Raw genomic sequence first — 118,224 nt, forward strand, 5'->3', positions numbered from 1 at the left:
GCTGGCCCAGACCTCAGAGCCGCAGAGAGAGCGAGCGAGAGAGCCAGTGTGCAGAGGAGAGAGCTCCAGGTGCCTGGGGGGGTTGGGGTGGGGGGTGGGGGCAAGAGGCAGAGGGACAAGGCCACACCATCCCCCCAGGGCCTGGCCCTGGTGAGCCCTGGTCAGCAAGGAAGGGTGGGGAGGGGGCCCGAGGAGTGCAGGGGGCCCAGAACCGCTGGGCCTGAGCAGACAAAGGAATCCCAGCCTGCGCCTCTCCCGTATCCCAGGTCTGCCGATAGGTTCCCTGTGACCTGGATTCTGAGCTGGGATTGGCCTCCAGCAGGCGCCCCGGCTGAGGGAGGGGCAGGGAGGAGCCCAGAGAAGCTGGACTGGGGTGGCTCCCGGGGTGACCTGGGCACAGGGCCCAGTCACTGCCTGTTTGGAGGGTGTGGCCTGAGCCAACGCTCAGAGGTGGGGTTGGCCAGAACCCAGCCCCCAGCCCCTCCCCCCACCATCATCCCCTGGTGTCTGTCGCCTCCGGTGGGGTGGGACCTAGTTGCTCTCTTGTCACCTGGTAGCCAGAGTGACACTGACACCGTCAGTCTGCTGAGCACCCCGCACAGCTCACTCAGTGCCAGTGCCGGCCGTGGCCACCTGTCTGTCACCCGGTGGGCCTTCCTCAGCACCCCTGCAGGTACCCGAGGGGCTGCCTCTCCCCCTCCTCCAGGGCCGTCTTCCTGGGGAGGCCACCCAGAAAGGGTTGAGCCCCCAATGCTCATGTAGCTAGGGGCCGCACGGTGTCTCCCCCAAATCCAGGGACCGAAGCCCTAACCCGCAGTGCTGCAGAGGGCGACTGTCCTTAGACATGGGGACTTGAAGGCCGTCACAAGACACGACAGTGTCCTCATGAGCCCGGGCGCTCTGGAGACACAGGCAGGCCCCGGGACAGACCCACCTGCCCACGCCGGGACCCGACTTCAGCTTCCAGAAGTGCAAGGCCACAGTTCGGTTGCCCCTGCCACCGTGTCCCCTGCTGATTTACCACCGTCCTTGGCACCTAGCTGCCTCTAACACAGTAAAGAGCAGGCGCCTTTGTCCTGCTTGTCACCCGTTTCTGGCTGTGAGAGCTGCTCCCGCGTGGGGCTTTAGCGTTCTGTGTTCTCTCGTTTGCTCCCCATGGATCCTGGTGCCGAGGACAGCACCCACTACAGTCAGCACACACAAGCCCACCTGCACCTGTGGGCGAAGGGAGACTTCACATTTATGGTTGTTACCACTCCAGGCATCTCACGCTGGTGATGAGCGGATAGACTCGGTGCTTACAGGGAGCACCTGCTATGATCCAGCTTTGCCCTGAATGACAGGGAAAGAGCAGGAAAGGAAGCAGCCCAAAGCCCCTGCCTCAGAGCAGAAGCCACACAGAGAAAATGCATGATGTGTAGGGGCGGGGCTGGGGCCGGGGACCAGCAGGCTGGGAAGGGGCAGACAGCGGCTGTGGGGGGGTGACAGGGTTTTGTCTTGTATATTTTCACTGACTTGAAAGGCAGAATGACAGAGAGAGAGAGAGAGAAAGAGAGAGAGAGAGAGAGAAAGAAAGAGATCTTTCATCTGCTGGTTCACTCCCCAAATGCCCTCCACAGCTGGGGCTAGGCCAGGCTGAAGCAGGAGCCAGGAGCTCCATGCGGGTCTCCCACGTGGGTGGCAGGGACCCAGGTATTTGAGCGATCATCCCCTGCTGCCTCCCAGGGTGCACATGAGCAGGAGGCTGGAATTGAATCTGTTTGGTGTTTTTTTTTTGTTTGTGTGTGTGTGTTTTTTTTTTTTTTTTTTTTTTTTTTTTGCAGAGTGGACAGTGAGAGAGACAGAGAGAAAGGTCTTCCTTCTGCCATTGGTTCACCCTCCAATGGCCGCCACGGCCAGCGCACCGCGCTGATCCGAAGGCAGGAGCCAGGTACTTATCCTGATCTCCCATGCAGTTACAGGGCCCAAGCACTTGGGTCATCCTCCACTGTACTCCCAGGCCACAGCAGAGAGCTGGCCTGGAAGAGGGGCAACCGGGACAGAATCCGGCGCCCCGACCGGGACTAGAACCCGGTGTGCCGGCGCCGCAGGTGGAGGATTAGCCTATTGAGCCATGGTGCCGGCCTTGGAATTGACTCCGATACAGAATCGCCCACAGCCCCACCCGCTGTGCCACATGGCTCCTAAAGATGTCACGCTGTGAGACAGTGTCCTGGTTAGGGGCCGGGGCCTGTGAGGGTCTTAGGGAAGGGCAGTCCTGGTGCCTGCAGGGAACAGCCAGGACCAGGATCCACTGGGAGAGGGGCCGGAGGAGACAGGGGCCATGCCGTGGGAGCCGGGATGACTTTGCCACTAGGCTGAGTAACAGGAGCAGAGGGCAGCGTGCCCAGAGTCTCCTTTAAGTGGCTGCATTGAAACCTGGGCACTTGGGCAGAGGGAGGGAGAACAGGTAAGAGCAGGTAGCAGGCTGGCCCCAGGGCAGTGGGCGGAGTGGGTGACCGGTGTGTTCTGGATGGGTGTTTGAAGGGTGAGTCAACAGGACTGGCTGGCAGCGCAGATGTGGGGTGTGGGAGGGAGACAGGTGTTTGGTGACCCTGAGATTCTGGCCTGAGCTTGTCCAAAGCTTGTCACCGCCAACCACTGAGCTGCGCAGGTGGCTGGCGAGGGTGGAGGGTTGGCGCGTATCACAGGTGCTGAGCGGACCTGCGGTTATGCAGCCCGGAATGCAAGGACGAGGTGTGGGCAGAGGGGTGCACACGGAGGTCCTCAGTGTCCAGCATAAATGTGGGGAGGTCATGACACGTGCGCAAGATCAACCTGCAAACAAGAGCGTCAGAAGCCCCGCTGGTGACAGTTCACACGGCCGTAACAGCAGAGCTCTGGGAGCTGACACGTCCGTTGCCGATGGGTTCAATTTTGCTGAGTCATGCTGACCAGGACACCAAGCTCACATTTTGTGTGTCATCGATGATGACCACCAGCGCTGCCGAGAAGTCAAGGTGAGTTAGGTTTTACTCACTCGACTATGAGTGGGTGCCTTGGGGATGTAGCTGCACTGTGTGTGTGTTTCTCTAATATCAGCACGGAGATGGGATTTAAAGGTCTGAGCCGGAGCGGGTCCCCAGGAGCTGACCTTAGGTCACCAGGGACGGGGCTGAGCCCAGCAGCCCGGGGGAAGCAGCGTGCACGCACAGGAGCTGTCAAGGACGGGCCGTGGTCACTGATGCTCCGCAGGGGACAAGGGCTGTGAACTGTCCTCAGGGTTTAGCCGCGTGGAGGTCACTGCTGCCCGTATGGGAGGAGGCTGGGTGTGGGTGCCGGCCACTGTGCCTTCCTGAGGGTCTGCTTCTGCCCTCGTGAGCCTCCGCATACAAAGATCTGTCCCGACAATGAAAAGCATGTGGCCAACCTGACACGGGGGTCCTGAGCCGCCTGGGCATTGCTGGGCCAACGAGTGCAGCTTCCTTCCCAGCCCTGCCCCCGCCCGCGACGCTGCCCCCAGCGCCCTGGGTTTTCCAGCTTCCCCACTTCTGAGATGTGAGGACAGGTGGCAGGCTGCGCTCCCGGGGTGCAGCCTTAGGGAGATGAGACACAAGGCGCTCTGGGCTTCCCTTAAAGGGGACTCCTTCAGTACGACCAATGAGGACTCCGTTTCTATACCGCAGAAATACGCCTCCCTCGGGCCACACCCTCCCTCTGGGGCTCAGGCAGTCGGACCGCTGTGAGCCAACCCCCATCAGCTTCAGTGGGGAAAGGTTTACTGGGTCTCTGTGCTTCATGACTGGCTTTTAATTTTTAAAAATTTTTAAAGATTCATTTAATTGATAGGCAGAGTTACAGAGAGAAAAGAAAAGGGCGGGGGGGGGAGAGTGAGAGAGAGGCCTACCCTTTACTGGTTCACCCCACCACAGCCGCAATGGCCAGGGCTAGGCCAGGCAGAAAAGAACCAGGAACCCCAACCAGGTCTCCTAAGTGGGTGGCAGACGCCCCAGCATATGGGAGCTGGACTGGAAGGTCAGCAGCCAGGACTCGAACTGGTGCCCACATGGGATGCCAGCATTATGGGCAAGAGCTTAACCCACTGCACCACAATGCCAGCCCCTTATTATTATTATTTGAAATGTATTTAATTATTTTTGTCTACTTGCAGGCGTATGTACAGAGATAGACAGAGGCAGGGAGAGAGAGAGAAAGAGAGAGAGAAAAACTCTTTTGTTCACTGGTTCATTCTAAAATGCCCACAACAGCCAGGGCTGATCCATGCTGAAGCCAGGAGCCCAGAACCCTGTCCGAGTCTCCCACAAAGGGGGCAAGAACCCAGTTACTGGGCCGTCATCTGTTGCCTCCAAGAGTCTCAGCAGGGAGACAGACCAGAAGTGGAGCAGCTGGGACCCGGATATGAGACAAGGCTCCCAAGCAGTGGCTTCACTGGTCTGCTGTAACAGCTGCCTCTCTGGCCCTCACTGAAAAATCATGGCTTTTCAAGGTTCTTTCCAGTAGAAATATTCCACTACTGGTAACATCACTGTGGGTATTAGTGTTTAAGGCAGACACCCCCAATGCTCTTATTAACTAACGCATTTGTTCACCCGAATCGCACCCTCCAACGGATTTTTTTTTTTTAGATTTATTTATTTATTTGAAAGAGTCACACACAGAGAGAAGGAGAGGCACAGAGAGAGAGAGAGAGAGAGAGAGAGAGAGAGGTCTCCCACCCACTGATTCACTCCTCAGATGGCCGCAGTGGCTGGAGCTGAGCCGATCTGAAGCCAGGAGCCAGGAGCTTCTTCCGGGTCTCCCATGCGGGTGCAGGGGCCCAAGGACTCGGGCCATCTTCCACTGCTCTCCCAGGCCATAGCAGAGAGCTGGATCGGGAGTGGGGCAGCCGGGACTTGAACCTGCGCCCATATGGGATGCCGGCACTGCAGGCGGTGGCTTTACCTGCTATGCCACAGTGCCGGCCCCCCAGTGGATGTTTAGTAGCCCCTCACCTCTGAATCCTTCGGGTTTCCAGGGCCTCTGAATAGCATAGCACACTGGCCTTGTTTTTATTGAATGGTCATTATTTAATAATAACAATATTATTAGTGTTTCTGGCTGCCTTCCTGCAACGTGGGAGGCAAGCACTGTGCATGGACAGCAGGGCCGGAACCCTGGACCCATCTGCCCTGCCATGCCCGGTGACCACGAGCGGCCACTCGGCTCTTTCGAACCTCAGATTCTCACCGTCTCCAGGAGCTGCCCTGGGGCCGGGTGGGAGACCGAATCCCAAGTGGACACTGGGTACGTGGCCGCTCAGCTGACCTCATGCTGTGGTCTCTCGGTGCTGAGTCCAAAATCCAATAGGGAGCCCACTGCACCGGAAGAACAGCGACGGCAGTCCTGGGCTGGGCTGGCGCCACCGTCGGACAAGCAGGAGGAGGCATCTGGGAGCAGCAGGGGCTGCCCGTCCGGGGGCTGGGGCTGGCTGTCCCCGCCGGCGCCCCCGCCGGGGGGAGTGAAGCTGGGGCCGCCTGGCTGGCTGCCGGGGGCCAGCTGCTCGCAGGCACCTGCGGCTGTGTTTGAAGTCCTGCTGCCTGCCAGCATCCGTGCCCACCTGCAGGGCTGGCCCAGCGGCCCTGTGTTTGCGCACAGGTTCACAGCTGCCCGGCCGGGGCACTCGGGGCTGAAATTGCTTGGAAGATGGCACCAGAGCCGGCCCTGGGCGCAAGTGACCGCCCTCGGAGCCTGGCGGCAGCCCAGGGATGTACTCAGCACCTGTGGGCCCTGGCCTCCCCCTGCCCTGGCGCCTGCTTGGCCTCTGGTCCAGTCCCCAAAGCTCACACACCTGGTGGTGGCGTGGGTGGACACAGAGCCTGTGGGATCTGGGGACGTTTTATTCCCTTTTAGGGCGAGACCAAGCTCCCACACAGGGGCGCCAGCCTGCCAGTCGGCCTCAGGCTGCAGCCCCACGCTGAGGCTGGAAAAACACACCTGTCCCAGGTGCATGGCTTTGGCTAGGAGTAACAGAAAGCAGAACAAAATCTTTTCAATGAACAAGACGTCTTGAGACAGGCTTCTGGAGCTGGGACAGCCGCTCAACCAAGCCATCCACGACCCAGGCACGTTCTCTTCCCCCTCATGGTCAGCAGGTTGGCTTGTTGTCTCGTGATCGCGAAATCGCTGCTTCAGCTCCAGGCATCATGCTGATATTTAAGGTGAAAAGAAGAGAGAAATTCAAGCCAGCTCCCAGCAAATTCCCACGTGTGGCTCCTGGTGCAAAACGGTGTCTCCCGGCCTCTGCTGGCTACAGGGCAGACTTTTCCGGTCTTTTCAGTGGAGATGGACAAGCAAGGAAGAGTCGGGTTAGGCATGAATGAGTTTTGGGGTCACATGACCGGCAGTGCTGCCCCGTCTGTCTCTTTTAGCATGAAGCTTAACACTGCCCTAGGGGCTTGGTTAGAAACCCTCCTCCGAGCTGCTAACAGGCACTTTGGTTCTTCCGCTTGGCATTTCTTTCTTCCCAGTGCTGGTGACGTGGCCAGGACAGGGGTGTCCCCCGCCCCACTCAGGACGCAGACGCCGGCGCCCCCGCCTCTCTGACCTCGTCCTCGGAGAGCGGCCAGGGTGGTTTCCCAGGTTTGCTGAGTGAGCACGTGCTGCAGGTGTGCTGTGGCCGTGGAGGGATTCCCGCAGGAAGTGGGCGAGCAGGCGGCCTGGGAACTACGCCAGCCCTGCCGCGCGCTGAGCTATGTGGCTGTGTGAGCACAGATCCCTGGAAGAGGTAGGGAAGTGGCAGCCAAAGTGGGCGGGCGGAGGGACAGAGGAAGCGAGGGGCTGGGCTCCTGTCCATCCCGAGTCCCGCCGTCCCGCCTCCTCCAGCTTCTTCCAGGAGCCCCTGTGCAAACAGGCGCTCAGTCTAGTTCTCAGCAAGCACACCGTTTTCATTAGCAGGGCTAGAGTGCCTGCTCCACTTCCGTCCAGCTTCCGGCTAGTGCACACCCTGGGGGTGCTTGGGTCCCTGATTTCCTGGCCCCTGGTTTCACCCCTGGTTTCACCCTGGCCCAGCCCTGGCCCAGCCCTGGCCCAGCCCTGGCTGTTGGGGACATTTCGGGGAGTGAACCAGTGGATGCAGGATCTCTCTCTCTGCCTTTCAAATAAATAAAAATTCTAAGTACCTCCGAAGGTGATTGGAAAACAAAGACATGGCCAGTGACAGGAGGACTGCATAGCCAAGGTCACGCAGCCAAGCAGGACCAGCAGAACCAGTGTCCAGGCCTCCTCCCCAGGCGCACTGACCCCACCACGAGGGCGCCACCCCCACCTCTTAGCAGCATCACCTTGGGGTTGTGGTTGCAGCCCGTGGACCTACTGTGCGCATGCGTGTGGGACTCTTGCTCAGGACACAACCACCAAAGAGCAACAGACAGGCGGGCATCTAGTGGTCAAGATGCTGCTACCCATTTCAGAGCGCTGGGTCAGCGTCTGCCTCCTGCTCCCGCAGTCCCTGGGAGGAGGCAGGGAGGGCTTGAGAAACTGGGTCCCTGAGCCCAGATGGGGGACTTGGATTGGCTCCTGGCTTTGACCGTGGCCCAGCCCCAGCCCCAGCCGTCGCAGGCAATTGTGGAGTGAACCTGTGCGTGGGAGCTCTCTGGGTCTCTGTCTCTCCAATAAATAATTGCACAAGTCACTAGGCAGGCCAGACAATTCCCAGGGAAGGAAGGCTGGAAATGGGCCACATAAATGGGTCAGCAGGCAGAGCGCAAAGACGTGTGGATGCAGGGTGTGTGGCAGGACCCACAGGAAGGGTGCGGGCAGTCCTGACGTTACACCGAGAGACCGCCCGGTCCACCCCAAATTGGAGGTACACTCCTAGCAAGCAGCTGTCTTCCTCGTCTCCCGTCTGTGACAGACCGATTGCACGAAGGCAGAGTCAGAAACCTCGGTCCTCCCGGTCCCAGGCCCATCACGCAGCTCTCCCAGGCTGTCTTCTGAGTTCCCGCAGTTTGAGCTCTTAGCTGACTACAGGGGTTCTGAACGCGCAATAGGAAGACAGTGGAGAGGTGCTAGGCTGGGGGGGAGGGGGAACCTGGGACTGACCCAGGTCCGGCTGGCGTGGACGCCACCCCTGGGCAGCCCGCTCAACTGTCACCTGCCTTCCTGGGAGCTGCGGCTGAGACCTGGATGCAGGCACCTCGTGTGCAGAGGTGGGGCTTTGGGAAAAGGCAGAATCGGGGCCAGCGCTGTGGCGCAGGTTAATCCTCCGCCTGAAGCGCCGGCATCCCATAGGGGTGCCGGTTCTAGTCCCGGCTGCTCCTCTTCCAATCCAGCTCTCTGCTGTGGCCTGGGAAAGCAGATGACCCCAAGTCCTTGAGCCCCTGCACCCACATGGGAGACCGGGAAGAAGCTCCTGGCTCCTGGCTTTGGATCGGCGCAGCTCTGGCCATTGCAGCCAATTGGAGAGTGAATCATTGGATGGAAGATCTCTCTGTCTCTCCCTCTGTCTCTCTGTCACTGTCTGTAACTCTCTCAAATAAATAATCTTTTTTTAAAAAAAGAAAAGGCAGAATTGTGGGGGTTCTGGCCTTATCGATGGGGCTGGTGGCCAGAGGTCCCCTCTGCCTCGCGAGGACGCATCCATAAGGCACCATCCTTTTCTTGTTTTCTTTTTAAAGATTTACTTATTTGAAAGATGGAGAGACAGACACGTTCCATCCACTGGTTCACTCCCCAGATGGCTGCACTGGCCAAGGCTGGGCCAGGCTGAAGCCAGCGGCAGTGAACTCCATGAGGGACCTTGGGTTTGCACATTCCTGTACTTTTCCATTCTCGTTTTTTAAAAACTTATTTATTTGAAAGAGTTACAGAGAGAGAGGGAGAGGGAGAGAGAGAGAGCAGTCTTCCATCTGCTCATTCACTACCCGAGTGGCTGCAATGGCCAGAGCAGAGCTGATCTGAAGCCAGGAGCCAGGAGCTTCCTCCAGGTCTCCCACGTGGGTGCAGGGGCCCGAGGACTTGGGCCATCCTCCACTGCTCTCCCAGGCACATTAGCAGGGAGCTGGATCGAAAGTGGAGCAGCTGGAACATGAACCAGACTCAAACTGTGGGCTGGCAAACGTATGAAAACACATGGTGTAGTTATGCAGCCACTAGAGAGCAGGCTTAGGAACGGTTAGCTGGCAGTTCGGAGGCGAGAGCCACGGAAACCTGCGTGCAGAGCCGGAGTGACTGTTACAGCCCGGACAGGACCTGCAGTCGGCTGAGTGCGGCCAGCGTAAGGACTTCCAAACCCTAGCAGCTTCGCGGCCCGTCCTTTGGTGAAGGATCAGAGTTGCCCAAAGTTGGTTGTGCTCTGGGAGACCTGGGGCAGAGGGGCCATCACTCCCCGACCATCTCCCCACTTGCAAGGACAATGACAAGGAAGACAGGGGAGCGGCGGGGACCTGGCCCTGGCCACGCCCACTGTGGAGCAGTCAGAGGGTGCAGCCAGCAGGGTAAGGGGGCCACCTCGCCCCAGCTGTGCCTGCACCTGGGGCCATGGCAAAGGCCGGCTCCCACCTTTGAACAGGCAGGGTTGAGACGAGCTGGAGTCTGGGGACACACCCTGCCCTGCCCTCCCCTGGACCGTGCCCTGTCACTGACGCCAGGCGTGTTGGGCCTGAGCCGCGGCCCGCTCGTCCCTGAGGGTGCAGGGAGGAGGCCAGAGCTCTCGCAGCACCCTTTCCATTCTCGCACTCTGCAGGGGAGAGGCAGGGACTCCCGGGACCTGGTCAAGGTGTGTCTCGCACCGGCTGTGGCTGCAGAACACCTGAGGCTAGGTGATTGACTTTATTATTTATTTAAATCTTTATTTATTTGAAAGGCCAAGTTACACAGAGAGAGGGAGATAAGAGACAGACAGATCTTCCACCTGCTGGTTCACTCCCCAAGTGGCCACAACAGCCAGAGCTGGGCCAGGCCGAAGCCAGGAGCCAGGAGTTTCATCCGGGTCCACCACATGAGCGCAGGGGCCCAAGCACTTGGGCCATCTTCCACTGCTCTCCCAGGCTCATTAGCAGTGGAGCAGCCGGGACTCGAACCAGTGCCTGTATGGAATACTGGCGTTGCCGGTGGTGGCTTAACCTGCTGCGCCACAGCGCCGGCCCTGGGACTGGGTAATTCATAAGGAACGGAGGTTTACTAGGCTCGGTTCTGGAGGCCGGGACGTCTAAGCACGGCGCTGGCATCTGGTGAGGGCCTTCGCGCCGTGACGTCCAGAGCAGATGGCAGGAAGGGGAGATGGAACTGGGCTTTGTAACAAACCCACACTCGCAGTGAACTAACCCGCGCCACGCCGTGAGCCTCACTCCCCAGCACGGCGGCACCGGGGACCAGGTCTCCACCAGCACAGGGGCCTCGGGGTCACACCCAGAGCACAGCAAGGTGACAGATGTGACATGTGGCACCACAGCCCTTGGCTCCAGACTCACCACCGCACGTCGTCTCATCTCCGTCTCCTCCCTGGCAGCGGGCGCCAGGCCTGTGGAGCCCCTGTGTCCCAGGGCCGGCAGAGGCAAACAGTGTGGCGGTGCACCTGACATGGGGAGAGGGAACCAGTCGGTCCCAGTCGTGCTCGGGTGACCTGGGACCGGCAATCCAGGTCATCGCTGTTTGAATCCTGAAGCAAGCGGACTGAAGAGAAACCCAGAAAACAGGAATTGACAGATGTCACTCCCACCACGTCCCCAGAGGACGACGGGAGAAATGCCATCTTCAGCAGCCCAGATTTTACCGGGGAAGGCGCTGTCCCCAGCCACACGCGCTCACTGAGCTCCTTCCTCCTGCACTGGGCAGCACCCACCGGCCCCAGGCAAATCCGTCTGCTGCCGCTGGGCAGGGCTGCCCAACCACGGTGCTCCCGGCGCTGGGGGCTGCCCAGCAAGGACGGCAGCACCTCAAAGCAACTGTCCCTGCACAGGATCACCTGTCCCCTGTGGCCAGGATCAGCCCTGGCTGAGGGCTGTTCCTTTAAGGAAAATGGACAAGGGGCTCTTCTGTGTGGGCCCAGGCATCTGACCAGGCACAGCCACTGTGCCACCATCACCTCACACCACAGGGCGGTGCTGGCAAACCGGCCCATTTCTAGTTCCAGAATCACCGCTCCTCTGGCCAGCCCAGCACCAGGCTCTGCGTGGCGCGCGGATCCCAGGGAGGGAAGTGCACACGGATCACTGAACCTGCCACTCGGGGGCTCACCTCCCAGCCAGCGGCTCCCCGGCGGGTGTGAGCTGCCCGTGCTTTCCAGGTTCACGGCCAGCCGCCATGTCCCGCGTGCCATCTCCTCTGCCGGCTGCCGTGTCCCGGGTGCCCCTCGCCATCTCCTCTGCCGGCCGCCGTGTCCCGGGTGCCCGCGTCATCTCCTCTGCATTTTTCTGGCCCCATTCTCATACTGATTAAATCGGTGTCTGGGGGTGACCGGGGGGGGGGGGGGGGCCGGTGTTTGTTACTCAGAACTCGCTGGCTGTGCCATGCTTCCATGCTGACTGCACCGACTCAAGGAACTAAAATTATTCATTCACAGCGAGAGCGAGCTGTTCGGGGGAAAATTCATTAGCTGAACCATTTCTGGCATCTGAAATAAAGAACTATACTCCCCCCCCGCCCAAGAAAATAAGCACACACACAAAAAGACCAAAACTGTTTTTGAAAAAGTGCTTTGAGAATTTACTGTACAATTTTTAACAATTCATTTATATGTTGGCCTCTACATGCTCTTCTATTCGTGTAAAACATTTATACATAGTCTTTACATTTGTACATGGATTTAATGGCTGTATCATAAACACTGTTCTATGGGATTTTATAAAAGAGGAATCAGGAGGGGAATTACTTATAAAACATTAACAAAACCCCGTGATACTGAAGAACAGCAGAGTTCACACTGGCTTCTCTTCCGGCTTCATTTATTCACGCCGGCCCAGGCTTCCCACTTTCCACCCCATAATTATTAGGTCAGGAAGCAGAGCAGGGGAGATAAGGCAGTAAGGCAGCTGTGGAAGGCGGCCTGGCTGCCCGCGGGCGGACGGCGTGGCTGGCGTCCAGACCTCGGGCGCCCTGTGTTGCTTCGTGCCCTCAACTCGGGTAGTGGGGCCCAGAAGGCGTCTGTAGGGACGGCAGGCAGAGCGACCCTGCACCGCACCTCAGGCTCCGCACGCCCCGCCCCGGGGCCAGACCACAGCTTCCTCGGTCCACACAGCACCCCCTGGCCCGTGCTCCTCCCCACCCCTCCCCCGTCCGACCTCCCACCTGGTCCTAACAGGGCGGGGCAACGCTCTGGAGGGGCTGGCCCGCCCCTTCCTACGGCACCCCCAGCAGGGGGCCAGCGAGGCTGCCCGTGTGTGGGGCAAAGCCGCAGAGGCTTGTGAAAATCTGACTTTTCTTTCCAGCAGGAAGCGCGCCTTGAGCACAACTAGGGAGGAAGAGCAGGGAGGGTGCACAGGAGCTGCAACCAAGGCCCCAGAGGCCGCAGGGCCACAGCCCGGGAGGGGACACGCCCGGCCGCCTGCCACAGACCACAGGGGGCGCCAGCAGCCCGGCCTCGCCCCCGGCTTCCCGGCTTCTGCAGTGTAAGCACTTAAGTCACAAACGCAGACTTCCCAAGGACTGAAAAAAGTTATAAAAAATACAAATATATATATTTTTTATTCTGGCATATTCATATTTTAAGAAAGCAATTAGTAATTAATTATCTGACATTGGGTGAGAACTGGAAGATTGTGGGTGACTTATAAATTACGATTCTAAGTAAAACAGGAGTGGGAGGAAACCCCTAATTTTCCATTCAAATTTCTGATAAACTTAAGTGTTTTCCAAAAATAGACAATTTCCATTGGCTTAAATAATGGAAATGGAGAGAAACGGAGGCCATCTCTGGAGACGGCGCGTCGGGCGGCGACACGGAAGACGCGGCGGCTCCGCAGGCCTCGCTGTTCCGCTGCTCTCTCCTCGGGACGGAGGAACCTGCTTCTGGCCGCGCCGCCTCCGCCTGCGCCGGCCGCGCTACATGACCGGGAAGCGGCTGAGGGCCTGCCTCAGCTTCTCGGCGATCTGGCGAGGAAACAACCCGAGAGCGTCACCTCCTACCACGCACGGCACAGCACACTGTCTAGGATTTCTCCCTCTGATGGGCTCAAGGGCAACTGGCCTGTGCGCCGAGCCTCTCCCACACAGGGGGCAGGCAGCCCTGCCTGGAGGCCCCTCCTGGTCTGGACAAGTGTGGGCTCCGAGACGCCCCCCGCAGGTCACGTCCTGGCATGTAGACAGGACGGTCTTGTCCTGAAGCTGATGGCGGCCAGTGCACCTCTGTTCACGCGCCCGTGCCTCCCTCAAGGAGGGCACAGGCGTCTCATTCACTCTGGGATCCGAGCATCGGGAGCAAGTGCTTAGTATACAACAGGCACTCAATAAATGTTTGCTCCACGAATAAATGTGCAAGTCTTACTAACTGAAGTTACTTTGCCACCAGACTATGTCAGATCTAAAGCCTCGCTGTTGTGTGAGCCGCCGTATGCTTGCCCAACAGTGACTGAATATGCGGTTTCTACTCTGAATATCAATGCCACAGGTAATCACACCAGCTGTAGTTGATCACCCAACAAATCAACAGGACGAGAATTTCAAGAGATGGCCTCCTGGCCCTCCTCACAGAGGCAAACGTAAGCTCTTCTAGCACACGCCGAGCAGGCGCCACGAACGGGGAGGGCAAACTCCGCTCAGCGAGTCCCTCCCGCGGGCCTGTCCCCCACGCGACTCGCACAGCCCCCTCCTGGAGCTGCTGCCGGGCTGGCTTGGGCGGGCTTGGCTGTCACTTCCCCGGAATGCAGGTCAGGGCCACCGTGGACGGAGGGGCCCGTGGGGAAGGCGGCAGCCAGCTGCCGGTCAGCTGTGCAGCCGGGGACGTTTCCAGGACGCCCTGCGTGGTCTGCTCTGGACACTCTGGACACACAGGGCAGCCCCGCCAGGTGTGACAGTCGACGCTTTCCTTCCTGGTTCCAAGTGACAACATCGACGGTCTCCTCCTCCCTTCTCGCTGAGGCTCCCCTGGGATGTGGCAGGCCTCACTCACGGACAAAGCCGCCTAGGTCTGCGTGGTGCCAGGCTCAGAGCTGGTGGCGGCAGGGTGACCTCAGCCCACTCAGCAAGGACTCTGAGGCCTCGCACTATCGTCCAACACTCCTTCCTCAGAAGAAAACCTTTCCAACCCAGTGCTACCCCAAAAGGAAAAGGCAGATGGAACTGAGGGCTTTAAAACACACCAGTTCAAAACATAACTTCCTTTGGCCTATGACTTGGGTTTAAAGAATCCAAACAGAGGAACCTGCCTGTGGTCGAAGTCAGCCCCCATGAGCACCTGTCCTTGGGTGGGAGTGGGGCAGGGACAGGAGCACCACTCACCGTCTCGTAGAACTGCACCTGCTGCTCCAGGTAGAGGCGGATGACGCTGTTGTAGTCGTAGATCCGGTTACTGTGGAAGTGGTTCATCTCAGCTGCAACCCAAACCGAGCCATCAGTCAGCTCCTCCCCACATCTGAGACAGAAACACCTGACTCCCCATCTCAGGCCGATTCACCACCAACCGGACCTAACCCGGCTGCTGCGGTGTGTGCAGTTCTTGGAAAATCATTTTATAAAGAGGTTAGAAGCCCAAGTTCAAGGGTGATCGTTCTCTGATTTGCACATTAAGTACATGAGGCCCACGTGCGGCCCCCCCTTCCGCCAGCACTGGGCAGACAGGACGCGGACGTGGTGGTGCTCTGCGCAGGGCTGCAGGGCAAGGTGCTGAGGGTGCTCGTGTGCGCTGGCCACACAGCCCCGGGCCCTGGCAGACTGGAGGGACGCAGCGGCTCTGCTGCCCGCGCACCACTGTGACGTCCCCAAGACAAGCCCGCTGTGCCGAGTTCCATGTCGAGCTGTCTGAGGCTGTGTAAAGCCTCTTGGGTAACCTCAGAGCTCAAGCCCACATCTCCCACTTCAATGCCCCGAAGCCCATCTCTGCCATCCCGACAGCCGCTTCTGGCTCCCCGCGGCATTCACAGCTCTGCTTCTGCCCGTGAGTCCTGGCCTGAAGGGCTCGGAAAGGCCGCAACACACTTCATTCTCCCCTCCCAGTTGCCTATCTTGAGGGCCTCAAAACCTCAGACCACACAAGCAACCGTCAGTTCTGGGTGGGCTCTTGGCCGAACGTCCGCCCCTTCCCATCAAGCCCTTCTCCCCTGAGAAGTGCTCCCCGCTGTCCACCCCCAAACCTTTCAGTGGTTTCCCAACGGCCACATCAAAGGCAGACGCTTGCACCCCGCTTTCGGGCTCCTCCACCATCATCAAAATGCATCTCCCAACAACTTGCCAGCACGTTCTCCTGTCCCGGGCCAGGACATGAGCTTGCGCCATTACTTTGTGGACCTTTTTTGTTCACACCAGAAACCCTGCCCTTTCTCCTCTGCCCATCCACTCAGCGACCAGAACACAGGAGCCACCTGCGTGCCAGTCCTACCTGCGCAAAGCCTCTGACAGCTACACACGTTAGTTAGGACCTTCTCTTTCCCATGCCTACAGGGAAACGCCGTGCCCCCTTCACGTCCATGGTCCTGAGGCGTGAGGACTACAGACTACTGGAAGGGGAGTACTGGAATTCAGAGCATTTCGGTATTACCACTTATCAATGTCCCCGAGAAATAGTAAGACGTGCAGGTTTAACCTGCCATTCACAGCTGTGTCATACGTCTTCATTAATGCCTGGATCTTGCAGACAAGGTGCTGGTGGGTTTTTAAAATCTGCTCTTATTTATTGAGCTCTTGTTCCCATTTGGGCTTCTCTCCAGCAGGCAAAGCATCAACTTTTCTGGGTTAAAACATCTCCAGGAGCCACGGGCAACCTCTGCATCTCACCTTGCAGTGCGTAAGACATGGTGCCCACTCGCTTCACCATCATCTGCTTGTCCTGTGGGGTGATTTTGCTCGTTGCGACTAGTTTGTCACTTTCTTTCACTTTCTCTATGGCTCCCTGTGGAATACAAAATACAACAGTGTTAATAAAACTAAGCTAAAGGAATAGTCATTAAATACAACAAGGCTAATGTATTCTATGACTGACTTGTCACTGAACAGGAAACCATCCCCACAAAATAAGAGCAGAGGAAAGCATCTAAATTTAACTTCCTTCAAGATCCTTGGACGCAAAAAGGTTGCTACTGCAGAGAAATTAGCTCAGCTAAAATCTGCAGTTTCACACCGTAACAAGAGGAACAGCACGCACTCGGGGACACTGGTAAACCATCGCCGTGTAACAACATCGCGGTGGGTGTCGGTGGGTGTCGTGGCGCAGCGGGTACGGTAAGCAGCTGCTCGGGACGCCCACCTCCCCTGCAGAGGGCCGGCTCAAGTCCAGGCTCGCCCACTTCTGATCCAGCTTCCTGAGCACACAGCCTGGGAGGCGGCAGAGGACGCTTCAAGTGTGTGGGCTCCTGCCACCCATACGGGGACCCGGATGTAGTTCTGGGCTACTGGCTCAACTGTGAGCACTCGAGGAGTAACCCAGTGGATGGGGGCTCTCTCTCACTCTCTCGCTCTCTCTCTCCCCTCTCTATCCTGCTCTGCCTTTCAAGTAGATGAAAACAGATATTGAAAAAGACTAGCACATGACAGGGAGAGGCATTAGTAGGTTTGGAGGTCGCATGACCAGGCACAGAGAGGCACGCACATGGGCAGGCTGTCTCTTCCTTGACAAGCTGATCTGTAAGGTTTGGGCTTTATTTTGACTTTTGGACGAGGCACTGATTTAATTTAGATTCACTCTTACGCAGCAGTGCTGGGGAAGCCGCCAGGCATCTCTCACTGCAGTCACCACACTGCTCGTTGTCTGGGGCTGTCTGGAGAAAGCTCCATGTGCATGCCCCGTCAGACTGCACGTGTGCGACCCTGGCTCTGCTGGCAGAACCTCCACAGCGAGCCACGTGCCCTGATCTGCTGTCACCTGGCCTTATCTTGCTGTGACACCCCTTCACGACACTTAGAAAGCCGAGTGCGGTCGTGGCCGCGAGCCAGCCCCGAGATCCCAGAGCAGAGCCTTCCTGACACAGCACGCACGCCCCACACCTGAGCGCAGGCGTGGAGCTGCCCAGAGGCAGGGAACACCCTAGCCAGTCCTCCGTTTACACAAACCTTGAAGATGGGAAGCATAGTTTCTTTTTATGTAAAAAAGAAACAAGGTAAATGGGTGAAAAGCCCGCAGGCCCGGGCCGCGTCGTGCACACTCTGCAGACGTCGGGATGCAGTTACCTTGTGAGCGCCAATGATGTCGGGGAAGCAGCCCAGGAAGCCCTTGTACTCGTGATTGCATTCCATCAGGAAGTGGAGATCCTTCTTCGGCTACAGAAGACACAGGTCGGTTGTTACTGGCAGAATTCAGAAAACCAAGGGAAAGAAATCGTGTATCTGAGGACTCCACTACCCGGTTCTCCAAGTGTTACCCTAATTAAGCACTCAGATTAGTTCTCCTCAAAGGAAGGAGTTCCCAGGAGTACTACACTCTGAGCACAGGCTGTGAGGAAAATGACAAGACAGCATGACTGTAAAATCAGCCACTTTGAAGTGGCCACAATATAACACTACGAGGGAAAAATGTAGTTTAACTGTATGTTTAAAGTCAAGTAAGTATACGTAATACAAATGCGTTGTCAGGACGTCTAAATGTTGGCAGAGAACATGTAAGAATATTATGACATGAGGCTCGTGCTGTGGCACAGCAGGCTAACGCTGCCTGGGACTCTGACATGCCACACGGGAGTGTCTGCCCCGACTCAGGGCTGCCGGCTTCAGGTCCAGCTGCCCTGCTCCGTGTGCTCCGTGTGCCTGGGAGGCGGCAGGCGGTGGCCCAGGTACTTCGGTCTGTGCATCCCCGGTGGGGCCCGATGGAACTTCTGGCTCCTGGCTGCAGCCTTGCTAGCTCTGGATGCTACAGGTATCTGGGGAGTGAACCAGTCAGTATATGGAAGATCTCTCTGTCTTTCCTCTCTCTCTGTCCCTCTCCATTTCAAATAAATAAACAAACAAACAAATAAAAAAATCTTTAAAGAAACCAAATCGTATCAGGTTGAATTAAAGAAACTAGTAAAAAATTTAAAAGCCTTGTAATGCTTTTCAATGGCAACATTAAATTCTCATTTTTTCTATATTCTAATTTTTAACAACTACTACCATTCTAAAAATTAATTTGTTTTTACAAGGATTAGGAAAGTCATGACCTCATCATTATGTGCATGTGGAAACATATTTCAAGAAGGCACATAACATCTTTTTTTAATTGAGTGATTTGAAGCAACTTAAACAATTACTCCCCACAAGGGAACTTAGCATGTTATTGTAGAAAGAATTAGGATTGGACTAGGAATGACCCGTACCAGCTAAGCAGTGGGGCGATGCTGTGGCACAGTGGGTGAAGCCACTGCTTGTGACCGGTCCCTGCTAATGTGCCTGAGAAAGCAGCAGAGGATGGCCCAAGTCCTTGGGGCCCTGCCCCATTATGGAGCCCAGAACTCTGGGCCCAGCCATTGTGGTGATTTGGGGAGGAGGAAGGATATTTCTGTCTCTCTCTCTCTCTGTCATTTGCACCTCTTAAATAAATAACTTGTATTTTAAAAAAGAGCTAAGCAGTTGAAACAAAGATCTGCCTGTGCTGGGTACTGCGACAGGTGCTTTTCATTTACTAGCTATTAAATCCTGAGAACCACATGAGGCAGGCACTACCACAGCCACTCAACAGATTGGGAAACTGAGGGCCAGAAAGGCCAAGTAATAGTCCAAGTAGATTAGAATCCCTAGAGGGCCAGGAATGGCTCAGTGGTGTCAACACTGGAAGGCATCAGTTTAGTCTCTGATGACAAATTTTCTCATCCACTTGGCAAACCTAAGAAACACTACTATCAAAATCAATGAAAAGGGGGTGGTGCTGAGGCATGGTGGGTTAAAGCCCCAGCCTGCAGTGCTGCCATCCCACATGGTCACAGGTTCAAGTCCCGGCTGCTCCACTTCCGATCCAGCTCCCTGCTAATGTGCCTGAGAAAGCAGCAGAGGACGGCCCAAGTCCCTGGGTCCCTGCACCCATGTGGGAGACCCGGAAGAAGCTCCTGGCTCCTGGCTTCAGATCAGCCCAGCTTTAGCCACTGTGGCCATTTGGGGAGTGAACCAGCAGATGGAAGACCTCTTGTAATTCTGTCTTTCAAATAAATAAAATAAATCTTTAAAAAACATCAATGAACAAAGAGGCAGAAACAGAGAAGAGGGTATCCATTCGGAAAGTCTGCAGTAGACTAGGTTTCCAGTTGCATATGTAGATTCGAGAGCACACCTCACCGCTGACGTGGTGGGGTTCCGTCAGTACCTGCTCTGCCACAAGGTTGGCGATTTCTTCATACGTCTTTCCTGCTTCTGTTATTGCATCATTGAGATCTGTTTCACCTGAAAACATTGCAGTTTTAGCAGTGTGCACAAGTTGTAATTTTTTCTATTAAAATTTGACATTGATGTTTTATTACAGACAATTTCAAACACTTCAAACAAGGGGAATGAATATAAAATGATCCCATTTCCCTCCCCACAGTGTCCCAATCCAGAGCTCACAGCAACCTTTCCCACCCAAGCTCTCCACGCCCACTTCCCCTTTCATGGGACACACAACATGCCACGCATCAGTGGTACCTAAAAGGTGAGGACTGTGTAAGGAATGACAGCTGCATTACCACTCCTAAGAGACCACCCTTTAAGGCGGACCACCCAGCTAGTGTGCAGAGCTCCTGCAGCTCAGGGCCAGTGGGCTGTCTAAATCAGCCAGCCAGTGTTTCTTAAATCTACGGGGTAGGGGCTGGCATTGGGGCATAGGGGGTAAAGCCACTGCCTGCAATGCCACATCCCATATGGGCATGAGTTTGAGTCTTGGCTGTTCCACTTCTGATTCAACTCTCTGCTGTGGCCTGGGAAAGCAGCAGAAGATGGCCCAGGTCCTTGGGCCCCTGTACCACATGGGAGACCGGGAAGAAACTCCTGCCTCCTGGCTTCAGTCTGGCCCAGCCCTGGCCATTGCAGCTATTTGAGGAGTAAACCACTGGATGGAAGCGCTCTGTCTCTGTAATTCTGCCTTTCAAATAAATAAACGGAACCTAAAAATAATAAATCTATGGGTTCTCTCCCCTGCCTTTTTTTTCCCACTTTGTGGGTGTTGGAAGAACCCAGGCCACACGCCTTGGGTATCTACACTACGAAGTCTGCTGATTGCAGCTGACATTTCTCTGCCCCCTCCCGTCTTCTCTTTTTCACTGGATCCAGGGGCCTGATCAAATTCAGGAGATGTCACTTTGCTATTTCTGTTTGTTATCATGTTGGAAGGCATGAATGATCACCACAGCGCCGGCCCCAGGACACTTCTAAGCAGAGAAATGTGATGGACTTTCTGGTTAGCTGGAGATACAATCTGAATGGAAAGCAAGTTAAATGCTTGACTCTCTCTCTCAGGTTTTCAGAATACTGAACTGATCCCCCACCAAATAGGGAAACAGAAACATTTTTCAAAAAATATCTTTAGGAATCTGGATTTGAATATATTTGCTAGGCTTCAGTTACTATTTTCACTGATGTTCAATTTTTCTCTTCATTGCCCAGGGGAAGGCTCTCAGGGCCTCTCAGCACTGCTGAAGGGGCCTGGCTCATTTGGTGGGATGTGGACTTAGACCCCACCCGTGAGCGGTCCTGTGCTAGGAGATGCTTCTCGCGATTCACTGGATACCTGCTCCTAGGCCTTTTCAGTGAACAAAGTAAGAAAAGCTGTACTTTTTTTAAATAAGAAAAATAAATAATGAGCTCATACTTTTATTTCCAACTTAAATTTAAGACTAATAAGTGGCTAATTTATTCTAAAACATTTAATTTTTATTTAAAGACATTAATTGCCGATTAATTAAGCTCAATTACAACAGTGATAAGATTACCTATCTGCTTTACTCTACAGTATGTAAAATAGTTGAAGGTTTTAGGATATCAACACCAGTATTTTGTTTTTTTAAGATTTATTTATTTGAAAGTCAGAGTTACACAGGAGAGAAGGAGAGGCAGAGAGAGAGAGGTCTTCCATCAGCTGGTTCACTCCCCAGTTGGCTGCAATGGCCAGATCCGAAACCAGATCTGATCCGAAACCAGGAGCCAGGAGCTTCCTCCAGGTCTGCCATGTGGGTGCAGGGGCCTGAGAACTTGGGCCATCTTCTGCTGCTTTCCCAGGCCATATCAGTGAGCTGGATCAGAAGTGGAGCAGCCAGGTCTTGAACCTGCACCCATATGGGATGCCGGCACTGCAGGCAGTGGCTTTACCCACTAAGCCACAGCACTGGCCCCATCAATACCAGTATTATATTGCTAATTGTTTGATCAGTGAAAACTACTAAATTTTTTTTTGCAGTCTTTCTGAGCTTAAGGTATCTGCTTACTAGGGATACGATCAAAACAATGTTTTTAAGGATATTTGAAATTATCCCTCTGTGGTTATACCTTCATCATTTGTTTTATTTGTTTTTTTTTTTTCCCATTTAGATTTAAATTGGTCTTCAAATAATTATGTCCACTAAGGAAGATAAAAACCAGAAGTCTACCTGTCCCTCTCCTGGGTAATGTTTAGAAGCCTCAGTGGGCGCTGATTCGGCACAGCAATGTGCAAGAACGCAGGGGGTGCCACGGCTCTGACGGGGCTGTGCTGCCAGTCTCTACTGTTCTGGTGCTGCCCGCGGCCTGTCAGAGCAGCCCTGGACGTTGTATTCAGTGTGATCAGGGGCTCCCAGGAGGCAGACTCCTGCAAGCTGGTGCGGTACGGCACTGCTCCAAGACACCACACAACTGAGAAGGGCGGGGGAAGACACAATCTCAGCCTTAAGGCCTCCCCGTTCTGAAATTCCAGAAGTCCCGCAGCAGGAACTGGGCGGCGGTTCCCTAAAGGCAGCATCTTTCCTCAGCTGGTTTGCAACAGGAACTATGTAGACCGAGTTCCTTTAGTACTGCGATACAATCACTTAACCAGGTAGGCCGGGAGACGGCCGGGACGCCCACATCCCGTATCGGAGTGCCTGGGTTCGATGCCCAGCTCTGCTTCTGATCCAGCTTCCTGCTAATGCAGATCCTGGGAGGTGGCAGACAACAGCTTAAGTAGTTGAGTCCCTGGACCCATGGGAAATCTGGATTGAGTTCCTGCCTCCAGGCTCCAGCCTGGCCCATCCCCAGCTGTTGAAGGCACTCAGGGAATGAATGGTGGATGGGAGCCTTCGCTCTCTCAAGTGCAATAAAATAAATAAAAACGTATGATTTAATTGTGAATAGTTCCTAAGCTTCTTGTGACTTCAGATAACTGGAGATCCTAAATCTGGGGACATGCATTTTAATCTGGCAACAGACTGGGATCACCAGAAGGAAGATGGTTACTCTTCCGTTCCTGTAGGATGTAGATGACGGCAAGACTGCTGCTGTCACCACCGTAAAACACCGACTAAACTTTTCAGAAAAAGTCACTCTCATCCTCAGAGGCACTGAACTTCTGTAGAAACGACAGCTGCACTCAGAAGGGGCGCGTTCCCCCAGCCTTGGTGAGCGGGGGCTCGGGCTGGGCTGTGAGGGCGGCTGGGCGGCAGCCGTGCCCAGGCAGGGAGCTCTGCCAGGGCCGCAGGCACCAGCTGGGCCCTGAGGGAAGTCCTGGGCTGAGGTGGGGGATGGGACCTGGGAGCCAGATGCAGAGCTCCTTCACAGGCCCTCGGGGGCCAACAAGGGGTGACAGGAAGTGGTGGGCAGGGCTCGAGAGCTGGGAGATGTCTCTTAGGTGAGGCTGAAGGAAGGCCCGGCTGCAATGAATTCTGATACTGAAGATGCCATTGTAGGGCTGGCACTGGGGTGCAGCGGGTAAAGCCACTGCCTGCAGTGCCAACATCATATAGGGTGCCAGTTTGAGTCCCGGCTGCTCCACTTCCGATCCAGCTCATTATTATGGCCTGGGAAAGCAGTGGAAAATGGCCAAAGTCCAGGGCCCCTGCACGTGCACGGGAGACCCAGAAGAAGCCCCTGGCTCCTGGCTGTGGATCCAGCAGCTCTGGCCGTTGTGGCCATTTGAGGAGTGAACCAGCGGACAGAAAACCTCTCTTTCTCTCTCTGCCTCTCTGTAACTCTGCCTTTCAAATAAATAAATAAATCTTAAAAAAAATGCCACTGTGATCAACCAGTTATTTTTCCCAATTTCCAGAAGAAATAAGCTCAGCTGGTCAGAATATCAGAGCACCATACAGGTGACTGGCTCTTGGACACCGTGAGCACCTAAGCAACGGGCCTCGTCCTGGCTCTTACATCAACCACTCGCTACCCTGGCCAGGACGTTTCTCTTTCTAGGCCTCAGGCTCCTTGCCTAACAGCAATTCAAAGCTCCCTTCCAGTCTGAAGAGTGTTGATTCCAAGACACAGTTAAGCCAGGCCAAGCAGAAGCACTTGCAGACTGAAGTTTCAAATCTAACTTCTTCTTGACTATTTCTTCTCCAAATACCCAGAACTGATAGCCAAAGTCCTGCCTTCCACTCAAAGTACCAGCTCCACCACTCAGTGATACTGAATGCTCAGTTTACTAGGTGCCTCCTAGCTAACGAAGGCTTTTTCTTTCTCACAAAGGGAAAAAGCTAACTTGTTCTCATAAGTGTTTCTGATGTAAAAGTACAATGAACTCTAAATACCATAGCTAAGGGGCCGGCTAGTGTTGTGGAGTGGCGGGTAAAGCCACTTTCTTTTTTTATTTATTTAAAGATTTTGTTTATTTATTTGAGAGGTAGAGTTACAGACAGTGAGAGGGAGTAACGGAGAGAAAGGTCTTCTATCCGCTGGTTCATTTCCCAAATGGCTGCAACGGCTGGTGCTTTGCCAATCTGAAGGCAGGAGCCAGGAGCTTCTCCTAGGTCTCCCATGTGGGTGCAGGGGCCCAAACTCTTGGGCCATCTTTTACTGCTTTCCGAGGCCATAGCAGAGTGGATCAGAAGAGGAGCAGCCAGGACTAGAACTGGTGCCCATATGGGATGCCAGCACTGCAGGTGGAGGATTAACTGACTGCGCCACAGCGCCAGCCCCAAGCCACTTTCAATGCTGGCATCCCATATGGGTACTGGTTTGAGTCTGGCTGCTCCACTTCCAATCTAGCTTCCTGCTAATGGCCTGGAAAAAGCACAGGAGGATGATCCAAATGTTTGGGTCCCTGCCACCCATGTGGGAGACCTGGGTGAAGCTCCTGGCTCTTGCCTGGCCCAGGGCTGGCCACTGCCACCATCTAGAGAGTGAAACACTGGCAGGAAGATATCTCTCTCTCTGTAACTCTAACTTTCAAATAAATAAATCTTTGGTAAACACATAAATAGTATAGCTAAGCCCCACATGTATGCAGGAAGCTGAAAACAATTCTGGATTATAGGAAGACTTCAGGCAGCAGGTGCTTGTTACTTAGTCAAACATTCTCTCATCAATGACTCTGGTAAGATGACTGGGCAGATTCCACCAAGAGACGACAGAAAGGCAGACTGTTACAGTGCACAGCTACCTGGTCCACTAGAACAAAGAGCTGTATCTGAGGGTGAGAAAGGCAAACGAGCACGGAAGCAAATGCAAATTCCCGCACCCTTCCCTCCACTGTCCTCAGAGGTCGGGGACGCGGCAGAAGCCCTGGGTGCAGCAGCCTGGCCAATTCTCCCAGCAGTGACCAGGTGCCTCCCTGCAGGGGCGTTGTCTGTGCAGGCCCCTGAGGCCAGCACGCAAGGGGAGACGTACCTTGATAACCGCTGGAGCTGAACACGGTCGCTAAGCTCTGCAAGGCCTTGCCTATCTTCTGGTACTCCTTGGGTAATGCTGAGAGGGGGAGAGGAACACACTGTTACGGAGTGCTCTGAGCGACCGAGACGGGATCCGGCTGAGATTCTTTCCGCAAAGTGACCACAACACAAGACACACACTTGTGAACAAAACACGAAGTCACTGCTCAGTCAACTGCTCTGATTCTTAACCGATCGTCCATTATGAATAACTGCCCCCCACAGTCTTGGGTGCTGGAGACACGTCAGTGAAACACGGCTCACTCTGACGACTTCTAGCTCCCAGACACCCCCACAGCGGGCATCACAGCACCCCTCTCCAGACACCATCTCCACGTGTGGGCACAGGTAACTGATCCGACCTGTCCAAGCTCACACCGCTGACAAATGGTAGACCGCCGCTTGTGGTTCCAGACCGCTGCTTCCCCACTCTGTTACATGGGGACCAGTCGTCCACCCCTTATCCAGAATGTCCGGGGCTAGCAGGGTTCCAGATTCTGCAGTTTTCTTGTTTTAAATTTTGGAATATGTGCATGGACTTCACTGGTTGAACACTGGTGCCCAAAAAGTTTTAGGTTTCAGAGCATCTCAGATTTTTGGGTTAGGGAGGTTCAACCTGAATAACTGATCACCTGCAAAATGATATCAACCAACCAATCAAAAACTGCCAGCATCAGGTGTGGTGAGAGGCAACCCTGGGGCCCGAGTGTGTGTGTGTCCGCAGAGGTGACGGACTGACTGGGCCTTCAGGTCCTGCGTCAGGCCCTGCGTCAGGTCCTGTGTCAGGCCCTGCAGTGCTGGGGCTGGGGTCATTTTCGGAGAACTCCAGAGCACAGCCTGTTTTTTAGGATACTGAATCTGTGCCTGGTTCCCTCACTTGCATCTACTGCCTCTCAAGAGAAACCATCGTTTGCCTTGAAGACTGAACTTTAATGCTAAAGAAAAGGGAGGATTTAAACGTCCCTTCAAATATGCATAGGCCAGAGAAATTTGAAGTGGGGTCTGAGAGTCGCAGTCATCAGGAAGCATAAATTCCAACTATCTCAGCTCAGCTAACTGGGGCACACGGGCACACGGGCGCCCTTCTGTAGGCAGCACTCGCCTGGCGACCTGGCAGTGACGACCTGCTCCTGTTTCACCACACGCAGGTGACCAGAGGGCTCACTTTTCAGAAAGGCTAGGAGTGTTCTGAAAACCATCTGGTGAACGATCAAAGAGATGTGTGGACCAAGTCCTACACACAGCGCCTCAATCCCCCCACCCCCGTGCCCTCGACAGAGCAGCCTTAAGCCAATGCTCCCCGTATTACATTTGGCCTTCCACAGGACACGGGCTGACCAGACCTAGACCTTCTCGAAGAGATTTAATTCTTTAGAAGAAACAGCAATCCCAAACGTTTTTTGATATCCTTAAAATTGTGCTTGTAAGATTTGCAGTCACTTAAAAAACACAATTTTCAAAGGCCGTGTAGGTTTAAAGGATTTGTTATGACGGCTGAAGTGCAGCCACCGCTATGGCAGTGGACTCTCGCGTGTCTGTTAGAGAACAGTGTCACCGGACACTAGACCGTGGTGTCCTGTGAGCTGCACAGTTCTGGGTGAAGAACAGGGAGGGGGCAAGGGGTCCTCAAGGCCATGGCTGGGTGGGGGCTGTGGCGGACAATGCAGTCTCATCATGCTTTCTAGCAACAGTACTGGCTTCTTCTAAAAATAAAGCCTCCACTTGAATATACAGCATCTTACCAAATGGGTGAAGATTAACAGGAAATTTAAAAATAACTACAAGCACTCCAAACATGCAAACAAGATGAACTTCCCACAGACCACCAGACTCCCGATGACTGCAACCGTTTAAGCTAATGGGATTGTTGTCTTAGGGGGCTTCCTCAGACGGCCTGGTCAGAGTCCAGGGGAGGATGCAGGGGCAGGGTGTGGTGTGGCCAGGCACTCACGTCCTGTGCACCTCTTCCAGTGCTCCTGCCCCACGGTCAGCAGCTCCTTCACGCCGTCGTCCATGGCCTTGGTGAATTTCCCCACGGCGTCACACTTCTGCTCTCTGCAACAGTGACACAGGCGGGAAGGCCGTGTTGTCAGGAACCTCACACCAGACACACCCGGCACGCACTGGCATGGACAGTGACAACTGCCCATTAGCTACATTAAACCCAGGCTTGATTACGGGTTTTAAAGAACTACCTAAAAATACGTCATTTATATTTTAACTTTTGCTTCCTTTCCTGGTGAATTTTTACTAAAATTATTCCAAAGTAAACAAAGTCATCATCTCTTGAATCTCTCATTTAGCGAAATTCCCTTTACTGGAAACACCATCAGACTTCTACAGCAACACCACGGGTCTGGAGGTGGGGGCGCACACAGTCCAGCAAACACTTTAGGAAAACACAGACGATGCCTGGACACACAACCACCGAGGGACACTGAAGACATGGCTCTTTAAAAACATAAAGGGTGTATTTCCTAGCCTAAAAGATCACCAGTGTACACTGTTAAGGAAAAAGCAGATTATAAAACAATGTATAGTGTAAGGTCATCATCTCCCATGGTCACCGACGGACAGAGGACGGTCTGGAAGACACACACCAACACTGTAGCACTGAGCTTTTCTCTGGGCAGGTGGAAGGCTCTGTGTTTCCTCTTGTCTAAATTTTGCTAACATGCAGCAGCAATTTTGTAAGGAAAAAAGCTTCTTAGTGCTGTGGCATAGTAGGTTAAGCCTCCGCCTGTGGTGCCTGCATCCCATGGGGGTGTCGGTTCGAGCCCCAGCTGTTTTACTTCCAATCCAGCTCCCTGCTAATGGCCCGGGAAGGCAGTGGAAGATGGCCCAAGTGCTTGGGACCCTGCACCCATGTTGGCGACCTGGAAGAAGTTCCTGGCTCTTGACTTCAGATCAGCCCAGCTCCGGCCATTGTGGCCATTTGAGGAGTGAACTAGCAGATGGAAGACCTCTCTCTGTCTCTCCTCTCCCTCTGTAATGCTGCCTCATAAATAAATAAAGAAATCTTTGAAAAAATTAAAAAACAAAACACCAAGAGTTATTATTACTCCCACCAGAGAAAAGGAACTAACTCAAAATTTCAACTGAGCTTGTATTTGGAAAAAAAAAAGATTAAATACAACAGAGTAAAAACAAATACACGGGAAAAGCAGGTTAGTGACTGCTTCTTTCAAGGAGATGTCCTGAGAGAGTCTCCCTTTGTTGAGTTTTGTGTGGGTGGCAGGGGCTCTGTGTGTCTGACTTCATCACTACTTGATTAAAGTAACTACCAGGCACTGTGTCAACCATGCAGCCACAGGCTGCAGGTAAAGGAGGCAGACCCTGCTCTGGAGCTATGGTTAGAAGGCAGCACTTCCACATGCGTCGCCCGACCAGATTCTCACACTCTGATCTGACAACGTGCATTTCAGGTATGGCCGTCCTGGCCAGGACTGTAGCCACGGGAGGCGGGCACAGACTGGGAAGAAGTGTGTGGGGGTGTCCCTTACATTTCCAGTAAGTCCAAGTCGGGTGCCTCTGGCTCCATGGTGGAAAATATCATAACTCCCACCAGCTCGTCCTTCTCAGCCTTCCTCTTCCCAGTCTTCCACTCCTGTCAACGAGAACATCGTACCATTAAAGTCATTAGCAGGGCCAACCCGGCTCACTCTTCACCCTTGTCTGCCGCATCCTCAGGGAGCAGCCCCTCCCCCTCCCTCTGCACTGGGCCCGGATGCCTGTGCCCCAAATGCAACTGCACTGCGTGGGTCACGCCAGTGCTCAGAACAGGCCTCGGAGCGCAAGTCTGAGTGAGCCAACACGAACCCCGCCCTGTGGAGGCTGATGAAGCGCCTGGAGTTCTCAGGCTGACCACTCTCAAACCAAAACAGGTAATGCTTTTCTAGAATATAAGCTAAGAACCAATATTAGGAGCTATCTTTTCAATAACCGCTTAAAGATCTCTCCCACACACACGTGTAGAAAAGTGCCGAAGGCAAACACAACTACACAACTACACAGCGCAGCACAGCCTCACCAAGCGCACCCTTGTGAAACCATCCCCCGGCCGACAAGGAGCCTCAGCTGGCATCCAGGTGCCCGCTCCTGCCCCTTCCTCCCCCTGCAGAGGTACCAGCTCCTCTAGCCATGGCTTCCCTCTCCTTGCTAACCACACATGCTAATTTTCTGAACTGGCAAAGCCCCTAGAGCATGTGCTTAGGCCTGCAACCTGTGCTAAGCCCGTGCCCTCCTGCTGTGGGCAGCTGCAGTCCGTTCATCTCACTGCCGCGTAATAATGTGTTGTGTGTCCATCCCCCGGTCTGTCTATCTAGTCTGCTGGTGATGAGCACATCTCCCGGCACTCCAGGGATGCGTTTTTGCTCAGGATGTGTAGGAGTGGAAGTGCTGAGTCACCGAAGGTGTTCAATTGCAGCAGACAACACCAACCTCGTTTCCTATTGGTCCTGGGAGATCAGGGCTCCGCAGCCCAGGCCCTCACCAGGAGGGCACCTGCTGGCCAACCTTACCCACCCCGAGTGAGCGGGGAGTCTCCCGTGACTTCACCTGCATTTCCTGACTGGTAAGGAGATGAGGACTCAGACACCTTCTGTGAGGTGAGGTCCCGCGTCTCCCAACTACTTTCCCCTGGGATGATGTCTTTCTCTTTATTTACACATGGGTTTTCATGTGTTCCAAAATCTAGTCCTTTTCTGGTTATATACGCTGCAAGTATCTTCTACTCAGTAGCCGGCTTGTTTTCGCTTCAAATGTCTCTTCTGCTAAGACAAATCGCTGATTCTAACGTCGTCTGACTAACCCACCTCCCTGACTGGTCAGCCCTTTCTGTGTGTTTCAGAAATCCTTGCCTGCTCTAGGGAATGAAGATACTGTCCAGTGTGAGCCACAGCTGAGTTTACTGGGCTGTCTTCCACAGCTGGACCTGTAAGCCACCTGGACTGGGTTTTAAACAGCTCATATAATGGAAAACTTCACACACACAATGAACCCCTACTAACACTCAGCTTCAACAATGACTTAATATTTTGCCAATCCTTTTTTAAAAAATTATTAGTTCATTAAAAGACAGACATGGAGATTTCTACACAAGGTCTTCAGAACACCACGGGACGGGTGGCTTCACAGGCGCCACTTCAAAGTGATTCGCCCTGTCCGCCAACTTCCTAGGGAAGCTTCCTGTGGTTGAGAACTGACTCCCTTGGTTCCACCACACTCTGGGAGCACCTCCTCTGGTTCCGTGTCTCCATCTGGACCTTGGCAGCCTGACCCAACAGCTACCACTGTTGCTTGCACTACTTCTCCGTGGGATTTATCTAGAAGCATAATATTTCTTTTGATTACAACATGGGCTGCACTCCCTTGACCACTACTCAGAGAGCAGAAGCCCCCCTCCCCCAGGTGTCTGTCCTGCCACGACTCTCCCTAACACAAGCAGACGCCCAGCTGCCCTCAGCACACCAGCAGGTGGGGAAGCTGCCCAGTGCCCACGAGGCTCATCTCTAGGCCCTCCCTGGGAGTTGGTAAACTTGTCGTTTTATTTTTATTTTTTTTAGATTTATTTTATTTGAGAGAGAGAGAGAAAGAAAGAATCTTCCATCACAGGTTCACTCTCCAAATAGCCACAATGACCAGGGCTGGGCTGGGCTGAAGCCAAAAGCTTCTTGCAAAAGCCCAAACACTTGTGCCATCTTCTGGGGCTTTGCCTAGCACACTAGCAGTGAGCTGGATTGTAAGTGGAGCAGCCAGGACATGGACCTGTGCCCATATGGGATCCTGGCGCTGCAGGGGGCAGCCTTACCTGCTTCACCACAATGCTGGCTGCCAAGCTTGTCTTTTATTTTATTTATTTTAATTAATTTATTTTTTTGACAGGCAGAGTTAGACAGTGAGAGAGAGAGACAGAGAGAAAGGTCTTCCTTCCGTTGGTTCACCCCCCAAATGGCCGCTATGGCTGGCGCTGAGCCGATCCGAAACCAGGAGCCAGGTACTTCCCCCTGGTCTCCCATGTCCCATGTGGGTGCAGGGCCCAAGCACTTGGGCCATCCTCCACTGCCTTCCCGGGCCACAGCAGAGAGCTGGACTGGAAGAGGGGCAACTGGGACAGAAGCAGCACCCCAACTGGGACTAGAACCCAGGGTGCCGGCGCCACAGGTGGAGGATTAGCCTAGTGAGCCGTGACGCCGGCCCAAGCTTGTCTTTCAGCTACTCTCCTCTGCTCTCACTTTCTCCCCACGTATTTTGATGGAAAGGTCAGACACAGTACAGTTTCATCTATACTTCAGTATCTTACTGCATAACTTAAAGGACTTTTTTTTTAAAGATTTCTTTAATTTATTTGAAAGACAGAGTTACAGAGAGAGTAGAGACAGAGAGAGAGGTCTTCCACCCGCTGGTTCACTCCCCAGATGGCCACAATGGCTGGAGCTGCGCCGATCCGAAGCCAGGAACCTGGAGCTTCTTCCAGGTCTCCCATGTGGGTGCAGGGGCCCAAGGACTTGCGCCATCCTCCACTACTATCCTAGGCCACAGCAGAGAGCTGGATCAGAACTGGAGCAGCTGGAACTAGAACCAGCGCTCATATGGAATGCCAGCACTTCAGGCCAGGGCTTTAACCCGCTGTGCCAGAACGCCGGCCCCTAAGGGCATGTTTTAAAAATAGAACTAGGGCGAGGACTGTGGCACAGTGGGTTGAGCTGCTGCTTGCCATGCCAGCAGCCCACAGCAGAGTGCTGGTTGTGTCTTGGAGCCCCACTTCCAATCCATCTTCCTGCCACGTGGGAGACCCAGAGGGAGCTCTAGGCTCCTGGCTTCAGCTTGGCAGTTACAGGCATTTAGAGAGTGAACCAGCAGATGGAAGATCTCAATCTCTCTCAGCTTCTCTGCCTTTCAAATAGATGAAACTAAATAAACATTTTGACAATACCAAAGCCACTCCTACGAAACCGACAACAGACTGTTGTGAGGTAGTGGCCCACGTCCCTGCTCCCCAGGGGGCTGTCCAACTGACAGAGCACTGCTTAGTAAGACTGTCTTTTCCTTGGACAGACATCTTCGTCACACCCAGAGGCCCACCTATCCTGTTCAACTGATGCCTTTGTGCTTATGCCAACACCACACTTTTGAAACCACTGCAGCTTTATAATGATTTTTTTTTAAATAATGAGTTTCCATGTCCAGTAAAATCCTCCTCTCACAATCTTCTTTTCCAATACATCCTGGATGTTACGTGACATCTTTACTGTATTTTAATCTATGAAAGACAGTAATGGAAAATTTTATTTATGTGAAAGACAGAGTTACAGAGAGATGGAAGCAGAGAGAGAGAGGTCTTCCATTATGCTGGTCCACTCCCCAAATGACTGCAATGGCCAGAGCTGAGCTGATCTGAAGCCAGGAGCCAGGAGCTTCTTCCAGGTCTCCCACAAAGAGTTTGGCCATTTTCTATTGCTTTCCCATGCCATAGCAGAGAAGTGGATTGGAAGAGGAGCAGCCAGGACTCGAACTGGTGCCCATATGGGATGCTGGGGCTTTAACTCACTGTGCCACAGTGCTGGCCCCTAGTCAGGTCTTCTTTTATTTCTCTCAAAAATGTTTCATAGTGGGGCCGGCGCCATGGCTCACTTGGTTAATCCTCCGCCTGTGGTGCCGGCATCCCATATGGGCGCTAGTTCTACTCCTGGTTGCTCCTCTTCCAGTCCAGCTCTCTGCTGTGGCCTGGGAAGGCAGGGGAGGATGGCCCAAGTACTTGGGCGCCTGCACCTATGTAGGAGACCCGGAAGAAGCACCTGGCTCCTGGCTTTGGATCAGCATAGCTCCGTCTGTAGCAGCCATTTGGGGGGTGAACCAATGGAAGGAAAACCTTTTTCTCTGTCTCTGTCTCTGTCTCTCTCTCTCTCTCACTGTCTAACTCTGTCAAATAAATTAAAAAAAAAATGTTTCATAGTCTTCCATGTAGATTGTATACCTTTTCTTGTATGTATTCCTAGGTGTTTGGTATTTTTGATGCTACTGTAAATGACAGTTCTTTTAGACTGCCAATTTCTGTTTACTGCTGGTAAGTATGCAATGTCTTATATCCACTTATTTTACTAACCTTCATTTCTAGTAATTTCTCTGTAGATTTTCTGAGATTTCCAATGTCCACTATTTATATGAATTACTACTGACACAAAATCAGTTTTTATTGATTATCTAGTCCAACACTGTCACTTAGCAAGCGAGGAAATTGCAGTCCAAAGGGAATCCGAGCTTCGACAAAGACCAATGGGAACCTGGAAGCAGAGCAGTACTAGAACCAAGCACTCTGGTCAAGTTCTATCTCTTTCTCTTGTATCACTTTTACAGAGAGTTGGTCAATTTTTGAAGGTGGCAGACATAAAAAACAAAACCACCAATTTCTATGATTCATCATTACTATTAAACTTAACTATGCATAAAACAGAACCTTCAGGAAGTGCTTTCTAAATCAAACCCTTGGCAAATAAATAAATAAGCCCTTATTAAAGTTTTGTAGGAAACCAGGAAGGCAATAAACTGGGGGGGGGGGGGGGGGGCGGTTCCCTGGAGCTTTTGTAACCACAGATTGATAAGACATCTGCAGAACTCAAACAGCTGAGTCTCAGGACTGCATGACTACAAGACACACACACTGTGACTGACATCACATCAAGGAGAGCCTAGATATATGCCAACTCACAAGACGTGCTGAAGCATTTCGGCGTGTGCCAGTTCCCCATCTGGGGACAACCTGATGAGCCTGCCCGTTCTAGAAACAGGCCACAGCTGGCACCAGGTCTGTCTGTGCCATGACAAGTGCACGCACATGTCAGTAAACATACCGAGAGGAACCCTAGTGTTTAAGACTTAACGCAAATGTGTTCACTTCAACAGAGGAACGTTGGTTTCAAAGATGGTTAGCAAGTCAACCTGTCTGAAAGTCTAACAGGGTATGTGATTTTTTTTATTTGATTAGAGACAAGAATTGTTTCAAAACATTTTTTCAAGGATTCTAATACATTTAATATGTGCTGTTGCTACAGGGCTAAAGCATGCCCTTATTCCCTAGAGTGTTTCCTAAAAATATGCAGATTTTGCTATGAGTCAAATGACAGAGAAAACATCTTCAGAGAATAAAATGGTACAATAAAACGTACAGTAAAGGCTACTCAGCCAGAAAACTATTTCCAAAGCAGACAGTGAGGTTTCAAGCAGCATTTTCCTCTTGATCTTGAAGAACAGACGACTGCTGGCAGAAAGACTGCCCACAGGCAGGCAGAGGCCAGCGCTCTCTCCAGAGGTCAAGGGGGTCAGAAGAAACCACTCACTCACCGCCCCCCAACACTGATGCTAATGCCCTGCAGGGCTCAGGTTCTCTCCCTCTCTACACTGCCCACCTGTCACATGCTCCACCCTTGCCCACCCTGCGCCAGCCATCCTCAGCCTGCACGAAGTCCCACAGGAGCGGTCCTTTCTCAGACCGTGAATGACTTCCTGTGGGTGGGGTTTAGGTTTCTGTCCCGTCATTCTCTTTGGAGGAAGTAAGGAGTCCTCACCCAGCATGGTGTTAGCACCGTGTCCACACCTACTACTCGCTGTGAACGTGACATCTCTCGGTCTCTAAGACCCTAACGAAGGTCTCACCTTCTCATCCCGGAAGTTAAGGAACTGCTGGAAGACCTCGCTTTCGGAGACCACCGGATGGCGGCACATCCTGGTCATCCATGCCTGCAGCCTCTCCATGCGCATTTTGATAAATTCCTCTTCAAAGCGACCTGCAAGAGATGCACGAGGAGTGACACACAGCTCTGAACACATCAGTTACTGTCACGGCTGCGGCACCGTCCGCACGGCACTGGCTGTGTGGCAGAAGGCTGTCCAGCAACAGGTGGGCCGTAGTGACTTCCACTAACCTGAAAACAACAAGGCAAGTGCTCAAAGACCCACAGGAACGACGTGAGAGCCCTTAGCGTTTTTAAGAATGGGCTTCCAGTTTACACATTAACAAATCTTTTATGACAAGAAGAAAACCGTAAGAGTGCCTGTTATCTCAATATGAGAAACTATACTTCTTATAGACCAACCTTAGGCCAGTTCCTATGTGGCCACGTAAAGCCCTCAGGCAAGAAGGGACGATATGGAATTTAGTAAGTCATTGCCACAAAGTGCATGCGACACAAACGTCTACAAACACAGATACTTCCTGCTCATGAAAACTCACACAGGGCTTTCTTCTCCATTTTGTTTTTAAAATTACTTAAATCGAAAATAGCAAAGACAATCTTCCATGAATGCAATACTGAGAGCTACTACCCTGGAATCTATCGCAGCACTACAGCAGGGCTTAATGAGTGTTTCTGTTTTAAAAGTAGAAGGTCGGTTTGACAAGCATCATATACCACACGTCAAGTGAACACCAATGCCTGTAACCCTGGTAAACAAAAATTACTACCAGCAGAAGGCCTCTGCAGTAGAAATTCCAGCCATGGCCAGGTGAGCAGATCTGCAAATCCTAGCTCCAAAAAGCAACTGGTACAGCTGCACCACACTGACAAGAACGACCAACTCAGTGCCTGGAAATCAACCAAAGCAAAAGCCATCTGGAAAGGTGGGCGCTTGAAACACTGCGGAACTTCAGGCAAGAACGGGGGACCAGTGGCAGCCAGGGGTGCTGCCATCTTCCCCTCTGGGCAACACGGCGGTCCTGCCCGGGCGGAGCCGGCCTCAGGACTGGCAGCTGCGGCTTCCCTGGGGCAGGAGCAGCCTCGCTTGATTCAGAGCAGCAGAGAGGCCCCTGCCCAGTGGGGGTGCTGTGGCAGGGGTGGGTGAGCAGGGAGGGCAGGGGCCCCCTAGCCCAGGCTGCAGGGCAGAGCCATGCATGTTCCAGGTGGAGGCACAACCAGCAGATGAAGTCCAAGACAGCCACGCGTTCCCGGCCAACTGGGAAGCTACGCATGCTGCAACGCAGAGGCAAAGGACCCGGCGGAACGTAAAAGCCGAGGCTAACTCGAGAGTGGCCCCAGCTCTGAGTGCATTCCCCTACCTACAGTTAACCAACAGAGCCTGAGACACTGAGCACACCTGTGTCCCATCGTCATGCTCACCACCACCCCACACAGACGCAACGCCAAACCCTGGGAAGGCAAACTTAAAACAATTTTAAAATAAACAAAAGTACCCGAGCTGCAGGGGAGGCAGACTTCAGAGATCGAGCCTAGGCTAGTTTCTTGACAAACAATCAAAAAGCAGAAAAAACAACAACAATCACGGAGGAAAAACCAGAACCCAGAGCTGCTAAAACGTTCTCAGAAATGGCTTCAACAAAAACTGAGTCCTATGCCAAGAACAGCAAGACACGAGCCACACTGAGGAAAAAAGTAGTCAGCAAAAACTGTCTCCAGGTGTCCCCAGATGTTGAATGTAGCAGGGGAGAGCAAAGCCGCAGGCAAGGCAGCTTCTTCCATACGTCCTGAGGACGACAGGAGACTGCGTTTAAAAATTAAGGAAAATACGACAAGAATGCCACAGAGATGCTCAAGGAGAAGACTGGCGTTACTGTATTTGTTAAAAAGAAACATTTGGGAATTCTGGAGTCTAAAGTTCAATAACAGACTCTGCATCAGGTTCAAGATGGCAGAAGACAGAATAGTGAGTTTGCAGATAGATCAGTAACAGTTAACTAATATGAAGAATATAGAGAAAACAGTAACGCAAAATGAACAAGCCTGGGCCCCTGCCACCCATGTGGTAGACCAGGACAGAGTTCCAGGCTCCTGGCTTCGACCTGGCCCAGCCATTTAGGGAATGAACCAACAGGTGGATCTCTCAGTCTCTCCCTCTCCCCCTCCCAACTCTCCCTCTCCCTCTCTCCCTCTCCCCTCTCTGTTGTTCTGCCTTTCAAAGAAATAAATCTGAAAAAAGAAAGAAAGAAAGAAAGAAAGAAAGAAAGAAAGAAAGAAAGAAAGAAAGAAAGAAAGAAAGAAAGAAAGAAAGAAAGAAAGAAAGAACGAACGAACAAGCTTAAGAAAGCACTTATTTGGTAACACTCATAATGGGGTTCCCGGAGGAAGAAGAGAAAAAGTAGGAAAAACTTGGAAGAGATAGTGATTAAAAACTTCCCAGGCCATAGCAGAGAGCTGGATAGGAAGAGGAGCAGCCGGGACTAGAACCAGCACCCACATGGGATGCCAGCACCACAGGTTGAGGCTCAGCCCACTATGCCACAGCGCTGGCCCCTCAAATACATTTTTAAAAATTGTAAAAAATACATTTGCCAAATTTTTTTTACCAGTTTTATTCATGAATGCCAAAACCTGGAAACCTAAATGTCCTTCAATGAGTGAGTGACAAACCACGGTACATCCATACAGTGGAATATTATTCAGCACTAAAAAGAAATACACTACTGATACAACCAGATGGGTAGATCTCAAATGCATTACACTAGGGGAAGAGGCCAGGCTCTGTCGACAGACTACAAACTCCATTCTATTGACGATGCTATTCTGGAGAGGCAAAATCAGAGGGACAAGGGACAGACCAGCTGCTGTGTGGCCACGGGCAGGACTGGGGGCACAGAGAGCTGAAAGTAAACGGGGATCACTCTGTACCATGGATGCAGTGGTGGGTACAAGACTGCAGTGGTGTTGTCAAAACTCATGGAACTACACTCCAAAAACAACAAGCTCACTGCAGCCTTGCTTTCCTTTAGAAAACTCTGAGTACAAATTAGCTGAAGTCTTTTAACAAGAGTATCACGGGCCCTTGTATCACAAGGGCGTTCGCTGGGGTGGACACTTCGCATAGTGGTTAAGATGCCACCTGAGATGCCGGCATCCCAAACCAGAGTGCCTGGGTTCAAGTCCTGGCTCTGCTCCCGATCCAGGTTCCTGCTAATGTGCACCCGAGGAGGCAGCAGGAAATGATCAAGGTGTGGGTCACTGCCACCCACATGGGAGACACAAACTGAGTTCCAGGCTTCTGGCACTGGCCTAGCCCCAGCTGTGGTCATTTGGAGAATGAACCCATAGACGGGAAGATCTCCTTTCAAATAAAATAAGTAAAAATATTTTTTAAAAAACATTATCTAGAGAGTGGCAGTTGACCAGCCCATGGACCCAACCATGTCTAATAAAGAAGGCGTTTCCAGTGCTGTGTGCTAGGAGGAGAGAGTAAGCGTTTTGTAACTACTCCAGTGCTGCGTGTGCTAGGAGGAGAGAGTAAGCGCTGTGTAAACTACTCCAGTGCTGGGTGTGCTAGGAGGAGAGAGTAAGCGCTGTGTGACTACTCCAGTGCTGGGTGTGCTAGGAGGAGAGAGTAAGCGCTGTGTAAACTACTCCAGTGCTGCATGCTAGGAGGAGAGAGTAAGCGCTGTGTGACTACTCCAGTGCTGGGTGTGCTAGGAGGAGAGAGTAAGCACTGAGTAAACTACTCCAGTGCTGCATGCTAGGAGGAGAGAGTAAGCGTTGTGTAACTACTCCAGTGCTGCCTGTGCTAGGAGGAGAGAGTAAGTGCTGTGTGACTACTCCAGTGCTGCGTGCTAGGAGGGGAGAGTAAGCGCTGTGTAACTACTCCAGTGCTGGGTGTGCTAGGAGGAGAGAGTAAGTGCTGTGTGACTACTCCAGTGCTGCGTGCCAGGAGGAGAGAGTAAGTGCTGTGTAAACGGAAGTGAAGCAGAAACTCCGTCCCATCCGTGGATGAATGACCACGCATCTCCCGGATGAATTAAAATCACAGCAAGGCCAGGGAATCACACCAAGAGTCCGTTACCTAACCACCAGTCCGAATTCAATGATTCTTATTTCACTAACATTCATTCACATGGGAAGTCTTCTGAAAGCTACTGCATCTCCACATGACGACTTCAGATGTGAGCTTATGCTGGGTAAAATTTCACACCGGCTCCAGAAAACTATGAAATGGGGGAAGAGGGACTCTCATGCCTGGTTTACCACAACCCTTACTGGAGTCTTCACTACGCATGTGAATATATCAGGTTGGCACCCAGGAATAGGCCCAGACTCAGTCAACGTCTTTTGGCAAAGAACAAATCTATAAACAAATATAAAACGCTAACTAAATTTCCCAGGTGATGGAGCCCACAGAAATGTCGTGACGTCACCCACTTGGCATTCCTGCTTCTCTCCGCCCGCAGCGGAGGGAGAAGGGAGCTTTAGATAATGATGACCTTGTGGGCTCACACACAGGAGGCAAACCGCGGGGAGGGGAAGAACGCCGCTTCTGTGCCCTTCCGTCTCCTGGGCACACATCCCAGGAGGGAAGCCAAGCTCAGCTTTCCTCGGACCAAGGACGGGGCTGTCACTTTCCTGCTTTTCCAGGACACCCCCCTGGCCACACGCCCATTTTTTCTTGACAAAAACAAACCTTCATATGGAAAGAGAACCGTGACTCCATGATGCTTTAAAACAGCATCCAATAATTCAGAATAAACGATGCATGAAAGCCTAGGAGAAATGAGCAACTCCTGAAATAGCCCATTAACCCATCATGTAATCACTAGGGAGCATACATTATGCTAATGAAGTTGAAGGATGATGGAAAAAGCAAGTAAACACACACATTTCAAGATACGGAGAAAAGTCAATCTGAGATCTTCATGGAAGGGAATCTAACATTTTTAAGAGATCCGAGTTAAAGCAAAAGGATGACAAAAAGGACAACAGTGAGCGTCTGAACTTGGCACAGAATGGAGGGCACTGAGAACCCCGGAGTGGAAGGAAGCGGTTCCGAGCCAGCCTGGCTGTCAGTCACCTGTTCTGGCCACACGAGGGACCACTCAGTGTCCTCCACGGGACTGCTGGGTCTGTACTGCACCCTACACTTTCCTCTGCTGTGACAGTTTGAAATTTTTGAAATGTTTTCCAAAAAAATCACCAAGTAACTTCTGCAAAAACAAGCTTCTATCTTACCAGAAATCTTCAGGGGAAGTCAGTATACAAGAACGTGAGGTGCAAAGTCACGCTTAAAGGGGAATAACACACTTATCCTGCGTCTCCTCTCTGGATTTCAGTTTCCTCACCTGCTCACTAAAGATGAGGGTGCCTGTGTGGTCAGCTGAGTGAGCAGGTAGGCCCAGGGCCTGTGGGGACAAACTGCAGCCCAATGCGGCAGTGTCTCCTTCCAGCTGGTTGGTATTCTCAGTCCTTTAACTATACACCCACATTGCCAGGTGCGGATTAAACCTCTGGTCTCCCCCGACCTTGGGACAATCCGTGCCAACCCCTCCACATACAGCCAGTCTCTGATGTCTCTTTTAGTGCTCTGCCCCGCCTCCTGGCTCTGCTACAGCCTTGCTGTCAGCCCTGAGCCACTCCCTCTGTAGTTACTAGTGTCACTCACCCCAACGCTTTCTAGCTACAGACTGAAACTCCTGATCCTAAGCAAACTCAGCTGCTTATAAACATTTACTCTGAGACAACAGCACTGACTCCAGGTTCTATTCTGAGACACACAGAATACTGACGCTCCAGGTTCTGCTCTGAGACACACAGAGTACTGATGCTCCAGGTTGTACTGTGAGACACACAGAGTACTGACGCTCCAGGTTCTGTTCTGAGACACACAGGGCACTGATGCTCCAGGTTCTGTTCTGAGTCACACAGAGTACTGATGCTCCAGGTTATACTGTGAGACACACAGAGTACTGACGCTCCAGGTTATACTGTGAGACACACAGAGTACTGACGCTCCAGGTTATACTGTGAGACACACAGAGTACTGACGCTCCAGGTTCTGTTCTGAGACACACAGAGTACTGATGCTCCAGGTTCTGCTCTGAGACACACAGAGTACTGATGCTCCAGGTTCTGCTCTGAGACACACAGAGTACTGATGCTCCAGGTTCTGTTCTGAGACACACAGGGCACTGATGCTCCAGGTTGTACTGTGAGACACACAGAGTACTGATGCTCCAGGTTCTGCTCTGAGACACACAGAGCACTGATGCTCCAGGTTGTACTATGAGACACACAGGGCACTGACGCTCCAGGTTATACTGTGAGACACACAGAGTACTGACGCTCCAGGTTCTGCTCTGAGACACACAGAGTACTGATGCTCCAGGTTGTACTGTGAGACACACAGAGTACTGACGCTCCAGGTTCTGCTCTGAGACACACAGAGTACACTGATGCTCCAGGTTGTACTATGAGACACACAGGGCAGTGAGACACACAGAGTACTGACGCTCCAGGTTCTGTTCTGAGACACACAGAGTACTGATGCTCCAGGTTATACTGTGAGACACACAGAGTACTGACGCTCCAGGTTCTGCTCTGAGACACACAGAGTACACTGATGCTCCAGGTTCTGTTCTGAGACACACAGAGTACTGATGCTCCAGGTTATACTGTGAGACACACAGAGTACTGACGCTCCAGGTTCTGCTCTGAGACACACAGAGTACTGATGCTCCAGGTTCTGCTCTGAGACACACAGAGTACTGATGCTCCAGGTTGTACTATGAGACACACAGGGCACTGATGCTCCAGGTTGTAATGTGAGACACACAGAGTACTGACGCTCCAGGTTCTGTTCTGAGACACACAGGGCACTGACGCTCCAGGTTCTGCTCTGAGTCACACAGAGTACTGATGCTCCAGGTTCTGCTCTGAGACACACAGAGTACTGATGCTCCAGGTTGTACTATGAGACACACATGGCACTGATGCTCCAGGTTGTACTGTGAGTCACACAGAGCACTGATGCTCCAGGTTCTGCTCTGAGACACACAGTACTGATAGCCTAGGTTCCAAATTAGCTGGAAGTGAAAGCACAACAGTGACTGTTCCCTGACCCAGCAGCAAATCCTTTCCTACTGTGCTCTTCCAAGGCACTCTCACAGCACTGGGACTGCTGACCAGCAGACAGGTAAGGAGGATGGTACCAAGTGGTGGTAGTGTGGCACTTCAAATAACAAGAAAATGGGCAGGATAGTAAGCAGGGATAATTATTCAGTAGAACACCTGGCACCTTCCTTCATCAACACTGAGAAGTTCTGTTGCTTCTCCACGCAATGTTTACAAACTAAGAATGAAAACGGCAGCGGAGCTCTGTGTAACCTGTTTGCTTCATTCGGGTCACACATTTTACTTCCCTTTTAGACTATCTGGATCATTTGTGTTTTCTCAGCTGTCATTTTTCACTTTGAAAAGAGGGACTTCTTTCTCTTGTAGGAAAATAAAAATGATTTCGCTAGAATTCAAGATACATATACATGATCTCTGACAGCAGATTTTATTAAACATCCTTGAACTTCCAGACCTACGTGGAACCTGCTGTGGCTCTCTGTTCATCACCACATCTAACTTCTGTTCCACACTGCTGCATTTTCTGCTCTGCAGGATGGAAAATGCCATCATTGACTTGAAGGGGAGAATCTGTCTTCGTACCTGGCACCATGAGTTCAGTGTTAAGGACACTCACCTGTGACTTGTTTATCTGGAAGAGAAGGTATTGGAATGGCAGATCCAAACTTCACCAGGAGACGTTCATACAACCAGTCAAAGTGCTTATACCTGTGGTTTACAGATCTGTTAGTGTTCTACAAAATAAGGAAAAGAGAAGAAAAAGTTACCAGTGCCAACTAAAGAAAAAAGCACGCTGTCACCAATAAGGCAGGCGTAACTTTTCTGGATGATGGTACTTACCGTGGGTGTTAACTGGTACTCGATGTAGCTCTTCAGACCATACATTTTGGAGCCTTTCCTGGGATCCGCTACCACACAGTCGAATGTAGAGGTAGGATAAACCCACATCGGGCCATAATCTCCAACCTACACAAAAGTCCAGCAGAAGTGAATTTCAGAACCCTTGGGGAGGTCATTCTCGCTGCTTTCTGAGAAGCTACCTAAGTGGACTCTACTCCTGTGAGATGTGTTTAAAGAACTCCCGTGTCAGGACAGAGCCTTCTGCCCCTCACCAGGGGTGCTCAGTCCATGCACAGAAGAGACCAGCTCCCCGCCTTGAGTGCTGGTTGATTGGAACACAATGTCTGTCTCTCTAGTCCAGGTGTCTCGAACTGTATGTGATAAAAGACTCCTTTTTAAAAGTCCAATTATAGACCAACGGTTTTGTGAAGTGTAACATTACACATGTGGGTTTCTCAATAATTTCAAGTTGCCATCAAGCCTTCTAGGACACTCCCACTGCACTGATCTCATGGCAGACTGGTAAACTTTGAGTAGCTGTGCCCTAAATACAGAAATGGCTTATCAGACTGGTGAGAGCCTGTGTCCACTGCTTTACTACGGAGGGCAGTGGTATATGTGCCTCACAGCAAGAATCAGGCCAGCTAGCTGTTTTCTCCTTGGCCTGCTTGTGCACAGCACAGTGGGCAGGCTCACACTCCATGTCCCAGGCATCACGCCCACTTGGTAGGCCTCTCTTGTTCTTCACTTGTCTTTCTTGTCTATATACAACTGGGGCCAAGGTTGAAAAGTGAGGCTTATTAGGCCAGCACTAGACCATTTAAGTAATTTTAGCAGGGTGTGGAGAGGATGAGGCATGAAAACCAACTAAAATCTATGTGGGGACACAGAGAACTAGCATGATCACAGTTATGGATTTCAGAGACTGTAGGACAGTATCATTAAAGAACAAATAAAAAGGGGCCGGCGCTGCAGCCCAGCAGGGTAAAGCCCTGACCTGAAGCACTGGCATCCCATATGAGTGCCAATTCTAGGCCTGGCTGTTCCTCTTCCAATCCAGCTCTCTGCTATGGTCTGGGAAAGCAGGAGAAGATGGCCCAAGTCCTTGGGCCCCTGTACCCGCCTGGGAGACCCAAAAAAGGGCCCTGGCTCCTGGCTTCAGATCAGCTCAGCTCTAGCTGTTGTAGCCAATTGGGGAGTGAATCAGTGGATAGAAGGCCTCTCTCTCTCTCTGCCTCTTCTCCCTCTGTGTAACTCTTTCAAATAAATAAATAAATAAATCTTTAAAAAAAGAACAAATAAAAAGCAACAGAATTCCTTATTCTATTGAAAATATGGTATTTTCCAGGAAACAGGTGAGAAAAGCAACAAAGTGACTGTAAACAGACCATTATTTCTAGCAAATATACCCATTCAGAGTTCTAAAAAGGGTCAAAAATAGTTCATGAAACAGATTTTGATCTTGTAGCTGGAAGAAGCACAGAATAAAGTACATAGAAAACCGCATGGACTGGGCTAAAGGAGACAACCAGGCAGGTGTGAAAGGGAGACGTCTCCCAGTCCTTATTCTTGGTAAAGGTGCGAGAGGCCAACAACAGGACAGGGACGGAAGTCAGCGAGCCCCGCAGCAGGTTTTATTAACCCTTCCCCAAAGTCCAGATCTCCGCACAATCAGCTCTGAAGGATGAAGTGCCACCCTGACCTACAGGAGGGTGAGCTGTCTTTGCACCTGTCACCCTGAGGCTATCAGGTCAGGAGGCGACTGAGCACCAGAGAAGCTGAATGAGGAGTTAAAGAGAAGATTCTAAAAGCAAACCATGAAGCCCACATCCAGGAAGCTGTCTTAAAGCTGCAGAGCAGGAATTAAAGAGACCTTGGGGGACCTCCCTCCGTGACTGGGGATCAAAAAGCAGCCTTGACTGGCCCATGGGCCAAATTCCACTAGAGAGAGGGTTACCACACCTTCCCAGCAAAGAACCAGGCCAACGCTTTCTCTTGGCTCCCTGGACTCTCTCTGCTAGAATTCTGTTTCGGAATATACAGCTAGAGATCATTGAGATAGAAAATCTATCAGCAATCAAAACATGCAGTGAACCAAAGTGCCTACGTCATAGTATGAAACAATGTCATGTTACATAACAGTCCAGGTATTCTAAGATTTTTTAAAAAATCTATTTGAGAGGCAGAAAAAGAGATTCTCTGTCTACCAGTTCACTCCCCAAATAACCGCAACAGCTATGGGTACACTGAGGTTGAAGCTGGGAGCTGGGAATGCAATCAAGGTCTCGCACATGGGTGGAACCATGACTTGCTGCCTCTCAAGCTCTGCATCAGCAGTTGGCTGGAGTCAGGAGCCAGAGCCAGGAATCAAACCCAGGTACTGTGATGGGGGATGTGAGCGACTTAGCCATTTCGCCAAATGCCCAGTCACCTAAGCTAAGTGCCATTAACTCCTACATTTGCTAGCTCCTTATTATCATTTGGCTGCTTGTTCACTAGAAGAAACACTAAGTATTTCCAACATATTGGAAAAGGCACCTAATTCTGATAACATGCATGTATTTTTGCAAGGGTAGAAATCCAAATATTTAAATTAAGTTTATTAGATAAATATATAGACTGATAGAAAAACAACATAAAAAATTTCAAGATACTTTCAAAAATAAAAATTACTAATAGAATATTATGAGTGTTGTCGGTTCAATACTTTTAATTCAAGAGATAAAGAATATCTAAACAAGATAATGATAGGCATTAATTTATGCTAATTATCTTTAGTATGCCTAAAATACTAACATATACTATCAGTTATTTGGGGACATTTAATGTGTTTAAAAATACTTTCCAAGAGAGTAATAACCCTCTTAGCTTTACGGTTTTAATAAAGAACTTTAATTACAAAGCAAGCAAACAAAAATGAACAAACTTACAATGATGGGAATTTTTTCTTTGGGCTTTGCTAGTTGCTTGGCCAACAAATATTGTTCCATTCCAGGTTTTGCAAATCCAGGAAATCTAATCATGAAGATAAATGCTTGTGAGTCCTTCCTCGTAAGACTCCTACAGCTCTCACCCACAGTTACTGAACAAGCCACTTTTAACCGTGTTTTTTCTTTCAGGTGTACCAGATCTAGGAAACCATGGTAAACAATACCTGATGTAATCAGACGGCTCAAGAGCCAGTCAGTAATTTAATTAGGCATGGTCAGTTGCAAAGGGCAGTTTGACTCCGGAAGGTGCGATATTTATGGGTTCTCAGTGAACTCACCCCACTCAGAGAGAAGGGAGCAGCACCCTTTCCTTGAGAGTCTCTGAATTCACAGGGGCAGTGAGTACTCATCAAACCAACTGGAGTGGCCACATGGGGCGATGGCCACGCATCAGCATTTGTACAAACTAAGGCCGCCTCTCGCCACACTCTGGAAGGCACAATTACCCCAGAGAAGCGGCCACTGTTCGCAAGCATCCCTGCCATTTTCTTTTGGAAGTGCCTTCAGAAACTACTCCGTAGTGAAAAGACCCAAAGCACAGTAAGTAAATCTGACTAGTTCGAGATGCCATCTGATAAGACCCCAAAACATAATAAATAATAAATGTCCATCTCACTCTTTCCTCACGCTTCCTTATTAAGCAGATTTGCAAGGACTACTGAATAAACATTTTAATTGAAGAGAATCTAAGTGGAAACAAAGAGCTGAGCTAAGAGCTGTGCTCTGGAGCCGAGGAGCTGGGATCCCGACAGGAGCACGGCCTGCTGCGTGAGCGCAGGGCTCTCCAGCCGCGCTGGGTTTCTGTGTCCCGCAGCGAAACCGCGAGTCTACAACAGAGGGCGTGTGGGGACACAGGCAGACAACCACTCTGTACGACCCCTCACATGGAAGTGACTGTTACAACGTAAAACGCTGTTAAAGAGTTGTTATTTTTAGTTTCGCTTAGCTTTCTATATATGCTTATGTTTCCCACTACTATCAGAAATGAAACTTCCTATTGACATGGAGTTGATAAAATAAAAAATACAAGTGGCAGATTATTAAATAAAATAATTATTTCAGTTATTAACCTTGTAAACTAAGACTAAGTCGTGCCCCAGAGAGAGAGAGACCGCCGCAGAGGAAGAGCCGGCCCTGGGCCCACCGGGCCCCGCACACGCTTACTTGTTGAGGGGCAGCTTCATGGAAGAGGCACTGGCACGACTGTTTCCTCGCTGGACGCCCCCTGCTTCCGAGGATTCCGAATCCTTAAAGTAAGGGGAAGAGGACTTGGGGTCATCCCAGTCTTCGTCCCAGTCATCATCGTCACCAGTTGCTAGAGGTGGGAACAGAAGTGATCATCATTAAAGAAAAACAAAATGAGAAAAATAAAATGATGGCATTTTCCGAGAGCAGCTCCTGTCTGGGCTGAGGGACCTGCGTTGTGGTGCGGTGGCCTAAGCTACAGCTTGCAACAGATGCCAGCATCTCGGGTCGGATTTGAGTCCTGGCTACTCTGCTGCTGATCCAGCTTCCTGATTCTGTGCCTAGGCAGGCAGTGGATGATGGCCCAAGCACGTGGGCCCCTGCCACCCATGTGGGAATCCAGAATGGAGTTACTGGCTCCTGTTTTCAGCCTGGCCCAGATCTGGCTACTGAGGTCATTTGGGAAGTGAACCAGTGAATGGAAGATTTCTAACTCTGACTTTCAAAAAAATAAACAAATCTTTAAAATACATATTTTTATTTGAAAAGCAGAGAGACAGATCTTCCATCCACTAGTTCACTCCCCAAATGCCTGCAAGAGTCAGGCTGAAACCCAGAGCCAGGAACTCAGGCTGATTCTCTCAGGTGGGTAAGAGCCAGGGACCCGAGCGCCTGAGCCGCCACCTGCTGCCTCTGGGGGTGAACATTAGCAGGAGGCTGGAACGGGAGGCGGAGCCAGGACTTGAATCCAGGCGCTGATTCAGGATGCTGATGTCCAAGCAGCATCTCAACCATCGTGCGAAATACACCCCGTCCTGATGTGACTTTCTGAACTGGTTCTCTTCTGTAAATTTCTGTTCTGTTTGAGGCTTTCTATTAATAGTCTAGGAGTCAAACAGGTCATTTAGGGAAAGATAAAATGGCTAACACAGAGGCCGCAAACCAGCAGGTGACAGACCATATTGCATTAGCTTTCAGCTGAAGGTTTTTGAAAAGCAGTGAGCCAAATCTCTTTTTGAGAGGGAGGAGCCAGGAACTGTATCATGGTCCCCCCAGGGGTGACAGGGATCACCTGGTACCCCCCAGAGTGTGCACTAGCAGAAGCTGAATCAGGAGCAGAGCTGAGACTTGAATCCAGGCACTCCAGTCGGGACACAGGCATCCCAACCTGCGTATTAATTGCTAGCATAAACGCTAACATCTGGTCAAGATTTTGAAACAAATGTGTTAGTTGCTGAGATGTTACAGCAACCGAGATTTCCAGTCTTGGTGATGAGAGCGTTCACTCAGCTTTCTCCCAAACGCAGCGATCTGTGAGCGGGAGGCTGCGCCGACAGGAGGCACTTTCCAGTCTGCTGCAGCCTTGTCTTGCTCTTTTACTTTATGGCTCAATTTGTGACTCCTTGACAGATAACGTGAGATGGAACTAAAGACTGTCATTAGTGACTATCATCGTCTGGATCCAGAAAATCACTACATTTGGATCCTGGTTTGCTGTCAGTGAAAAAGAGCACTTCTGAGCAGTTCTTTAAAATAAAATCTATTTTTAACTCCAATGACCTGGTAAGATACTGTGGTATAACAAGAACTAGTTATTCTGTCTCTGCACCCGGTTCCTGGCAGAGCTCCTAAATCTCCCGTCATCTGCTGAGCCACAGGGGTGGTAGGTGTACTTCCTTTGTTCTAAGGAGGTGGCTCTTGGTGGGCTTCTACACAGGGGCTGCTCGTGCCATGATTAGAAGCTGGGAACTTTCAGCCCCAGCCGCATGCTCCAGGATGAGAAGAGGGACTAGAGAATCAACTAATAACTGGTCATGCCTGTGTCATGGCTCCAGAAAAATCCCACAACTGCAGGAAGCTCCGTGCCCTTCCAGACACCTCACTCCATGCACATCTTTACCTAACGTGCATCTGTATCCTGTGCAGGGCCCTTCATCATACACAGGTAAACCCTGCAAAGTGTCTCCCTGAGCTGTGAGCCACTCCAGCAAACTGATGGAAGCTGAGAAGCCCTGGGATCTAACTGTGAAACCCAGCCCTAACACAAGGCCTTTGCTGTGGGATTCTCAGGCCCAGGGCTCTCAGGTTCCCTCCCTTAAAGTTCTTTGTCCTGCTTCCAAGATGGCAAATCAACCCACTGGATTGGGGGAGGTGCATTAGGTCCAGCCAGCCAGACGGGGTCCCATATCACAAGGATCAAGAGGTCATTCATCGCCTCTACAGATAACTTGATATCAGACTGTCTCGAGGTTATTGTTTCTGTTTTTTTGTTTTGTTTTGTTTTGTTTTAAATAGAACAGGCTCTGAGCAAAAAGTAACACCCACCTGCACATAACCCCCAGCTGCCCATAAGCAAAATGCCCAAAAGAACCCTCTGGCTGCTGTCCTACCCCTGACCACCAGAGGAGGGCCACAAGCACTGCAGACCAATCAGAGACCTGCGCACAGCTGGACACGTATCCCCTGAGCCTAGCTTCTGTCTACTAAAGATTCCTGACCCTAGCCCCTCAAAGAGCCAGAGAATCAGGCCTCGGTTGCCTGTGCCTTGTTCCAGGCTTTGCCAGCAGTGAATGCTGACTTGCTTCCACCGCACTGGGTTAGCGATGGGCTGGCTGCACGGATTCTGCAACAACTCCAGGCAAGTGGCATCAGGACTCAGTCATACTGTGGCTGTGCCCTGGAGAAGTGCACGGTGTGTGGGGTGTGATCACAGAGGTCCTCCGGTTGCACTGTGTATGGAAGGAGTGGAGACAGTTTGGCTTTTCTGTCTCCCATGCCATTTCCTATCAGTCACTATGGCAGGAGCCCCTTCCTTACCTGGTCCTTGGTAGGCCTGGGGGTGGCCAAAGGCAGCGTCCCAGTTGTTGGCAGAATTTCTCTGGGCACCCGCCCCCTCTGGCTTGGCCCCCCAGCCATCTGAGCTCTCCCAGTTCCCAGATTTGGAGGCACCCCAGGATGACCAGGGGTCACTGCCACCGCTGACCTATTGTGGGAGGAAAAGGAGAAAGGATATTTGTGAATTCTCAAAACTATGACTCAATTCAGTAATGAACAACATGACAACTGAATAAAAGGAGTGCTAAAAAATCCAAACAAATTTATCAAAAACAATGTTAAGTAATTTTCCCCTAAATTTGTAGAACAGCACAAAATGTGGCATCATCCTAACTTTACTATTTTGCCCCATCTGCTTGGGAATTTTGCAAAAGGCAGCAAAGAGTATCAGACCCAGCTCCTCCCCCTTCCCCTTCCTCCCCAGAAGTGTATCCATTCCCACGCCTTTTTATGCCTCCATGCAAATATACACATCCACAAATCCCAACTGCTGCATGTTTTTAAAACTGACCTAACCAAGGCTGGCACTGTGATGTAGCAGGTAAAGCCGCGGCCTGGAATACGGGCATCCCATGTGGGTGCCGGCTTGAGTCCTGGCTGCTCCACTTCTGATGCAGCTCTGCTATGGCCTGGGGAAGCAGTGGAAAATGACCCAAGTCCCTGGGCCTCTGCACCCATGTGGGAGACCTGGAAGAAGCTCCAGGCTCCTGGCTTCAGATAGCTTAGCTCCAGCTGCTGTTGTGGCCATTTGGGGACTGAACCAGCAGATGGAAGACCTTTCTCTGCCTCTGCCTCTCTGTAACTCTGCCTTTCAAATAAATAAACAAATCTTTCAAAAAAAAAAAAAAAAAGAAGAAGAAGAGCGACCTAACCAATGTCACACTGTGTCTCTCAGCCCATGTCACGCAGTCTCTCTCAGCCAATGTCATGCTGTGTCTCTCAGCCAGTGTCACGCTGTCTCTCTCAGCCAATGTCACACTGTCTCTCTCAGCCAATGTCACACTGACTGTCTCAGCCAATGTCACACTGACTGTCTCAGCCAATGTCACACTGTGTCTCTCAGCCAATGTCACACTGTGTCTCTCAGGCAATGTCACACTGACTCTCTCAGCCGATGTCACAGTGTCCCTCAGCCAATGTCACGCTCTCAGCCAATGTCACACTCTCTCAGCCAATGTCACACTGTCTCTCTCAGCCAATGTCACGCTGTCTCTCTCAGCCAATGTCACACTGACTGTCTCAGCCAAAGTCACACTGACTGTCTCAGCCAATGTCACAGTGTGTCTCTCAGGCAATGTCACACTGTGTCTCTCAGGCAATGTCACACTGACTGTCTCAGCCAATGTCACACTGTGTCTCTCAGGCAATGTCACAGTGTGTCTCTCAGCCAATGTCACACTGTCTCACTCAGCCAATGTCACACTGTCTCAGCCAATGTCACACTGACTGTCTCAGCAAGCTTTCTTTGTTCCGCTCAACATTTGTTTTTGAGACTGTACATGCTGACAGAAGGGCCTCTTTCACTCACCTTCACTGCTCTATGGCAAACCACTGTACTATTAACTAGGGTTTCTTTAACCAGAAAAAGCAATACATGCACAGTAAAAACAAAAAACAAAACTTAAACAGAATGAAAAAGTATTCAATTTAAACAATATGCCTAACACCTTAGGATGCCAGTCATTCTTTCAAAGACACTACTACTGTCAGAAGATAAAATTACAACAAACCCAGTCATGCTCTAATCGACCTGTACTCTCAGGTCAGCGAGTAGGCAGCTTTCATTCTACGAAACTGAATGAGAGCTCCTACTGGGCAGAGGCAGAACAGTGAGTTCTAGAAGGTGGGAACAAGGAAACAACACAAGAGAAGTAGGGTGGTTAACTTCAGGTTACTGGCTGGTTAACATCAGTAAGGTTAAAGCAGGGGGGCTGCCTTATTCTACAGTCCGGGGTAGACTGGAATCTCCTGTTTTCAGGAAAAGCTGGTCTGCCTTGGGATCTCTCTGCTTCCGTAAAGTTTTGGTTTGATGATACGACATTCAGCACGCTGAGACTGCCTTTTGGTCTGGTCTGTTGGGGCCTGCTGCAGGAGCTCACAGCAAAACAACTGTAATTTCTATGTAAGAGCACTAACAAATTCCTTCCGTGTACTTACTGACACAGCCCATGCGTAAGGAGCTCTTTTTCATCTTAAACACATAGCAAGCCCCCAGTATACTCTGCACCTTTTTTCTCAATTACCAGCACAGACAGTCTTCAGGTGCATCAGCACACGTGGAAACATCATTCTTCACCCGTCTCCACAGGTCCTACTGTGTGCACTAACTATGACTCAACCAACTCACGTGGATGCTCACTGGGCTTATTTTCAGTATTTTGGTACTGTGAATAATGCGGACATGTGCAGCCTGTGCAACTTTCCCATGTGCCCAACAAATTCATGTGAAAGTCTCAGAGGAGAGGTCCGTGGGCTAAGGACCTGACACGTTCAGAATTGGTGAATGTAGACCAATCGCTCTCCAGAGCCTGCAGTTACACGCATTCCTACAATCCTGACATTCTGCGGGGTTTTGTCTTGCATACGAGTGGGCTATCATATTCCAAACTTGCTTTCAAAATATTTTTCTCTCACTATTCCTTTGTGTAATTGTATGGTTTGACTTATTAATGCTGTACATAAAATCCTAGAATACACCATACTTGACACCCAATTTTCAAGGAGTAGGAACACAGGGAGCCTGTCGCAAGCCTGCCCACTCACTCACACCCATGAGGCAGCAGCCTCTTGTGGTTTCTGTTAGTTTGATTTTTTGACCTTTAGAACTTCAGTCTACGTGGAATTGACTCTGGTCAGGAATACAGAGATCCAGCTTACATCTTCTTGTGCTCAGTCTGATGCTGTAACACTGATGACTAATCCATCTGCCTCTCACTGCTGTGAAATGTCCCCTTCATCATCCACCAGACTGGGCCTCTTCCTGGCCTACCTGTACTGAGACCAGCCTACCTGGGCGCCTTCCAGATAGAAAAGCCAACACTTCAGCATAACATCTCTTTGTTTATCTTTACACATGAACTTCTATATCAACTTAGTGTTTCTTAACTAAAACAAACCAAATGTTGGTACTGTGAATAATACCGACATGTGCAGCCTGTGCAACTTTCCCATGTATCCAACAAATTCATGTGGAAGTGTCAGAAGAGAGGTCCGTGGGCTCAAGACCTGACACATTCAGAATTGGTGAATGTAGACCAATCACTCTCTAGAGCCTGCAGTTACACACATTCCTACAGTCCTGACATTCTTCGGGGTTTTGCCTTGCATGAGAAAGTCAAGCTTAAAAATTCGTTGATTTTCATTTGAATCACCTTAAGTTTACTGACAAATTCAGAGGAAATTAATTCTACCTTCCTCCCCCTCCCATTTTAATATTAAATCTGTTTAATAACATGAAATAGCAAGTTTTTCCTTTGAGTCTTCTTTTTCATATTAAAATAAACAAAAATCAGTGTTGGTTAAAAAAAAGATTTTCAAGGAAGTTACCCCAATCGCCTCTTCTACCTCTCGAATGTTTCAGAGCACCGTCGAGGCTGCTCCGACTCTTCCCTAGCAGACATGGGGTGGGCAGTGGCTGCTTCCAGCTGCGAGCGAGTGCTTTACATGTGGAAGGAGGATTTCTCAGTGGGGTTACTTGTGACTTTATTCAAAGCCCAATATTAACAACAAAAAGATGTTTCATTCACAAGATCGTGAATGTCTCAACAACAGCTTCTAAGGCGACACTGGGTTCTGGGGAGGGCCTCCTGACTCACGCTGGAGGACAGTGGACATGGAGATGACCTCAGAGGGAGTCCTCCTTCTAGGGCGGGCTTTCAGGGAAAGTTTTATGCTGCAACACACAGGTAGGCGCTGTGTCCTCCGGACTCCTAAGCTACGTGCTTCTGTTTGTAGAGTGAAACCTTTAAGAAGTGCCTCAGTCTGGGACATTAAGGCGACAGTAAAGACAGATACTCCGTTGTCTGGTGGATGCGGCAAAATTCCATGCACTGTGGACTGTTCAGGGGCACCTGGGAGCCACAGCAGGGAGTGCAGGCTCCACTCACTCACTGGTTGACTTCCAGCTTACCCTCTTTCTCGCCCAGCGATCTGAGGTTAAAGTCTGAGGCAGGCACAGCCTAGCTGGGGTTCAGAGACTGTGGGGTACTCAGTGCCGTCAGCTGCAGAGGACAGAGGGCTGCGGACTAGCACTGCAGGAGCACTGACTGTTCACGCAGCACAAGGGCCACAGTGTTGGCAAACTGGCCAGGAAGACTGCCTGAAGCTGGAGCAAAACATCAGAGGTGAACTATCCACAGCAAGCAAGCTCAAAGAACTAAAACCCACACAGATTTTCTTTTTAATTTTTATTTATTTTTCATTTTATTTGAAAGGAAAAAAGAGATCTCCTTTCCACTGCTTTAGTTCCCAAATGTCAGCAACATCCAAGGCCGGGCCAGGCCAAAACCAGGAACCTGAGTTACATTTGGGTCTCCCATGCACGAAGCAGGGGCGCAAGCACGTGAGCCATCACCATGCCTCTGGGGTGTGCACCAGCAGGAAGCTGGGCTTGAGAGGAGTCAGGACTCACACTCAGGCACTCTGATACGAGTGCAGGTGTCCCAGACGGTGGCTTAACTGCCGCACCAAACGCTGGCCCCCAAACCCATATGATGAAGATGGAAACAACAGAACTGTTCTTTGAAAAGGGCTTTATTTATAAACTTGTAATAACTGTCACTTGGTTATGTATGTATCCTAGCTGTATACCTAGGTTACAAAATCCTTGTAGGATTTTATATATTAACCTGATTCCTACTGATAAATGTTTTAAAATCTGAACAACTAGAAGCCTCTTCACCTTCTATCACCTACCTGATGACCTGTAACAACTGGCCCTTCCTCTCTTATCAGTGACTCACAGCCCATGGTCTTTGTGGGTCTTTCTCTGAACCCATTCCAATGCCCAGGCCTTCTGTTCCCTAACTTCTGACACGTGGTCACAGCAGGCCCCCCTGCACCCTGGTCCAGGGCTCCCATCTGAGGTGCCTCCTCCGTCTGCTCCTTCTACCATCCGCCCGTCTCCCTGTCTCCTGAGCAACCCCTTCGTCCGCTTTCTTCCCCAACCTGGCTCACTGTCACGCACATGTAACTAAAAGCCCCTCATTAGATCTCACTGCCCATGGGATGACCCAAGCTCCTTAGGCCGTCGAGGAATCAAACGTTTTTGCAGTTTGGGTCTTAACTTTCATTCCTTTATGACCCCCTTCTCATTCCCTGCCTCCAGTCCTCACGCTAAGGCTTCAAATTTCACACATTTCCCCGACTTTTCTACATCCCTGTTTTCTTATGTTATTTTCTTATTTTATGTACATGCCAAGCCTTCACCCTCATCTTCACACATTTGTCCGAATCCTCCCCTGCCTAAAGGTCCTGGCCTTCCCAGAGCCGTCAGCAACATCTCAGCAATGTTGCTCTTTTGTCACAGTTACGCGCACATCACTTGATCAGTCCCATTTTTTACTTAAAAAATTTCCCCCAAAAGGTTTGCAAAACAGTTTGTGTAAAATGGTAAGGACTCAAATATTTTAAATGTGATGTTCTTGGTAATTTGCATGAAATATGTATTACTCTTTGTCAGACATCTAACCTTCATAATGTTATCCTTATTTACAAAGGGATAAATCAGATTTTCCTAATGTTGACTCTCTTCTTTTCTAGGAAAATAACTTGTCGTGGTCTATTGTAAAGTGATGTTTGGCCCACGATACGACCATATTCCTAAAACAACACCTTCTAAGTTAAGGAAGTGGTATCAGATTACTATAGAAAGTTGGAAGACACAGACAGGCGCAGACGGATGGATGGAACGATGGACAGAGAAAGCCAAGGAAGATAATGTTAATGGTAAAATCTAAAATGTGGGTATGATTATTCACTATGAAATTGTAAAATTTTTCCTATGTAATTTTAACAAGAGTGAAAAATGCAACAAATGAAATGTGTATGTACAATCATTCTGTCTTCTGAGTACCATTAGAAGGGGAGACTGGGCCCATGAGGGTCACCCAGCCTCTCCTGTCGGCTATGAACAGGGGCTGACACAGTCAACTCAGTAAGCCAAGTATCTGCTAGGTAAATACTCTCCCAGAGCATGAGTGTTTGATCTCTGCAACCAACACGCTGCAATCTGTCTCGCACTATAACCAGCTGACTGTGTCCAATGACCTTCCCAACCCTCACCTCAACTAGAGTAAATACTCTTTACCAGCCAGGAGCTAGATGTTCAACGCATTTGCTCATTTAACACTCTAAACCTAAAAGCTATCCTTCCCTAATAAGACAAATAGAAAAAAATGTCACTGGCTTTATATAAGGAGGCTTATTTAAACATACCTGATGAAAGGACTCATAGTGTTAGCCAATTTTGTTTCAAAAAAGAGACTGGCTTGCATCTGCCTACAGAGCCAAGGAGACCACAGAATGGAGCTGGAGAGGCCAGGAGGGGCGAGAACGATGCACAATGGACACCTGAAGTGCACCCCAGCCACCAGAAAGCTGCACACATGACAGATAATACAAGGCAAAAAGGGGCAGGGGTAAGAATACTGGACTTGGGGCCAGCACTGTGGCGCAGCGGGTAAAGCTGCCTCCTGCAGTGCCAGCATCCCATATGGGCTCTGGTTCAAGTCTTGGCTGCTCTACTTCCAATCCAGCTCTCTGCTACGGCCTGGGAAATCAGTAGAAGACAGTCCGAGTCCTTGGGCCCCTGCACCCACGTGGGAGACCCTGAAGAAGCTCCTGGCTCCTGGCTTTGGATCGGCCCAGCTCTGGCGGTTGCAGCCACTTGGGGAATGAACCAGTGAATGAAAGACACCCCCCCCCCCAACCCTGCCTCTCTGTAACTCTGCCTTTCAAATAAATAAATAAGTAAATCTTTAAAAAAAAAAAAAAAGAAACAAAGAATACTGGACTTTAAATCTCTTATCCAACTGTTAGAATTTGATTCCACTAAATCCCAAACATGGGCGATTAGGCAATAAGAACTTACGGCAGGTGCTTGGCAGGAGTTAAACTGCTGCTTGGGACACCCGCATCTCATATGGGAGTGCCTTGGTTGAGCCCCAGACACTCTGTTTCCAATCCAGCTTCCTGTTAATACACATCCTAGCATGCAGCAAGGGATTACCCACGTACTTAGGTCCCCACCCCGAGAGCGGAAGACCCAGCTGGAATTCAAGGTTCCTGAGTTTGCATGGCCTAGCCCTCACTGCAGCAGGCACTGGGAGAGGGAACAAGCAGATGGAAGATCTCTCTCTTTCCTTCTGCCTTTCAAATGAAATGAAAATAAATAACAAGATAATTGTTAAAAGAACAGAGGTTCTAATGCTTGTCCATCTGGGTTTGAATCCAGGTTCACCACTGACCAGCTGTGGGAACTTGGACAATTCGCTTCATCTTTCTCAATTTTCACAAAATGGGCATAAAAACAGGGATTTTGAAAGGCTTAAATGACGTAGGGCATACGGAGCATTTAACTCGACACCTGGCACATGGGATGCACCATTGTACGGGGGAGCCTCAGCGTGACGGACAGCACGAAGGCTGCCAGTTCTCTGAGTCGGTCCCCAGGGGACCGCACACCTGTCCGTGGTGCCGCACAGGAGCAGCTCCGACACTCACACTAAATGGCTTCGATGCCAGGACACCTTCACAGAGAACCGTGTGACTGAAAAGACAACATTAGAGGCACTCGCATTTTTTAGCTAAATCCATTTCCTAAAGATACAGAAAGGAAGAGGAAGCAGATGGGAACGTTTCCTTAAGGGCAATGGCAACTCAACTCCTGGGACTTTCAGCACAAACATGCTGTGTGTGCTAAGTGCTGGATCCTGTTTTTCTGGTTTTGTTTTTTTTTGTTTGTTTGTTTGTTTGTTTTTGAACCAAAAAAAACCTCTCTTGTCACAAACTGGGTTCCAGTGATCCGGCTGAAGGGACTTCAGCCTCTGACTTCTCTGTCTCCACTGCAGATGTCTGGTCACAGGAGCACCCAGTCTGTGCCTGGGCTAAGGTTCCAGGCTCCAAGGAGCCTCCTCCACCCTTTTCTTTCACCTCCCTCCCTCCCTCATTTCTACAGGACAACATCTGCATCTTCTTTTCTGCCCCTCTGTGGTCCCAGTTCTGCCTGACCACTGTCAACCACAAAACTGGATCTCCCTGCCATGGGACAAACGCACCAACCAAGTCTCGGCTTCTGTAGACATAGGTCACCCTTCCACCTCTGTCTGTTCTACACTCCCAAGAAAAGTGCTTTTAAGATTCTGCACCTGCGTGCCGGTGCTGTGACTCAGTGGGTTAAAGCCACAGCCTGCAATGCCGGCATCCCTTATGTATGCCAGTTCAAGTTCTAGCTGCTCCACTTCTGATCCAGCTCCCTGCTAATGCACCTTGGAAAGCAGCGGAAGATGGCCCAAGTGCCTGGGCCCCTGCACCCTCATAGGAGACCTGGAAGAAGCTCCTGGCTCTGTCCTAGTCCAGCCCTGGCTGTTGTAGCCATTTCGGGAGTGGGCTAGCAGATGGAAGATCTCTGTCTCTCCTCTCCCTCTCTATGGCTCTGCTTTTCAAATAAATAAATAAATCTTAAAAATCAAAAGATTCTTCACCTGATGCATTCACCTTACCTGGGAAAAATGTTACTTTTAGGGGCTGTTATTAGCACCACACTCTAACAAACTGAGCTAACCAGCCACCTTAGGGGCTGTTTAATGTTTACAGCCTCTTGCCTTCAAGTTTGAAATTTACCTTATTTAAAGAAGAAGAAGGAGAAGGAGAAGATGAGGAAGGTGGTGACTGGCTGAGACTTTCAATACAACCAATCTGAGACAAAAAATCCACCTTAAAATAAAAAGAAGTGCTCAGTGAACAGCAGAGAAACAAAAGAGTATACTAAAGCTTTCAACCAAACACAGCAAAGTCAAAGCAGAGCTAGACTCATCAGCGAACTCCAGCATGCCCCTCACAAACAGTACATGCGCAAAGCTGCAGCTGAGTGACAACGGGTTATCTTCATTGCAGGAAATCTTCTGAAACCTGAGACAGTATCCCTGAGGCTCTAACATAAGTATAGTAGCACAGAAGGAATGGAGCAAGGATCATGCAAGAATACAGCTGGTGAGGCAAAACCCAGAGAGAAAACAGAGCCAAGCCTTTAAAAACGTTCAAGATGCTGAACCTTTTGCTTCAAAGGCACTAGACACCTGAGAGGCCAGCCAGAAAGAGCGAAGCCATCATGTGGCTTTGCTAACCACAGAGCCACAGCGAGTGCCACCAAGCTCAGACGTGAGAAGAGAACTTCCCAGCCCGTGAGTGAACTTGGGAGGAAAGGAAGGGCCTTCGGCAGGTGCTCCTGAGGTCCTGACTGGCTCACTCCGCAGCACTTTTATGAGAGGAGATCAAAGATACCCTCCATGAAGTCAGTAAATGACCAACTGCAGGGGCCCACCTCCAGGCTTCAAATCCCCCAGCACCCCAATGGTCCACTAGGGGAGGGGGTGCTACTAATATTCATAGAGTGTTAAGGGAAAGAACTTTCTAGTCACAAATGTCCTATGAAGAACATGGTGGTATTATTCCCAACTTATAGATGCAAATGAACTTCAACTTGAAAATCAATTAATTCACAATCAAGATAGAGTAACAGGTGTCCAGTTTATACTACCACTTAAAACTTTTTTTTTTTTTTAAAGATTTTTTATTTGAAAGTCAGAGTTACGCAGAGAGAAGGAGAGGCAGAGAGAGAGAGGTCTTCCATCCACTGGTTCACTCCCCAGATGGCCGCGATGGCCAGAGCTGCACCAATCGAAGCCAGGAGCCAGGAAGTTCTGGGTCTCCCACATGGGTACAAGGTCCCAAGAACTTAGGGCATCTTATACTGCTTTCCCAGGCTGTAGCAGACAGCTGGACTGGAAGTAGAGTAGCCGGGACTTGAACCAGCACCCATATGGATGCCGGCACTGCAGGTGACGGCTTTACCTGCTATGCCACAGCACCGGCCCCTACTTAAAACTTTAAATGGTGACAAGATACATAAAACTATTTTCAAATCATTTGACACTATGCAATGAAAGGCAGTGATCTTGAGAAACAGAAAGCAAGGTAAACTGTGGCAGCGCTTGGGGTAGTAGGCTAAGCCTCCGCCTGCTGCACCAGTTTGAGTCCCAGCTGCTCCACTTCCAAACCAGTTCCCTACTAATGGCCTGGGAAAGCACAAGATGGTCCAAGTGCTTGGGCCCCTGTACTCATGTGGGAGGCCAGAAAGAAGCTTCTGGCTCCTGGCTTTGGATGGGCCTAGCTCTGGCCGTTGCAGCCACTGGAGGAGTGAACCAGTGGATGGAAGACCTCTCCCTCTCTCTCTCTGCCTGTAACTCTGCCTCTCAAATAAATAAATAATTCTTTACCAAAACAAAACAAAGCAAAAAAAAAAAAAAAGAGTAAGCCTTATAACTGCCTTAGTTTACTATGTAAAGAGATTTTCAAGGCCCCAAATGAAGGACAGAGACCCCACACACAGCGCAATGCTGTGACTCAAGGAGACAGGGTGAGTGCCTGGGCAGAGGGCATCCCAGATCCAAAGCTGAGTACTCACCAGCACATGTGGGAGGAAACCATCCAAGGTCAGGGAAGGGATTGTAGGAAAGAATTTAGAGAACAATCCCTCACACAGGGCTGCTCCCATAAGCCAGAATGGAAAACTTCACAATTTATGGGTATGGGATACAGTAAGAAAAAGGGTTTTGCTTCAGTAGAAGAGCAAAAATATCCCTAAACTAAGTGTTTCTCTAGTCCTACTTAAAAAACTTAAGAATAAAACCTAAAAGAATGAAACCATTTTAAAGTAACTTAAATATATGCCAGAATAAGGCTCAAAATACCTATGGGAATGCAAAATATCCAACACATAACAAGGTAAAAAATCACAATGCCCAGCACTTCATAAAAATTAACTAGATTGGGGCCAGCACTGTGTTGTAGCAGGTAAAGCTGCTGCCTGCTGTGCCAGGATCCCATGTGGAAGCTGGTTCAAGTCCCAGCTGCTCCACTTCTGATCCAGATCTCTGCTGTGGCCTGGGAAAGCAGTGGAAGATGGCCTAAGTGCTTGGGTCTCTGCACCCATGTGGGAGACCTGGAAGAAGTTCCTGGCTTCAGATTGACCCAGCTCTGCCAATGCGGTCATTTGGGGAGTGAACCAGCAGACAGAAGATCTCTCTCTCTCTCTTTCTCTGCCTCTGCAACTCCAACTTTCAGATAAATAAATAAATCTTTTACAAAAATAACTAGATACAGGAAGCAAGTATTTAACCAGCAGTTTAGATACCCACGTCTCACATGGAGTACTTATATTCAACTCCTAGCTCCTGCTCCTGCCTCCAGCTTCCTGCTAATGCAGACTGTGGGAAGCTGTGTGATGGTTCAAGTAGTCAGAACATGAGCAACTAAAGAGAAAGATCTGGACATCTACCAGGGATTCCAGTAAAAACTGAATTCACAATTGATAAAAGCAAAGTGCTACTCTATAGAAGAATGCCAGCTCAGTACAGGTCCAGGGACTGACACCAACTCAGGCAAGGATTATCAACTGATGGTAAACCTGGTAGGTGGATGGTTAGCAGTGCTAAATTAATACCAGAAATATTACTCTGGTTACAAAAAGAAACACACAATACAACAGGAGCAGAAAAATGCTGATCAGTAACACCAGATGACCAGCTGGTTTACCTTCCAATTGACATGACTTCAAGCACGAATATGTCACCTAGGATACACTCCTGGAACATTCCTATACAAAATGCTCCAGTTGAGTTCATTAAGCATTTAGCTATAACTCCCAACTTAGAGAAAATACAGAGGATAAAAAACAATCTAAACCCTAACAAGAGCAGGCAGGTCAGCAGGCTAAGCCACCACTTGTGGCGACAGCACCCCACACCAGAGCGCTGGTTCAAATCCTGGCTGCTCTGCTGCCAAGCCAGCTCTCTGCTGACGCACCTGGGAAGGCAGCAGCAGCAGATGGCCCAAACACTTGGGTCCTACCCACTCATATAGGAGACCCAGATGGAGTTCCTGGCTCCTGGCTTCAGCCTGGCCCACAACAGGCTATGGTGGCCATTTGCAGAGTGAACCAGCAGGTGGATGATGGACATAACTCTCTCTCTCTCTCTGCCTTTCTTTTTTTAAAAGATTTATTTATGTATTTGAAAGCCAGAATTGCAGAGAGGCAGAGGCAGAGAAAGATCGATTAACCATCTGCTGGTTAACTCCCCAAATGGCTGACACAGCTGGAGCTGGGCTGATCTGAGATTCTTCTGGGTCCCAGACGTGGGTGCAGCAGTCCAAGCACATGGGTTATCTTCTACTGCTTTCCCGAGTCATAAGCAGAGCTGGATCGAAGTGGTGCAGCTGGGACTCAAAATGGCACCCATATGAGATGCTGGCACTACAGGCTGCGGCTTTACCTGCTATGCCACAGAGCCAACCCCCATAAATAAATATTAAAAAAAAAAAAACAGCCAGACAAAGCCAGAATAAATGAATTACACAGGACAACTGGTTAAGTCTGAATTAAAAGAAAAATTTTTTAAGATTTATTTGTTTTAAAGGCAGAATTACAGAAAGAGAGAGGGAGGGTAGGAGAGAGGGAAGGAGCAAGAGGGAGAGAAAGAGTGAAAACTTTGATCCACTGTTTTACTCCCCAGATAGCTGCAATGACCAGGGCTGGGCCAGGATAAAGCTGGGAGCCTGGAACTCCATCTGGATCTCCCACATGGGTGGCAGGTGCCCAAGCACTTAGGTCATTGTCTACTGCTTTCCCAGGCACGTTAGTAGGGTGCAAGATCAGAAGTGGAGCAGCCAGGATTTGAAATGGCACTCACATGGGATGCTTAACCTGCTGCTAAAAAAGCTGTTTTTAAGTAAAAACTGTGCTAGACAAAAAGGAGGCCTAAAGGGACATAATGAGGCATGTTTGGGCCTGGCTTGGATCCTAGCTCAGAAACAAGCTATAAAGGACATTCTGTGTCAGCTGGGAAAATTAAAATTGGTCTGAGTATTAGATGAGATGAAAATTTACCAGGGGCTGTGCTGTGGCACAGCAGGTTAACACTCTAGTCTGAAGCGCTGGCATCCCATATGGGCACCGGTTCAAGTCCCAGCCGCTCCACTTCTGATCCAGCTCTCTGCTATGGCCTGGGAAAGCAGCAGAAGATGGCCCAAGTCCTTGGGCCCCTGCACCCACGTGGGAGACCTAGAAGAAGCCCCTGGCCCCTGGCTTCGGATCAGCTCAGCTCTGGCCGTTGCAGCCAATTGGGGAGTGAACCATCGGATGGAAGACCTCTCTCTCTTTCTCTCTCTCTCACTAACTCTGCCTGTCCAAAAAAAAAAAAAAATTGACCCATTTGAAGTAAGGAAATAATAAGCACATCTAATATTTTTGTGAAGTTTTTTTTTTTTATTTTTAAATGGACTACAAAATGCTCTTAAATGGCCTAAAAATAGGCTTTTGGAAGAATGAGAAGGGAAAATGTTGTTCCAATGTAAAATTACTATTGCCTTTCTCTTCCCTTAACCAGTAAGAATTCCTTCATGGCAAATATCATTACATTGCTAGAACAGTCCAGAGGATTCTCTGTAGTCACTGTCTGTGACTGGTACCCACCAGATGGCAGAACCACTGGCTCCCAGTCCTACAGTCAATGCCGAGAGCGCAAGCCTTCCTGAGACAGGGATTCCGGTGGATTCCCTAAATCTCTATCTATTACACTGTAAAGTACCTCTTGATATTATTTTGATGACTGAAAAAAAATTAAGCAAGTATGGAATACTTTATTATGGTGCAAGGAAAGCCTCTTAAAAATATGGGAAAATCGGCCGGCGCCGCGGCTCACTAGGCTAATCCTCCGCCTAGCGGCGCCGGCACACGGGGTTCTAGTCCCGGTCGGGGCGCCGGATTCTGTCCCGGTTGTCCCTCTTCCAAGCCAGCCCTCTGCTGTGGCCAGGGAGTGCAGTGGAGGATGGCCCAGGTGCTTGGGCCCTGCACCCCATGGGAGACCAGGAAAAGCACCTGGCTCCTGGCTCCTGCCATCGGATCAGCGCGGTGCGCCGGCCGCGGCGGCCATTGGAGGGTGAACCAACGGCAAAGGAAGACCTTTCTCTCTGTCTCTCTCTCTCACTGTCCACTCTGCCTGTCAAAAAAAAAAAAAAAAAAAGGGAAAATCTTTTCTTATTAAGTTTACAAATTTGCAAATAAGTAATACAATGTGTGATTTTGTGGGCCTTAGATAGCCCAGGGCTGGATGTTCCCCTCCCCTAAACGAGAGTGTTTTGCTGACTAAGGGTTCTGCCACCTACCATCTATGGAAGAAAGCAGTCACTCGAGTCACAGCAATGAACTGTGGACACCTGTCACTCCACTTAACTCTGTGACTGCTCAGGAGGAACCCAGAACCAGATCTGAAGTTAAAAGTTCTAAGGAAACAGAAGGGAGTGCTATTTCACGTAGCAAGTTATAAATTAATGAACTACTTACTCTGAAATGTAGTACAAACTAAAATACTTTTCCAAGTACCCTTGTGTTTTCTTATTGATATTCCGAAAATGAAAGAAAGGCATAACTGATAGTAAAAAAAGTATATAAACCTATCAACTAATAATGGTCACCTGGTTCTTACTCATGACATCTTTCTTGGTATTTATAAAAGATACCACAAGTCTGTCCTATTTAAATTCTGTTCATATCCCACATAACTGAGACCAGACAGCTATTAAAGATATTTTTACTTGATTTAAATTCACATGCCCAAATTAAATATGGTCATACTTTCTGGATATTTTTAATTCTAGTTTCAGTTCATCTTTTCTTTGCATTTAACGGGCTTAATTAGTTTTAATGTTATATTGGATTAATAAAATCTAACATTTTAAAAAGTTGATTATATTACTTTTAAGTTACCTGGAAGAAAAAAAAATCTGATAATCAGTTTATATTATTGCATTTATGAGACTGAGGCATTTACTTCATAATTGGGTAAGATTTTTAAAAAGATCTATTTATTTTAAATTAAGAGTTACACAGAGAGAGAAGGAGAGGCAGAGAGAGAGAGGTCTTCCATCCGCTGGTTCACTCTCCAGTTGGCAGCAATGGCCGGAACTATGCCGACCCGAAGCCAGGAGCCAGGAGCTTCTTCTGAGTCTCCCATGTGGGTGCAGGGCCCAAGGACTTGGGCCATCTTCTACTGCCTTCCCAGGCCACAGTAGAGAGCTGGATCAGAAGTGGAGCAACCAGGACGCAAACTGGTGCCCATATGGGATGCCGGCACTGCAGGCGGTGGCTTTACCCGCCACCCCACAGTGCTGGCCCCGACTGAGTAAGATTTCAGTCCCACACTGAGCTTGTGTTCATCAGCTGGAGTGCACCCTGCCACCCTGAGATAGCAGCTAAAGCATGTCTCCTGAATCCAGACAACATGATATTCCTATGTCATCTCCTTCACTTATTTTTTGATCACCTCACTTAATTCTCTTGTATTAAAATACTGCCCTTTACTTAATACAAACCCATTCTCCAGATGGTTTGTATAATTCGGTGGCTTTCAACTGGGTTGGCTTTGCTCCTGGGGTGCATGTGGCAGTGTCTGGATTCAGTTCTGGTTGTCAGACCAAGGGGCACTCTAGCAGGAGGGGCTGCTGAACATCACACAGGGCACGGGACACCCCACTGTGAGGCAGCCACTGCTCAGGTGTGGAGCCCCTGGGAAAATCTCAGGTTATGACTGGCCTCCTCACATTTCATAGTGAATGACCTTCAGCTGACCGATGTTCCTAAGTATTAATAACAAAACACAGAAAAAAGGTTCGACTACAGTGGTCACCTTGCTTCTGAATCTGAAATATCTGGGTCAAACTAATTTGTAACTCAGGATGTCTATAAAAAGCTGTATTAAAATGTATACAGTCGGGGCTGGCTCTGTGGCATAGTGGGTAAAGCCTCTGCCTGCAGGACTGGCATCCTATATAGGTGCCAGTTCAAGTCCTGGCTGCTCTACTTCCAATCCAGCTCTCTGCTATGGCCTAGGAAGCCAGTGGATGATGGCCCAAGTGCTTAGGCCCCTGCACCCTTGTGAGAGACCCAGAAGAAGCTTCTGGCTCCTGGCTCCTTATCAGCTCAGCTCCAGCTGTTGCAGTCATTTGGGGAGTGAACCAGCAGATGAAAGCTCTCTCTCTGCCTCTGCCTCTCTGTAACTCTCTGCCTTTCAAATAAATAAAAGTGTACAATCTATAATTAATATATGGCAACAGTACCTTAATAACTCTCTTGGAAGGTTAAAATACAGAGATATTTTTGAGCAAATAATTGTGACATGATTATTAGGCTTAAAATAATTAAAAACCCATGTACTTAAAAATTCATCAAGCAGTATCATTTTCTAACGCCTATGCACTTCTAAAGATGTAAGTAGCGATAGTACTTTCATACCTAAATCAGTTTTCTTCTTGTTACTCACTCTGATTAGTCATTCAATGATAAACCAACTAGGCAGATTCACCTAACCTGGTCAAATTGTAATTTAAGTTAATGTAAATTTCACTGTGTGCTTCTCAAATTATCTCAGTTATTCCAAGCCTGCCAGAAGCAGTAACAGCACCAAGAGCTGGGTGCCTGGGTCTGCTGGCGACTTCCCCTGTGCTTCCTCTGTGTGCAGCAGGGGACGCCAGCTCTGGGGTGAAGGGCACGTGCCAGCGTCCTGACCCCCAAAGCTCCGACCCTGGCCAGAGCAGGACCCTCTCTTCCTTCCACACCCTCATCTGAAGGAGGATCTGCGACTTCAGGTCTGTGTTATTATTCAGGCGGACTTTATAAAACCAACTCTCACTTAACAGCTTTCCTTTCCTTTGTCTTCTCATCAACTGCGAGAACAGCCTTGAGCAAGCTTAAAGGTGAGCTCTTTGTTAGCACTCCACAGGAAACCTAAAAGCGCCTTTGTTTATGCTTTCAGGATGCACCGGCAGCCTCCGCAAAGGGGCTCCGCTCTCAGGGAAGCCAGCAGCCCCTGCCGCAGGACTCAAGACATACCTGGTTATTGCTGTTGGCGGCCGACAGGCTGGCTTGAGCCGTACTTGCTGAGAGGGAATCAAGGAAGGCTTGGTCGGCCACTGAATTTCCACAAGAAAACTGATCCTTCCCATCACTGGATAAGATCTGAACACAAGACAGAACCACGATCATTTTCCTCACTAGGCCATTTCAGAGCGGAGTCTCGGGGCAGGCGCGGACGGTCAGCTGCCACCGGCGGATCTAAGTCCTTCAGTGTCGTAAGTTACCCTCCAGATACGGCTTTGGCTGCAGCCCAGATATTTTGATAAGTTGAATTTTCATTTTTATTTAACTCAAACTACTTTTAAATTTCTCTGAGATGTCTTCCTTTCCCCATGTACGTTTACTCTCCCAGTATTTGGGGATTTTCTGGCCGGCTGTCCGTGACTTCTCAGCCCGAGAGCAGACACTGGATGGCTTTCTTCTTTCAAACGTGCGGAGCTACGTTCCACGGCTCAGCACACAGCCTGTCTGGGTGGGTGTTCCATGTGTGAATGCATTCTGCGGTCACTGGCTGCTGCCGTCTACAGACGTCAGTCATACCAAGGTGACGGACAGAGCCACTGAGTTCAGTGACGCCCTCATTTATTTTCTGCCTGCTGGACCTGTCTCTTCTAGATAGAGGAGGACTTCCTTTCTTAAAACAGTGAGCAAACCCAGGAACGTAATAACCACTCCTCCCCATGACAAGCAGAATCTTAGAGAATGGAATTAATGCCAACATCGACTTAAATCTTCAGGTTTTCTCACTGCATCAACTCTTAAGTCCTGGATGCACACTGCCCCAAGCTGAGACGAGACCCAGACGTGACTGGACTGAGCTCAGGGACCCGAGTCGCCGGGAACTGGTGGGAAAGGCTGCAGGTGTGTGTGTGCACCCACCCTGGAGGAGGGTCTACAGATCTCATTCTTTTCTCCAGAGGGTTCAGGACCACCCACCCCTCTCTTAATGGAGAAAGACAGTCGGCCAGCCTCCCTTCTCTTTCTGCGGGGCAGGTCCCAGGGAGCACCCTCCCAACACCAAGTGTCCTTTGCTTGTTGAGCTACCTCTGATGTTACTCACTGGGTACCATGCAGTATGTGTGCAAGCTCACCAAGCATCCAGGACTCAACCTCCAACCAGCAGGGGGCGCCAGGTAGTTGATTCAGGGGAGGGCTCTGTCCCTACAGTGGGTGTGCCCCAGGCAGGAAGTGCTCCTGGGGGAGCTGTGATCCTATCCTGGGCACCAACCCTACAGAGCTGAAGCCAGGAGAGGACCACAGCAGTTCACTGCAGGCCGCGGGAGAAGGAACCGAGGGCTTTGTACTTTTAAAAGCGACCTCAACTTTGCTAACTGATTCCACAACAATGTTGTGGACAGCAGTCTAACCCAACACTAGCAAACGGAAAACAGGGACATTAATTCAGTTATTAGAAGTTGCTCTCCCTGGAAGGAACTTGTCTAAATACTGGTAATCGCTCTTTGGAGCTTGGTTCTATAGCAATATACTGTTTCCGTTCTACACTGACGTATTTTCCGTATTTTATATAATTAGCATGCATTACTTTTTCAAGGGACATTTTATTTTTTAAGAAGCTGCTGTCTTCTGGTCTTTTACAAAGATGCTGGCTCAGATCAGCTTCAAGAGACAGCACACGTCCTTACCTCGACATAGTCTGTGGGAACGAGGCCTCGCTCTCCTTTGCTGTTCCTTCCTTCCAGCCATCCGCCGCCAACATCCTGAGTGACCGAGAGCAGAGAGGAGGACAGTCAGAATTTCCTGCACAGACGCTGCTCTGGGAATTGGTGTACATCAAAGAGGACCCAGCACAAAGCTCTGGACAGAGGAAACACTGCTCAAGAATTTTAACTGGTCTTCTTTTTACTTCAAAGAAGTAAGAGAAGTCCAACCTCAACAACAAGTGATCAAAGATGGGAAGTCTGCCTCTTCCTGGGTCACCACTGACTTCTCGATCCCTTTCTGCTTATCAGCGTGCAGCAGATGCCAGAGCCGAGGGGGAGAACGCACGGCCTCAGCCCCGACCTGCACTGCCCTCCCTCCGTGACCAGCGTGTGCAGAGCCCAGCACGCTTCAGCTCACTCTCAGAACCCCAGGTCACTCTGTGGCCAGAGGACAACAGAGACAAGGCCCCATCTCCAACCAGTCCACTCCCGAACAGCCAGATGCACGAGGGAGGACTCAATCCAGCAGGGCGCTAGGGGGCTACAGAACCTTCTAGCTAACGAATGAATTACTAGGCAGTAGTAAATATTTATTGGCTTAAAATACTGACTTTTGGAATCGTGTGTTATGATGGGAAAGCAAACGATCTTTGGTTCCTTACTTCTTCTGGATAAATAATATTAATAAACTAAACAAAGCAGAACTCTATACCAAGATTCCCACTTTTCAATGTATTATCCTAGCAAAGTCCCACTTTTCCCATTACAAGAGTACAGTTTGTAAACAGTGCTCTAATTCGTTAATAATTATCTGAATTGCCTTACTATGACACTTGTGTTCGTTGTCAGAATAGCTGGTTTGATACCCAGGCCCGGCTCCTGCCTCCAGCATCTTGCTAATGCAGACCCTGGAGGCAGCAGTGACAGCTCAAGTGACTGAGTTCCTGACACAAGTGGGAGATTTGGATTGAGTTTCTCGATCCCAGCTTCTGGCTTCAGCCTGGCCCAGCCCCAGTTATTGTGGGCAGCTGGAGAGTGAACAAACACAAGGGAGTGCCCCCAACCCGCCCATGTATGTGAAAGTCTCCTATAAATTAGAAAAAAAGAAAAAACTGAACCTAGACAAATCATTCTTAAAAATCACTTTAAATAAAGCCACACTTTTGTCACTGACTGCAATACCAACTTGAAGACAACACTATTCTACCAAGAAAATGAAGAAATGTTTCATTTTTAAAAATATGTAGATGGAGGCCAGAGCTGTGGCGTAGCAGGTAAAGATATGGCCTGCATGCCGGCATCCCATGTGGGTGCCAGTGCCAGTTTGTGTCTTGGCTGCTCCACTTCCAATCCAGCTCTCTGTTATGGCCTGGGAAAGCAGAAGATGGCCCATGTCCCTGGGCCCCTGCACCCCCATGGGAGACCTGGAAGCTGCTCCTGGCTCCTGGCTTTAGATCAGCACAGCTCTGGCCATTGCGGCCATCTGGGGAGTGAACCAGCGGATGGAAGACCTCTCTCTCTCTGTCTCTTTGTAACTCTGCCTTTCAAATAAATTAATAAATCTTTAAAAAATAGGTAGGTAAAAGGATTATTAATCTTTTCTATAATTAAAAATAAAACCTACTTACTTATATATATCTAGCATATTAACCAAAATTTCTACATAAAGTTTTTCTACCCAGTAGTCCTTCTTTGGGTCCAAGATACAGGTTTTCCAAACATTCTGTTAATAAATGCCGTTGCCTCTGCCACTCCTTGATCTCTGTGGTTCCACAGCCTCACTGTCTCCTCCTACAGAGTGGCCCACACCTGCACCTCGACCTCCGGAGCACTCCCTGCTTCCTGCCACCTCCTGCTACAGGTGAGGAGGGTAGAGAGCCCATGCAGCTCCAGCCCCAGTCTCCAGCTCTGAGTTGCCTAACTTAAAGTGATACAAAGACAGAGGCAGGGTTGACTACTGATCACTCTTTTACTGCACACAGCTAAACCTAAACTCGTTAATCCTTCCAAAGAAGGAACCTGACTTGCACGCTGCAGCACATCCACAATGCTCTTGGGTGCGCAGGCTAAACGGCTCCGTGACTCTTCTCTTGCCAACAGCGTCTACTCAAGCACCCAGTCCTCGGGGCCTGACCTTCCAAGCCGCCCGCGTCCATCCTCCTTCACCTTATCTAGTGCTGCTATCCAATGTCACGTCCTGGACTCTCGCCATCTCCACTTCCTCTATGGACCTCAGCAGATCACCTTCCTTAATGTGTCATCTCCTTACACAAATATCAACAATAAAACTCTTAAAGGAACCCACTGCCTGCCAAATCAGCTCCAGGCTGCGGCGGCCAGCTCACAGCTGGGTCTGATTCCCCAACTTTCTGTGCCTGTTTCCTCCTGGCACAGGCAGACCCTGTACCCCGGGGACCCTGGCTTACTCACAGACAACAAAAGCACCGACTCAGTCAACACCGATGTGGCTCTGACTGCTTGTTCTGCCACTAGACAGCAGAATAACTGCTGGCAAACCACTCACCTCCCCGAGACTCAGTGCCCTTGCTTATACCACAGAGTGTAGGGGACACAGCAGAGAACACATGCGCACTCGACAGCCACACACCTGGCCCACAGGCTGTCGGCAACGGTGCCTGAGGCTGCCAAAACAGCAGCAAACCCCACACGCTTTCAGATCGCTACACCTTCTCCAACCAACCATTCTCTCCACCTGGGGTATCTTCCCATTTCTGTCTGATGAAAACCGTCCACACTCCCGGCTCTGGCTAGGCAGATTCCACCTTGTGCGGTACAGCCCATCCTGACTACAACACGAACAGAAACGGCTTCTCAGTGAGTGCCAGCAGAAGCTGTCTGTGACTCTGACACTTTGTCTACTACCTTAAACTTGTCCCCCTTTAACCACAAGCTCCTTACGGAGAAGGGACAAACATCTGACACATCTTTGTGTTTATTCCTCAAAGTACCTGCTACAGACAGCCTTATCCACAGCAGGTGCCCAATAAAACCACTGATTGAAAAAATGTATTGGATGAATTCCAGGCTTAAAATGTTGTAGTTCTAAGGAACAGCAGGACAGTGAATGTATTTTCTAGGACATGTAATCCTAGAGAATAAAACCTGGAAGACAGAAATACAGTGATACAAATGGCTTCAGACTATGTGATCTTCTGCATAAATTTGTCAAATTTGAGGTTGAATCTGTGGACAGTGTGGGGAGCAATCCGGACTGGACTGAGTTACTGGACTTAAGACTTATTCTGTGCATCTGCTCTCCCACAATGTGGCGCTGGGAGAGAAGTAAACAGCTTCCGCACAGCTGCCTCCAGTTCAGCTAATAAACTGTAGGACTTGCTCCTGATTGGAGGAGAGCAGCGTACTCGGCGTGTGGGCAGCCGAGTTAGGATTGGCGGAGGAGGACTATAAAGGAGGAGAGAGACGGCATGCACCGGGAACATCTATGGGGAACATCTAAGAGGAACATCTAAGGGGAACATCTGTGCAGCCCCCGAGAAAGCCGGCCGGCGGTGTGCCGCTCCCCTGCGGAAGTGGGGAATGTGGCCAGGGGGAACTGCCCTTCCACGGAGGTGGAAGGGATAGTAGCCAACCCAGGAAGAACCAGCAGCAAACCCGGGGAGGGCCGAGCAGACAAAAGAACAGCGCAGGGTCCTGTGTCGTTCCTCCACGAAGACGGGGAGCGACAGACAGGAAATGCTCTGGTGAGTTTTTAAGCTGAAAGAAACTGAATTTCCAAGTCAGCAAGGAGTGAGGGCACATGCAGCAGGACAATTAGACTACTCCATAATACTGAAGACTCATCCATCTGTTAGTGGGACAGAATGGTACTTGTCTAAAGAAACCAATTTGTTTTTTAGAGATACATATTGAGTTACTTATGAATGAAATGATACAAAGGAATTTACCTCAAAACAACCGAGTGTGTGGCAGGAGAGGGAAGCTGGATGGACAGGCGGGGCAGAGACGATACAGGTGGCCATGGGTGACAGCTACTGAAGCTGGGTGATGGACTGACGGGCACAATGGTATTCATAAATACAGTCCTTCCCCTTTGGCATGTATTTGAAATTTTATAAAATAATTTAAAAAGAAAAATATATGTGCCTAAGTGATACACGGCATTATATAGTGGGTAGTACACTATGGGTAGGAAAATAAAAAGAATTAAGATGCATTTTTCAACCCCAAAGAATTCCAAGTTTAAAGTGGAAGATGGGTGCAAATAAATGCAATACGACAGCACCTAGTGGGCACAGCGACAGGCGGGCACAAGGCACACAGGGCTGGCCCTTAGGGCTTCCTTCTTTCTAGAGAAGATAGACATCTTGTAAGACAATGAAGAATGTGGGAAGATGGCATTTTCTGATGTGTCCAGTGACAGAGAGGGGTTGGGATTTGGGTAACCAGAAAAGGGAATGCCAGGCAGGGGAGCGCCACGAGCAAGAGAGCTAAGTCATGAGAAACAGGAGTGTGCATGTGTGACAGTGTGAGCGTGTCAGTGCGCACACACATGGATGTGTGTGCACGTGCAGTGTGTGCATGAGATGGAGAAAGAGCACGTGTTTGTGTCCATGTGTAAGTGAGGACTGGACAGCTAAGATGGGATCAGATGGTGGGTCTTGTGGACCCAGAGTTTCAGGAAGCTGGAAAGGAAGACGGTCCTAGGGCCATTTTAGCAGACAGGTCAGTCAAGAAGAAAGGCGGAGCTTACCTCAGGGTGTTGACAGTAGGGGTGCAGAGGGGGAGGGGCAGCCAGGTATGAACAAGGCTGAAGAGATCAAAATTACAGCTCTAAGTGGTTTAAAATCAGGGCCTGAGCAGGAGGCGAAAGGGATGGGCCACCAGCACAGAAACAGAATTCATGAACAGGACTGGTGTGTGTGTGTTGAGCTGAGTCCTGGACGTGGGAAGTGGGGAGCAGTTGGGAAAAAATTAGGAGGCACAGGCCACAGTGGAGCACCCAGCCTGCGGTCGGAGCAGCCGGTCAAGCTGCAGCTACAATTAGCATCCCGGTGGCCATGGCGCAATCCGAGCACACAGGGCACAGGAGAAGTGAGTCTTAGAAGGGAACAGATGAAATGACGTGGGCACACAAGCATTCTCGAGGGACAGAGAACAGGGCACCCCAAAAGGCTACCAGAGGGTGAGTGAGGGTCCTCGGCAGCAGGCAGAGTCAGGACCCCACGCTGAAACTCTGCACTTCCAGCACGCAGACTCTGAAAACAGGCACACAGACTCTGAAAACAGGCACACAGACTCTCTGAAAACAGGCACGCAGACTCTCTGAAAACAGGCACGCAGACTCTCTGAAAACAGGCACGCAGACTCTCTGAAAACAGGCACACAGACTCTCTGAAAACCAAGAACACGGGGCAAGGGCAAAGACTGCTATTTCTGTATCTCCACGGCACCCAGCCCAGTGCATGCTATGCACAGGAGTGACAGTAACGGGGCAGAGGACAAGAGAAGGCCCCAGCACAGCGCGGAGCCCGAGGCACAGCCCACCAACTTTTTCAAAACTACTGTATGCGTGGCTTTCAAAATCTTTTGCATTCAAATACACTTATCTTTTAATTTTCCATGAACTTTTGGAAGCTTGTACTTTCAAGATTCATTAAAAAATTACATATTAAAAAGGACATTTAAGCAGTTTGAGGTAGATATTGCCCAGAGGTAACAGCAAAAACTTTTACAGGATCTTGGGCAAACATCACTGAAAAAAATTAATATTGGGTTTGCTGCTGAGCTTCTTGACAACAAAGATCATAAAAGAAATTCAAGATTTTATTTTATGAGAGCAAACAGCCAAATCTCCCAGGGACAGAATCGAACACATGAATGCCATCAGGAAGGCAGTAAGAGCCCTGGCTACCCGAGGAGACACACACTGTAACACGATGTGTGTAACCTATGTATCTGTGCACAATCGTGTTCTTGTAAAGATGCGGAAATGCTGGATTTCCAAATAGTCATTTCTTACCTGGATAAAAGCTGAAGCAAGACTTTGTCATTCAGCAAAGATAACTCCATCAGAGCTAAGCTGATCTAGTCTTAGTATATACAGCCTTCTGGTAAGCTAATCTGATTTAAGGATAAAGCTTAGGAAAACAATGCTAGTGATCAGTGAGCTAAGGGATCCCAGCACTGTCACTCATTCATTTTAGACACAGAATTAGGACAGGAGAAAGGCCTAACAACTGCAGGGTACCCGACAAGTCAGAAACAATGAAGAAAAAATCTAAAATAAACGCATGGAAAAAGATATAAAATTTTGCAATCTTTAGGGAACGTTTCTCAATATTTACAAAATAGCTTCTGACTTCACTACAAATACCTCATAGGCAACAGAAAAAGATTCTATGAGTCACCCAATCTTTAAAATCAGTGCAGGAGAGAGGGGTAGATCGCTTACCGGGTTTGTGATGGTGATGATCTCTCCTTCACTGACTGTCAGTTCGTTATTTCCAGGTTCAGCAGCAAAATCATACATAACCCGAGCCTATGGGAGTGGAGAGGAAAGAGGAAGTGACAGATGTAAACTGAACCGTAAAACACCCAAACCACACGTACTGTCAACTTTGTAAGCATGCTGCCATGAGCACGGCGTGCTGGCATGAGCACGGTGGGGGCTGTGGCTGTTCTGGAAGACAGGAAGAGGGACGACCAAAACACCTGAGCCGCTCGGCTGTGGGGACCCTCAGCACCAGTGGGACGACGGCGCCGCTCCGCATGGAAGGCTTCTGCTGCCACCTCCACGCCCCCACCATGTTCACAGATCAGCACAAAATGTCAACTCCAAACATTCCCATTTCATTGAGAAAAACAGCATGCCCCTCCATTCAGGAGGGAAACAGCAGAGACGTTCACTCTGGGCAGCCCTGTTCTGGGCATCTGCATAGGTATCCATGTGTGTACACACGCACACACGCATGTTAGAGTCACATGTGTTTAGAAGAATTCGTTGTCATGTAAGTCTCACAATTCCTTATCTAGAGCCAGCCACATGGATGAATTTTGCCAATGCAGCATCCCCAGCCATTTTAACTCAGAAAGTTAAGATTTGGGAACCAAGACCCATGTCTGCTGCTTCACTATCACTTGGCTTCCACTGTGCTGTGTGTGTCACTCAGCTTACCTAAACAGCTCTGGGTCTCAACCTCTCCCTCAAATGAGATCTTACTTTCACATAAAACAGACGAAAGGAGGTTGCCTGGAGCTGTCCTTCCAGCCGAGGAGTAGTCCAGCCACCCAGGCTGCCTGGAACACTGCATGCACCCATTGCTACAGAGGGTCATGGCCATGGCTTGGGCATCAGCATGGGGGTCCCCACAGGCGCATGCATTCAGGCTTGGTCTGCAGGACAGTGTTGCTGGGTGATGGAGGGACCATCAGGAGGTGGGGCCTGGGGGGAGTACGTGGAGCACTGAGGCTGGCTCTGAGGCAGCTGAAATCAAAGCCAGGGTCTGGGCTGCCCCTCCTCCCTCTCCAGCTCGCCATGCGATCCTTCTCTGCACACGTTCCAACGTCATCTCACCAGAGGTGAGCCAGCGGGACCTGCCCGGCCTTAGACTGCAGAAATGGGAGCCCAATAAGCCTCTTTCCTTATAAAGTTAGGCTTATTCGGGTACTTTGTTAAAGTGACAAAAAATGAAAACAGTCACTGTGGTAAAATATATAATATTGTATATAAACCTTTATATTAAATTGTAGCTTTAATCCATTTGAAATTCTAAGTGATTTTTTTCATTTCCAAAAAATCCACCTTATAAATGGGGGCCAGCTGTGCCTAAGAAACAGGGTATGTTTTAAAAGTCATTGTTTTGGGGCCAGTGCTGTGGTGCAGCGGGTTAAAGCCCTGGCCTGCAGCGCTAGCATCCCATATGGGTGCCAGCTCTCTGCTACGGCCTGGAAAAGAAGATGGCCCAAGTCTTTGGGCCCCTGCACCCGCATGGGAGACAGAGAGGAAGCTCCTGGCTCCTGGCTTTGGGCTGGCACAGCTCCGCCATTGCAGCCAAGTGGGGAGTGAATCAGTGGATGGAAGACCTCTCTCTCTCTCTCTCTCTCTCTCTCTCTGCCTCTGCCTCTCTGTAACTCTGCCTTTCAAATAAATAAATAAATCTTCTTTTAAAAAAAGTTATTGCTTCCTAATAGGCAATTTCTAGTCTACCTACAGGACTGGTCAAACATCAATGGAACTGCACTCCCTAAACAAACTGTCACCAAACGCGCACCACACAGCAGCCACTTACAAGGCCCTCTTCCTCCATATTTGCTTAATGATGCCAAGTCCTTCTGCCAAGGGTTAAGGAATCACATCTAGTGGTAAATGACAGGGAAAACAACAAATATACTGAGATGGACTGACGGAAAAACACACGAGGCAGGTACTGTGAAACGCCTGCCACACAACACAGACGGTGGTGTGTGGTGGTCAACCGACATTCTTTCCATTTTTCCACATGCTTGAAACGTTTTCCCAGTAAAATGTTGGAAACAAGGGGTGGAGCCAGACCCGTCAGGCGGGTGTGTGTCCCCTGAGAGGCGGGAAGAGACCTGAAGTGCGGCTGAAGGAGCAAACACCAGCAGCACGGACATGTTCTCCTGGGGCCTTCTCACAGGACAAGGAAACCAGTGGCAAAGCAGACAGGACTCGGCCCGTCCTGCCGGTCATGAAGTCATTTTTAAAGCACACGTGTCAATCCGTCAGGCAAGAAGCGCTGACAGATGAAGGCCCAGGGACTTCCCAGGGAGAGCAGCCAGCTGTGCCCCACCCCCAGGGATCTGCTGTTTTGTTATTGTTCCTTACGAATCTTGCTTTTTTTTTTAAATCCAGATAAATCCAATTAGTTCCCCCACACACAGAAAACCTAAGCTCCTTGCTTACTAAGCTTACCGCTTGGTGAAGCAAGCAAAAAATAAAGAAAAGCAAACCCCTGTGCACATTTAAATGTTACTGAACACAGACTTGCTGCTATGGTTTGAATGCTTATATCCCCTCCAAAAGTCATGCTGAAACCTGACCCCCAGAGCAACAGCAATAAGCCTCCAGGGAGGTGCTGAGGTCATGAGGACAAATGCTGACTTAGAAAGGGTCCTGGGAGTGGGTGTGCACTTTCTCCCGCCCCTTCACCATGCAGGACTTGGCATTCAGGGCACCAGACAGGAAGGAGAGAGACCAGGCCCTGGCCTGCTGGAGTCTGGGTCTTGAATTCCCTGCCTCCAGGTTTGTGAGAGAGTAAATTCCCAATTTCTCGTAAACCACCAGTCAGCTATTCCACTACAGCAGCACAAAGTGGACTGAGTCCGAGAAAAGTGTTTACAAACACCGTAGGTTCACGTAAAACACTGTACTGGGACCTTCCAAAGAACTACAGATGCTTCTCAGAAATCAGAACAATTTGAGGTGACAAAAGGATTTAGTAAGCACACCTCCAAATGGGTACACGTTCCAATTAAAACAAACAAACAAAACCTGAGCACCGAACTCAGCGAAAGGAAGCTGGGGTGAGGCTGGAAGCCCTGGCACTGAGCCTCAGGCGCTCTCCCACACCTGCTTCTCTCTGCCTATCCGGCTGCCCTGTCTCCTGTCTTCCCTAATCACTCCCCACGCCTCCCTCCTGCCCATCACTGTCAGTATCCACACAGATAAAGATGCTGCCCTAAACCCCAACTGCCAATGACTCTTTTTTCACAAAGCCTTTGAAAGAAAAGGCCCATTTTTCTAATACTGATTTCTTCAATGTTAGCTGTACTTTTTAAGAAACCGTTCCTGGGGCTGGCGCCGTGGCTCACTTGGCTGATCCTCCGCCAGTGGCACCGGCATCCCATATGGGTGCCGGGTTCTAGTCCCGGTTGCTCCTCTTCCAGTCCAGCTCTCTGCTGTGGCCTGGGAAAGCAGTGGAGGATGGCCCAAGTGCTTCGGCCCCTGCACCTGCATGGGAAACCAGGAAGAAGCACCTGGCTCCTGGCTTCGGATCAGCGCAGTGCTGGCCGTAGCAGCCATTTGGGGGGTGAACCAACGGAAGGAAGACCTTTCTGTCTCTCTCTCTGTCTATAACTCTACCTGTCAAAAAAAAAAAAAAAAACAAAAACAAAAACAGATAATTCTACTATATATCCAGTACATACTGTGAACTACAATTAACATCTTCAAAAACTGCTATAGATAAGGTAAATAGCTAGTGGAAATCAATCTCACTTAGCTGTTCAATCAACCACTAATCTAGCTGCTAGTAAAATCAGTATTAGTGGACTCAAGTTCTCAAATTAAGTGCTCGGACTCGGAACACTGAGCAGCCATGCATCTGTCTGCAGGGTGCAGAACCCCTCATCCCTGACCCACATCTTCTTTCTGGAGAAGAGACGGGAGTGTGCAGGCACACATTCTCTTACACATCTGTTATTTTGTCTGCCACCCATCCCTTCCTCAAGGAAACTGCTCCTGCCTGGCTGCAGTGAGCACACACACAGGTTAATGCAAACTAACAACCTCAAAGAATTTATCAAGGAAACATCTGAAACAAAGCAAAGCACTGGCTCTATAAGAATCCATACACAAATCAAGCCCATCTGGATCTTTGGTTCCATATAAATCACAATCAAGTCTTAGAAAAAGCAGTAAATCAGGCCGGCGCCGTGGCTCAATAGGCTAATCCTCCACCTTGCGGCGCCGGCACACCGGGTTCTAGTCCCGGTCGGGGCGCCGGATTCTGTCCCGGTTGCCCCTCTTCCAGGCCAGCTCTCTGCTATGGCCAGGGAGTGCAGTGGAGGATGGCCCAGGTGCTTGGGCCCTGCACCCCATGGGAGACCAGGAAAAAGCACCTGGCTCCTGGCTCCTGCCATCGGATCAGCGCGGTGCGCCGGCTGCAGCGGCGGCCATTGGAGGGTGAACCAACGGCAAAAGGAAGACCTTTCTCTCTCTGTCTCTCTCTCACTGTCCACTCTGCCTGTCAAAAATTAAAAAAAAAAAAAAAAAAAAAAAAAAAGAAAAAGCAGTAAATCTTTAGTGATGTTGCTCTCTTAAAATTAAAAAAAAAATGTCAAAAAGACAATAATCTTTTAAAAAATGCAGGAAACAGGCCAGCGCCACAGCTCACTAGGCTAATCCTCCGCCTTGTGGCGCCGGCACACCGGGTTCTAGTCCTGGTCGGGGTGCCGGATTCTGTCCCGGTTGCCCCTGTTCCATGCCAGCTCTCTGCTGTGGCCCGAGAGTGCAGTGGATGATGGCCCAGGTGCTTGGGCCCTGCACCCCATGGGAGACCAGGAGAAGCACCTGGCTCCTGGCTTCGGATCAGCGCGGTGCGCCGGCTGCAGCGCGCCGGCTGCGGCGGCCACTGGAGGGTGAACCAACGGCAAAAGGAAGACCTTTCTCTGTCTCTCTCACTGTCCACTCTGCCTGTCAAAAAAAAAAAAAAAAAAAAAAAAAAGGCAGGAAACAAAGATCCCTTATTAACACCCTTGATAACTAAACTTTTGTCATGTACATGATTACTTCAGTATACCTAGTCTTTCTCTTCAAATGGCATGCTGCTTAACTGAGCACTTCAAATGACTTTTAAAATCTCACTATTTAACGTTTTCTCCAATGTTGTCTTTACCGGTCAAGATCATCAGAAGAAATCTAGGTTAAGGTTCCATGCTTTTCAGTTTGCATCAATCTGTGATGTCAGAGCCTATGCTAAACTCTAGCCTTGTTATTGCTGTGAATTTTCATCTTTAGATTCAACCAACTGCTCCAACCCAAGACTTTTTTGAATTTTGGGGTCGGTATTATGGCACAGCAGATAAAGCTGCTGCCTGTGATGCAGGCATCCCATAAGGGTACTGGTTTGTGTCCTAGCTGCTCTGCTTCCAATCCAGTTCCTTGCTAACGTGCCTGGGAAAGCAATAGAAGATGGCCCAAGTGCTTGGGCTCCGGCCAACCACGTGAGAGACCTGGGTGAGCTCCAGGTTCCGGGTTTCCTCCTGTCCCAGCCCCAGCAGTTGCGGGCATCAGGGGCGTGAACCAGCAGATGGCAGATCTGTCTCTGTAGCTCTAACTTGCAAATAAATACATTTTTAAAGAGTTGTCTAAATTTTGAAATCATCATCCAATTATCCCTTAGCATTTCCTGCTGAGATTCAACGTCATTATATATTACATAAAAATACTAGCCTTAACATAAAATATTAAGTTATAAAGGAAGAATATTTGCAATTTATCTCGCAAAGGGTTAATCATTCTTAAAAAAGAGCTTCTAGGCCAGCGCTGTGGCATAGTGGGTTAACGCCCTGGCCTGAAGCACCAGCATCCCATCTGGGCGTCAGTTTGAGACCCGGCTGCTCCACTTCCCATCCATCTCTCTGCTACGGCCTGGGAAAGCAGCAGAAGATGGCCCAAGTCTTTGGGCCCCCGTACCCACGTGGGAGACCCAGAAGAAGCTCATGGCTTCAGATTGGCGCAGCTCCGGCCACTGCGGCTAATAGGGGAGTGAACCATTGGATGGAAGACTCCCCCCCCTTTCCTTCTCTCTCTGTCTCTCCTCCTTCTGTGTAACTCTGACTTTAGAATAAATAAATAAATCTTTTTTTTTTTTTTTTAAAGAGCTTCTAGAACTCAAGAAAAAGACCAGGAACTTAACAGAAAAATGGGCAGAAAGACAAACAATTCATAGAGAAATATAAATGGAAAGGCCTACATTGTGGTGCAGCAGGTTAAAGCACCCATTTGCGCACCAGTTTGAGTCCCAGTTGTTTCACTTCCAATCCAGCTTCCTGCTAATGCACCTAGAAAATCAGCAGAAGATGGCTCAAGTGCTTGGGCCCCTACCACCTATGTGGGAGACCTGGAAGGAGTCTGGCCTGGCCCAGGTCCAGCACCAGCTGTTGCAGTCATCCGGGGAGTGTACCAGCAGATGGAAAATACCTCTGTCTCTCCTCTCTCTCTGTAACTTAGCTAACTCCCAAATAAATAAATAAATCGTAAAATGAAAAACAAGGGCAGTAATGTAGAGAACTGAAATGTGCTTACTCTTCAAAAAAGAAAAATACTAATGACTGCTAACCACATGAAAAAAAATGCTCAATTTTATATACAAAGACAAATTAATCTGGTAGATGCTGCCAGACTTCCTCTATTAGTAACTACAGCATCTAAACACACATCAGTAATACATGGGGAATAACAATTCTCCACGGCTTCACAAACAACACAAATCATCCAACTTTTTGGATTTCTGCCAAACTGGCAAGTGAAGAATGCTACTTCATTACAGCTGTGACGACACCATCACCATTTGACCCAGGAATCCATTCTCTACATACACTGTGCGCAAGTGCACATGGTCATTTACTGCATCTCCGTGTGCAGTATCAAGACAGACAACCAAGTGTCTACTGACAGGGAGGGCTACGATGCGTGGTAAAAGAAAGAGCAATCGCTACAGCCAACAAGGAACGAATGCACAGTCAAGTGAGAAGAGCAAGCTGCGGAGCAGGCCACCCAGCACCTTCTCTCTCCACAGGCAGAAGAATATTTGTGCTTGTCAGTACTTCCATAAAGAAGCGTAGATAAATATTACAGAAATTAATTTTAGATTGCTACCTAGAGATGGGAAAGGGCGATAAGAGGATAAGAACAGGACACTGAGACGTCTCAATACTTTTCTTTTCATATCACTTTCACCATAACCATACACATGAATCACCTGTTCAAGAATTCCAAATTAAAATGGGAGGGAGACACCATTTACAGTAATAGCAAAAGATAAAATATCTAGGAATAAACCTAACAAATGTACAAGATCTGGAGAAAACTTTAAAGTGTTCCTGAAAGAAACAGAAAATTGGAAAAAATCAGAAGTATGGTAGCCTGTTTACAGAAACGGCCACCACAACCCCCCCCCCCCCCATCCCTATGTGACCACTCACGGGCACCGGGACTCTGCCAATCCTCCTACTGGGAGTCAGGACTCAGGGACAGTGCTGTGGTGTGGGGCTAAGCCACTGCCTGCAACCCTGGCAAGACAAATGGGCACCAATCGTGTCCCCGATGCTCCACTTCCAAACCAGCTCCCTGCGAATGTGCCTGAGAAAACAGCAGAAGATGGCCCAAGCACTTGGGCTTCTGTCATCCACGTGGGAGATCCAGATGAAGCTCCAGGCTCCTGGCTTTGGCCTGGCCCATACCTGGCCATTGCAGCCATCTGGGGAGTGAACCAGTAGATGGAAGATTGATCAATCTCTATCTGTAACTCTGCCTTTCAAATAAATAAGCAAAACTTAAAAAAAATAATCTGGACTTCACACACTTGCTTTGGTCAACAGAACGAGAGCAAATGTGGTAAAAACAAAGGCATCATAAGAGCCTGCACCCTGGGATGTGTTCTCTCTTGCTACCAGCATCGCCTCTGCTGCCACCGCACCAGCCATGGTTACCTCTGCAGGGGACGGAGAGCAAACAAAGAGGCCCTGATCATCCTTGCTATACAAGGTGAGGCTCCAACGTGGGTGTGAGGCCGCCCAAGACCATCCTGCTATGCTGGGCTTTCCAGACCACAAGAACCACCTAGAACCAACCCACACAAGTCAAAGAAGTGCCTGTTTTAAATTATTTAAAAAAATTTTTTTTAAATGTATATTTATTTGAAAGGCAGAGATAGAGAGAGAGAAGGAGAGAGAGAGCACTCGGGCCATCTGCTGCTGCTTTCCTGGTACATCAGCAGAGAGCTGGATCAGAAGTGGAACAGCCACAACTCGAACCAGTGCTTACACAGGATGCCAGTGTTGGCTTGACCCACCGTACCATGATGCTGGCCTCAACTACTGTTTTTGTAACTATCTGGAAAAAAATAAAATTGGGTTCCTACCCTTTACATCAAAATTAATTATAAGATGGATCAAAGATTTACATTTCTAAAATTGGCTTATTCCAAGTATCAGGGTAGAAAAACAAGAACAAAACCCACCAGACACACATGATGGGCCTTGACTATCTTTTCTGACCACATTATCAGACACTAGTGGAGCCCACATGGCCGTGTCTTCATTGTCTAATGGGGACAGGCAGCATCGTAACAGACATGACTGCAATGGACCCCACCCCAAGCTCTGAAATCCACAGTTCCTAACAGCAAAGGTGGTGAGTCTCTATCACAGAATACCAGGGAACCAACTCATTTTTAAAACTGGTAAATAAGGGTGAGGAAAACCCAGCATGTATCCTGCCTCCGCCTTAAAGCAAGCACTAGGTAATCACGCAGCAGACACGAAGTTTCTCTTCATTAAAATATCCCAGCTGGTTAATGAAGGAGTAACAGAGTTACAACATCAACTTTTTTAATGCCAAACGATTTCACACATTTCAGCGGGTGCATCCAAAAGCCAGACTGGTGGGATGCAATGCCAGTTACAAAATACACTGGGGGGAGAAGAAGGCGTTGAATCTCACTGACTCTCCAGGGCCCAGTACCAGCTTACAGGAGCAGTAAACCACATAAGGAAGCCGCAGTAAGGAAATACAGATACAAAGCCCGTTTTCTCTAACAAACAAATCTCAGACACAAACAGGTGGGGAGAGGGGAGTAGGGGAACCTACAAACTAAGACACAGAAGACCCATCATGGTTGCAGCGTGTAGACTTTATTTGGATTCCAAGGCCAAAACTCTGCAGAAAAGATTATGAAAGTTGAAGGATTGTGTATATTTAAAAATTGTTCCATTTTTAGGTATCAAAACGATATTGTAGTTTTTTTTTTTTTTTTTGACAGGCAGGAGTGGACAGTGAGAGAGAGAGACAGAGAGAAAGGTCTTCCTTTTTGCCATTGGTTCACCCTCCAATGGCCGCCGCGGCCAGCGCGCTGCAACCAGCGCACCACGCTGATCCGATGGCAGGAGCCAGGTGCTTATCCTGGTCCCCCATGGGGTTGTAGTTATATTTTTAAAAGACTCCCCATCTTTACAGATACACACCAAAGTAAATGAAGTGATAAAACAGTTGGCATTTCTTCAAAAACCAAGCAGGAGCAGGAGATACAGATGGGGTCTCCACGCAACAGACAGCTATGAGCTGGTGGCTGCCGAGGTGGGTGTTGGGACATACGCCTTCATCAGACTGTTCCACTTCTTGTTTTTAAAAAATCTGTTAATTTATTTGCAAGGTAAAGTTACAGAGGAGAAAGAGGGAGAATTAGGGAGACAGATCGTCCATTGCTGGTTCATTCCCCAAATGGCTGCAACGGCCAAGCTGGCCAGGCTAAGGCAGGAGCCTGGAAATCTATCTTGCACCAGGCGGGTGCAAGGACTTGGGCCACCTTCAGCTGCTTTCCCAGGTACCTTAGCAGTGAGCTGGATCAGAAGTAGAGCAGCTGGGACTTGAACCAGCACTCACATAGGACACTGGCATTGCAGGCAGCAGCTTAACCTGCTGTGCCACAACACCAGCCCCCAGACTGTTCCACTCTGAACTTGTCTGACATTATCCACAGTGAAAAGAGCTTTAAGGAAACAGTTTTTAAAAAATGCCGAAGGAAATCTTTGGTGAATTTTTAAGAAATACTGTGTAAAATCAATACTGTGTAAAGGCAGGTAAAGCCCCAGCTTGCAGTGGCGGCATCCCACGTGAGTCCCCGCTGCTCTTCTTCCGATCCAGCTCTCTGCTATGGCCTGGGAAAGCAGAAGATGGGCGCCTGCACCTGCATGGAGGACCTGGAAGAAGCTCCAGGCTCCTGGCTTCAGACTGGCCCAGCCCTGACTGTTGTGGCCATCTGGAGAGTGAACCAGCAGACAGAAGACCTCTCTTTCTGTCTCTCCCTCTCTCTGTCTGTAACTCTACCTCTCAAATAAACATTTTTTTAAAAATCTTTTTAAATGGCAAACAGGAAGAAATGCTGGCAATTCATAATAGAGACTGAAAGAGGGTTTGCCTGCTGTCTAACTAAGGAGACCTACAAGTCAGTAAGAAAAAAAAATGGCTCTTAAAAACGTAAAACCTTGGGGTCAGTATTGTGGCACAGAGGGCTACAGCACTGCTTGGGATGCCTGCAGCCCATTATCAGAGGGCCTGGAGAGAACCCCAACAACTCTGCTTCCCATCCAGCTCCCTGCTAGCGCATCTGGGAAGCAGCAGGGGACAGCCCAGGTACTTTAGCCCCAGCAGCCGCGTGGGAGATCTGACTGGAGTCCCTGGCTCCTGGCTTTGGTCTGGCCAGACCCAGCTGTTAGGCATCTGGGAAGTTAACCAGCAGATGGAGATCTCCATCTCGATCCCTCTCTTCCTCTCTCCCTCCCTCTGTGACTCAGCCTTTCACATAAATAAGTAAATAAATTTTAAAAAATATGTAAAACTTCACTCATCAAAAATCCAAAATGACTGTTCACCCACTGGGCTGGCCAAAAGCTGCCAATACAGCACCCATTGGTGAGGGTGCAAGGCTCAGGGGCACAGGGATTCTTACAGGGTGCTGACAGAGTGAGAGGCAACTTGATAATGCCTGTCAGAATCATGAGCTCACTACTCTCTTAAAAAGAAACTCCAATTCAAGGCATTTGCCCTGTAGAAAGACACATTTGCAAAGTGTCAAACAAATAAGGCTACCCACGCAGCTAACAGCAAGGACCAAAGGAGCTACAAGGGAATGGCTAGTCGTATCTTTTGTACTTTTTCAGTGTTATTTTTTTTAACACGCACCTACTGTCCAGTTCAAAATAATTGAAAAGTGTAAGTAAATATTTTGCACCTCTCCATAGGATGCTCAGAATCACACTAACACCAAATCTACAGGAAAATGCTTCCCTGACTTTAAGAGAGCACATCTTCTTTAGTCCGACTGGGGCATGATTAGAAGACCAGAAGAGCGTGTATCAAAGGCTACGTAATGATTAAACCACTCCCTGGAGCTCCCGTTAGGAGTACGGTTAGGTTTACAACACATCTACAGCAACAAAGCAATATAACGAAGCCAAGAAAAAGCTAACGTCCCCGTCTTCTGACAGAGCGTAAGTGCTAAGATTTGGAAGAACCCTTGGAAACGCCATGCACGGGACACGCGGCTGTGCGGGCGCACGGCCAGGAGAGCAGTGCAGACACTCCCCAACGCTTCCTTGCTCAGCCTCAGCACTCCGCCTCTCACATACCGGCCTTCCTCTTCTCACAGCGGCAGGCTCTTTCTCCACTAGGCCAGCTCCACAGCAAAGAAAGCACAGGAAAATACACTTAGCCATGGCTAAGAACAGAACCTTCTGCCTAGTCACAAACTCAAACAGCTTTTTTTTTTATCTGATCATAAAACTACATGTTTGGGGGTTCAGCATTGTGGTACAGGGGTTGAAGCTACCTCCTGAGACGGTGGGAATCCCATACGGGCACCTGTTCAAGTCCCAGCTGCCTCACTTCTGATCATCCAGCTCCCTGCTAATGGCCTGGGAAAAGCAGTGGAAAATGGCCCAAATACCTGGGTCTCTGCCACCCACACAGGAGACCTGGATGATGCTCTTGGCTTCAACCTGGTCCAGTGCTAGCCACTGTGGCCATCTGGGGAGTGAACCAGCAGATGGGAGATTTTCTCCTCTCCCCACCCCCAACTCTGACATTCAAAATAAATAAATTTAAAATTAAAAAAATTTAAAAATAAACTGCATGTTCATTGTTAGGGGAAAAATGGTGAAAAGTTTAAAAGCAAACAGGACCCAGGGGCCAGCACTGTGGCTTAGTGGGTAAAGCCTCTGCCTGTGGCACCCTCAGAGGATGGGCCAAGTGCTTAGGCCCCTTATACCCACATGGAGACCTGGAAGAAGCTCCTGGCTCCTGGCTGCGGTGCGGCTCAGTTCTGGCTATTGTGGCCATTTGGGAAGTGAACCAGCAGATAGAAGGTCTCTCTCCTGTCTCTCCCTCTTCTCTTTCTATGTAACTCTTTCAAATAAATAAATATTAAAAAATAAATAAGCAAACAGTAGCCAAATTCCAAACCCTAGGGACAGTGGTAGGAGGTCACTCCCAGTAAGTGCCAGGGCCTGTTTCCTACCCCCCCCCCCCCACCAGCACTGCGTACTGACAACGCCATTCATTTGCCTCTAAAAAGGGGCAAGACAAGATGTACTTATTGGCAACCTAGAGACCAAGAGCTGGCTGTGGAGCCAGGTACACAGATGGGTTCAAATCCCACCTCCACTGTTTCAGTGACCTTGAAAACCTGGCCTAATTCCTTACCCTCTCAGTCTCAAATTCCTCAAGAATAAGATAAGGGTAACAGCGTGTGCCTTGTGATGTGAGGGAGAAATGAAGTCATACAAAGAGAGCAGAGAGCAGAGAGCAGGGACCAGCACAAAGGCCAGTAAAGGCTTGCAATCCTGACCTTTGATTTCCTGGAAGACGCAATGTGCATTCTGCAAGCCACTGGCGACTTCCTCCTTCCCACCCACCAAAGTTTCCAGAACTAGCCTCGCATTCGAGGGAAAGGGGAGCATGGGCTAATGATTCTCACAAAAGGTGGTTCTAGAACCTGGTGCTTCACCACACCCCCACCCTGTGCCGCAGCAAGGGCATGAGAACCCCCTGAGTGGCTCCCCCAACTCCACAGCAGGGTTATCCAGACTCACCCAAGTATCCTTGGCACTGTAGCCAGCAAAGCTCACCAACTCTGACCACCCAGTTGGCATAAGGTTGGGCTGGCTTGGAGGCTCCACAGTGCACTGGGAGGGCCCAGAGGACAAACTTCCAACTCACCAAAGCCAAGGGTAGGAGCTGGGGGAAGTACTGGGTCCCGAGTGGCACTGTGATTGCAGACCCTCTTTTTTTTTTTTTTTTTTTTTTTTATTAGAAAGGCAGAGTTAGACAGTGAGAGAGACAGACAGACAGAAAGGTCTTCCTTCCATTGGTTCACTTCCCAAATGGCCGCTATGGCTGGTGCACTGAGCTGATCCAAAGCCAGGAGCCAGGTGCTTTCTCCTGGTCTCCCATGCGGGTGCAGGAGCCCAAGCACTTGGGCCATCCTCCACTGCCCTCCCGGGCCACAGCAGAGAGCTGGACTGGAAGAAGAGCAATCAGGACTAGAACCCAGCGCCCATATGGGATGCCGGCGTCACAGGCGGAGGATTAGCCAAGTGAGCCCCATGGCAGGCACTCTTTAAAGGGGAAAATTAGCATTCTACATATACTCTTGCATGAAATGATTCAGGTTTATCTGTATTTCATCAACTGTTCTGACAAGAAGCAAAATAATCTGTGTGTGTGTGTGTCTTTTTAAGACACTGGTGTAAAGGATTTATCATCCTGTTACTCATGTTCAAGAGATGCAATGAACTTGCTAGGAAAACAACAGCAGCAGACAGGATACAAGCAAAACAATCACCACCACAAAACTCGTGACGGTTCAAAACAAGAGGGGAGAAATCATAACTGTCCCATTTCTTTTTAGTTGTTTTTTAGAAAAAACGATGAACGGTCAAATTTATTTTTATTTGAAAGGCAGAGACAGACAGAGATCTTCCATCTACTGCTTCACTCCCCAAATGCCAGCACCAATCAGGGCCAGGCCAGGCCAAAACCAGGAGCCTGGACCTCCATGTGGGTCTCCCATGGGGAGGCAAGGAACAAAGCACTTGGGCCCTCCTCTGCTGGCTTCCAGGGTGCGCTTTAGCAGGAAGCAGGAAAGGGAAGTAGCCAGGACGCAAACCCACCCACTCCCACATAGGATGTTACAAAGAGAGAGGGAGAGACAGAGATATCTTCATCTGTGGGTTCACTCTCCAGATGGCCACAATGGTCAGGGCTGGGCCAAGCCAGGAACCAGGAGCCTCGCCCGGTCTCCCAGCGGGTAACAGAGGCACAGACACTTGGGCCATCCATCCTCTGCTGCTTTTCCCAGTCCATCAGCAGGGAGCTAGAATGGAAGTAGAGCAGCCAGGACACGAACTGGTGCCTTTAGGGGATGCTGGCATGGTGGGTGGCAGCTTTACCCACTATGCCATGAGGCCAGCCCCCTCCACACAATTTTTATGCTGTATCTACCATTTTATTAAATACTCTAATTATTCTACTGGGAACAAAACCACATTATCTCATCAAAATTAAGAAAAGCCATCCTTCAAAGGAATCTATGAATCTTCTCTGTAGGCCCTGTGCTTTAAGCCCTTCTAATGGTCTGAAATCTCCCTGTGCCCATATTTCTCAAACACAGAGCCCGGGAGAGCTCACTTGTGTGTTGGAGAGAGGTAGAGAGAGAGCCGTCTGCATTGCTGTCTGCAGAACTTATGGGTAAACTGTGAAACACTGAATGTCCATAAAAAAGGCAAGAAAGAAACTTGTTACCTAGAACTTCAGGATCATTTTCCTGGTATAACCAGAAGCAGCTGAGAACCTTCTAGAGGATAAAAAATGCCAAAATGTGGAACTAGAGACTACAGTACAAATGAAAACACAGAAGAGAAAAACCAGTACATTAAATGAATGAGTGATACTTCAAAATCCTGTAACTGTATTAACTAAAATTACCAAAGCCAAATAGCAGAGAGCCACCAACAGAGGAACTGGTGTTCGACTTGCCCTCTTGCCATGCACAGAGGGAAAACTGAACAAAATATGTGAAACAGCTGACCCAGACCCTGGGCAACAGCGCAGCAGGGAGCATGACCTCTGGGAGAAGGGAAACAGACGAGCTTATATGCCTCCAGCTTTCTGCCCCGAGCCATTTTATGGGATTTTTAAAAGTTGATTTTACCTGTTTTATTTGCAGTTTTAAAAAAATTTTTTTTGTTTACTTGAAAGGCAGAGCAACACCTACCTGTTGGCTCACTCCCCAAATGCCTGCAACAACCAGGGCTGAGCCAGATTGAAGCCAGGTGCCCTGAACACCACCCAGGTCTCTCATGTAGATGGCAGGGACCCAAGCACCTGAGCCATCCCTTGCTGCCTGTTGGGTGCACATCAGCAGGAAGCTGGTTTGGAAATGGAGGAGGCACCTGAACTCAGGCACTCCAATCTGGGATGCCGGTACCCCTAGCAGTGACTTAACCACTGACAAACGCCGGCCACTGGCATTTTACATTCTGACCCACATACTAGAGAGGAAAGCAAGCAGTGACATCTTCTAAAGCAGGAGTGGGGACCACCTGGCTGGAGAAACCACTTGGTCTGACCCTGCCAAGGCAATCGCAGGCAGGACTTGAAATGCAATAAATCTGTAGCAGGCTAATTTTTAGGTTGATAATTTTGTATGGCCTGCAAATGATATTAAAAATATTCAAATGGCTCATGGCAGAAAACAAGGTTCCTCACTCTTGTTTTAAAGGAGACAACAAAATCTAGACAATTACCAACATACCAACACAATGTCTAGTAACCAATAAAAAGTTAATAGACAAACCAAGAAATACAAAAATATGGCCAGAATAAAAACATCAGTCAGTAGAAACAGATCAGGAAATGGCAGTGTTAATGAGAGTGGAAGACCTTGGAGTAGCTGTTATGGGGGCCGGGTTGTGGCACAATGGGTTAAGCCACTGCCTGCGACATGGACATGCCAGTTGGGAGTCCCAGCTGTTTGTTTCTAATCCAACTCCCTGCCAATGCACCTGGGAAAGCACTAAAAGAGGGCCCAAGTGCCTGGGCCCCAGCACCATGTGGGAGACCCAGAGGGAGTTCCTGGTTGCTGCCCTTGGTCTGGCCCTGCCCTAGCCACTGTGGTCATTTGGGGAGTGAACCAGAAGATGGAAGATGTCTCTACCTCTGCCTTTCAAATAAATAAAATATAACTTTTTTTAAAAAAAGAAGTTATTATGAATATGTTCATATGACCATAATAAAGAAAAATGGATATCATATATAAAAAACAGCCAAATGAAATGACTAGAGTTGTAAAATACAACCCATAAAATGAAAAAATTCACTGGATGTGCTTAACATGATTAGACTTCAGGAAGAAAAGATCAGTGAACCTGAAGAAATAGCATTAGAAACTTTTAGCAGAAAGAAACAGAGTGAGAAAATGAACAGTCTTAGTGACTGCTGACACAGTAAGAAGGCTGAGGAGGAGGAGCAGAAAATTAAAATATTTGAAGAAATAATGGAAAAAATTTTCCAATTTGATGAAAACTGGTTAAGTCTCAAGTGACAACTTAACCACAAGGTCAATTGCCTGCTCCAAATCTTGACTATCTCCTATGTTTGGGTTTTTTCCTTTATTGTGAGCATATGTCTTACTTTAAAAGAAATGTATTCACTTAGAAGACAGTAATGCCAAACTAACTAAACTGAGCTCCAGCTCTTCAGCAAAGCTTAGTGTTTGTTCAGTGAGAATCACTGAGTAATTGTAATCCCAAGTCTCAGCCACTGAGAAACAATTATTGCTTAGTAACAGGCTGCTTATATGTTATTTTTTTTTTTGACAGGCAGAGTGGACAGTGAGAGAGAGAGACAGAGAGAAAGGTCTTCCTTATTTTTATACATTATAAAGGGAAATTATTTAATGTTTAATAATATCATGCCTTCATGGTTATAGATAAAACAATGAGACCGAGTAACAGAATTTAATAAGAATGTTTACAACCACTACTGTATCATGTGACTCTGAAGGCACACTTACAGCCTTTCTTGGCCCAAATGTTGAATGACTACAGACCTCTTAAGGTAGTACAGTCCAGTCTAACGTAGTTTAGTAAACAAACTAGAGGTCACAGAAGCTCGGGTAATATGCAACAGAATCAAAAAAGACTGAATTCTGAGAATCACGACCTAATAGAAAGCAGTTTTTGATACTTGGTAATTTAGACATTTCATTATTTCAAACTGATTTCCATTCCAATTAGTTCAAATGATTATGGTTTTAGTGTATTTGTAAAATTCAGACAAATTAATGGTTGGTGAGGATGTAAAACAGGACAGTCAGTATGGAAAACTATTTGGCAGTTCCTCAAAGTTAAACATAGGGAGAGTCACTTGACCTAGCAGTTAAGAAGTCCACTGGAACACCTCCATCCCGTATCAGAGTGCAGGTAACAGACTCAGCTCCCTGATAACACACACCGGCAGCAGCTATGGCTTGAGTAACTGGATTCCTGTGACCCATACGGAGACCTGGACTGAGTTCCTCACTCTCTATTTCAGCCTTGCCCAACTCAGCTGTTGCAGGCATGTCAGGAGTGAACCAGTGGATGGAATGTCTGTCTCTGAAACTATAGAGGGGAGCTCATTCTAATTAACTGATTTGATTAAATATAGAATTACCACATGGTCCAGCAATTCCACTCCTACCTATGCACCCAAAAGAATTGAAAGCAGAGACTAACAGATACTTTGGATGCCAATTCTCATGGCCGTATTCAAAAGTGAAAAACAAACTTCCCTTAACAGATGAACAAAATGAAGAAATTAACAATAGAATGTTATTCAGCCATAAAAGGGGATGAAATTCTGATACATGCTACAACATGGAAAAACTCTGAAATATGCTAAATAAGCCAGACACAAAAGAACACACATTATATAATTCCATTTAAATAAGGTACTTACAACAGAAAAATTCATAGATAGGAAGCTGAATAGGGTAACTAGGGAACAGGGAGGAAGAGAAAGGGGGAATTATTTATTTATTTTTTATCTGAAAGGCAGAGCAACAGGAAGAAAGAGAGAAATGTCAATTTTTTATCTGCTGGTTCATTCTCAAAATGTCCCCAACACCCAGCTGAGCCAGGCCAAAGTCAGGAGCCTGGAACGCAGTCCAGGTCTCCCACATGCGTGGCAGGGCCCCAAATACTTGAGCCATTACCTCCTGCCTCCCAAGATGCACATTAGCAAGGTGCTGGATCAGAAGAGGAGCTGGAACTCAAGTACTGGCACTACGATATGGTACGTGGCCGTGCCAGGCAATGGCTTAACACATGTTGCCACAATGCCCACCTCACAACACAGGATTTCTATTTGGGATGATGAAAAAGTTGTCGAAGGAGGTAGTGGGGATGGTTACACATTATGAATGTACCTAGTATCACCAAACTGTATCCTCAAAATGCTTAAAATGGTAAATTTTATCTTATGAATGCTTTACCACTTTATTTAAAAGACCACACAAATAAGCAGAAATGTGCAATCATGAGATAAAAGTAAATGGTATCCTGATTACACTTTTCTTCCTTCTGTGGAATGAGTCCCTCTGTAGCTGACACCTGGTACACCCAGGCACCTTCACAGCTGGGGTAGAAAAGTCAAAGGAAGTAAGATAGATCGTATCTTAACAGAGTCGCCTGCCAGAGAGCCCGAGGAAAAGCAGAACACCTCAGTGCAGTCAGCAAGCAGTGGAAGGCACGTGTAACAAGCCTACTACGGAAAAGCCGCATCACGTTCTTGCCGTAGGGCATTCTTGGGGGATACATGCAAGCACACCTTGACTCCAACTTCAAAAACCAAAGCAAGGAAGGGGAGGCCACGACCATCTGCTTGTGGCCCTCTGCAGTCGTAGTACCTCCCCTCCCCTCCCCTTCCCCCTCCCCTCCCCTCCCCTCCTCCCCCCTCCCCTCTCCTCTTGTTAGCATGTCAATCACTTGTCTATCACATCTTCAGAAAGCAAGAATCTCTCCTCAACCCACATAGTCCTCTGGCCAAAGCCTTTTCTTAATCAAGAAATTTCAAGAACAGCTGTCACGTGCCCTGTGTCCACTCCACCTATCACCCCTCTTCTACCCACAGCAGGCAATCTTTGCCCACATGCACCAGCGGTAGCTTGGCCAATAGTGCCAGCAGCCTCCTTACTGCCAGGCCCACGGCCTTGCTGGACCCCCCAGCTGCATGGGGCACCGCGCCTGCCTCCTCCGTCCGGAACACTCTCTCCCTGGGTTTCCCCCGCGTGCCCTCTGCCACCCACTTCCCCAGGCTTCCTTCTGGAGACAGGCCATGCTGTAAATGCCACGTTCCCCAGGCTTTCTCTCCTCCACTGCTCTGCACTTTCCTGGGGACATCCACTCTGACAGCTTCACAAGCCACCTTTATGCTGATGAATCTCAATTCTATTTGGCAACGCAAGTCTCCAGACTACATGTAACTTCCGCTAAGTCTCTATCTGCACACTCCAAAGGCACATGCAGCACACCCAGACCCAGAACTGCACCAGCATTGCCAACTAACACCCGTTCCCTCGAGAGTTCCCCGGCATTGTAGCTGGACCGTCACCTGTCCACTGGCCCTAAAATGAAAACTCAAAGCTAGTCTCGACTCCTTCCTCACTCTCTTCACATCAAGGCAGACCTGAGAAATCTACTTCCTAAATTTTTGTAAAATCTGCTCCCTTCTCTCTATCTCAAGTGTGAGTTCCACAGTGCAAGCTCCCATCCACTTCAAAAGCTTCCTCCAGCCTCCACACGTGTGCCTTGCCTCTCTTCAATCCATCTTCTTCCCTTTAGCTAGAACGATCTTTCTACCATGCAAATCAATTAAAACCCTTGATTAAAACCCCTCAGTGCTTCCCACAGCTCCTAAAACGAAATCCAAGAGTGAGCCTGCATGCAACGGGTACCCAACACCTATTTGTTCACTAAATAAACTAAGTCCAAACATTAATAAATGCGGCTTCTAAGTAGGTTGACAACATATCCTAATCTTTCTAGGCCACTGCTGACTTGGTATAATTAATGTTGCCCTCTTTTATTCTACAAGGTATTCCAGTTTGAAAAACAAAATACTATTTGATCACCTGACCCTCAACAGCTCCATGGCTTTACTGATTCAGACTCACTGAGCTATTTTCAATTCTATGAGTGTGTCACACCTTTCTGCCCCGATCTCGGACCCTAACTTTCTTCTTTCTCCCCCTTACTAATCTTACATATCTTTCATCCCCAGTTTGGACTTTCCAGTGCTTTGTGAGAAGCGCTCTATGATCTCCAAAATCTGCGCTGTTCTGTCCTTCCCAAGGACCACCTGGGACACTGCCTTCCGTCAGTATGGACACACCTGGGTCACTGCCCCGCCTTCTCGTCAGTGTGGACACACCTGCACTCCCTGAACTGGAAGTTCTTTATCTTCTTTGGTCAGCACAGTACCTGACGTTTCAGTCACACACATTTTATTAAATGAAGTATTAGTCCGTTTATCACACAGCAGTACCTACCACCTAACATAGATCATTCTACTCATCCATTCATTGCCATTTCCAAATAAATTTAATCCTATCAGTTCACTTTTCAAGGTACACAAAGCACTATTTTCTTGATAAAAAAACTGCATTCAGTCTATTTTTATTGCCGATTTAAAAACCTGAAAGCTAATACTATAAAAAGTATTATGAAATGTTTAAATTTACAAACTAAGATTTTGCAATACAGCAATGCTTATTCTATGCATTTTAAAATTTTATTTGAAAAGCTAGATTGGAAGCAGAGCTGCTGGGACTTAAATTGGAACTTGAATATGGGATGCCAGCATCCCAAGCAGCAGTTTAACTTCCTGCTACAATGCCTGCCCCTCCACGCACTTTTAACATGTACTTGCTTATCTGAGAGGCAGGGACACTGGTGGGTGCAGAGGCAGGGGTGTGGGTGGACAGGCTGCCATCGGCTGGTTCACTGCTCCAATCAGCCACAATGGAGGGGCTGGGCCAGGCTCGCTGGGGGCTGGCACTCAGTCTAGCTCTCCCACGTGAGTGGCAGGACCCAACTAGCTGAGCCATCACCGCAGCTCCCATGGTCTGCACTGGCAGAAAGCTGGAATCGGGAGCACAGCTGTAACTGAAACCCAGGCACCCCAATACGGTAGGTACACAAGCAGGTGTTGCAGCCTCATACCAACTGGCAGCTGAACCTCCATGCCAAACACCCACCCCAATTCACACATTTGTTAATTACAGTTTTTCTCCATCTCTACCAGGGTTTGTGAGGACAATTTCTCCCACTACCGCCCCCTGCCTTTTCCTGTTGAAAGCCATCAGAGCCTGGACTCCTGCTTCAAGGAGAGCTATGCCTGACAGCTCAGACCAGAGGTTCTTTTTTTTTTTTATTTTTATTTTTGACAGGCAGAGTGGACAGTGAGAGAGAGAGACAGAGAGAAAGGTCTTCCTTTTGCCGTTGGTTCACCCTCCAATGGCCGCCGCGGCCGGAGCGCTGCGGCTGGCACACCACGCTGATCCGATGGCAGGAGCCAGGATCCAGGTGCTTTTCCTGGTCTCCCATGGGGTGCAGGGCCCAAGCACTTGGGCCATCCTCCACTGCACTCCCTGGCCACAGCAGAGAGCTGGCCTGGAAGAGGGGCAACCGGGACAGAATCCGGCGCCCCGACCGGGACTAGAACCTGGTGTGCCAGCGCCGCTAGGCGGAGGATTAGCCTAGTGAGCCGCGGCGCCGGCCAGACCAGAGGTTCTTAAGGCTAATATAACCAGCAGGTAAAGCCGCCACCTGCAGTGCCGGCATCCCATATGGGCACTGGATCAAGTCCCGGCTGCTCCACTTACAATCCAACTCTCTGCTATGGCCTGGGAAAGCAGTGGAAGATGGCCCAAGCCCTTGGTCTCCTGCACCCATGTGGGAGGCCCAGAAGAAGCTCTTGGTTCCTGGCTCCGGAGCGGCGAGCTCCGGCCATTGGGGCCAATCGGTGAGTGAACCAGTGGATGGAAGACCTCTATCCCTCTCTCTGCCTCTCCTTCTGTGTGTAACTCCGACTTTCAAATAAATAAGTCTTTAAAAAAAATGCATTCTTCATTTTTAAGTACAACAATTATGGTTAGGTGGTTTTTAAGTGTCTTTATTTTTAGAGATACACACTGAAGCACTTATGAAGTAATGTTTAAATTTGCTTTGAAATAAGGGAACGGAAAAACGGCGGAGGACTTGGTGTAAACGAAACTGGCCAGAAGCTGGTAACTGCCGAGGCTGTTGATGGGTGCATGGGGGTTCACTGTACTGTTCTTTGTCCATGTTTGAAATTTTTAAAATTAGTTAAAAATTGAAACATGCCAAACTGTTTAAGTAATATCTTAAAAACTCAAAGAAATGGAATTTTTAAGCACAAGTTATATGAAATTCCAGTAATATGTATTTTTCCTACCAAAAAGATTGCTTAATGGAGCTAGGAAAGGCTAAGACTCCCTGACCTCCACCCTAAAGCAGGACGATGGGATTTGCTCTAAGCTCCTGGGAACACTCTGACCAAGTCCCTGTGTTCCAGCCACTTCCTCACACTGCGGTCTCACCAGCCAACAGCAAGCAGAAACCCTAATCAGGAAAGGAATGTGGCAGGTCTAACCGACTGTGAATGTTCTCCTACCTGCCTGAAACAGCCCACCTACCGTCCAGGGGACACCAGTCAAGCTACCACGAGGACGCAGCCCAGCCAAGTGTTCCAGCTCAAAGGAGCCAATGGTCAATGTATTTACTGAGTGTATCCGCAGACATGCTCTGGAAACTTTATCGGCTAGATTATCAAATTCAGCGTCAGAGTTTTTTTCCTTGAAACTTTTTTTCTAACCAATCTGACTCTCAGATAAGCATACAGAAGGATAATCAATCTATCTTGAAGCTCTTGCGCTGACTGAAGTGGAGCCCAGGATTTTCGTGGTTTGACTAATTAGATACAATCAATTAAGTTTTAAGAAGGGATAAAACAAGATCTAATTCCAGTATCAAAGTGGACAGCACGTTAACTCCCTATGGTTAGCGTTGGCCAGTCAAGGCAAGTTTACAGAAAGGTCTGATGGAGGGCTGGCGCCGTGGCTCAATAGGCTAATCCTCCACCTTGCGGCGCCGGCACACCGGGTTCTAGTCCTGGTTGGGGCGCCGGATTCTGTCCCGGTTGCCCCTCTTCCAGGCCAGCTCTCTGCTATGGCCAGGGAGTGCAGTGGAGGATGGCCCAGGTGCTTGGGCCCTGCACCCCGTGGGAGACCAGGAAAAGCACCTGGTTCCTGGCTCCTGCCATCGGATCAGCGCGGTGCGCCGGCTGCAGCGGCGGCCATTGGAGGGTGAACCAACGGCAAAAGGAAGATCTTTCTCTCTCTGTCTCTCTCTCTCACTGTCCACTCTGCCTGTCAAAAAAAAAAAAAAAAAAAAGGTCTGATGGAAGGAAGGAAAGTGGGGGTGGAGGGTGGGGGAGTGTGGGGGGGAGGGGTTCGTGCTGCCAAACTGAGGCCAAAGCCCCTGTCATCTTCCAAGTGACCTGGCCCTGGAAGATGCTCCTCCTCTTCCCTTCGCTCACTCACTGCCTGCCACTCTGCAGTGCTCAAGGGCACGACCCCCTGCTTTCCCAGGCCATCCCAGAGAGGTGGAGCAGTGGGACTCGAACCAACAGATGGAGACCTCTCTCTGTCTCTCCCTCTGACTTTCAAAAAAAAAAAAGGACACTGGCCCAAGGACGACGCTCTTTCCTTAGAGATCCCAATGACACGCGCCTTCCCTTCCCTCCCAGTGAGGCTCCCCCGACCACGGCCCTCCGCACCTCTCCTCCACAGCCCGTCTTTCTGCTTTTGGTCTTGCTCACTAGCCATCTCCTCCACAGGAATGAGCCCTCCATCACAGCAGGGAGTTCTGTTTGAAGGCAGGGATTTTTAAGTTTATTTTCTGGGGCAGCAGTTTGGGACAGTGGTCAAGCTACCCCTTGGGACATCTGCATCCCATATATCACAGCACCTGGTTCGAATGCTCGCTATTCTGCCTCCAATCCTACTTCCTGCTAATGCAACCCTGCATGCAGCAGGTGATGGCTCAGCACTTGAGTCCCTGACACACATGTGTGAGATCTGGGTTGTGTTCTGGGCTCCTGGCTTCCACCTGGCCCAGGCCTGGCTTTTGCAGGAATTTAGATAGTGAATCAGTGGACAGAAGATAGGGGTCAAGGTCTTTCCACCTTTCAAATAAAAATGAAAATAAAATTTTTTAAAAAGAGTATGTCAAATACAAAAATTTATTTTCCTCAACACGTCAATGGTTTCTGAGCCAGAGCGGCTGCTTGACAAAATCACACAATGAACATAACTCAGTGATCCAATACTGTGGGGACCCAGTAGGATCTGCTGTGAACTTGGTGTGGAGATCTGCTGAATATATGTATGGTGCCATCTCACAGATGTCCCAGCAATGCACTGTGGGGTGCAGGCATCCGAGGCAGTGTCTTGATCACTGCCCCAAATGCCCATCCCAATACCAATGTGTTTTTTTCTAAAATAGTTTATTCATCTGTATTTATTTGAAAGGCAAGGCGACAGAGAGAGGGAGCGAGACACTACCTTGTCATTCACTGGTTCACTCCCTAAAGGCCTACAATAGTCAGGACTGACCCAACTCAAGGCCAGGAGCCGTAACTCCATCGATGTCTCCCACATGGGCAGCAGGGACCTAAGTCCTTGAGTCATCACCTGCTGCCTCCCAGGGTGTGATTCGGCAGGAATGCCAGACTGCGAGCAGAGGCAGGACTCGAACCTCAGCACCCCTAAGTGGGATGTGGGGTCCCAAGTGGCGCCTTAAGCTGCTGCACCACACCTATTCCCAACGTGCTTTCAATATTACTCACACTTCTGTCTTCCAGGTTGCTCACAGCCTGCTATGTTTAGATGTGTAAAAGGTAATTTACCAGAACAAACAAGGCATACTTTATGGCAAAAGAATCAAATACAAATAGCCAGACACTCAGATTTGGGAAATTGGATTAAAGTTTCAGGTAAATAAGGAAAAGGAGGTAGAAAAGTTCATCACTTCAACAAGAATACCTTGAAATTAGAAAAACTTGGTTGTTCCCCAAATACAGTTAAGGTTTACCCTAGATCTTGGGGTCTAACAGAATCTAGTTATATAGAACACCACACCTAACCATTAATAGCCATTTCTTGCTATAAAGTCAGACACTTTGATAAGACCTTTGTGTAAAATTTTACTTAACTCCTGAGATAACTGATATAATTTTTAAAAGATTTATTTTATTTATTTAAAAGGCAGCAATGACAGGGGAGAGGGAGAGACAGAGGAATAGAAAGATGGTAGCAATGGCCAGGGCTGGGTCACTCTGGGTCTCCCATGTGGTTGGCAGAGGCATAAGCACTTAGGACATATTCCCAGGAGCATTAGTAGGGCGCTGGATCACAAACAGAGAAGCTGGGACTTGAACCAGTGTCTGATATGGGATGCCATGTAGCAGGCAGCAGCTTAACCCACTGTGCCACAACACGGGCCCCAACTTTATTTATTTTTTTAGCTTTTACATTTTTATTTATTTAAAAGATAGAGGGAGATCTTCAATCTACTGGTTCATTCCCCAAATACCCACAACAGCTGGGGCTGGGCCAGGCCAAAACCAGAAGCCCAGAACCCAAGCTAGATCTCCCACGCAGGTGGCAGGAACTCAACTACTTGAATCACCACCTGCTCCCTCCCAGGATGCACAGTAACAAGAAGCTGGAATGAGAAGTGGAGCTGGCACATGAACCCAGGCACACCAAAATGGGATGCAGCAACCCAAACTGCCTCCTAACCACCGTACCCAATGGCTGTCCCGAGACAAAACTTTCGAAAAACTTTTCCATTTTTTCTCAGTTTCACCAAGAACAGATGTTATTTTTTCCCCTTTCGTCTTTTTCTATTTTTCTCCTCGAGAGGGCTATGACAAGGCAGAACACAACAAAGTTGCTCTGGTTTCCCAAAGCCACGAGTATAAAGAGATCTCTCGACCCAGGCAGGAACCGTCTGTGAGAAACACTGCAAAGGAGAGGCAGAGTCTGGGCCCTGTCTCTCTACTCCCAGCCCCACATCCTGGAAAAGAGGAGCGGGGCTGCTGGAAACCTGCGGGAGTAGAGAGGCCAAAGTCAAGGGCACAGCCTGGAGACCACCTCCAGGTCCTCTCAGAATCCCAGGGAAACCTCCAAGACACAGGAGGAAAACACACACCACAGCTCCCTACTGCATCAGCACACAAAGTGTCTGAGCTCCCCCGTAAGCATGGAAGTCCTAAAACGGCTCCTACACCCTCAGGCCCACCAAGGACGTGCACAGAGAACCAACATCTGAGGGGTACAGACAAAAGAGCAAGCAAGCCCTCGCAGCTGCATGGAGAGGGAACTGGAGGGCAAGAGGGGGTCCTGTGTAAATATCCCTACCCTCAAATCGTGCTTAACCCTGGGCAAGAGGCAGGGCTGGGAATTAGGATCACAGTGCCAACAGCTGCACTTGCACAGGACAGGGATATAACCTGCGGTAAATGGGTACAAAGGCGTCAAGCTCCGTTTTCTGGGAACCACCTAGACTGTGGTGTGGAATTCACACCTGAGTCCATTCCACAGCTGCAGACACTGAAGCGCAGGCAACTCCCCACAGCAATGTGGTTAAGCTGGACTGAGGTCTGATCACGCACCTTCTCTGTACAACACCACTAGGACATGCAAATGCACGAACTTCACTATCAGGTAGAACTATTTTTTTTTCATTCACTGTATTCCTAACAAAAATACAACAAAAGTTCTCTTTTCTTCTAAACATAAAATCCAAAGGAAGTCAAACACTAGTAAGAGAAATGGGCTTTCAGTAACAGCTGCAACGAATCAAGGAGGAGTGCCAATCACTTCAAAATTAACCTGCTAAATGCACACATTGCCCCTCCAACAAGTTACTTACACAACAGTACAACTTACTAATACTTAATGCCCAAAAGGTACTAAGAAATCGTGGTATTTTTAAATGAATTTTCATGTTATTATTAACATGGCCTGTATACATTTTACCAGTGGTATTGCTAACGTGGAGAAGACACACAGTTTGTGAACAATGGCTGGCTGCTCCTTCCAAAGTCCCTGAAAACTCATTCAGCTGCAAGTCCCTACTCTGGAATAAGCTCTGGGTACTGCAAACCAGGTACAGTATATAAAACACTCCAAAATGATGCTTGCCTGGACATCAAAAGGCACAGATGTTTCAATCCTTCCTCGGCCACAGGGACGCAGAGTGAGCCGGTCACAGAGACCACCTGCCTCCAGTGTGTCGTTCAGGGCTCCCTGTAGGGCGCCTGGTGTGATGAGTCCCAGGATAAAATCTCAGAGCACAACAGGGACACTGGACATTTGCACAATCTCTGAAATGCCCCTTCTGTCCCGCAAGCCCCGTCCCTGTGATTAAGAACTCACAAGGTACACAGGTTCTTATTTACTTAAACCCACTCCCTCACCCACACTACAAACTGGAAAAACAATCCTCTTCTACGTCATGATTGATGACCGTCAGAGTAACTGCCACTGGTTTTTATGAAACATTTCAAATTGGGGCCTCTTTAGTGACACAAACTCATTTTTATACTAAAGTTCCCAATAGCAGAGTGGAAGAAACTGGATTAGAGGGCCTCCCTTCTGACTGCAAAGGCTGTGCCATCACTGTCCGCTGCGAGAACTTCTACCACAGCAACCGTGACCCTTAACTGAAGATACTAAAGTGTCTTCCTCTATTAGACTACACAAGCTTCAGGTAGGAAAGGTACCTTTATTTTTCACTACAGCAGAAGTGCTGGACGGACACTGTTTGAGGGTGAAAACCTTTACTTTGATTTTTGATGGCAAAGTGACATACTTCACATTTCCTGTAAATATCCCTTGATATTGTGTACAGTAACATTCAAATGTTAACCACAGAGAAAATCAGTATTCCTTCCGTAACTAATGAATGTGCTGTTTACGGCACCAACAAAACCCTGGGTGGTGTAAATGCCAACAAGGGCTGCAGAGCCAACCCTGCCCCTCATCTGGACACACCCAATTCCTGACAGTCCTGCAGGGATGGCTACCGCCGCTCCGCCACGAAGCTGTTGTCTAAAGCACACGCTGGCTGCCTCACGCGTCCTCGGTCCTAGATGAGGAGTCAGCTTGATTACTCAGAGGCAGACTGATCTATCAATTTTTCCTCTGGTTTTAACAAACATTTGTCTCTGCCTCGTTTAAGGTTTCTACGTGGGCAAACGGGAAATCAGAAACTTGAAATTCAAACTCATGAAAATTAGGTGCAGGTACTTTTTTACACAAATACCACAGATTATCTGAATTAAGAAAAATTTAAAAATAGGATTCTCTTGATCTGAATTATGAAATAACTTAAAAATAGGATTCTTTGACATGGCAATCCCCTACCCCACAGCTAGTTAAAAATTATTTTCACTACACACCCACTTTAGGAACACTGGAACAGGGCAAATAAATCTGGACTGATAACTGTGACCTATAATGAAACAAAAATTTGTATGGCATGTGTTTTTGGCTAACTTAAAAAGTAATGGGAAAGGTATTAAGCAGCCACAATGACATCAGCATTATAATCCGGGATTCTAACAGTGTTGAGACATATGCTTGGTTAGGCTGAGTATCCTTATCCAAAATGCTTGAGGCAAGAGTGTTTTGGATTTCAGATTTTTTTTTTTAATAATTTTGGAATATTTGCAGATACTGGGAATGCGGCCCAAGTCTACATACAAATTCATTTATTTCATATACATTATACTCACAGCCTGATGGTCATTTAATACATTTTTAAATAATTCTGTGCATGAAAACAGTTTCACGATGTGGAATTATCCACTTGTAGTGTCATATTGAGGCTCTAAAAGTCCCGATTCTGCAGCATTCTGGATTTTGGATTTTGGATTAGGGATGCTCAACCTGTAATATAGATGACCAATCACCAAGACACTAAAATTGTGACAAGTATTCCAAAACACCTGACCTGTCTTTTGACTTTCAGCATCACCTGAACCCAGTTAGATAGAGAGATCCTTGAAGCTAGACACAAGAAATCACCGCACATGGCTGTTCTTCAGAGGCACAGAGGACAGACCCAGGTCCTTCTCTTCTCCCATTCTCCGCAACAGCAGCTCAGTGCGTGCTCACAGTGGCTCAGTGTATGGTCCCACGAGCAGCAGAAGTCAGCATCCCACGGGGACTGGTGGAAAGGCATGCTTGCAGGCCCAGCCCAGAACAACTGAGCCTGGAAACTCTGGGGCAGGGACCAGCAAAGTATGATCTACCACCACCCTGGTCCATGGAGCCCTAAAATTCTGGAAACACTACCCTCACTCTACACTGCTGATGCACGTCACTAAGAGTCCCGTTTCTCTCTCAGACAGAAGTTTATCACCATAGGGATAATCTTTCTTTACAGTACAGATTCCTAAAGAAACAGACAAGAGAGGAGTTTACAAAAATATTAATATTTTATAAAATATATACTTATATATTATTAATATATTAGTGTGTTCATAATATTAATGCAATAAGTATATAATTAATGTATTTACATTGCTATATTACTATATTTACAATATTAATATTTTAGAAAGCCACCACCTGTCAATCTTACAATACACACTACTGACAGAGCTGTCTCTGCTTATCAAAAACAGGGCTGGTCTTAAAGGCTGAGACCTTCGCTTCTGGACCTTACCCATACAGGAGGGACACCAGAGCGGAAACGGCTGTACGTGCTATCAGAATCGGTCAGTTCTCTGTGTTTTTTGGTATCATCTCACTTACACGATGACCAATCTATTCTAACCACAGAGCTCAGCAGCCTAGAAGCGACTGATGTTCGGGTTTGGGGCAAGGGGACAGGGGAGCCGGTTACCACGACACTGAATATGCTTCACTTACTGCTAATGGCAATCGAGGGTGAAGTCCGTCTCGGGCATCAACAACACGGCTGTAGGAGCCTGCTACTCAACTCCTGTCTCTCCGTTCTGAAGACTACAATCTCAGGAAGGTGTGGGGAGCACACAGCGGGTGGAAACTGCTCCCGACCCATGAGGGACTGGCCACGCTGCCTCTTCCGAGGGAGAGGCAACCTGTGACAGCTGACATCACAAATTTATTCCTAAAGCAGCATTTTTTAAGACCTTCGGGTTCAGTACTGGGTTGTTCAGCAAATATTTAGTTATTTCTTAGAAGCTAAACTTTTTTCTCCTCTGGAAGAGTTAGAAAATACGGTACTTAAAAAAGTAAATTTTAGGGGCAGGTGTTATACAGCGGGACACCTGTGTCCTGTATCAGAGTGCCTTGGTTCAAGTCCCAGCTATTCCGCTTCTGATCCAGCTTCTTGCTAATACATCCTGGGAAGGCAGCAAGAAGACGGCTCATCGTGGGCCCCTGGCACTTACGCAGGGGACATGGATGGGACCAGACTCTTGGATTACGCCTGGCCCAGCCCTGGCCGATGTGGGCATCTGGGGAGTAAGCCGGTGGATAGGAGATCCCTCTTTTGTCTTTCTGTCTGCCATTCTGTCTTTCAAGCACATGAAAATAAACAAACATTGCTTAAAAAACTTTTATAGTTTACAAAATATTTGTAATTGTCAATCATTAGCATTTATCTATTGAAGCGCCACTTACTATTTAAACTATTAATTTAAAATCTTTTTTTTTGGTCTTATAACTCAAAACAAGTTAACAGAAGATAAAATTTGGGAGTTTGCTAGTTAAAGACACCAAGTTTTTAAAGTTTACAAAATGACTTTTATTCCTTATTACAGAAGCAAAGAAATATGCACTACTCACAATCTTGAGGCTACAAAACATGCTAAAGAAACACGTTCCCAAGTACAGCCACCACGCTACAGATAAGCTCCATCCACACACATCCCCGCCTCCAAGCCCCTTTCTGCGGACGTGCGCGCTTGGCGCATTTTAGACAGCTTTGACACGGGCACTGATGTGTCCATGTCTGCTCTCCTAGGAGAATCCAGATCCTTACAGGCACACAGAGCACTGAAATGTCCGCTGAACCGAGCACCGGGAATCCAACCAGCAAGTCGGGACTTGCATGCCACCAAGATGAACTCTGTAAACGTATTTAAAGCTGCTGATGTCTGAACTAAGGGTTAAAACTTAGTCTGTGAATTAAACAAACAAACAAACAAACAAAACCAGCCATTTCAAGACTCAGCCCGTTTGAAAGCCTTGTGGACGTGAAAACCTGCGTCAGGTCCCAGAGCCCAGGAAAGCCTGCCCTCCACAGGGCCACTGTGCAATCCAGCGAGATGCTGAGGCAGGACAGCCTTCGCGGTGACACCCCGACACTGAGCACAGGTCCCGGCACTGAGCTCACTGGAGGGGCAATGCCAGTCCTGAATGAAAATGGGTGACGTCCCCAGAGTCAAGCTGCTTCTCCCCCTCTTTAACTTACTGAGGTTACACGGCTCTGAGTTAGTGAGCCACCACCTCTCCATCCGACTTCATGACTCCATTTTCAGATACCAAAAATAGCTTAGAAAAATTGAGTCAGAAGAGGATCCTTAAATCCTGTGCTTACAAGGCCTAAAAGTGATTAAGGAGAATGAAAGTTATTATGTTTTTAAGAATCAAGAGAAAAAGAAATACCAATTGGAAAGTTCTGAAATGCCCAGTTTGCAATGTGACAGCTTGACTGAAGGTTTCGTATCAATCAAAACGTCTCACAACTCTGCCCCCCACAGACGTGCCCACCTTGTGCCCGCCCCTTTACTCCCAGCAAGTCTGGCAGGCTAGGACCTGAGCCCCCACAGGCTGCAACAACTCAGCACTGAACAAAAGACACACATGCACACACACACTCAACATTCTGTAGAATACACCGCTGAGTCGGCACAAAAGGAAGAGGTCAGGAAGGAAGCAAAAGCAGAAATCCTGGGACAGGAAGATGTGCCCAAGCAGGATTTCACCCCAGGAGTCCCCCCACCCCCATCCAGCACTGCAGACCTGAGCTCTGGAACGCTGGGGGCTGGGGAGGACAGAGATGAAGAGCTCCACAAGCCGGGACTCCAGGAGGAGTCCAGATAAGGGTACAACAGGCATCCTGTTCAAGTCCCGCAGCTCTGCCTTCTATCCTGCTCCCTGCTAACGCGCCTGGGAAAGCAGAGAGGATGGCCCCAGTGCTTGGGCCCCTGCGCCCATGTGGGAGGCTGGGGTGGAGTTTCAGGCACCAGGCTCCAGCACCTGGTGGTGTGGCACAGCAGGCGTCTGGGAGTGCAGCCAGTGCTGCCAGTCCGCTGGTCGGAGTCAGCGTCCCAGCTGCTCCACTTCCTATGCAGCCTATGCACCCGGGAAAGCAGGGCCATTTGGAGAGTGAACAGCAGATGGAAGATTCTCTCTCTCTCCTCCTCCTCCCTCCCTGCCTCTGCCTCTCTGTCTCTCCCTCTCTATATATATCTTTCAAAATAAATCTCTAAAAAATAAATAAGGGCCAGTGCAGTGGTAGAGTGGGCTAAGCCTCTGCCTGGGGCACCAGCATCCCATAGGGGTGCCAGTTCTTGTCCTGGCTGCTCCTCTTCCGATCCAGCTCTCTGCTGTGGCCTGGGAAAGCAGTGGAGGATGGCACAAGTCCTTGGGCCCCTGCACCCACAAGGGAGACCTAGAAGCTGCTCCTGGCTCCTAGCTCCTGATCAGCTCAGTTCTAACCACTGCAGCCATCTGGGGAGTGAACCAGCCGATGGAAGACCTCTCCCTCTCTCTCTCTGCCTCTGCGTAACTCTGCCTTTCAAATAAATAAATAAATTTTTAAAAAGAGAGAGAGACAAACACCTTTAAATAAATAGAGAATGGGGAAGAGGCAACTATCAGGAAATAATAGTTAAGGGAGAACTTTTTAGAGCAGCACTCTCCAACACAATAGCCATTAGCCATTTGTGGCTACTTAAAAGCACAGTTCCTCAGTCATACTAACCCCATTTCACGTTCTTGTTAGCCTTCCAGGTGGCCTCCAGTTGGGCCTTCACAGATGTGGAGCGTTCCCACGGCCCCAGGAGCTCTGTGGAACTGCTCTGTGCCGGTACTCCCGAGGCATTCTCCCCAGATGCACGACCCAGCAAACCTCAAGCTGCCTAAAGAAAATCCACACAAGCTCATTCAACAGAGAAACTGCAACACACAGACACAGAGAAGGTCTTAACAACAAGCAGAGAGGGGAGCTGGACTCCCTACGCAGGAGAGAGTTCCATGGCTGGCTCCTTAGCACCCAGGCAAATCCCTTCATCGGCTGGGGAAGCCGCAATCACCCTGCGAGCTGGCAGGCAGAAAACTGTCTTTCAAGAGGAGGGGCACAATATGTGTTCATAAAAGATTTAACAACAAGCCTTCCTTAATTACCTGTAAGTAGAAGGAAAACTGCCCAAGAAAGGACTGAAATATAAAAAAAAACGGTAAGCAAAGACATGGTAAATAAAAATGATTAAATCTAAACAAACATGATCAGTAACTGCTCAAAATATCAATGTGTAGTGGAAAACTCTAGGCAGTAACTGATTATACTGGGGCAGATGAGATCTTTAGGTCTCTTTATAACTTAGGAAAAGGGTAATGATATTAGGTAATTTCAAATGTTAACTTAGAAATTTAACTTGTTTATGATAACCAATGGCAAAAGAGGCCTTTAGCACAGACCTCCCAGAAAATTGGGGGAAAGGCTCAAACAATCTGTAAGATGACGGAGAGAAATGCAAATTTATCAGTAAAAAAGCACCGGCAGACGAAACTCTCTAGCCACAAAGTCTGCCAGGTTGGATCAAAAGGCAAAATTCAGCAATAGACTTCTATATACTGGGCAGATATTTGTATTTACCAAAAGCAAGCTAGAGAAATCACACTAGACAAAATAGTCTTTCAGGAAAAAAGTACATTACCATAGATAAAGAGGCTCACCTCATAATGACAAAAACTGTAATTCACTTGAAAGGTGATACTAATTCTAAACTTACAGAATTTTTTTTAAACCACCGTCTTTAACGTCTTCATCAAGTAAAGATCAGCTACATACAAGATCAAAGAAAAGAAAGCAGTAAGGCTATAGGTGGGGACAGCTTATCTAATATACCCAATCCAATGGAAACTGAGGGTATTTAAAAAGGTTTAAGGGAAACTGAATTATAAGGTAAGTTTATTTTGATGCAAAAATTTCTGGATATCCACACAAAGTTTGTTCATGACACGTATCTTCCGTGAACATTAGGAGCCCTCATATACAGAATACACACATCATTCTTTTGTGCACAGGTATAGCACTTATCAAAGGTGGCTGTGTGCTGGGTATAAAGTCAATCTCCATGGAATTCCAGGGACACTACTAGTTATTAACCAGATTCCCTGATCACAATGCAATCCAGTCAGAAATTATTAACAAAAAAATAAACAGAGGTGCTGGCGGTGTGGGACAGCAGGCGCCAGGAGTGCTGCCAGTCTGTTGGTTGGAGTCAGAGTCCCGGTTGCTCCACTTCCTGCTAATGTGCCTGGGAAAGCAGCGGAAGATGGCCTACATCCTTGGGCCTCTGCACCCACATGGGAGACTCGGATGAAGCTCCTGGCTTCAGCCTGGCCCAGCCCTGGCTCTTGCAGCCATTTGGGGAATGAACCAGCAGATGGAAGATCCCTCTGTCTTTCCCTTACTCTCTCTCTACCTTTTAAATAAGTAATATATAAATCTTTAAAAAAAATGCTAATACCAAAGTTGCAGATCTAAAGTTTGCAGTGCGCATGTATAATATAAAATACTTTTATTAAAATACACAACCACAGGAATTAAAGCATACATCTGAAGAGTGGGAACTTTCTCTATCTGGGAATAAGTGGGTTGCTTATCTTCCTGGAACATCTTTTTGCTCTTTCTCCCTGGTCACTGAGCTACCAAGGCGAACAAACACTGCCCCAGCCTCCTGGGGCTGACGGCATCCTAAAGGAGACAGAGTTGGTTACAGAACAAAGGCAGCTGGGACAAATGATGTGACCCCTGAACAAGCGCCAGGGAGACTAGAAATGGCTTTTCTGAGGAGCGATGCTTTGAGCGAAGACCTCACAGGTACAAGAAGGCTCCTGGGACAAGAAGACAGGGAGCAGCATCCCAGGAAGGAAAGAACAGCGTATGCAAAGCTGCAAAGCGTTAACAAGCCAGGACACAAGGAAAATGCGAATTTTCGGATGCTCAACATAAAAAGAGCATAGCAGAAAACCCTACAAAATTTTCATGCCTCCTAATCTATTCTTTTTTAAAAAATTTATTTATTTGAAACGCACAGTAAGAGAGAGAGACAGAGAGAGAGAGACAAAGAATAAGAATCTTCTAGGGGGCCAGTGCTGTGTGGCACAGCGGTTTGAAGCCCCCGTCTGCAGGGCCAGCATCCCATATGGACACCAGTTCAAGTTCCGGATGCTCCACTTCTGATCCAGCTCCCTGCTGATGTCCTGGGAAAGCAGTGGAAGACGGCCCAAGTCCTTGGGCCCTTGCACCTGCGTGGGGGATCCAGAAGCTCCAGGCTTCTGCCTTTGGACTGGCCCAGCTCTGGCTGTTGCAGCCATCTGGGGCATAAACCAGCAGATCGAAGCGCGCTCGCTCTCTCTCTCTCTCTTTTTTAAAGGTTTATTTATTTGAAAGTCAAAGTTATACAAAGAGAAGAGAGGTAGAGAAAGGGAGGTCTTCCATCCGTTGGTTCACTTCCCAATTGTCCGCGATGGCCAGAGCTGCTCTGATCTAAAGCCAGGAGCCAGGGGCTTCTTCCAGGTCTCCCACTCGGGTGCAGGGGCCCAAGGACTTGTGCCATCTTCTACTACTTTCCCAGGCCACAGCAGAGAGCTGCATTGGAAGTGGAGCAGCCAGGACTCGAACTGGCGCCCATATGGGATGCCGGCACTGCAGACAGCTGGCTGCTTTACCCGCTACTCCACAGCTCCGGCCCCTGTAATTCTGTCTTTAAAATAAATTAAATAAATCTTAAAAAAAAAAATCTTCCATTTGCTCCCCAAATGACTGGGACTGGGCCAGGCTGAAGCCAGAAGCCCGGAACTCCATCAGGGACCCCTATCATGGGTGGCAGGGGCCATCACCCACTGCCTTCCCAGGTGCACTAGCAGGAGCCGGATGGGAAACGCAGCAGCCGGGACTCAGACCTTCAGCCCGGCACTGGATATGGGATGCTAGCATCCTCACAGCAGCCTCTCCTGTGCCACAAAGCTGGCCCCCAGCCCTCCTCTAATAAGAAACTGTTCCACCTTTCTATCCTCACAGAATGTTTCTTTGGCTGTACAAATACTGTATATTTTACTTGAGACACTTAAAAATATTAGATACACAAAACTGAATAGTCAGCATTTTCCATCTTGTTTTAAGAGACTAAAAATCAACTTAAATTCTTATTTAAGATTTACTTTATTTAGATGGACAGAGATGGATCATCCCTTTGCTGGCTCACTCCCCAGATAACCCAACAGCCAGGGCTGGGCCGGAGCGAAGCCAGGGGCCAGGAGCTCCTCCAGGTCTCCACACGCGTGCTGGAGTGCAGCACCTGTGTCACCTTCTGCTGCTTTCCCAGGCGCGTTAGAAGGGAGCTGGTCACCCGCTACCCCACAATGCTGGCCCCTCAACTTTAACCTTTAAGACCCTTTAGGATTAAAGACTCTTCCATTATTTCCATTTTCTTTTTTTCAAATAACGAAGCTTTTGCTCAGGAGACACCAAGCATGTCTTTTCTAAAAGGCGCTCACTAACCTATACCCCAGAACAGTCCTCAGCAGCTCACTCACTTCCTCCAATGTTTTCAACATTTTACGCGAGCTTCATTCAACAGACAAGATGTACAACACATGCATATAACCTCAGATACTGACGCTGGAAAGAAAAGTTTAAAAAAAAAAAAAAAGGCACTAGGAATTCCTAGAATCTTATTATAACGGCCACTCCTAAAAGTGAATAGGTAAGCACAAAAGGATCCAAATTAGAAACCAAGGTCAGGGGCTGGTACTGTGGCACAGCAGGTGAACGCCCTGGCCTGAAACACCAGCATCCCAGATGGGCACCGGTTCAAGTCCTGGCTGCTCCACTTCTGATCCAGCTCTCTGCTATGGCCTGGGAAGGCAGCAGAAGATGGCCCAAGTCCTCAGCCCCCTGCACCCATGTGGGAGACCCAGAAGAAGCCCCTGGCTCCTGGCTTCGGATTGACACAGCTCTGGCCCTTGCAGCCATCTGGGAAGTGAACCAGCAGATGGAAGACCTCTCTTTCTTTCTCTACCTCTCTCTGTAACTCTTTCAAATAAATAAAATAAATCTTAAAAAAAAAAAAAGAAATCAAGGTTAACTTTAACATAGAAATTACAACTAAGTTATACAGACACAGCTCAACTTCCATTAACTGTTTTCTTCATGTACCTTTTGACATATACAGGAAAAATATCTTAATTTCTTTTGATGCTTTAACTACAAGTATATGACAAAATGTTCAAGGAAAACAATTAAAATGCTTTAGTGGTGAAAAATGTAGAAATTCACACATAGAGGGGTTCATGGAAAATGCATACTATGAAAAAAACTATGCATGGATTTCAATATCTTTTAATTCCGTTTCCCACACTTTTTGAAGTATACCCATAAAACTTACTCAAATTTACCATAGGTCTATGTCAAAATATAACCTTTAGGGTTTTCCTGTAGAGGTTAAGACAAAAACACATTAGCTTTTCATGATATCTGTTAAATGAGATATGACTGGACTCAAAATGGTAAATTCAGCATTCTGCTGGTAGAGATTCGAAAAAATCCCAATAATCCCTTTAAAGTGTGCAGGTACTGATTAACTCTCTTCAGCCCAATGGAAGTCCTCCTAAAAGATGACTTCTATTTTTCTTCTATTGTGTTTATACCAATGGAATTTTTAAAAATCAAGATAGTCCAGAAAAACTGCACCTTCAAAGAAACATGTAAGAACAATACATACAAAAAGTTTCTCTGAAGAGAACTAGAGCCCTTCTCTGGTAAGTTCAAAAGGAAACGCAACACCACCAGGTACTCAAACACTGAGTTCATTCTCATCATTGCATAGTGACAGCATGCAGGTCGCTGGCATCTAAGACTTCATCAGAGGTTAGTGTTTACTGCATACTGAGTACACGCTCCCCACCTACCCAGTAGAGAAGGGGAAGTGGGAAGGGTGGGGGATTTGTATCGTGGACACAACAGGGACAATCTGCTTCTGTGGACAATGAAGAATGAGGCTCTGGCTGGACCCGAGAACCACCAGGAATTAGGAAAACCAGAAACTAAGGAAGGGGCCTCTTTCCTGAGGGCTGCCTTGCTCTTCTTTCTCTTAAAATGGCAAGTCTGTCCCAATGTAAACATGGAAATGGGGGCCTTGTGGAACCGGGCTTAGAAAACTGAATGCCAGAAAGACCGGAATTCGCCTTCAGAGTAGGGCAGATAACAAAGCAGAAGGCGCTTACACATCCTAGGGCTTGTGTTGAGTGAGCCAAGCACAAGAACCACTGGCCTGGGGCCGGCGCCGTGGCGCAGTGGGCCAAAGCCCCAGACTGCAGCACCAGCATCCCATGTGGACGTCGGTTCGGGTCCCAGCTGCTCCATTTCCAATCCAACTCTCTGCTGTGGCCTAGGGAAGCAGCAGCAGATGGCCCAAGTCCCTGAGCCCCTGCACCCACGTGGGGGACCCGAAAGAAGCTCTTGGCTTTGGATCAGCTCAGCTGTGGCCAGAGTGAACCAGTGGGTGGAACATCTTTCTCTCTGCCTTTCTGTAGCTCTGCCTTTCATATATATAATCAATCTTTAAAATAATAATAAAAAACACTGTCCTTTCCAATTTTATGAAAAAAAAAATCAAGTTCAGGCCTAGTTACCAAAGAAAATTTTCATCGCGTGTACCTGCATTAGTCCCTAAGCTGTGCCAGTCACAGGCTGCTTTGAAATTGGCAAGACAGTGAGTGTGTAACAGGACGTGTCACTGGTAATTTCTGAAATGCTTGGCAACAAACTTCAGAATCACATTTCCTTAGTTCTGGACTTAAATTTTATTTTAAGAAGGTCAACACAAAATCAGTACATGTCAAAAAGGTGGCAAGTTCTATCACGTCTAATGAAGCCAGCATAGTCAATCACATATTGACAAGAAGGCAATGATTTCCGGCAAGGACAGCCCTGGATGGATTCTGGACACGTTCATCAACAGGTTGGAAAGGCGATCAGACAATTCTGATCTTTCAAAGCGATTTCAAACTCCCTATCACTTCCTGGAATTATCCCTCTTACTTAAAAACCAACACCACCAATAACAAAAATGGAAGGTGTTCACCCACCCAAAAGGGGCTTTGGGAGGCTCAAAAAATACATGTGGAAAAGGGTGCTGTTTAACGAAGTGCCATTACAAAATCCACGCGGAAGGAAACCCACTGCCCACACCAGCTCGGGGTGGAAGCCCCTGCCCCGTCCTCTGGCTGCGCCCCTGGCTCTCCCCGTGACCACATCAAGTGTCCACACCAACGAACTCCCGAATGCGCCCAGGAAAGCGGGGAGGGGGGTCTCGGCTTTTGCAGACTCAGGTGGCAAAGGGTGCCTGCTAATCTCACAAACCAGACCGTAGAAGCAGCAAACCACCACTCCTGGCTCATCACCAGGCAGGAGTCAAAGTTCCATCACGTAACTCGGGCCTGGGCCTTTTTTTTTTTTTTTTTTTTTCAAGCAAACACGTAATCGAAAGCGTACTCATTTCCCTCTTGCTGTTTTACTCAGACTGGCAACACCATTCAACATGAAAAAAGCAGCAAACCCGACGAAAAACACTCCGAAGTGAAGGCGGCGGGAGCGCCGGGGCTCCCCTCCCGGGATTTAAAGCGCCGCGTCCTGCCGGGCTGGGGTTCGGGTCCCCACACCGCCCCGGGCGTCCAGGGGCCACCGTCCGGCCGAGGGAGGGAGGTGGAGGAGCCGCCGGACACCACGCAGCGCCGGTCGCCTGCGGACCGAGCGGCCTCCCGGGACCTCCGGGGCTGCGGGAACTTTAGGTCCCCGGCGCGCCCGCCTGCAGCCCCCGCTCAGGTGCTAACTTTGCAAACCGCCCGCAGCCCGGGGTCCCGCACCCACCCGGGGTCTCGACCCGCCCCAGGCCCGAGTCAGTCCCCGACGCCCGCGCTCCCCACCAGCCCGGCCGCCCGTGCTCCCGGCCCTCCGGCACCCACGGCCACAGGGTGCTGGCTGGGCCGCGGGCCGGCCGGGGGACCCCACGGCGAGCGCTGGAGGCCGCCGTCGGCCTTCGCGGCGCCCCCGGGACGGACCCTCCCGGCGCCGAGCGGCCGGCGGGGCCTGGGCCGCGCGCCCCTCACCTTGGTGGCCATGGCGGGCGGCTCCCCCGGCCCGGGACGGCCGGCTCGTTTCCCGCGCCGCGGCTGGTCGGCCCGAAGTCGGGCAGGCGAGGGCGGCGGCTACGGCTGGGCCCCGGCGCGGCGGCGGCGGCGGCGGCGGCGGCGGCGGCGGCTCCGCCTCAGCCCTGCTCTCGCGCTCAGGCCCCGCCGCTGGCGCTGGGCGACTCCCGCCGCCGCCCGCTCCTGCAGTTCCTGAAAGTCCCCGGCTGCGCGGCCCCCGCCCCTGCCGGCCAAGCCTCCCATGGACCGCGGCGTGCGCGGCGCGGCCGGCGGAAGCGCGCCCGGGGCCCGCGGCCGCGGCCCGGCCTCTAGGCGCACTGGCCGCCCCCGCGCCGAGCCCCCGCCCCGGGCGGCCGCCGCCGCCGCCTTCTGTTCGAGGCTGGGGTCGGGTGCAGAGCCCGGGTCGCGGCCCCCAGCGGCACCCCCATGGCCGCCCCGCGTGTGGTAGAGACAGGGGCCGCACTGGGGAGCGCCCCGCCGAGGGAGCCGAGCCCCGGCCCCTGCACACACGCCGGCCCCGCGGCTTCCCCGTGCGTGAGGCGGGAGGGCGGCCACAAGAACTCTCGACGCGCCCCGGCAGGACCGGAGTCGCCCGCCCGGGGTCTCTGCGCCACTGTGGGGTCGCTTGTGCTCAGGGCCGAGGCCCAGGGGTGCCACACACACGCACACGCACACGCGCGCGGCGAGGCGAGGAGCTGAGCAATGGCTTCCAGCGCCCGCCCGGCTTCCCTCAGGCGGCGGTCCCGGCCGGGCCGGGAGGCCGGGGCACTTACTCCCGATCCGTCCCATTAGCCTCCTTCTCGCGAAGTTTAAAAAAGCCCCAGGACCCCAGAGGGTTGGTGAAATGGAGATGAGAGCGCTGAAAATTTTCCCTCTTTTCTCCAGAGTTGGGTCTGCGGGTTTTGTTCATAAACAAACGACTTAGGTGGAGCAAGATTTTTGACTCAAGAACAAGACAAGCCTGGGGCGTATACCTTTATTGGGAGAAGATTGTATTTTGGTTTTGTTATCAGGGATGTGTTTGTTGAAAAAGAACCATCAGATCAGCGTTATTAGGCTAGGGGAATAGAATCTCGAGGTAATGTGAAATTTGTGTCTGCTCCTAACTGCTGTGTTCGACCTCGGGAGACTTCACTTAGCCGCGGTCAGTCATGGTGTGTACCTGTGCTACAGAATGGGCTGTCAGTCTCTTCGTTGAGCTCACTGTCGAAGCCCTAGTCATAATTTTCATAAAAAGGTGTGGTTTTTTAAAGATTTATTTATTATTTGAAAGGCAGAGTTAACAGAGAAATAGAGGGAGAGAGCCAGAGAGAGAGAGGTCTTCCATCTGCAGGTTCACTCTCCAAATGGCTGCAACGGCCCGCAGCTGTGCCGATCCAAAGCCAGGAGCCAGGAGCTTCCTCTGGGTCTCCCACGTGGGTGCAGGGGCCCAAGCACTTGGGCCATCTTCTACTGCTTTCCCAGGCCACAGCAGAGAGCCGGATCAGAAGTGGAACAGCCGGGTCTACCCGTTATGCCACAGCACCGCCCCCCCAAACATTGAAATTTGAAAATGACATAACACAGCTGGGAATTCTGATTGTTACAAGTAAAAAAGATATTCATCAACAAGCATTGTTCTGTAATAACCCCAAACGGAAAGCAAACTGTGTTTGCTCATAGGACTATGTCAATAAATAAGGCGCATCATACAAACCAAATCCTAGGCAGTCCATAAGAAAACAATGGCCAGTGTTGCGGTACGACTCCAGAATCCCATTTGAGCACCGGTTTGAGTCTCAGTTGCTCCACTTCCTATCCAACTCCCTGCTAATACACCTGAGAGGCAACAAATGATGGTTAGGATTCTTAGGTCACTGCCACCCATGTGGGAGATCTGGATGGAGTTCTGGGCTTCTGGTTTCAGCCTAGTGCACCCTTGGCTGTTGTGGCCATTTGAGGAGCAAACCAGTGGATGGAAAATCTCTGTCTCTCCCTTTTTCTCTGTCACTCTGCCTTTCAGTGAAATAAATAAATCTTTTTAAAAAGATTTAGTGGTGATTTAAAGTTTATAGGAGGATGTACATAGGTAATATACAAGTACTATGTCATTTTATTTTTAATTTTTAAAAAATATTTACTTATTTAGAATGCAGAGTTACCTAGAAAGAGAGATAGATTTTGCATCTGCTGGTTCACTCCCCAAATGGCTGCAACAGCCAGTACTGGGCCAGACTGAAGCCAGGAGCTTCTTCTAGGTCTCTCACATGGGTCCAGGGGTGCAGGGATTTGAGCCATCTTCCACTGCTTTCCCAGGCCATCAGCAGGGAGCTGGATCAGAAGTGGAGCAGCCGGGTCTCAAACTGTCACCTATATAGGGTGGTGGCATCATAGACTTCAGCTTTACCTGCTATGCCACAATGCCAGCCCCTGATAATCATTTTTTACTTATTTGGAAAAAGGGAGAGATCTTCATTTGCCACTTCACTCCCCGGATGAGCACAACAGCTAGGGTCAGGTCAAACCCAGGAGCCTGGAACTCAGTCTGCGTTTTCCACAAGGGTAGCAGGGACCCAAGTACTTGAGTGATCTGAATTTAATGGGGTGGAAGTATATCTCATGGTGGCCTTGAAAATAGTTTGTATAGAAAGGTGGGCAGGTACCTCTCCAATAACAGTGAATATATTCAGTTCTCACCTTAGAGCAAATACTGTTATAGGTGTCGGAGATGAAAGTTCCTGATCCCTTAGAATTTACAATCTGTAGGGGG

At 49.2% G+C, this 118,224-nt stretch overlaps 1 protein-coding gene across 2 annotated transcripts; it reads right to left on the minus strand.

Moving 5' to 3' along the window:
• Positions 1–11,658: 11,658 nt before the first annotated feature.
• On the minus strand, positions 11,659–116,420 carry SNX9 (sorting nexin 9). 2 transcript variants are annotated; one of them, XM_070073337.1, is made up of 18 exons: positions 116,249–116,420; positions 74,840–74,926; positions 68,389–68,463; positions 66,722–66,847; positions 49,540–49,705; positions 46,702–46,852; positions 45,478–45,562; positions 42,548–42,673; positions 42,324–42,441; positions 34,524–34,654; positions 28,376–28,479; positions 26,824–26,927; positions 24,832–24,909; positions 19,394–19,470; positions 17,293–17,382; positions 15,904–16,018; positions 14,413–14,504; positions 11,659–13,065 (listed from the first exon to the last, which is right to left on the minus strand). In XM_070073337.1, the coding sequence occupies exons 2-18, from the start codon at positions 74,915–74,917 to the stop codon at positions 13,018–13,020; spliced, it is 1,764 nt and encodes a 587-aa protein (XP_069929438.1). In that variant the 5' UTR covers positions 74,918–74,926; positions 116,249–116,420; the 3' UTR covers positions 11,659–13,017. The 2 variants fall into 2 exon arrangements, with proteins under 2 accessions (XP_069929438.1, XP_051710165.2); XM_051854205.2 differs by lacking the exon at positions 116,249–116,420 and adding an exon at positions 115,437–115,641.
• Positions 116,421–118,224: the final 1,804 nt, after the last annotated feature.

Source organism: Oryctolagus cuniculus, chromosome 5, assembly GCF_964237555.1.
Source record: "Oryctolagus cuniculus chromosome 5, mOryCun1.1, whole genome shotgun sequence".
Classification (NCBI taxonomy): Eukaryota; Metazoa; Chordata; class Mammalia; order Lagomorpha; family Leporidae; genus Oryctolagus; species Oryctolagus cuniculus.

Coding starts and splice junctions, on each gene's coding strand:
- SNX9 (XM_051854205.2), bottom strand. Junction 66,848..68,388: donor TTCCCACAGACTATGTCGAG/GTAAGGACGTGT, acceptor TCTTGTGTTCAG/ATCTTATCCAGTGATGGGAA. Junction 45,563..46,701: donor ATGAAGCTGCCCCTCAACAA/GTAAGCGTGTGC, acceptor CTTCATGATTAG/ATTTCCTGGATTTGCAAAAC.